Source organism: Oncorhynchus kisutch, linkage group LG30, assembly GCF_002021735.2.
Source record: "Oncorhynchus kisutch isolate 150728-3 linkage group LG30, Okis_V2, whole genome shotgun sequence".
Classification (NCBI taxonomy): domain Eukaryota; kingdom Metazoa; phylum Chordata; class Actinopteri; order Salmoniformes; family Salmonidae; genus Oncorhynchus; species Oncorhynchus kisutch.
The window spans coordinates 47802858-47947036 of NC_034203.2; the positions used below are offsets into that span (position 1 = coordinate 47802858).

General features: G+C 45.9%; 4 protein-coding genes across 21 annotated transcripts in view; 3 read left to right on the plus strand and 1 right to left on the minus strand.

Moving 5' to 3' along the window:
• Nucleotides 1-3677: 3677 nt before the first annotated feature.
• On the plus strand, nucleotides 3678-82813 carry LOC109882229 (casein kinase I). 7 transcript variants are annotated; one of them, XM_031810965.1, is made up of 14 exons: nucleotides 3679-3954; nucleotides 24123-24993; nucleotides 34234-34303; nucleotides 47404-47552; nucleotides 55422-55656; nucleotides 58339-58424; nucleotides 60775-60859; nucleotides 61652-61800; nucleotides 68575-68658; nucleotides 69097-69324; nucleotides 77491-77592; nucleotides 81184-81290; nucleotides 81551-81574; nucleotides 81607-82579. In XM_031810965.1, exons 2-14 carry the CDS (start codon nucleotides 24763-24765, stop codon nucleotides 81632-81634), a joined length of 1578 nt encoding a protein of 525 aa, XP_031666825.1. In that variant the 5' UTR covers nucleotides 3679-3954; nucleotides 24123-24762; the 3' UTR covers nucleotides 81635-82579. The 7 variants fall into 7 exon arrangements, with proteins under 7 accessions (XP_031666826.1, XP_031666825.1, XP_031666824.1 ...); XM_031810966.1 differs by having other exon boundaries at nucleotides 3678-3954; nucleotides 61655-61800; nucleotides 81551-82579; XM_031810964.1 differs by having other exon boundaries at nucleotides 3680-3954; nucleotides 81551-82579.
• Nucleotides 82814-82928: 115 nt separating this feature from the next.
• On the plus strand, nucleotides 82929-85819 carry LOC116358672 (uncharacterized). Of its 11 annotated transcripts, XM_031810962.1 has the most exons (8): nucleotides 82929-83683; nucleotides 83832-83873; nucleotides 83988-84061; nucleotides 84094-84783; nucleotides 85006-85029; nucleotides 85062-85145; nucleotides 85178-85261; nucleotides 85294-85819. In XM_031810962.1, the coding sequence occupies exons 3-8, from the start codon at nucleotides 84029-84031 to the stop codon at nucleotides 85372-85374; spliced, it is 996 nt and encodes a 331-aa protein (XP_031666822.1). In that variant the 5' UTR covers nucleotides 82929-83683; nucleotides 83832-83873; nucleotides 83988-84028; the 3' UTR covers nucleotides 85375-85819. The 11 variants fall into 11 exon arrangements, 10 of the variants coding, with proteins under 10 accessions (XP_031666822.1, XP_031666823.1, XP_031666821.1 ...); XM_031810963.1 differs by lacking the exons at nucleotides 83832-83873; nucleotides 83988-84061 and adding an exon at nucleotides 83874-83915 and having other exon boundaries at nucleotides 82929-83757; XM_031810961.1 differs by lacking the exon at nucleotides 83988-84061 and having other exon boundaries at nucleotides 82929-83915.
• A 1949-nt stretch (nucleotides 85820-87768) lies between these two features.
• On the plus strand, nucleotides 87769-117863 carry mfsd12a (major facilitator superfamily domain containing 12a). Of its 2 annotated transcripts, XM_031810972.1 has the most exons (12): nucleotides 87827-88075; nucleotides 88148-88681; nucleotides 91282-91492; nucleotides 94332-94464; nucleotides 95332-95559; nucleotides 95997-96089; nucleotides 105008-105100; nucleotides 105263-105433; nucleotides 106282-106376; nucleotides 108258-108388; nucleotides 108562-108630; nucleotides 115872-117863. In XM_031810972.1, the coding sequence occupies exons 2-12, from the start codon at nucleotides 88411-88413 to the stop codon at nucleotides 115958-115960; spliced, it is 1584 nt and encodes a 527-aa protein (XP_031666832.1). In that variant the 5' UTR covers nucleotides 87827-88075; nucleotides 88148-88410; the 3' UTR covers nucleotides 115961-117863. The 2 variants fall into 2 exon arrangements, with proteins under 2 accessions (XP_031666833.1, XP_031666832.1); XM_031810973.1 differs by lacking the exon at nucleotides 108562-108630 and having other exon boundaries at nucleotides 87769-88681.
• Nucleotides 117864-132738: 14875 nt separating this feature from the next.
• Nucleotides 132739-144179, minus strand: part of LOC109882232 (paired mesoderm homeobox protein 1) — a 16334-nt gene continuing 4893 nt past the window's right edge. The window contains exons 2-4 of the mRNA XM_020474329.2: nucleotides 138779-138951; nucleotides 136956-137125; nucleotides 132739-134284 (exon numbers count right to left, since the gene is read on the minus strand). Coding sequence (XP_020329918.1) covers nucleotides 134152-134284; nucleotides 136956-137125; nucleotides 138779-138951 — 476 coding nt within the window. The 3' untranslated portion in view covers nucleotides 132739-134151. The remainder of the gene's footprint in view (nucleotides 134285-136955; nucleotides 137126-138778; nucleotides 138952-144179) is intronic.

Sequence of the window (144179 nt, forward strand, 5' to 3'; positions counted from 1 at the left end):
TTTTTCCTTCGCTGGGCGGTGCCTTTCCTTCGCTGGGCGGACTGTTTGGGAACCGTTTGGCACTTCTCTAGGCACCACTACACCGCTGCATAGGGCTGATGGAGAGACAGCAGTCACACACAGCATGACGTTAAAGGATAAGCAGTCCATAAACTCAGACATAATAAGCCAGTAGGCCCCAATCATAAGAATACAAAAACAAAGCATTAACCATTTCCCAATCTGAATTTACAACTATTACTTCCCATTGCAAAAAATATTTCACATTTAGCACACAATGTAACTGGTGATCTAAAGTTTGTGCAGAACGCACCACCCTCTGGAGAGCCTTGCGGTTGAGGATGGTGCAGTTGCCGTAGCAGGCGGTGATACAGCACGACAGGATGCTCTCAATTGTGCATCTGTAAAAGTTTGTCAGGGTTTTAGGTGACAAGGCACATTTTTTCAGCCTGCTGAGGTTGAAGAGGTACTGTTGCATCTTCTTCACCACACTGTCTGTGTGGATGGACCATTTCATTTTGTCTGTGATGTGTACATCGAGGAATTTAAAACTTTCCACCTTCTCCACTACTGTCCCTTCGATGTGGATAGGGGTGTGCTCCCTCTGCTGTTTCCTGAAATCTACGATCATCTCCTTTGTTTTGTTGATGTTGTTTTGTAGGTTGTCTCATTGTTGTTGGTAATCAAGCCCACAACTGTTGTGTCATCTGCAAACTTGATGATTGAGTTGGAGGCGTGCTTGGCCACGCAGTCATGGGTGAACAAGGAGTACAGGAGGGGGCTGAGCACGCACCCTTGTGGGGCCCCAGTGTTGAGGGTCAGCGAAGTGGAGATGTTGTTTCCTACCTTCATCACCTGAGGGCGGCCCGTCAGGAAGTCCATGACCCAATTGCACATGGTGGGGTTGAGACCCAGGGCCTCGAGCTTAATGATCAGCTTGGAGGGTACTATGGTGTTCAATGCTGAGCTGTAGTCAATGAACAGCATTCTTACATAGGTATTCCTGTTGTCCAGATGGGATAGGGCAGTGTGCAGTGTGATGGCGATTGCATCGTCTGTGGACCTGTTGGGGCGGTATGCAAACTGAAGTGGGTCTAGGGTGGAGGTGATATGATCCTTTACTAGTCTCTCAAAGCACTTCATGATGACTGAAGTGAGTGCGACAGGGCGGTAGTCATTTAGTTCAGTTACCTTTGCCTTATTGGATGCAGGAACAATGGTGGCCATCTTGAAGCATGTGGGCACAGCAGACTGGGATAGGGAGAGATTTAATATGTGTAACACACCAGACAGCTGGTCTGCGCTTGCTTTGAGGACACGGCTAGGATTGCCGTCTGGACCAGCAACCTTGCGAGGGTTAACATGTTAAAATGTCTTACTCACGTCGGCCACGGAGAAGGAGAATCCTTGGTAGCGGGCCGTGTCAGTGGTACTGTGTTATCCTCAAAACGGGCGAAGAAGGTGTTTAGCTTGTCTGAAAGCGTGACGTCGGTGACAGCGACCTGGCTGGTTTTCTTTTTGTAGTCTGTGGTTTCCTGTAGACCCTGTCACATACATCTCGTGTCTGTGCCATTAAATTGCGACTTCATTTTGTCCCTGTACCGACATTTCGCTTGTTTGATTGCCTTGCGGATGGAATAACTACACTGTTTTTATTCTGCCATATTCCCAGTCATCTTTCCATGATACAATAATACTAACATAAAGAATGTGGGGAACTATGGAAAACAAATGTAATACTGGTTTTCATTTTGTGATGTTATTTGAAACTGTAACTTGGAAAGGATACCCCTTTTATCTGTCAAGATGTTATCCAAAATGTTGTACTTATAAAATTATGTAAGTGTTTTTGTTAAGATGTGAATGTGATTTTAGGAGGTGTAGGAGAAGTTCTAATCATATCCTTTGCACATTAAGTAGCCACTCCCCGAGTGAGGTCAGAAGAGCGTGTCAGACGGACAGAGCCGCCCCCTTTGGCCAGAGTGCATAAAAAGCCTTGGTAACGAATTTAACTTGAGACCAGAAAAGTATAGAGTGGTAGCTTCCTGTTGGAAATGGTTGAAACTTTGAACCTCAACACGAGGTGAAGAAATGAACTCACCTTCCTTGAGACCAGAGAGACGAAGAGCTGCAGCTCATGTCTATCCTGGTCCGAATCCTGAATACCAACACAAAGAGGCGATAAACTCCCCCTCTCAGTCAATCACTGGTACAGCTGATTAGCTGTCTTATGTCAGATAGAGAAAAGCTCATCTAAGTGAGACAATCCTACTATACTCATCAATGGGAATCGTCCGCATGGCTGGTTATCTTCCAGAGTGAACAACAGTAGAAGACGGGAAAGGGATAAAAGGGGAACATTATATAACTATTCTCTTATAAACCATATACTTATATGGTTTATGGGAGAATAGTTATATAATGTGTATAATGTGTCCCTTTTTCTCACCCCCTCCATCTCTTTTGTTACATGCTGTCATATCTTGTCAGTCCACTAGGGACTTTTGTCTCATGTAAGTGTGTGAATATTCGCTATTATTATTTAGTTAGCTAGTAGATAAATGATTTAAACCAATTTGTGTAGTACTGAATAATGAGCCAGGCTGGGGTTTTTTCAGATCCAAGAAGGTTATGACTGGTCAGAATGACGATATGATAAGAGGGAATGATTAATAAGATGACTGTTTATCGATTAAATAGATATAGACCTTATAGCGTTTAATTCTGGAGATAGTAACTTGTTAACAACTTCTTCCGTGGTACCCCAAATCCTAATGCGTTAAATCCTACATGATTAATTTAATCTGGAAACAATTAAACCTAGTTAGTGGATTAAATCAATAACAGCCATCAGATTAATGAAAGTAAAGTCACAACAGTATCCACATCACCAACAAACTATCATGGACCAAATACACCAAGACAGTTGTGAAGACGGCACGACAAAGCCTATTCAGGAGACTGAAAAGATTGGACCTGGGTCCTCATCCTCAAAAGGTTCTACAGCTGCACCATCGAGAGCGACTGGTTGCATCACTGCCTGGTACGGCAAGTGCTCGGTCTCCGCAAGGCACTACAGAGGGTAGTGCGTACAGCCCAGTACATCACTGAGGCCAAGCTTCCTGCCATCCAGGACCTCTATACCAGGAAGTGTCAGAGGAAGGCCCTAAAAATTGTCAATGATTCCAGCCACCCTAGTCATAGACTGTTCTCTCTGCTACCGCACGACAAGCGGTACCGGAGTGCCAAGTCTAGGTCCAAACCCCCAAGCCATAAGACTCCAGAACAGCTAATCAAATGGATACCTAGACTATTTGCATTGCCCCCCCCCCCCCCCCCTGTTTATTATCTATGCATAGTGACTAACTCTACCTACATTTTGGGTGAATGTTTTTGTGTAAGGGTTGAAAGTGTGGCGAGTCCGTATGTATTACCTCAATTACCTCGACTAACCTGTGCCCAAACCACATTGACTCTGTACCGGTATATAGCCTCACTACTGTTATTTTACTGCAGCTCTTTAATGATTTGTTTTTTACTTATCTATTTTTTTACTTAACGCATGTTTTTCTCAACGGCATTTTTTATTAAGGATTTGTAAGTCAGCATTTCACTGTAAGGTCTACCTACACCTGTTGTATTCGGCGCATCAGACAAATCCAATTTGATTTGAAGACCAGTCAGTCGTTTTGATGCTCTCGAACACGGCCTGTGACTAGCTATTCTCCAAACCAAGTTACGCTAGTTTAACAACTTATCTGTAGCAGGGAACAGCGCAGCGGCAGAAAGAAAAATGTTACGCTCGTTCGTTACCTGACTGGCGAGGTTGAGTTTACAGAGACAACAGCCACAGGAGAGAGAGAGAGAGAGAGAGAGAGGAGGAACATGGAATGAAGAAAATTACATTAAACACAATGAGGTTGGAATTACCGTGTCTTAAACCAACCGGAGAAGGTACACGCTTTCCCTCCCTTCGTTCATTGTGTGTTTGTTTTTGACCAATAGATTAGTGAAACATGAATTGAAAGAAATGTGCATCAATCTCGACAGTAACAGTTACGGATTAAGGAGTTGCCCTGTTTTTTTGTTGTCGTATTATATTTATTATTCGGGAAATGTCAACAAACGGATTGTTTTTTGTTCATTTGTAAACGTATAGCTATAACGTTATCAACTCTACTTTTGTATTTACAACTTTTAATGTTTTTTTAAACCAACGACAATATATCGTAGTGAAGTTCCATCGCTAGGCCATAGCAACAAATCAACTGCCAGTTAGCAACAAATCAACTAACGTTTAGCAAAGCTAGCTAGGTACAGTAACTTCCTGTGATACCGTAGGTAGTTAGGCAAATTAGCTGGTTAGCAAAGCTAGCTAAATGTACATATTACAATAGGTGCATTTTGATTGATTATCTAACTCACCAGATATCACCTGGCATTAACCACGTTAGGTAATTGGTTGAGGTAAAAGCCTACAGCTAGCCGACACCGGTGAATCTGCCTGCTCTAGCTAACGTTAGCTAGGCGACTAGCTGCGACACCATTTAGCGTGCTATCCAAAACCGCAACTAAATATGTTAGCTAAATATGCCATCTCGCTAACTTGTGTTCGCTTTATAATGCAAATGTTATATTTTATAATCGATTGTCAACTACGACGACAACGCCAGGAAGATAACTAGCTAATGTTAGCTAGCATATCGATGTGTAGCAAGCTAGGACAACAGGTAAATGTTTCAGGCCTAGCTAACTAATCCCCCGTGATTAATGTGTTCAAGCTGTGTAAAAACATCAACGTCACGTACAATGTAAAAAATGAATAACGTCAACTAGTTTGGTTCGTCGACCAACCTAAACAGATACACACATCACACAAAACCCTGTTCACACTAGCTAGGCTAACAGTCAGCTACCTATCCAGGCAGCCTATAACTAGTTAGCGAGCTTGGGCCTAACTCGATTAGCTAACCAAATATTTTTACAGTAGGTCAGGCGTAAGTTTTCCAGATACCTGGCTAGATCGACTCTACTGAAAATCAAGCCAACCTATCTATCTTTGCATTGATCTTGTCAATGGCTGTATTGCAAGCATAACTTTGCCATATGACTAACTTAACGAGCTAGTAGTACTAGTACGTTGACTTTACATGGCTAGGCACTTGTTTAGTTCCTGTCTGTGTTCGGAGTATATTCTTGCTAGGTACTTGTTTAGTTGCTGTCTGTGTTTGGAGTATATTCTTGCTAGGTACTTGTTTAGTTGCTGTCTGTGTTCGGAGTATATTCTTGCTAGGTACTTGTTTAGTTGCTGTCTGTGTTCGGAGTATATTCTTGCTAGGTACTTGTTTAGTTGCTGTCTGTGTTTGGAGTATATTCTTGCTAGGTACTTGTTTAGTTGCTGTCTGTGTTCGGAGTATATTCTTGCTAGGTACTTGTTTAGTTGCTGTCTGTGTTTGGAGTATATTCTTGCTAGGTACTTGTTTAGTTGCTGTCTGTGTTCGGAGTATATTCTTGCTAGGTACTTGTTTAGTTGCAGTCTGTGTTCGGAGTATATTCTTGCTAGGTACTTGTTTAGTTGCTGTCTGTGTTCGGAGTATATTCTTGCTCGCTACGTACTGATGTTCTCCCAGGATCTTTGCCCCTTGCCACTCCATAAACCAAACAAACCCAAAACGAAAGCCTTTTTTTTTGTTTTGTTGCTGTTATCCAACTGGCAGTATCACTTACGATGAATTACTAAGGAGTCTTATTCCTAAAACCACCCAGCCATCACATTTTGAACGAGACAATGGATTCCCCTGGCTGTGTTTACAAACATATCCTCTTGTTTATTATGAAGTGAGACAACTGTGTCAATTGTAGAAATTCATCACAACACAAGCTACCACTAAACAGTCTTTGAAATGTGTCATCGGCACAGCAGCGAAACTGTAAAAGCTGGAGATTAAGTAACCACAGAGTAAGGCCTACCCGGCTGGATGTGGATGTCGATATTTGTGGCTTTGCTGCACACCACAGAAATCAGCTGCACATGTAGGGGGGTCTGAATTTAAGGTCATATTGTGTGGTGTTGTGATGATAGTCTCAGTCATAACTGATCAGATGCATATGTCAGGAGCAAGAGGTTACGTGGTATTCCTCCCAAATGGCACCCTTTTGACCACAGCCCAAGGGCACTATATAGGGAAAAGGGAGCCATTTGGGACGCTTCAATGGATAGAGACCTTGTTGTTCCGCCTGTCTCTCTGGGGCTGTGAAACTGGTTAGTTGAGAATAACAGATAATCCCATAAAAACATGGCAGTTCCTGTTCATGACTGACAGTCTCTCTGCTGTGCTAGTTATCAAGACAGACTAGTCTGGTTCACAGTCTCTGCTGTGCTAGTTATCAAGACAGACTAGTCTTGTTGACAGTCTCTCTGCTGTGCTAGTTATCAAGACAGACTAGTCTGGTTCACAGTCTCTGCTGTGCTAGTTATCAAGACAGACTAGTCTTGTTGACAGTCTCTCTGCTGTGCTAGTTATCAAGGCAGACTAGCCTGGTTGACAGTCTCTCTGCTGTGCTAGTTATCAAGACAGACTAGCCCGGTTGACAGTCTCTCTGCTGTGCTAGTTATCAAGACAGACTAGCCGGGTTGACCGTCTCTCTGCTGTGCTAGTTATCAAGACAGACTAGCCCGGTTGACCGTCTCTCTGCTGTGCTAGTTATCAAGACAGACTAGTCTGGTTGACAGTCTCTCTGCTGTGCTAGTTCTCAAGACAGACTAGCCTGGTTGACAGTCTCTCTGCTGTGCTAGTTATTTAGACAGACTAGCCTGGTTGACAGTCTCTCTGCTGTGCTAGTTATGAAGACAGACCAGTCTGGTTCACAGTCTCTCTGCTGTGCTAGTTATTTAGACGGACTGGCCTGTTTGACAGTCTCTCTTCTGTGCTAGTTATGAAGACAGACTGATAGTTTAGCCTGGTCCCAGATCTTCGTATTATTATTTTTAATCCACGATAGGAGTTGGCTGCTATACAATACAAACAGATCTGAGAACAGGCTAGGTTACTAGTGATAGATTGGGTGATAGGTATGGGGCTAATGGATGCCATGTGGCCTTGCTGGTCTCTTTCTGTAACCTGACCCCCAATGGAAGCCGGAGAGGTATAGGCTGGTCTCTCTGTAACCTGACCCCCAATAGAAGCTGGAGAGGTATAGGCTGGTCTCTGTGTAACCTGACCCCCACCTGAAGCCTGAGAAGTATATGCTGGTCTCTGTGTAACCTGACCTCCAATGGAAGCCGGAGAGGTATAGGCTGGTCTCTGTGTAACCTGACCCCCAATGGAAGCCAGAGAGGTATAGGCTGGTCTCTGTGTAACCTGACCCCCAATGGAAGCCAGAGAGGTATAGGCTGGTCTCTTTGTAACCTGACCTCCAATGGAAGCCAGAGAGGTATAGGCTGGTCTCTGTGTAACCTGACCCCCAATGGAAGCCAGAGAGGTATAGGCTGGTCTCTCTGTAACCTGACCTCCAATGGAAGCCAGAGAGGTATAGGCTGGTCTCTCTGTAACCTGACCTCCAATGGAAGCCGTAGAGGTATAGGCTGGTCTCTCTGTAACCTGACCTCCAATGGAAGCCAGAGAGGTATAGGCTGGTCTCTCTGTAACCTGACCTCCAATGGAAGCCGGAGAGGTATAGGCTGGTCTCTCTGTAACCTGACCTCCAATGGAAGCCGTAGAGGTATAGGCTGGTCTCTGTGTAACCTGACCTCCAATGGAAGCCAGAGAGGTATAGGCTGGTCTCTCTGTAACCTGACCCCCAATGGAAGCCAGAGAGGTATAGGCTGGTCTCTCTGTAACCTGACCCCCAATGGAAGCCAGAGAGGTATAGGCTGGTCTCTCTGTAACCTGACCTCCAATGGAAGCCGGAGAGGCATAGGCTGGTCTCTCTGTAACCTGACCTCCAATGGAAGCCAGAGAGGAAAAAGCTGGTCTCTGTGTAACTTGACCCCACCTGAAGCCTGAGAGGTATAGGCCTATACATCACCAGCAACAAACAATACCCCCTGTGTGTGTGTGTGTGTGTGTGTGTGTGTGTGTGTGTGTGTGTGTGTGTACAAAACATTAGTAACACTTTCCTAATATTAAGTTTAGTAATATTTAGTAATATTCACTTTCCTAATATTTATTGCATCCCCTTTTGCCCTCAGAACAGCCTCAATTAATCTGTGCAAGGACTCTGCAAGGTGTCCACAGGGATGCTGGCCCATGTTGACTTCAATGCTTCCCACAGTTGTGTCAAGTTGGCTGGATGACCTTTGGGTTGCGCTGCTTTATCTTGGCCAGGTCGCAGTTGTAAATGAGAACTTGTTCTCAACTGGCCGACCTGGTTAAATAAAGTTGGGGAAAAAATAACTAAATATCATTCGCCTGGTTCGTCTGTCATGGAAAGAGCAGGTGTTCCTAATGTTTTGTACACTACAACCCACACAGTAAAATACAGTAGGGGGATGTTCCACAGCTTACACATTTTCTTTCTTGCTTAAGATTCCTACTAGGTCTAGCTATAGCATGATGTTGATGGATTCCTACTAGGTCTAGCTATAGCATGATGTTGATGGATTCCTGCTAGGTCTAGCTATAGCATGTTGTTGATGGATTCCTGCTAGGTCTAGCTATAGCATGATGTTGATGGATTCCTGCTAGGTCTAGCTATAGCATGTTGTTGATGGATTCCTGCTAGGTCTAGCTATAGCATGATGTTGATGGATTCCTGCTAGGTCTAGCTATAGCATGATGTTGATGGATTCCCACTAGGTCTAGCTATAGCATGATGTTGATGGATTCCTACTAGGGCTAGCTATAGCATGATGTTGATGGATTCCTGCTAGGTCTAGCTATAGCATGATGTTGATGGATTCCCACTAGGTCTAGCTATAGCATGATGTTGATGGATTCCTACTAGGGCTAGCTATAGCATGATGTTGATGGATTCCTGCTAGGTCTAGCTATAGCATGATGTTGATGGATTCCTGCTAGGTCTAGCTATAGCATGATGTTGATGGATTCCTACTAGGTCTAGCTATAGCATGATGTTGATGGATTCCTGCTAGGTCTAGCTATAGCATGATGTTGATGGATTCCTACTAGGTCTAGCTATAGCATGATGTTGATGGATTCCTGCTAGGTCTAGCTATAGCATGATGTTGATGGATTCCTACTAGGTCTAGCTATAGCATGATGTTGATGGATTCCTGCTAGGTCTAGCTATAGCATGTTGTTGATGGATTCCTGCTAGGTCTAGCTATAGCATGATGTTGATGGATTCCTGCTAGGTCTAGCTATAGCATGATGTTGATGGATTCCTACTAGGTCTAGCTATAGCATGATGTTGATGGATTCCTGCTAGGTCTAGCTATAGCATGATGTTGATGGATTCCTACTAGGTCTAGCTATAGCATGATGTTGATGGATTCCTGCTAGGTCTAGCTATAGCATGATGTTGATGGATTCCTACTAGGTCTAGCTATAGCATGATGTTGATGGATTCCTGCTAGGTCTAGCTATAGCATGATGTTGATGGATTCCTGCTAGGTCTAGCTATAGCATGATGTTGATGGATTCCTGCTAGGTCTAGCTATAGCATGATGTTGATGGATTCCTACTAGGTCTAGCTATAGCATGATGTTGATGGATTTCTGCTAGGGCTAGCTATAGCATGATGTTGATGGATTCCTACTAGGTCTAGCTATAGCATGATGTTGATGGATTCCTACTAGGGCTAGCTATAGCATGATGTTGATGGATTCCTACTAGGGCTAGCTATAGCATGATGTTGATGGATTCCTGCTAGGTCTAGCTATAGCATGATGTTGATGGATTCCTGCTAGGTCTAGCTATAGCATGATGTTGATGGATTCCTGCTAGGTCTAGCTATAGCATGATGTTGATGGATTCCTACTAGGTCTAGCTATAGCATGATGTTGATGGATTCCTGCTAGGGCTAGCTATAGCATGATGTTGATGGATTCCTACTAGGGCTAGCTATAGCATGATGTTGATGGATTCCTACTAGGGCTAGCTATAGCATGATGTTGATGGATTCCTACTAGGGCTAGCTATAGCATGATGTTGATGGATTCCTACTAGGGCTAGCTATAGCATGATGTTGATGGATTCCTACTAGGGCTAGCTATAGCATGATGTTGATGGATTCCTACTAGGGCTAGCTATAGCATGATGTTGATGGATTCCTACTAGGTCTAGCTATAGCATGATGTTGATGGATTCCTGCTAGGTCTAGCTATAGCATGATGTTGATGGATTCCTGCTAGGTCTAGCTATAGCATGATGTTGATGGATTCCCACTAGGTCTAGCTATAGCATGATGTTGATGGATTCCTACTAGGTCTAGCTATAGCATGTTGTTGATGGATTCCTGCTAGGTCTAGCTATAGCATGATGTTGATGGATTCCTGCTAGGTCTAGCTATAGCATGATGTTGATGGATTCCTGCTAGGTCTAGCTATAGCATGATGTTGATGGATTCCTGCTAGGTCTAGCTATAGCATGATGTTGATGGATTCCTGCTAGGTCTAGCTATAGCATGATGTTGATGGGATTTTTAAAATGGTATACCACTTTTCCAGGCATTTTAAAGATCTGTTAATCTGTAAGATTTGTGTGGGACTATCTGGACCAAATGAACCTATTGCCTACCAAAAGGCTCTTTATAAGACGGAAAGATGGAGTCTAATCTTAGATGAAATGTCTGTGACACTTCAACCAGAGACAAAACCCCTCTAGATTGCTGACCTGCATAGATGTCTAATAATACCAGGCCTGTTGAGATCAGCATACTCCTGTCTGCTGCGTGTTCAACCCAAATATCTCTACTGTGTGTTTGTACACGCACTGCAAGTCATCCTTGGGCCATATTACCACGGTAGGTTACCATGTATCATATAGTTTGAAACCACTTTCTCTTTGGCTTATCTTACTTTATTTTGTCAGTGTAAAGACAGCCTCAGTCATGTTATGTCCACACTGTGTCCCAACTGGCAACCTAGTATCTATTACAGCCATTCTGTCCACACTGTGTCCCAACTGGCAACCTAGTATCTATTACAGCCATTCTGTCCACACTGTGTCCCAACTGGCAACCTAGTATCTATTACAGCCATTCTGTCCACACTGTGTCCCAACTGGCAACCTAGTATCTATTACAGCCATTCTGTCCACACTGTGTCCCAACTGGCAAGCTAGTATCTATTACAGCCATTCTGTCAACACTGTGTCCCAACTGGCAACCTAGTATCTATTACAGCCATTCTGTCCACACTGTGTCCCAACTGGCAAGCTAGTATCTATTACAGCCATTCTGTCAACACTGTGTCCCAACTGGCAACCTAGTATCTATTACAGCCATTCTGTCCACACTGTGTCCCAACTGGCAAGCTAGTATCTATTACAGCCATTCTGTCCACACTGTGTCCCAACTGGCAACCTAGTATCTATTACAGCCATTCTGTCCACACTGTCCCAACTGCCAACCTAGTATCTATTACAGCCATTCTGTCCACACTGTGTCCCAACTGCCAACCTAGTATCTATTACAGCCATTCTGTCCACACTGTGTCCCAACTGCCAACCTAGTATCTATTACAGCCATTCTGTCCACACTGTGTCCCAACTGGCAAGCTAGTATCTATTACAGCCATTCTGTCAACACTGTGTCCCAACTGGCAACCTAGTATCTATTACAGCCATTCTGTCCACACTGTGTCCCAACTGGCAAGCTAGTATCTATTACAGCCATTCTGTCAACACTGTGTCCCAACTGGCAACCTAGTATCTATTACAGCCATTCTGTCCACACTGTGTCCCAACTGGCAAGCTAGTATCTATTACAGCCATTCTGTCCACACTGTGTCCCAACTGGCAACCTAGTATCTATTACAGCCATTCTGTCCACACTGTCCCAACTGCCAACCTAGTATCTATTACAGCCATTCTGTCCACACTGTGTCCCAACTGCCAACCTAGTATCTATTACAGCCATTCTGTCCACACTGTGTCCCAACTGCCAACCTAGTATCTATTACAGCCATTCTGTCCACACTGTGTCCCAACTGGCAACCTAGTATCTATTACAGCCATTCTGTCCACACTGTGTCCCAACTGGCAAACTGATCACCAAGGTGGCATAGCAGTTCAGACGTCTTTTGTCCTCGTCTTGTCGTGTCCTGTATATATATATATTTACAACTTTTTCACATACATTTTATTTTTATTTTCCATCAACTCATCTTCAAAACACTCTCCTGCAACCCGCCTCACCAATGTATATTTATAAAAAAGTATTATTTACCTCAGATCTGTAATCCTCCAAGAAGCTAGCCAGAAACTCCAAGAAGCTAGCCTGAAACTAGCCAGAAGCTAATCCAGAAGCTAGTTCAGAAGCTAGTTAGCTCCTTTACTGGCAAATCGTTAGTATCCAGCTAACCACGGTTTGTGGTCATCAGCTATCCTTTAGCTCGAAAATCTATCGCCAGTTCTGTACGGCGCAGCGCGGCTCGGAACGGAACATACCGGACCAATTTTTCTCTCCATGTCCCTGGATTTCGACTGCTCTCTGGACATTCATACCCGGATCTCACAGCTAGCTAGCTGCTATCCGTGTGACTATCGGTCTTCGTCGATTCCGGAGCAAACATCAATTATTCCGGAGCTAGCAAGCTCCGTCAATCACTCCTGAGTTCCATCAATCACACCTGGGCTGCAGTCACCTATCCGGACCCGTTTTACTGCTTTCGCGGAGCCCCACCGGGCCTTCACAACTGGACTGCCGACGTTATCTACCCGAAGGAGTTATTTGGCTGGCTCCTCCGTCGCGACGTTACCTGAACGCCCATCTGCGGCCTGCTAACCGTTAGCTGTCTTACCGGCTGCTATCTGAATAGACAATCGGACAAAATTTTTTTTATATATATATATTTTTTCTTTTATTTTTTTTAATATTATTATTATTATGTTTTCTTCTTGGGCCTCTATAACTATATCTATTGTTTTTATTTTTGTTGTTGTTGTGTGATTTGGATTGATCCCCTCTACCACACGGAACCCCACTAATCTACTGACGGAACGTAAGGGGTGGCTAACAGACCTCCATCCTATGCTAGCTTGCTACCGATGCCCTGGCTAGCTGTCTAAATCACCAACCAACCTCTCCACTCACCGGACCCTTTTGATCACTCGACTAAGCATGCCTCTCCTTAATGTCAATATGTCTTGTCCATTTCTGTTCTGGTTAGTGTTTATTGGCTTATTTCACTGTAGAGCCTCTAGTCCTGCTCACTATACCTTATCCAACCTATTAGTTCCACCACCCACACATGCAATGACATCTCCTGGTTTCAACGATGTTTCTAGAGACAATATCTCTCTCTTCATCACTCAATACCTAGGTTTACCTCCACTGTATTCACATCCTACCATACATTTGTCTGTACATTATACCTTGATGCTATTTTATCGCCCCCAGAAACCTCCTTTTACTCTATGTTCCAGACGTTCTAGACGACCAATTCTCATAGCTTTTAGCCGTACCCTTATTCTACTCCTCCTATGTTCCTCTGGCGATGTAGAGGTGAATCCAGGCCCTGCAGTGCCTAGCTCCACTCCTATTCCCCAGGCGCTCTCTTTTGACGACTTCTGTAACCGTAATAGCCTTGGTTTCATGCATGTTAACATTAGAAGCCTCCTCCCTAAGTTTGTTCTATTCACTGCTTTAGCACACTCTGCCAACCCGGATGTTCTAGCTGTGTCTGAATCCTGGCTTAGGAAGACCACCAAAAACTCAGACATTTTAATTCCAAACTACAACATTTTCAGACAAGATAGAACTGCCAAAGGGGGCGGTGTTGCAATCTACTGCAAAGATAGCCTGCAGAGTTCTGTCCTACTATCCAGGTCTGTACCCAAACAATTTGAACTTCTACTTTTAAAAATCCACCTCTCTAAAAACAAGTCTCTCACCGTTGCCGCCTGCTATAGACCACCCTCTGCCCCCAGCTGTGCTCTGGACACCATATGTGAACTGATTGCCCCCCATCTATCTTCAGAGTTCGTGCTGCTAGGCGACCTAAACTGGAACATGCTTAACACCCCAGCCATCCTACAATCTAAACTTGATGCCCTCAATCTCACACAAATTATCAATGAACCTACCAGGTACCTCCCCAAAACCTTAAACACGGGCACCCTCATAGATATCATCCTAACCAACTTCCCCTCTAAATACACCTCTGCTGTCTTCAACCAAGATCTCAGCGATCACTGCCTCATTGCCTGCATCCGTAATGGGTCAGCGGTCAAACGACCGCCACTCATCACTGTAAAACGCTCCCTGAAACACTTCTGCGAGCAGGCCTTTCTAATCGACCTGGCCGGGGTATCCTGGAAGGATATTGATCTCATCCCGTCAGTAGAGGATGCCTGGATATTTTTTAAAAATGCCTTCCTAACCATCCTAAATAAACATGCCCCATTCAAGAAATTTAGAACCAGGAACAGATATAGCCCTTGGTTCTCCCCAGACCTGACTGCCCTTAACCAACACAAAAACATCCTATGGCGTTCTGCATTAGCATCGAACAGCCCCCGTGATATGCAGCTGTTCAGGGAAGCTAGAAATCATTATACACAGGCAGTTAGAAAAGCCAAGGCTAGCTTTTTCAAGCAGAAATTTGCTTCCTGCAACACTAACTCAAAAAAGTTCTGGGACACTGTAAAGTCCATGGAGAATAAGAACACCTCCTCCCAGCTGCCCACTGCACTGAAGATAGGAAACACTGTCACCACTGATAAATCCACCATAATTGAGAATTTCAATAAGCATTTTTCTACGGCTGGCCATGCTTTCCACCTGGCTACTCCTACCCCGGACAACAGCACTGCACCCCCAACAGCAACTCGCCCAAGCCTTCCCCATTTCTCCTTCTCCCAAATCCATTCAGCTGATGTTCTGAAAGAGCTGCAAAATCTGGACCCCTACAAATCAGCCGGGCTAGACAATCTGGACCCTTTCTTTCTAAAATTATCTGCCGAAATTGTTGCCACCCCTATTACTAGCCTGTTCAACCTCTCTTTCGTGTCGTCTGAGATTCCCAAAGATTGGAAAGCAGCTGCGGTCATCCCCCTCTTCAAAGGGGGGGACACTCTTGACCCAAACTGCTACAGACCTATATCTATCCTACCGTGCCTTTCTAAGGTCTTCGAAAGCCAAGTCAACAAACAGATTACCGACCATTTCGAATCTCACCATACCTTCTCTGCTATGCAATCTGGTTTCAGAGCTGGTCATGGGTGCACCTCAGCCACGCTCAAGGTCCTAAACGATATCTTAACCGCCATCGATAAGAAACATTACTGTGCAGCCGTATTCATTGATCTGGCCAAGGCTTTCGACTCTGTCAATCACCATATCCTCATCGGCAGACTCGACAGCCTTGGTTTCTCAAATGATTGCCTCGCCTGGTTCACCAACTACTTCTCTGATAGAGTTCAGTGTGTCAAATCGGAGGGTCTGCTGTCCGGACCTCTGGCAGTCTCTATGGGGGTGCCACAGGGTTCAATTCTTGGACCGACTCTCTTCTCTGTATACATCAATGAGGTCGCTCTTGCTGCTGGTGAGTCCCTGATCCACCTCTACGCAGACGACACCATTCTGTATACTTCCGGCCCTTCTCTGGACACTGTGTTAACAACCCTCCAGGCAAGCTTCAATGCCATACAACTCTCCTTCCGTGGCCTCCAATTGCTCTTGAATGCAAGTAAAACTAAATGCATGCTCTTCAACCGATCGCTGCCTGCACCTACCCGCCTGTCCAACATCACTACTCTGGACGGCTCTGACTTAGAATACGTGGACAACTACAAATACTTAGGTGTCTGGTTAGATTGTAAACTCTCCTTCCAGACCCATATCAAACATCTCCAATCCAAAGTTAAATCTAGAATTGGCTTCCTATTTCGCAACAAAGCATCCTTCACTCATGCTGCCAAACATACCCTTGTAAAACTGACCATCCTACCAATCCTCGACTTTGGCGATGTCATTTACAAAATAGCCTCCAATACCCTACTCAACAAATTGGATGCAGTCTATCACAGTGCAATCCGTTTTATCACCAAAGCCCCATATACTACCCACCATTGCGACCTGTACGCTCTCGTTGGCTGGCCCTCGCTTCATACTCGTCGCCAAACCCACTGGCTCCATGTCATCTACAAGACCCTGCTAGGTAAAGTCCCCCCTTATCTCAGCTCGCTGGTCACCATAGCATCTCCCACCTGTAGCACACGCTCCAGCAGGTATATCTCTCTAGTCACCCCCAAAACCAATTCTTTCTTTGGCCGCCTCTCCTTCCAGTTCTCTGCTGCCAATGACTGGAACGAACTACAAAAATCTCTGAAACTGGAAACACTTATCTCCCTCACTAGCTTTAAGCACCAACTGTCAGAGCAGCTCACAGATTACTGCACCTGTACATAGCCCACCTATAATTTAGCCCAAACAACTACCTCTTTCCCAACTGTATTTAATTTTAATTTATTTATTTATTTTGCTCCTTTGCACCCCATTATTTTTTTATTTCTACTTTGCACATTCTTCCATTGCAAAACTACCATTCCAGTATTTTACTTGCTATATTGTATTTACTTTGCCATCTTGGCCTTTTTTGCCTTTACCTCCCTTCTCACCTCATTTGCTCACATTGTATATAGACTTGTTTATACTGCATTATTGACTGTATGTTTGTTTTTACTCCATGTGTAACTCTGTGTCGTTTTATCTGTCGAACTGCTTTGCTTTATCTTGGCCAGGTCGCAATTGTAAATGAGAACTTGTTCTCAACTTGCCTACCTGGTTAAATAAAGGTAAAATAAAAAATAAATAAAAAAAACTAGGAACTGTGTCCAAACTGGCAACCTATTTCCCGTAGTGCACTACTTTTGACCAGGGCCAACGTGAAGTGTGTCAGCTCCATTCATTAGGCTGCACTTCTATCTGCAACAAGCCCAGGTAAACATCACCTCTCTGAGCAGTGGACAGCCCAGTTAAATATCACCTCTCTGAGCAGTGGACAGCCCAGTTAAATATCACCTCTCTGAGCAGTGGACAGCCCAGTTAAATATCATCTCTCTGAGCAGTGGACAGCCCAGTTAAAAAATAATATTTTTTGACTCATCAATCTACATACAATACCCGATAGTGACAAAGCAAAAATAGGTTTTTAGAAATGTTTGTACGTTTATAAAAAATACAAAACTGAAATATCACATTTACATAAGTATTCAGACCCTTTAATCAGTACTTTGTTGACGCACCTTTGTCAGTAATTACAGCCTCAAGTCTTCTTGGGTATGACTCTACAATCTTGACACACCTGTAATTGGGGAGTTTCTCCCATTCTTCTCTGCAGATCCTCTCAAGCTCTGTCAGGTTGGATGGGGAACGTCGCTATTTTCAGGGCTCTCCAGTTCCGGACTCTGGTTGTGCCACTTAAGTCCCGAAGCCACTCTTGTGTTGTCTTGGCTGTGTGCTTAGTCTCGTTGTCCTGTTGGAAGGTGAACCTTCGCCCCAGTCTGAGGTCCGGCGTGTTCTGGAGCAGGTTTTCAAAAGGATCTCTGTACTTTGCTCCGTTCATCTTTACCTTGGTCTTGACTAGTCTCCCAGTTCCTGCCGCTGAACAACATCCCCACAGCATGATGCTGCCACCACCGTCTTCACCTTAGGGATGTTGCCAGGTTTCCTTCAGATGTGCAGCTTGGCATTCAGGCCAAAGAGTTCAATCTTGGTTTCATCAAACCAGAGAACCTTGTTCCTCATGGTCCGAGAGTCCTTTAGGTGCCTTTTGGCAAACTCCAAGCGGGCTGTCATGTGCCTTTTACTGAGGATTGGCTCCCGTCTGGCCACTTTACCATGAAGTCCTGATTAGTGGAGTGCTGCAGAGATAGTTGTCCTTCTGGAAGGTTCTCCCATCTCCATAGAGGAACTCTGGAGCTCTGTCAGAGTCCCCAACTGGTTCTTGGTCATCTTCCTAACCAAGGACCGTCTCCCCCGATTGCTCAGTTTGGCCCGGCGGCTAGCTCTAGGAAGAATTTATTTATGAATTTATTTATGAATGATGGAGGCCAATGTGTTCTTGAGGACCTTCAATGCTGCAGACATGTTTATTCTACCCTTCCTTAGATCTGTGTCTCGACACAATCCTGTCTCTGAGCTCTACGGACAATTTCATGGCCTGGTTTTTGCTCTGACATGCACTGTCAACTGTGGGGCCGTATATAGACAGTTGTGTGCCTTTCCAAATCATGTCCAATCAATTGAATTTACCACAGGTGGACTCCAAGTTGTAGTAACATCTCAGGGATGATCAATGGAAATGGGATGCACCTGAGCTGAATTTTGTGCTGTATACGACCAAACAATTGACTAGTCAAGTAAATGGGGTCAGCTCTGTGTTCGTATATAAATCAAATTGATTCATAACAATCTTCTTACATTAGCTGATGTCACAAAGTGCTGTACAAAAACCCAGCATAATCCCCAAACGGCAAGCAATGCAGGTGTAGAAGCACGGTGGCTAGGAAAAACTCCATAGAAAGGCCAGAACCTAGGAAGAAACCTAGAGAGGATCCAGGCTATGAGGGGTGGCTTGTCCTCTTCTGGTTGTGCCGGGTGGAGATTATAACAGAACATGACCAAGATGTTCAAATGTTCATAGATGACCAGCAGGGTCAAATAATATTAATCACAGTAGTTGTCGAGGGTGCAACACGTCAGCACCTCGGTAGTAAATGGCAGTTGGCTTTTCATAGCCGATCATTGCGAGTCTCTCTACCTCTCCTGCTGTCTCTGGAGAGTTGAAAACAGCAGGTCTGGGACAGGTAGCACGTCCGGTGAACAGCTCAGGGTTCCATAGCCTGATGATTTTATTTCGCTACATCAAGTAGTGTCTTATAAGTGGGCTTGGGCGTTATTAAGATTGTCATACCCTCATACCGACCTTGTGCCATACCCGGATATTCGATAATACCAGCACTGACCACAAGGGGCGCTGTTTTCAAACCTCACTGATACTCTATAATCCGAAGGTTAGCAATGCTAACAACAAAATCCATTCGAATATGCTTACTAAATGCTAACAAGTTCATTGCGAACATTTTGTACAGTTTCTGACCTAAACTATACAAGTAACTCAAAAAAGTCTACACAGTTTGCTGTACTCACAAACAAATCTCAGCCAGGAGGGGATTTCTCTGCTGTTACCAAGCAAATGCTTGATTTTGGTAGACCCTAACCACATAGTTAGATAGCTAACCAGCTACTAAATTAGCAAACCAAAAGCACAACTGCAGAGCATTTAGCATATTTTAGACAGTTAACTTAATAGTTATAAGATATCTAGCAGGCAAAGATTTAGTTGTGAATTCCATACTGTAACTAGGTCACCTGGCGCGTGTTGAACAACTGAGTGAATCACACGGCTCCGGTCTCTGGTCGTTGTGTGTTTTTATAAACAAACACCACGTGACTGGGAACTACTGTAAGCTACATAATAATGTTCTTTATCCCCTAACCAGGGACATCACTAGACATTCAGAACATCCGGGTCTCAGCCCTGAAGACTCCGGAGGGGGTGGGATTTGATTCCTGCGTGGCCCCGCACTCTTGGCCTCGCATGCTAGCAGTGAACATTTTGCAAAAACATAACGCGATGTTGCATGTCTCACTGCTTTGTTCCATGCGCTGTGCTCTCCTGACGCCTAATAATGAACACTTCTTAATATTGACCACGTGTTGTTCCAAATACATCGTTACAGTTTGTGGTTAGCTAGCTGGCGAATTGTAGCTTTATTTGCATTGACATGAAATCAAAATGCCTCAAAACACCACATGGTATCAATAACATGCAGAAATAAGCCACTGTGACAAATAAAGTTTGATTTGAAAACCAATGGAACAGGCTACTGGTTTCAAATGGTAAATCATAATATATTGGTCACCTAAACGTACTTAACAGATGTTATTGTGGGTGTAGGGAAATGCTTGTGTTCCTATCTCCAACAGTGCAGTAATATCTAACAATACACAAGGGGCTCCATAGTGGCGCAGCGGTCTAAGGCACTGCATCTCAGTGCTAGAGGCGTCACTACAGACCCTGGTTCGATTCCAGGCTGTATCACAACCGGCTGTGATTGGGAGTCCCATAGAGCGGCGCCCAATTGGTCCAGCGTCGTCTGGGTTTGGCCGGGGTAGGCCGCCATTGTAAATACGAATTTGTTCTTAACTGACTTGTTTTGTTAAATAAAGGTTGAATAAATAACAATACACACATCTCAAATTAAAAGAATAAAATTAAGAAATGTATGAATATTAGGACGAGCAATGTCGGGATGTCATTGACTACAATACAGTTGAATACAGTATAGACATATGAAATGAATAAAATAGTATGTAAACATTAAAGTGATTCTATGGATATGGGGCAGCAGACTCTAAGGTGCAGGGTTGAGTAACCAGGTGAGTGATTCCATGTCTATGGATATGGGGCAGCAGCCTCTAAGGTGCAGGGTTGAGTAACCAGGTGAGTGATTCCATGTCTATGGATATGGGGCAGCAGCCTCTAAGGTGCAGGGTTGAGTAACCAGGTGAGTGATTCCATGTCTATGGATATGGGGCAGCAGCCTCTAAGGTGCAGGGTTGAGTAACCAGGTGAGTGATTCCATGTCTGGATATGGGGCAGCAGCCTCTAAGGTGCAGGGTTGAGTAACCAGGTGAGTGATTCCATGTCTATGGATATGGGGCAGCAGCCTCTAAGGTGCAGGGTTGAGTAACCAGGTGAGTGATTCCATGTCTATGGATATGGGGCAGCAGCCTCTAAGGTGCAGGGTTGAGTAACCAGGTGAGTGATTCCATGTCTATGGATATGGGGCAGCAGCCTCTAAGGTGCAGGGTTGAGTAACCAGGTGAGTGATTCCATGTCTATGGATATGGGGCAGCAGCCTCTAAGGTGCAGGGTTGAGTAACCAGGTGAGTGATTCCATGTCTATGGATATGGGGCAGCAGCCTCTAAGGTGCAGGGTTGAGTAACCAGGTGAGTGATTCCATGTCTATGGATATGGGGCAGCAGCCTCTAAGGTGCAGGGTTGAGTAACCAGGTGGTTGTTTAACAGCCTGATGGCCTTGAGATAGAAGCTGTTTTGCAGTCTCTCGGTCCCAGCTCTGATCATGTCCGTGATGATCTTTATATATGCAGCCTCTAAGGTGCAGGGTTGAGTAACCAGGTGGTTGTTTAACAGCCTGATGGCCTTGAGATAGAAGCTGTTTTGCAGTCTCTCGGTCCCAGCTCTGATCATGTCCTTGATGATCTTTATATATGCAGCCTCTAAGGTGCAGGGTTGAGTAACCAGGTGGTTGTTTAACAGCCTGATGGCCTTGAGATAGAAGCTGTTTTGCAGTCTCTCGGTCCCAGCTCTGATCATGTCCGTGATGATCTTTATATATGGAGGTCTATTTATTAAATAATGGCTTCCACTGATATGGTCAGATTTTTGCCTAGCCTATGAAGCAAGGTTAAACATGCCTCATAATATGTAGTGAAATGTCCTTGATGTCTTTTATTCCCCCAGTAAGACAAGTGTCCTTGATGTCTTTATTGTACAGACACTCTTTTGGCGACTCCTCAGAGTTGTCGTTCTGTCTGTCCACAACAGCTGACATGAGTGGGAGGTCCGTTCCTCTAAGCAGAGAGCTGGGCTGGAGAGGAAGGGGTGATAGGACAGACAGAGGCAGAGAGCGCTAGAGAGAGAGCTTGGCCGGGAAAAGAGAGAGCGCGAGAGAGGGGGGTGATAGGACAGAGTGGCAACGAGCACTAGAGCGAGAGCTTGGCTGGGGAAGCGAGAGAGCGAGGGGGGTGATAGGACAGAGCGGAAAAGAACACGAGAGAAAGCTTGGCTGGGGAGAGAGAGAGGGAGAGAGAGAGGGGGTGATAGGACAGAGCGGCAAAGAGCACAAGAGAGAAAGCTTGGCTGGGGAAAGAGAGAGAGGGGGGTGATAGGACAGAGCGGAAAAGAGCACAAGAGAGAAAGCTTGGCTGGGGGGTGTATTTTTAGAGCTGGTACTCAAACACTAGATAACACTTCCTGCCTGCAGTTGTAGGATGAGACGGGCTCTGGTTTCTGGACCTGACCAGTAGCTGTACTGTAGGATGAGACGGGCTCTGGTTTCTGGACCTGACCAGTAGCTGTACTGTAGGATGAGACGGGCTCTGGTTTCTGGACCTGACCAGTAGCTGTACTGTAGGATGAGACGGGCTCTGGTTTCTGGACCTGACCAGTAGCTGTACTGTAGGATGAGACGGGCTCTGGTTTCTGGACCTGACCAGTAGCTGTACTGTAGGATGAGACGGGCTCTGGTTTCTGGACCTGACCAGTAGCTGTACTGTGGGATGAGACGGGCTCTGGTTTCTGGACCTGACCAGTAGCTGTACTGTAGGATGAGAGGGGCTCTGGTTTATGGACCTGACCAGTAGCTGTACTGTAGGATGAGACGGGCTCTGGTTTCTGGACCTGACCAGTAGCTGTACTGTAGGATGAGAGGGGCTCTGGTTTCTGGACCTGACCAGTAGCTGTACTGTAGGATGAGACGGGCTCTGGTTTCTGGACCTGACCAGTAGCTGTACTGTAGGATGAGAGGGGCTCTGGTTTCTGGACCTGACCAGTAGCTGTACTGTGGGATGAGACGGACTCTGGTTTCTGGACCTGACCAGTAGCTGTACTGTAGGATGAGACGGGCTCTGGTTTCTGGACCTGACCAGTAGCTGTACTGTAGGATGAGAGGGGCTCTGGTTTCTGGACCTGACCAGTAGCTGTACTGTGGGATGAGAGGGGCTCTGGTTTCTGGACCTGACCAGTAGCTGTACTGTAGGATGAGAGGGGCTCTGGTTTCTAACTCCGTCAGTCAGACGCTGAGCAGGCAGCTGCAGTAAATGACAAATGGCTTTCAACACGACTTCCATTCTACTTTCTGTCCTGGATAATCCCCCTCCACCTTTTAGTTCTGTTTGACGATCAGAGGAAAAATGGATGTCTACCTACAAAGATACCGCCCAGAGCACTATGCAACATTTCTAAATGCACATACAGCTGTATATTGTAACACATAGTAGCTGACTAATGTCAGAGACAATTCTGCACATTCTAATACTTTGTTTTAGTTTGTCATGTCCTTGACCTTATCTAATTTAAAATGGTAAACACTAAAATGATGGTCTAATTTTGTTATTACAAACATGCAATGAAAAGTTATTATGATTGGTTTCCAGATATGTCCTGCTGTGCTATCTAGGTGGCGTTTTTTTCACAACACAGTTAAGCCAAAACCACGGCCTGTTATTCAGAGGGGCCATTTCACCCTTAGTCAATAGGGGGCAGTTTGGGATGTAGGCAATTGCAGGAAGCTTGGCCCCAGTGAAGTACGGGGCCGTACGCACTACCCTCTGTAGCGCCTTGCGGTCAGATGCCGAGCAGTTCCCATACCAGGCGGTGTTGCAACCGGTCAGGATGCTCTCGATGGTGCAGCTGTCAAACTTTTTGAGGATCTGGGGAACCATGCCAAAGCTTTTTAGTTTCCTGGGGTGGGGGAAGGTTTTGTCGTCCCCTCTTCACGACTGTCTTGGTGTGTTTGGACCATGATAGATCGTTGGTGATGTGGACACCAAGGAGCTTGAAACTCTCAACCCGCTCCACTACAGGCCTGTTGATGTGGATGGGGGCCTGTTCGGCCCACCCTTTCCTGTAGTCCACGATCAGGTCCTTCTGTCTTGCTCACATTGAGGGAGAGGTTGTTGTCCTGGCACCACACTGCCAGTTCTCTGACCTCCCTATAGGCTGTCTCATCGTTGTCGGTGATCAGGCCTACCACTGTTGGCATCCTCACCGATTGATTTAAACACATTGTTGAATTACAGCATGCTATAGCTACCTAGCTGTTTGTGCAATTTGAATTGCTATGTTGTAGATTAATGGAGTATTCCCTGATAATAACAGTTGACGTTCTGTCTCTTCCCCCAGGTGTAGAGCTGTTGTGTTAGCCCGTCTGTCCAACCAACCGCTCCACCAGGTGTATCAGACCGCTGGGAATGACTGCACCTTCACAACCTCACCAGGAGTGGGCCCTGGAGTACGACGCCCACATCAATCACACAGCCAGGAGCTAGGAGCACATTTCTTACTTTAGCTAGGAGCACCTTCCTTCCTTTAGCTAGGAGCACCTTCCTTCCTTTAGCTAGGAGCACCTTCCTTCCTTTAGCTAGGAGCACCTTCCTTCCTTTAGCTAGGAGCACCCTCCTTCCTTTAGCTTGGATAGCCTCTCATAGTTAGCTAGTGTGAGTCCAGTCCTAGGTTTAGATGCAGCTTTGATGCTGGTGGTGATTTAGAGAGAGCGAGACCCACAGAAGAGGATGGCTCATCAGTTCACCTGATCTCTACCCTCACTGTTGCTAACTTGATTAGTAGTTATCAGCCGTAGGCCTCATAAAGAGTATATTCACACTCACACATTCAGTACTAGTCCTACACTGTGTGGTGACTTGGCTCCCTCCACCTCTCCATTCCCCTCCACGCCCCCCTGCCGGTCTGGTGGATGTTTTGGCGGCTCTGAGGACTGCATGGCAGTGGCGTAATCGTGGAGAGGCCAGGGTACCACAAACTTATGGACTTTGACAAGAGAGGAGGAGGAAAGGGGGAGGCAGAGGAAGGGAAGAGGATGTCAAAGACTGGAGGGAGCCGGTCGGGGCATGGCAGTCGCAGCTCGGGGAGCAACTCCGGGGTGCTCATGGTGGGCCCTAACTTTCGGGTCGGGAAGAAGATCGGCTGTGGGAACTTTGGAGAGCTTCGCCTGGGGAAGAACCTGTACACTAATGAATATGTGGCTATCAAACTGGTGAGTGGACCTAATGCTATAACATATATGAAGGTTGAACCTTGAGACTGTTCTCTCTGCTACCGCACGGCAAGTGGTCCCGGAGCGCCACGTCTAGGACCAAGCCATATGACTCCTAAACATATAAACAAATGGCTACCCAGACTATTTGCATTGCCCCCCACCCCTTATTTTATGCCCCAGCTACTCTTTTATTATCTATGCATAGCCACTTTAATAACTCTACCTACATGTGCATAATTACCTAGACACCGGTACCCCCCGCACATTGACACATTGACTGTGTATAGCCCCGCTATTGTTATTTACTGCTGCTCTTTAATTATTTGTTATTCTTATCGCTTACTTTTTTTAAAGGATTTTCTTCAAACTGAATTGTTGGTTAAGGGCTTGTAAGTAAGTAAGTAAGCATTTCACAGTAAGGTCTACACCTGTTGTATTTGGTGCATGTGACAAATAAAATTGGATTTGAAGTAGCTAGCAAGCTAGCCAACCTTAGCCTGTTAGCTTGGGTGCTTGACTGCCATTGTGAGGCCAGAATGCTCGGATCAACCCTACTCCTCGGCCAGAGTCCAGTGTGCGCTCTGAACTCTGAGAGGGAAACGAGTTGGATTTAGACTATACCTTAGTTATATTATATAAACATGAGGTTGAACCATACAGTGCATTTGGAAAGTATTCCGACCCTTGACTTTTTTAAACATTTTGTTATGTTACAGGCTTATTCAAAATTGAATTAAATAATTTTTTCCCCTCAATCTACAGTGGGTTGTGAAAGTATTCACCCCCTTGTCGTTTTTCCTATTTTGTTGCCTTACAACCTGGAATTAAATTTGGGGGGGGGGGGGGGGGGTGTATCATTTGATTCACACAATATGCTTACCACTTTGAAGTTTTATTGGGAAACAAACAAGAAATAAACCAAAAAAATAGAAAACTTGAGTGCGTATAACATTCATCCCCCCCCAAAGTCAATACTTTGTAGAGCCACCTTTTGCAGCAATTACAGCTGTAAGTCTCTTGGGGAATGTCTCTATAAGCTTGGCACATCCAGCCATTGGGATTTTTGCCCATTCTTCAAGGCAAAACTGCTCCAGCTCCTTCAAGTTGGATGGGTTCTGCTGGTGTACAGCAATCTTTAAGTCATACCACATATTCTCAATTGGATTGAGGTCTGGGCTTTGATAATGCCTTTCCAAGACATTTAAATGTTTCCCCTTAAACCACTCGAGTGTTGCTTTAGTAGTAGGCTTAGGGTCATTGTCCTGCTGGAAGGTGAACCTCCGTCCCAGTCTCAAATCTCTGGAACACAAACAGGTTTCCCTCAAGAATTTACCTGTATTTAGCACCATCCATCATTCCTTTCTGACCAGTTTCCCAGTCCCTGCCGATGGAAAAACATCCCCACAGCATGATGGTGGGATGGTGTTCTCGGGGTGATGAGAGGTGTTTGGTTTGTGACAGACATTGCGTTTTCCTTGATGGCCAAAAAGCTAAATTTTAGTCTCATCTTACCAGAGTACCTTCCATGTTTGGGGAGTGTCTCACGTGCTTCCGTAAAGCCCGGCTCTGTGTAGTGTACGGCTTAAAGTGGTTCTATGGACAGATATTCCAATCTCCGCTGTGGAGCTTTTGCAGCTCCTTCAGGGTTATCTTTGCTCTCTTTGTTGCGTCTCTGATTAATGCCCTCCTTGCCTGATCTGTGAGTTTTGGTGGGTGGCCTCTTGGCAGGTTTGTTGTGGTGCCATATTCTTGCCATTTTTTAATAATATATTTAATGGTGCTCCGTGGGATGTTCAAAGTTTCAGTTATTTTTTTATAAACCGACCCTGATCTGGACTTCTCCACAACTTTGTCCCTGACCTGTTTGGAGAGCTCCTTGGTCTTCATGGCACTTCTTGCTTGGTGGTGCCTCTTGCTTAGTGGTGTTGCAGACTCTGGGGCCTTTCAGAACAGGTGTATATTGTGGCAAACCTCTTCAAGGTTAGAAGCGTGTGTCACAAACTAAGTGGTAAACTGTCACCAAATCACCCAAGAATGAGAGTTCTTTCGAACAGGACAGTACCTGTGTGTTTGTTTCTCCGTCCTGGTCCACCCAGGCCGTAGGCGAGGTCAAGGATAGCAGGGTTCGGTACACGAATCGGGTTCTCGGTAGGTCCAGGTCCAAACGCCAACAGGTAAGTCCAAAACAATCCAGCTCATACACGGTAAATCCAGCCAATCTCTATAGTCTCTTTCTCTATTGTTCATAGATCCTTCCAGCACTTTCTCTCCTTCTTCCTGGTTTTTCTTGACCCTTTATCTGTGAGTCGGCTCCACCTTCTGAGGGTTCCCCTTGCTTCTGGGACTTGTAGTTTTGGCGGTCGGCCATTTTGTGATCTGTAGTTCTGACAGGGGTGGCCATTTTAGTGATCGGGCAGAGCCCGTTTATTATTTCTGCTCTCACATATCTGCCACTTATCACTCGACCCCCTTATTTGCCACAATATATACTGAGATCATGTGACAACTTTTCTGGGGTTTTTAATTTTTTTTTTGAAACAAGTAATTTTTTTCATTTCACTTCACCAATTTGGGCTGTTTTGTGTATGTCCATTACATGAAATCCAAATTCCAAGGTTGTAATGCAACAAAGTAGGAAAAACGCCAAGGGGGATGAATACTTTTGCAAGGCACTGTACTCACAATACCCCATAATGACAAAGCAAAAACAGGTTTTTAGAAATGCTTGCAAATTTGTAAAAAAAATTTTTACATAAGTATTCAGACCTAAGGGGAGCTTTGAGTTGGTCAGTAGCCTACAGAGTGGTGGAAGTAGAGTACCATCCTCTAGTCAGTACCAGTAGAGTACCATCCTCTAGTCAGTACCAGTAGAGTACCATCCTCTAGCCAGTACCATCCTCTAGCCAGTACCATCCTCTAGTCAGTACCAGTAGAGTACCATCCTCTAGTCAGTACCATCCTCTAGTCAGTACCAGTAGAGTACCATCCTCTAGTCAGTACCAGTAGAGTACCATCCTCTAGTCAGTACCATCCTCTAGATAGTACCAGTAGAGTACCATCCTCTAGTCAGTACCGTGTAGACCTCACTGTGAAATGCTTACTTACAATTCCTTAACCAACAATGCAGTAAAAAAATGTTTATTCTGTGCTTTCAGACGAGAGTGATCTGAATTTACGATCGCACCCTTTAATTAAACTACCGACTCTGTTGTCACACAGGGCTGACAATTATGGGCCGGCAGGCTACGAGGAGGCTAGATCTTTGTACGTGGACCTAAGGGATATGCTATCCAGATGAGTGTAGAGTCAGTGTGCCTGTCAAGTGGAGATAGCTGCCAAAAGGTTGAACGTACGTATCGTTAGGATCGTAAGAAATGCTATGCATAAAACATGAAACGTAAACGTTAAAATAGATCATTAAACGTACAAACTCTGTTACGACTATGAATTAACATTTACACGTTCAATTCTTACTTTGCGTCTCCCTTTACTCGGTTCCAGATCATTTTTATGCGTACAAACTTTTGTCAGTAATGTGGTATCTGCAAAGGACATAAACCGAACGTAGCTAGTTGAAATTAGCTAGTCAATCAAGCAACTAAAGGACATAAACTGAACGTAGCTAGTTGAAATTAGCTAGTCAATCAAGCAACTAAAGGACATAAACTGAACGTAGCTAGTTGAAATTAGCTAGTCAATCAAGCAACTAAAGGACATAAACCGAACGTAGCTAGTTGAAATTAGCTAGTCAATCAAGCAACTAAAGGACATAAACCGAATGTAGCTAGTTGAAATTAGCTAGTCAATCAAGCAACTAAAGGACATAAACCGAACGTAGCTAGTTGAAATTAGCTAGTCAATCAAGCAACTAAAGGACATAAACCGAACGTAGCTAGTTGAAATTAGCTAGTCAATCAAGTAACTCCAGTCCAGATGTTGGAGTTGCTTTGCAGGTTCTGGTTTAATTTTCAAAAAAGAAGTCGAGAGCTTGTTTTAGACCTGCATTCAATAACAACGTTATACCAGTAGATGGCGTAGTAAAGGCTTGGGCCTTCAGCAAATGACTCATGTGAGAATGATAAAGACTCGTGAGAATGATAAAGACCCAGAAGAGCCTTGTCAAGAATAACCGCCTGAGCTGCAAAAGAGAAGTAAATCTGATTTAAGCTAGGCCTATTCTAGTATCTAAATATGCCATCCTGTTGTGTGTCATTTAATTGCATCGTGGGGCTAATGTGGTGATCATGTCATCAAATGAATCACACTTTTTCCAGTATTTGGGAGCACGGACTGTAGGCCTTATATTAGTCATTATGACTGCTGTATTTGTGAATTCTACTCTGTGTGTAGGCTTGTTGCAGCCATTTGCGCTGCTCAACCCTGTCACATATTAGGATACAGTTGAAGTCTGAAGTTTACATACACCTTAGCCAAATACACTTAAACTCAGTTTTTCACAATTCCTGACATTTAGTCCTAGTAATAATTCCCTGTCTTAGGTCAGTTAGGATCACCACTTTATTTTAAGAATGTGAAATGTCAGAATAATAGTAGAGAGAATGATTTATTTCAGCTTTTATTTCTTTCATCACATTCCCAGTGGGTCAGAAGTTTACATACACTCAATTAGTATTTGGTAGTATTGCCTTTAAACTGTTTAACTTGGGTCAAATGTTTCGGGTAGCCTTCCACAAGCTTCCCACAATAAGTTGGGTGAATTTTGGCCCATTCCTCCTGACAGACTTTAACTTCCTGACTGATGTCTTGAGATGTTGCTTCAATATATCCACATAATTTTCTTCCCTCATGATGCCATCTATTTTGTGAAGTGCACCAGTCCCTCCTGCATCAAAGCACCCCCACAACATGATGCTGCCACCCCCGTTCTTCACAGTTGGGATGGTGTTCTTCGGCTTGCAAGCCTTCCCCTTCATCCTCCAAACATAAGGATGGTCATTATGGCCAAACAGTTCTATTTTTGTTTCATCAGACCAGAGGACATTTCTCCAAAAAGTACGATCTTTGTCCCCATGTGCAGTTGCAAACCGTCGTCTGGCTTTTTTATGGCGGTTTTGGAGCAGTGGCTTCATCCTTGCTGAGTGGCCTTTCAGGTTATGTCGATATAGGACTCGTTTTACTGTGGATATAGATACTTTTGTACCTGTTTCCTCCAGCATCTTCACAAGGTCCTTTGCTGTTGTTCTGGGATTGACTTGCACTTTTACTGGTTATGATTCATTATTCCTGGTAGATATTAGAGGTCGACCGATTATGATTTTTCAACGCCGATACCGATTATTGGCCAACCATTTTTTTTATTTGTAATAATGACAATTACAACAATACTGAATGAACACTTATTTTAACTTAATATAATACATCAATAATATCAATTTAGCCTCAAATAAATAATGAAACATGTTCAATTTGGTTTAAATAATGCAAAAACAAAGTGTTGGAGAAGAAAGTAATATGTGCCATGTAATATATGCTATGTAAGAAAGCTAACGTTTCAGTTCCTTGCTCAGAACATGAGAACATATGAAAGTTGGTGGTTCCTTTTAACATGAGTCTTCAATATTCCCAGGTAAGAAGTTTTAGGTTGTAGTTATTATAGGAATTACAGGACTATTTCCCTCTGGATGTTCTTATAGGTACTTTAGTATTGCCAGTGTAACAGTATAGCTTCCGTACCTCTCCTCGCCCCTAACTGTGCTTGAACCAGGAACACATCAACAACAGCCATCCTCGAAGCACCGTTACCCATCGCTCCACAAAAGCCTCGGCCCTTGCAGAGCAAGGGGAACAACTACTCCAAGTCTCAGAGCAAGTGACGTCACCGATTGAAACGCTATTAGCGTGCACCTCGCTAACTAGCTAGCCATTTCACATCGGTTACACCAGCCTAATCTCGGGAGTTGATAGGCTTGAAGTCATAAACAGCTCAATGCTTGAAGCACAGCGAAGAGCTGCTGTCAAACGCATGAAAGTGCTGTTTGAATGAATGCTTACGAGCCTGCTGCTGCCTACCATCCCTCAGTCAGACTGCTCTATCAAATATCAAATCATAGACTTAATTATAATATAACACACAGAAATACGAGCCTTAGGTCATTATGGTCAAATCCGGAAACTATCCTTTTAGAAAACAAAATGTTTATTCTTTCAGTGAAATACGGAACCGTTCCGTATTTTATCTAACGGGTGGCATCCCTAAGTCTAAATATTGCTGTTACATTATAAAACCTACAATGTTATGTCATAATTATGTACAATTCTGGCAAATTAATTACTGTCTTTGTTTGGAAGAAACGGTCTTCACACAGTTCGGAACGAGCCAGGCGGCCCAAACTGCTGCATATATCCTGACTGCTTGCACGGAACGCAAGAGAAGGGACGAAATGTCCCTTAGTTAAAAGAAATTCATGTTAGCAGGCAATATTAACAAAATATGCCGGTTTAAAAATATATACTTGTGTATTGATTTTAAGAAAGGCATTGATGTTTATGGTTTGGTGCAACGACAGTGCTAAATCATCACCCATTTGGCGAAGTAGGCTGTGATTCGCTGAAAAATTAACAGGCACCGCATCGATTATATGCAACACAGGACACGCTAGATAAACTAGTAATATCAACCATGTGTAGTTAACTAGTGATTATGTGAAGATTTTTTGTTTTTTATAAGTTTAATGCCAGCTAGCAACTTACCTTCTTGCTGCCCTCGCGTAACAGGTAGTCAGCCTGCCACGCAGGCTCCTCGTGGAGTGCAATGTAAGGCAGGTGGTTAGAGCGTTGGACTAGTAACCAGAAGGTTGCAAAAACGAATCATCGAGCTGACAAGGTAAAAATCTGTCGTTCTGCCCCTGAACGAGGCAGTAAACCCACTGTTCCTAGGCCGTCATTAAAAATAAGAATGTGTTCTTAACTGACTTGCCTAGTTAAATAAAGATTAAAGGTGTAAAAAAAATGGCCAAATCGGTGTCCAAAAATACAGATTCCCAATTGTTATGAAAACTTGAAACCGGCCCTAATTTATCGGCCATTCCGATTAATCGGTCGACCTCTAGTAGATACTACTGGTTATGATTCCTTATTCCTGGTGGATACTACAGATACTACTGGTTATGATTCCTGTTAAATAAAGCTGTTGTAGTACTGCAGCATGTATGTAGATCTAAAGCTGTTGTAGTTCTAAAGCTGTTGTAGTACTGCAGCATGTATGTAGTCCTAAAGCTGTTGTAGTCCTGCAGCATGTATGTAGTTCTAAAGCTGTTGTAGTCCTGCAGCATGTATGTAGATCTAAAGCTCTTGTAGTCCTGCAGCATGTATGTAGTCCTAAAGCTGTTGTAGTCCTGCAGCATGTATGTAGTTCTAAAGCTGTTGTAGTCCTGCAGCATGTATGTAGATCTAAAGCTCTTGTAGTCCTGCAGCATGTATGTAGTTCTAAAGCTGTTGTAGTCCTGCAGCATGTATGTAGTCCTAAAGCTGTTGTAGTTCTAAAGCTGTTGTAGTCCTGCAGCATGTATGTAGTCCTAAAGCTGTTGTAGTCCTGCAGCATGTATGTAGATCTAAAGCTGTTGTAGTCCTAAAGCTGTTGTAGTCCTGCAGCATGTATGTAGATCTAAAGCTGTTGTAGTCCTAAAGCTGTTGTAGTCCTGCAGCATGTATGTAGATCTAAAGCTGTTGTAGTCCTAAAGCTGTTGTAGTACTGCAGCATGTATGTAGATCTAAAGCTGTTGTAGTCCTGCAGCATGTATGTAGTCCTAAAGCTGTTGTAGTCCTAAAGCTGTTGTAGTCCTGCAGCATGTATGTAGATCTAAAGCTGTTGTAGTCCTGCAGCATGTATGTAGTCCTAAAGCTGTTGTAGTCCTGCAGCATGTATGTAGTCCTAAAGCTGTTGTGGTTCTAAAGCTGTTGTAGTACTGCAGCATGTATGTAGTCCTAAAGCTGTTGTAGTCCTGCAGCATGTATGTAGTCCTAAAGCTGTTGTGGTTCTAAAGCTGTTGTAGTCCTGCAGCATGTATGTAGTCCTAAAGCTGTTGTAGTCCTAAAGCTGTTGTAGTCCTGCAGCATGTATGTAGATCTAAAGCTGTTGTAGTCCTGCAGCATGTATGTAGTTCTAAAGCTGTTGTAGTCCTGCAGCATGTATGTAGTTCTAAAGCTGTTGTAGTCCTGCAGCATGTATGTAGTCCTAAAGCTGTTGTAGTCCTGCAGCATGTATGTAGTCCTAAAGCTGTTGTAGTCCTGCAGCATGTATGTAGTTCTAAAGCTGTTGTAGTACTGCAGCATGTATGTAGATCTAAAGCTGTTGTAGTCCTGCAGCATGTATGTAGATCTAAAGCTGTTGTAGTCCTGCAGCATGTATGTAGTCCTAAAGCTGTTGTAGTACTGCAGCATGTATGTAGTTCTAAAGCTGTTGTAGTCCTGCAGCATGTATGTAGATCTAAAGCTGTTGTAGTCCTGCAGCATGTATGTAGATCTAAAGCTGTTGTAGTCCTGCAGCATGTATGTAGATCTAAAGCTGTTGTAAGCCTCCCTGTCCATTCTGGGCTAGCTGTTCAGAACATCCTGTGGGTTTAAATGCAATCTGTTTCTGTTTGGCTTGTTGGTTTGGTTTTACACAAACTTGCTCAGAAAGCCCCCTCGTCTGTGGTTTGCTTGCGCACGGAGTGTCATGAATGACTCAACCCCCTGTGGTCCTGAACCCCACCACCCCCTGTGGTCCTGAACCCCACCACCCCCTGTGGTCCTGAACCCCACCACCCGTGCTTAGTCGGGGACACATGTTCACCCACCAACTGAGTTATTGGGATTGATTGATTCACACAGTTTTTTCCCTGTGATGAAGTTATCAGCTATCCCCATTGTTTGACCTCGAACCATCATCATGTTTGACGTCGAACCCTCATCATGTTTGACCTCGAACCCTCATCATGTTTGACCTCGAACCCTCATCATGTTTGACCTCGAACCCTCATCATGTTTGACCTCGAACCCTCATCATGTTTGACCTCGAACCCTCATCATGTTTGACCTCGAACCCTCATCATGTTTGACCTCGAACCCTCATCATGTTTGACCTCGAACCCTCATCATGTTTGACCTCGAACCCTCATCATGTTTGACCTCGAACCCTCATCATGTTTGACCTCATACCCTCATCATGTTGTTTGACCTCTAACCCTCCTCATGTTGTTTGACCTCTAACCCTCATGGTGTTTATCTCATTTCCAGGAGGCCATCAAGTCCCGGGCCCCACAGCTCCACCTGGAGTACAGGTTCTATAAACAGCTGGGGAGTTCAGGTGAGAAACATCACAGAATTATATTGATTCTCTGTGGTCATGAACACCAATGTAATGGAAGTTTATTATCAGGAAAACTGTTAAATGTAGTATCGAATCCACCAATATAATGGATGTTTATTATTAGGGAAACAATTAAATATATCTTCAACTAACCTGTACCCCCGCACATTGACTCGGTACCGGTGTCCCCTGTATATTGTCTCCACATTGACAGTGTGTGTGTGGCAGGCTTACAGTGATGTCAAAAAACAACATTTGAGAGTGTGCTGACCCTGGTGCTAGAGGGGGTACAGCTGGAGGTTGAATGTTTGAAGGGGTTCGGGACTATAACCAGTCTGGGAACCACTGATCTAGGACCAAAAGGCTTCTTAACAGCTTCTATCCTCAAGCCATGAGACTCTTGAACACTTAATCAAATGGCTACCTGGACTATTTGCATTGTACCCACCATATCCTCCATTTTGACGCTGCTGCTACTCTGTTTATTATCCATACATACATCCAGTCACCTCTACCTACATGTACATATTACCTCAACTACCTCCACTAACCGGTGCCCCAGCACATTGACTCTGTACCGGTGCCCCCTTGTTTATAGTGTCGCTATTGTTATTTTACTGCTGCTCTTTAATTACTTGTTATATTTCAATATTATTTTTTATTGTTTTTCTAAAAACTGCATTGTTGATTAAGGGCTTGTAAATAACATTTGATTTGATTTAGATTTGATATTGATATAACAGGCTGAGCTAGTCACCAGGTGCTCTCCACTATAACAGGCTGAGCTAGTCACCAGGTGCTCTCCACTATAACAGGCTGAGCTAGTCACCAGGTGCTCTCCACTATAACAGGCTGAGCTAGTCACCAGGTGCTCTCCACTATAACAGGCTGAGCTAGTCACCAGGTGCTCTCCACTATAACAGGCTGAGCTAGTCACCAGGTGCTCTCCACTATAACAGGCTGAGCTAGTCACCAGGTGCTCTCCACTATAACAGGCTGAGCTAGTCACCAGGTGCTCTCCACTATAACAGGCTGAGCTAGTCACCAGGTGCTCTCCACTATAACAGGCTGAGCTAGTCACCAGGTGCTCTCCACTATAACAGGCTGAGCTAGTCACCAGGTGCTCTCCACTATAACAGGCTGAGCTAGTCACCAGGTGCTCTCCACTATAACAGGCTGAGCTAGTCACCAGGTGCTCTCCACTATAACAGGCTGAGCTAGTCACCAGGTGCTCACCACTATAACAGGCTGAGCTAGTCACCAGTCACCAGGTGCTCTCCACTATAACAGGCTGAGCTAGTCACCAGTCACCAGGTGCTCTCCACTATAACAGGCTGAGCTAGTCACCAGGTGTTCTCCACTATAACAGGCTGAGCTAGTCACCAGTCACCAGGTGTTCTCCACTATAACAGGCTGAGCTAGTCACCAGGTGCTCTCCACTATAACAGGCTGAGCTAGTCACCAGGTGCTCTCCACTATAACAGGCTGAGCTAGTCACCAGGTGCTCTCCACTATAACAGGCTGAGCTAGTCACCAGGTGCTCTCCACTATAACAGGCTGAGCTAGTCACCAGGTGCTCTCCACTATAACAGGCTGAGCTAGTCACCAGGTGCTCTCCACTATAACAGGCTGAGCTAGTCACCAGGTGCTCTCCACTATAACAGGCTGAGCTAGTCACCAGGTGCTCTCCACTATAACAGGCTGAGCTAGTCACCAGGTGCTCTCCACTATAACAGGCTGAGCTAGTCACCAGGTGCTCTCCACTATAACAGGCTGAGCTAGTCACCAGGTGCTCTCCACTATAACAGGCTGAGCTAGTCACCAGGTGCTCTCCACTATAACAGGCTGAGCTAGTCACCAGGTGCTCACCACTATAACAGGCTGAGCTAGTCACCAGTCACCAGGTGCTCTCCACTATAACAGGCTGAGCTAGTCACCAGGTGCTCTCCACTATAACAGGCTGAGCTAGTCACCAGGTGCTCACCACTATAACAGGCTGAGCTAGTCACCAGGTGCTCACCACTATAACAGGCTGAGCTAGTCACCAGTCACCAGGTGCTCTCCACTATAACAGGCTGAGCTAGTCACCAGGTGCTCTCCACTATAACAGGCTGAGCTAGTCACCAGGTGCTCTCCACTATAACAGGCTGAGCTAGTCACCAGGTGCTCTCCACTATAACAGGCTGAGCTAGTCACCAGGTGCTCTCCACTATAACAGGCTGAGCTAGTCACCAGGTGCTCTCCACTATAACAGGCTGAGCTAGTCACCAGGTGCTCTCCACTATAACAGGCTGAGCTAGTCACCAGGTGCTCTCCACTATAACAGGCTGAGCTAGTCACCAGGTGCTCTCCACTATAACAGGCTGAGCTAGTCACCAGGTGCTCACCACTATAACAGGCTGAGCTAGTCACCAGTCACCAGGTGCTCTCCACTATAACAGGCTGAGCTAGTCACCAGTCACCAGGTGCTCTCCACTATAACAGGCTGAGCTAGTCACCAGGTGTTCTCCACTATAACAGGCTGAGCTAGTCACCAGTCACCAGGTGTTCTCCACTATAACAGGCTGAGCTAGTCACCAGGTGCTCTCCACTATAACAGGCTGAGCTAGTCACCAGGTGCTCTCCACTATAACAGGCTGAGCTAGTCACCAGGTGCTCTCCACTATAACAGGCTGAGCTAGTCACCAGGTGCTCTCCACTATAACAGGCTGAGCTAGTCACCAGGTGCTCACCACTATAACAGGCTGAGCTAGTCACCAGTCACCAGGTGCTCTCCACTATAACAGGCTGAGCTAGTCACCAGTCACCAGGTGCTCTCCACTATAACAGGCTGAGCTAGTCACCAGGTGTTCTCCACTATAACAGGCTGAGCTAGTCACCAGTCACCAGGTGTTCTCCACTATAACAGGCTGAGCTAGTCACCAGGTGCTCTCCACTATAACAGGCTGAGCTAGTCACCAGGTGCTCTCCACTATAACAGGCTGAGCTAGTCACCAGGTGCTCTCCACTATAACAGGCTGAGCTAGTCACCAGGTGCTCTCCACTATAACAGGCTGAGCTAGTCACCAGGTGCTCTCCACTATAACAGGCTGAGCTAGTCACCAGGTGCTCTCCACTATAACAGGCTGAGCTAGTCACCAGGTGCTCTCCACTATAACAGGCTGAGCTAGTCACCAGGTGCTCTCCACTATAACAGGCTGAGCTAGTCACCAGGTGCTCTCCACTATAACAGGCTGAGCTAGTCACCAGGTGCTCTCCACTATAACAGGCTGAGCTAGTCACCAGGTGCTCTCCACTATAACAGGCTGAGCTAGTCACCAGGTGCTCTCCACTATAACAGGCTGAGCTAGTCACCAGGTGCTCTCCACTATAACAGGCTGAGCTAGTCACCAGGTGCTCTCCACTATAACAGGCTGAGCTAGTCACCAGGTGCTCTCCACTATAACAGGCTGAGCTAGTCACCAGGTGCTCACCACTATAACAGGCTGAGCTAGTCACCAGTCACCAGGTGCTCTCCACTATAACAGGCTGAGCTAGTCACCAGGTGCTCTCCACTATAACAGGCTGAGCTAGTCACCAGGTGCTCACCACTATAACAGGCTGAGCTAGTCACCAGGTGCTCACCACTATAACAGGCTGAGCTAGTCACCAGTCACCAGGTGCTCTCCACTATAACAGGCTGAGCTAGTCACCAGGTGCTCACCACTATAGCAGGCTGAGCTAGTCACCAGGTGCTCTCCACTATAACAGGCTGAGCTAGTCACCAGGTGCTCTCCACTATAACAGGCTGAGCTAGTCACCAGGTGCTCTCCACTATAACAGGCTGAGCTAGTCACCAGGTGCTCTCCACTATAACAGGCTGAGCTAGTCACCAGGTGCTCACCACTATAACAGGCTGAGCTAGTCACCAGTCACCAGGTGCTCTCCACTATAACAGGCTGAGCTAGTCACCAGGTGCTCTCCACTATAACAGGCTGAGCTAGTCACCAGGTGCTCTCCACTATAACAGGCTGAGCTAGTCACCAGGTGCTCTCCACTATAACAGGCTGAGCTAGTCACCAGGTGCTCTCCACTATAACAGGCTGAGCTAGTCACCAGGTGCTCACCACTATAACAGGCTGAGCTAGTCACCAGTCACCAGGTGCTCTCCACTATAACAGGCTGAGCTAGTCACCAGGTGCTCTCCACTATAACAGGCTGAGCTAGTCACCAGGTGCTCTCCACTATAACAGGCTGAGCTAGTCACCAGGTGCTCTCCACTATAACAGGCTGAGCTAGTCACCAGGTGCTCACCACTATAACAGGCTGAGCTAGTCACCAGGTGCTCTCCACTATAACAGGCTGAGCTAGTCACCAGGTGCTCTCCACTATAACAGGCTGAGCTAGTCACCAGGTGCTCACCACTATAACAGGCTGAGCTAGTCACCAGGTGCTCACCACTATAACAGGCTGAGCTAGTCACCAGGTGCTCTCCACTATAACAGGCTGAGCTAGTCACCAGTCACCAGGTGCTCTCCACTATAACAGGCTGAGCTAGTCACCAGGTGCTCACCACTATAACAGGCTGAGCTAGTCACCAGGTGCTCTCCACTATAACAGGCTGAGCTAGTCACCAGTCACCAGGTGCTCTCCACTATAACAGGCTGAGCTAGTCACCAGGTGCTCTCCACTATAACAGGCTGAGCTAGTCACCAGGTGCTCTCCACTATAGCAGGCTGAGCTAGTCACCAGGTGCTCTCCACTATAGCAGGCTGAGCTAGTCACCAGTCACCAGGTGTTCTCCACTATAACAGGCTGAGCTAGTCACCAGTCACCAGGTGCTCTCCACTATAGCAGGCTGAGCTAGTCACCAGGTGTTCTCCACTATAACAGGCTGAGCTAGTCACCAGGTGCTCTCCACTATAACAGGCTGAGCTAGTCACCAGGTGCTCTCCACTATAACAGGCTGAGCTAGTCACCAGGTGCTCTCCACTATAACAGGCTGAGCTAGTCACCAGGTGCTCTCCACTATAGCAGGCTGAGCTAGTCACCAGTCACCAGGTGCTCTCCACTATAACAGGCTGAGCTAGTCACCAGTCACCAGGTGCTCTCCACTATAGCAGGCTGAGCTAGTCACCAGTCACCAGGTGCTCTCCACTACAGCAGGCTGAGCTAGTCACCAGTCACCAGGTGCTCTCCACTATAACAGGCTGAGCTAGTCACCAGGTGCTCTCCACTATAACAGGCTGAGCTAGTCACTAGTCACCAGGTGCTCTCCACTATAACAGGCTGAGCTAGTCACCAGGTGCTCTCCACTACAGCAGGCTGAGCTAGTCACCAGTCACCAGGTGTTCTCCACTATAGCAGGCTGAGCTAGTCACCAGTCACCAAGTGTTCTCCACTATAACAGGCCGAGCTAGTCACCAGGTGTTCTCCACTATAACAGGCTGAGCTAGTCACCAGGTGCTCTCCACTATAACAGGCTGAGCTAGTCACCAGGTGCTCTCCACTATAACAGGCTGAGCTAGTCACCAGTCACCAGGTGCTCTCCACTATAACAGGCTGAGCTAGTCACCAGGTGCTCTCCACTACAACAGGCTGAGCTAGTCACCAGGTGCTCTCCACTATAACAGGCTGAGCTAGTCACCAGGTGCTCTCCACTATAACAGGCTGAGCTAGTCACCAGTCACCAGGTGCTCTCCACTATAACAGGCTGAGCTAGTCACCAGTCACCAGGTGCTCTCCACTATAACAGGCTGAGCTAGTCACCAGGTGCTCTCCACTATAACAGGCTGAGCTAGTCACCAGTCACCAGGTGCTCTCCACTATAGCAAGCTGAGCTAGTCACCAGGTGCTCTCCACTATAGCAGGCTGAGCTAGTCACCAGGTGCTCTCCACTATAGCAGGCTGAGCTAGTCACCAGGTGCTCTCCACTATAGCAGGCTGAGCTAGTCACCAGGTGCTCTCCACTATAGCAGGCTGAGCTAGTCACCAGGTGCTCTCCACTATAGCAGGCTGAGCTAGTCACCAGTCACCAAGTGCTCTCCACTATAACAGGCTGAGCTAGTCACCAAGTGCTCTCCACTATAGCAGGCTGAGCTAGTCACCAGTCACCAAGTGCTCTCCACTATAACAGGCTGAGCTAGTCACCAGGTGCTCTCCACTATAGCAGGCTGAGCTAGTCACCAGGTGCTCTCCACTATAGCAGGCTGAGCCAGTCACCAGGTGCTCTCCACTATAGCAGGCTGAGCTAGTCACCAGGTGTTCTCCACTATAGCAGGCTGAGCTAGTCACCAGTCACCAGGTGCTCTCCACTATAACAGGCTGAGCTAGTCACCAGGTGTTCTCCACTATAACAGGCTGAGCTAGTCACCAGGTGCTCTCCACTATAACAGGCTGAGCTAGTCACCAGGTGCTCTCCACTATAACAGGCTGAGCTAGTCACCAGGTGCTCTCCACTATAACAGGCTGAGCTAGTCACCAGGTGCTCTCCACTATAGCAGGCTGAGCTAGTCACCAGTCACCAAGTGCTCTCCACTATAACAGGCTGAGCTAGTCACCAGGTGCTCTCCACTATAGCAGGCTGAGCTAGTCACCAGGTGCTCTCCACTATAGCAGGCTGAGCCAGTCACCAGGTGCTCTCCACTATAGCAGGCTGAGCTAGTCACCAGGTGTTCTCCACTATAGCAGGCTGAGCTAGTCACCAGTCACCAGGTGCTCTCCACTATAACAGGCTGAGCTAGTCACCAGGTGCTCTCCACTATAACAGGCTGAGCTAGTCACCAGGTGCTCTCCACTATAACAGGCTGAGCTAGTCACCAGGTGCTCTCCACTATAACAGGCTGAGCTAGTCACCAGGTGCTCTCCACTATAACAGGCTGAGCTAGTCACCAGGTGTTCTCCACTATAACAGGCTGAGCTAGTCACCAGTCACCAGGTGCTCTCCACTATAACAGGCTGAGCTAGTTACCAGGTGCTCTCCACTATAGCAGGCTGAGCTAGTCACCAGTCACCAGGTGCTCTCCACTATAACAGGCTGAGCTAGTCACCAGGTGTTCTCCACTATAACAGGCTGAGCTAGTCACCAGTCACCAGGTGCTCTCCACTATAACAGGCTGAGCTAGTCACCAGGTGTTCTCCACTATAACAGGCTGAGCTAGTCACCAGGTGCTCTCCACTATAACAGGCTGAGCTAGTCACCAGGTGCTCTTCACTATAACAGGCTGAGCTAGTCACCAGGTGCTCTCCACTATAACAGGCTGAGCTAGTCACCAGGTGCTCTCCACTATAACAGGCTGAGCTAGTCACCAGGTGCTCTCCACTATAACAGGCTGAGCTAGTCACCAGGTGCTCTCCACTATAACAGGCTGAGCTAGTCACCAGGTGCTCTCCACTATAACAGGCTGAGCTAGTCACCAGGTGCTCACCACTATAACAGGCTGAGCTAGTCACCAGGTGCTCTCCACTATAACAGGCTGAGCTAGTCACCAGGTGCTCTCCACTATAACAGGCTGAGCTAGTCACCAGGTGCTCACCACTATAACAGGCTGAGCTAGTCACCAGGTGCTCACCACTATAACAGGCTGAGCTAGTCACCAGGTGCTCTCCACTATAACAGGCTGAGCTAGTCACCAGTCACCAGGTGCTCTCCACTATAACAGGCTGAGCTAGTCACCAGGTGCTCACCACTATAACAGGCTGAGCTAGTCACCAGGTGCTCTCCACTATAACAGGCTGAGCTAGTCACCAGTCACCAGGTGCTCTCCACTATAACAGGCTGAGCTAGTCACCAGGTGCTCTCCACTATAACAGGCTGAGCTAGTCACCAGGTGCTCTCCACTATAGCAGGCTGAGCTAGTCACCAGGTGCTCTCCACTATAGCAGGCTGAGCTAGTCACCAGTCACCAGGTGTTCTCCACTATAACAGGCTGAGCTAGTCACCAGTCACCAGGTGCTCTCCACTATAGCAGGCTGAGCTAGTCACCAGGTGTTCTCCACTATAACAGGCTGAGCTAGTCACCAGGTGCTCTCCACTATAACAGGCTGAGCTAGTCACCAGGTGCTCTCCACTATAACAGGCTGAGCTAGTCACCAGGTGCTCTCCACTATAACAGGCTGAGCTAGTCACCAGGTGCTCTCCACTATAGCAGGCTGAGCTAGTCACCAGTCACCAGGTGCTCTCCACTATAACAGGCTGAGCTAGTCACCAGTCACCAGGTGCTCTCCACTACAGCAGGCTGAGCTAGTCACCAGTCACCAGGTGCTCTCCACTATAACAGGCTGAGCTAGTCACCAGGTGCTCTCCACTATAACAGGCTGATCTAGTCACTAGTCACCAGGTGCTCTCCACTATAACAGGCTGAGCTAGTCACCAGGTGCTCTCCACTACAGCAGGCTGAGCTAGTCACCAGTCACCAGGTGTTCTCCACTATAGCAGGCTGAGCTAGTCACCAGTCACCAAGTGTTCTCCACTATAACAGGCCGAGCTAGTCACCAGGTGTTCTCCACTATAACAGGCTGAGCTAGTCACCAGGTGCTCTCCACTATAACAGGCTGAGCTAGTCACCAGGTGCTCTCCACTATAACAGGCTGAGCTAGTCACCAGTCACCAGGTGCTCTCCACTATAACAGGCTGAGCTAGTCACCAGGTGCTCTCCACTACAACAGGCTGAGCTAGTCACCAGGTGCTCTCCACTATAACAGGCTGAGCTAGTCACCAGGTGCTCTCCACTATAACAGGCTGAGCTAGTCACCAGTCACCAGGTGCTCTCCACTATAACAGGCTGAGCTAGTCACCAGTCACCAGGTGCTCTCCACTATAACAGGCTGAGCTAGTCACCAGGTGCTCTCCACTATAACAGGCTGAGCTAGTCACCAGTCACCAGGTGCTCTCCACTATAGCAAGCTGAGCTAGTCACCAGGTGCTCTCCACTATAGCAGGCTGAGCTAGTCACCAGGTGCTCTCCACTATAGCAGGCTGAGCTAGTCACCAGGTGCTCTCCACTATAGCAGGCTGAGCTAGTCACCAGGTGCTCTCCACTATAGCAGGCTGAGCTAGTCACCAGGTGCTCTCCACTATAGCAGGCTGAGCTAGTCACCAGTCACCAAGTGCTCTCCACTATAACAGGCTGAGCTAGTCACCAAGTGCTCTCCACTATAGCAGGCTGAGCTAGTCACCAGTCACCAAGTGCTCTCCACTATAACAGGCTGAGCTAGTCACCAGGTGCTCTCCACTATAGCAGGCTGAGCTAGTCACCAGGTGCTCTCCACTATAGCAGGCTGAGCCAGTCACCAGGTGCTCTCCACTATAGCAGGCTGAGCTAGTCACCAGGTGTTCTCCACTATAGCAGGCTGAGCTAGTCACCAGTCACCAGGTGCTCTCCACTATAACAGGCTGAGCTAGTCACCAGGTGTTCTCCACTATAACAGGCTGAGCTAGTCACCAGGTGCTCTCCACTATAACAGGCTGAGCTAGTCACCAGGTGTTCTCCACTATAACAGGCTGAGCTAGTCACCAGGTGCTCTCCACTATAACAGGCTGAGCTAGTCACCAGGTGCTCTCCACTATAACAGGCTGAGCTAGTCACCAGGTGCTCTCCACTATAACAGGCTGAGCTAGTCACCAGGTGTTCTCCACTATAACAGGCTGAGCTAGTCACCAGTCACCAGGTGCTCTCCACTATAACAGGCTGAGCTAGTTACCAGGTGCTCTCCACTATAGCAGGCTGAGCTAGTCACCAGTCACCAGGTGCTCTCCACTATAACAGGCTGAGCTAGTCACCAGGTGTTCTCCACTATAACAGGCTGAGCTAGTCACCAGTCACCAGGTGCTCTCCACTATAACAGGCTGAGCTAGTCACCAGGTGTTCTCCACTATAACAGGCTGAGCTAGTCACCAGGTGCTCTCCACTATAACAGGCTGAGCTAGTCACCAGGTGCTCTTCACTATAACAGGCTGAGCTAGTCACCAGGTGCTCTCCACTATAACAGGCTGAGCTAGTCACCAGGTGCTCTCCACTATAACAGGCTGAGCTAGTCACCAGGTGCTCTCCACTATAACAGGCTGAGCTAGTCACCAGGTGTTCTCCACTATAACAGGCTGAGCTAGTCACCAGTCACCAGGTGCTCTCCACTATAACAGGCTGAGCTAGTCACGAGGTGTTCTCCACTATAACAGGCTGAGCTAGTCACCAGGTGCTCTCCACTATAGCAGGCTGAGCTAGTCACCAGGTGCTCTCCACTATAGCAGGCTGAGCTAGTCACCAGTCACCAGGTGCTCTCCACTATAACAGGCTGAGCTAGTCACCAGGTGTTCTCCACTATAACAGGCTGAGCTAGTCACCAGTCACCAGGTGCTCTCTACTATAACAGGCTGAGCTAGTCACCAGGTGTTCTCCACTATAACAGGCTGAGCTAGTCACCAGGTGCTCTCCACTATAACAGGCTGAGCTAGTCACCAGGTGCTCTCCACTATAGCAGGCTGAGCTAGTCACCAGTCACCAGGTGCTCTCCACTATAACAGGCTGAGCTAGTCACCAGGTGTTCTCCACTATAACAGGCTGAGCTAGTCACCAGTCACCAGGTGCTCTCCACTATAACAGGCTGAGCTAGTCACCAGGTGTTCTCCACTATAACAGGCTGAGCTAGTCACCAGGTGCTCTCCACTATAACAGGCTGAGCTAGTCACCAGGTGCTCTCCACTATAACAGGCTGAGCTAGTCACCAGGTGCTCTCCACTATAACAGGCTGAGCTAGTCACCAGGTGCTCTCCACTATAACAGGCTGAGCTAGTCACCAGGTGCTCTCCACTATAACAGGCTGAGCTAGTCACCAGGTGCTCTCCACTATAACAGGCTGAGCTAGTCACCAGGTGCTCTCCACTATAACAGGCTGAGCTAGTCACCAGGTGCTCTCCACTATAACAGGCTGAGCTAGTCACCAGGTGCTCTCCACTATAGCAGGCTGAGCTAGTCACCAGGTGCTCTCCACTATAGCAGGCTGAGCTAGTCACCAGTCACCAGGTGCTCTCCACTATAACAGGCTGAGCTAGTCACCAGGTGTTCTACACTATAACAGGCTGAGCTAGTCACCAGGTGCTCTCCACTATAGCAGGCTGAGCTAGTCACCAGGTGCTCTCCACTATAACAGGCTGAGCTAGTCACCAGGTGCTCTCCACTATAACAGGCTGAGCTAGTCACCAGTCACCAGGTGCTCTCCACTATAACAGGCTGAGCTAGTCACCAGTCACCAGGTGCTCTCCACTATAGCAGGCTGAGCTAGTCACCAGTCACCAGGTGCTCTCCACTATAGCAGGCTGAGCTAGTCACCAGTCACCAGGTGCTCTCCACTATAGCAGGCTGAGCCAGTCACCAGGTGCTCTCCACTATAGCAGGCTGAGCTAGTCACCAGGCACCAGGTGCTCTCCACTATAGCAGGCTGAGCTAGTCACCAGTCACCAGGTGCTCTCCACTACAGCAGGCTGAGCTAGTCACCAGTCACCAGGTGCTCTCCAATATAACAGGCTGAGCTAGTCACCAGGTGCTCTCCACTATAGCAGGCTGAGCTAGTCACCAGTCACCAGGTGCTCTCCACTATAACAGGCTGAGCTAGTCACCAGGTGCTCTCCACTATAACAGTTTTTCCGATATTAAACTTACATTACATTGGTGGATTCAAATCAAATCAAATTTAATTTGTCACATGCGCCGAATTCAACAGGTGTAGACCTAACTGTGAAATGCTGAATACAACAGGTGTAGTGTAGACCTTACCGTGAAATGCTGACTTTACATACCTGTGGATGTATTTCAACTCCGTGCCTCTTTGCTTGACATCATGAGAAAATCAAAAGAAATCAGCCTATCAGCCGTCATACCGCTCAGGTAGGAGACACGTTCTGTCTCCTAGAGATTAATGTACTTTGGTATGAAAAGTGCCAATCAATCCCAGAACAACAGCAAAGGACCTTGTGAAGATGGTACAAAAGTATCTATATCCACAGTAAAATGAGTCCTATATTGACATGACCTGAAAGGCCGCTCAGCAAGGAAGAAGCCACTGCTCCAAAACCACCGTAAAAAAAGCCAGACTACGGTTTGCAACTGCACTGGGGACAAAGATCGTACTTTTTGGAGAAATGTCCTCTGGTCTGATGAAACAAAAATATAACTGTTTGACCATAATGACCATTGTTATGTTTGGAGGAAAAGGGTGGAGGCTTGCAAGCTGAAGAACACCATCCCAACTGTGAAGCACGGGGGTGGCAGCATTATGTTGTGGGTGTGCTTTGCTGCAGGAGAGACTGGTGCACTTCATAAAATAGATGGCATCATGAGGGAAGAAAATTATGTGGATATATTGAAGCAACATCTCAAGACATCAGTCAGGAAGTTAAAGCTTGGTCGCAAATGGGTCTTCCAAATGGACAATGACCCCAAGCATACTTCCAAAGTTGTGGCAAAATGGCTTAAGGACAACAAAGTCAAGGTATTGGAGTGGCCATCACAAAGCCCTGACCTCAATCCTATAGAATATTTGTGGGCAGAACTGAAAAGCGTGTGCGAGCAAGGAGGCCTACAAACCTGACTCAGTTACACCAGCTCTGTCAGGAGGAATGGGCCAAAATTCACCCAACTTATTGTGGAAGGCTACCCGAAACCTTTGACCCAAGTTAAACAGTTTAAAGTCAATGCTACCAAATACTAATTGAGTGTATGTCAACTTCTGACCCACTGGGAATGTGATGAAAGAAATAAAAGCTGAAATAAATAATTCTCTCTACTGTTATTCTGACATTTCACGTTCTTAAAATAAAGTCGTGATTCTAACTGACCTAAGACACGAGGCTACTCAGGCGAGAGGAGGGGGGGGGGGGTCATCCAAATGTATAGCCCCGTTGGCACCAAGAAGACTGGTGTTGGCTTTAAAGAGCAATAGCAGTCTATTGACCTAATGAAATGAGACCAGCACTCACTTGATTCTAAGTTGCAATTGAAGCTTTGTTCTACTGTTAAAAAAAATATATATATATAATTATACAATGTCTTATTGTAATCACACACTGTTGTTTTTCTTGCATCTTCAGTGTGTTTGTGAAACCATTCACTTTGTCTCTGCAGAGGGCGTCCCCCAGGTATTCTACTTCGGGCCCTGTGGGAAGTATAATGCCATGGTTCTGGAGCTGCTGGGACCTAGCCTGGAAGACCTGTTTGATCTGTGTGACAGAACCTTCTCCCTCAAGACCGTCCTCATGATCGCTATTCAGCTGGTACAAATGCACACTCTTTATTTCACTTTGTAGCGGTATTTATTAGAGAGGGGTAAAGATAAAGATTGTGTTCGGGCGCCGGGCAGGTATTAACCATGCCAAAAGGAAAAGAGTAGAATAGAGAGAGTACCACTACCAGACCCACACACATCAGCAGAAGAGACTGCCTAGAGGGTAGCCTGTTTACCAGATAGCCAGTGGAGAGAGAAGAGAATACACACCATATAAAACCCACATTACAGCACAGGGGTAACCCCACCCAGAATACCTCATCAGCACAGGGGTAACCCCACCCAGAATACCTCATCAGCACAGGGGTAACCCCACCCAGAATACCTCAGCAGCACAGGGGTAACCCCACCCAGAATACCTCATCAGCACAGGGGTAACCCCACCCAGAATACCTCAGCAGCACAGGGCTAACCCCACCCAGAATACCTCAGCAGCACAGGGCTAACCCCACCCAGAATACCTCAGCAGCACAGGGCTAACCCCACCCAGAATACCTCAGCAGCACAGGGCTAACCCCACCCAGAATACCTCAGCAGCACAGGGGTAACCCCACCCAGAATACCTCATCAGCACAGGGGTAACCCCACCCAGAATACCTCAGCATCACAGGGATAATCCCACCCAGAATACCTCAGCAGCACAGGGGTAACCCCACCCAGAATACCTCAGCAGCACAGGGGTAACCCCACCCAGAATACCTCATCAGCACAGGGCTAACCCCACCCAGAATACCTCATCAGCACAGGGCTAACCCCACCCAGAATACCTCAGCAGCACAGGGGTAACCCCACCCAGAATATCGCATCAGCACAGGGGTAACCCCACCCAGAATACCTCATCAGCACAGGGTTAACCCCACCCAGAATACCTCATCAGCACAGGGTTAACCCCACCCAGAATACCTCATCAGCACAGGGCTAACCCCACCCAGAATACCTTAGCAGCACAGGGTTAACCCCACCCAGAATACCTCATCAGCACAGGGTTAACCCCACCCAGAATACCTCATCAGCACAGGGGTAACCCCACCCAGAATACCTTAGCAGCACAGGGTTAACCCCACCCAGAATACCCACGCAGCACAGGGGTAACCCCACCCAGAATACCTCATCAGCACAGGGGTAACCCCACACAGAATACCTCATCAGCACAGGGCTAACCCCACCCAGAATACCTCATCAGCACAGGGCTAACCCCACCCAGAATACCTCATCAGCACAGGGCTAACCCCACCCAGAATACCTCATCAGCACAGGGCTAACCCCACCCAGAATACCTCAGCAGCACAGGGCTAACCCCACCCAGAATACCTCAGCAGCACAGGGGTAACCCCACCCAGAATACCTCATCAGCACAGGGGTAACCCCACACAGAATACCTCATCAGCACAGGGCTAACCCCACCCAGAATACCTCATAAGCACAGGGCTAACCCCACCCAGAATACCTCATCAGCACAGGGCTAACCCCACCCAGAATACTGCATGCATATTCTGCCCTGCATGCATTGTTTGTAGTTTTCCTTTGGACATGTAGGAGAATCTTACAGAATTCAGCATGCAGGGTTTCAATGGGGTGTTTGTCCCATTTGGTGAAATCTTGTTTTGGAAGTGCAATTGGTTCAATGACACATTCAATTAGATATAGCCAAATTTGAATAGGTATTTCAATTTGAATTAGTTTTTTAATGGTGTAGAATGCCCTGTGTGCTTTCTCCCTCATTCACTGCCTCATGAAGGTGTCCAGTTGAGCGTATTTTTTAAGTAATTGTAGTGTGTGCAGTACTCTATATATTTTAACCTCAGTAATTGTAGTGTGTGCAGTACTCTATATATTTTAACCTCAGTAATTGTAGTGTGTGCAGTACTCTATATATTTAAACCTCAGTAATTGTAGTGTGTGCAGTACTCTATATATTTTAACCTCAGTAATTGTAGTGTGTGCAGTACTCTATATATTTAAACCTCAGTAATTGTAGTGTGTGCAGTACTCTATATATTTAAACCTCAGTAATTGTAGTGTGTGCAGTACTCTATATATTTAAACCTCAGTAATTGTAGTGTGTGCAGTACTCTATATATTTTAACCTCAGTAATAGTAGTGTGTGCAGTACTCTATATATTTAAACCTCAGTAATTGTAGTGTGTGCAGTACTCTATATATTTAAACCTCAGTAATTGTAGTGTGTGCAGTACTCTATATATTTAAACCTCAGTAATTGTAGTGTGTGCAGTACTCTATATATTTAAACCTCAGTAATTGTAGTGTGTGCAGTACTCTATATATTTAAACCTCAGTAATTGTAGTGTGTGCAGTACTCTATATATTTAAACCTCAGTAATTGTAGTGTGTGCAGTACTCTATATATTTAAACCTCAGTAATTGTAGTGTGTGCAGTACTCTATATATTTAAACCTCAGTAATTGTAGTGTGTGCAGTACTCTATATATTTAAACCTCAGTAATTGTAGTGTGTGCAGTACTCTATATATTTAAACCTCAGTAATTGTAGTGTGTGCAGTACTCTATATATTTAAACCTCAGTAATTGTAGTGTGTGCAGTACTCTATATATTTAAACCTCAGTAATTGTAGTGTGTGCAGTACTCTATATATTTAAACCTCAGTAATTGTAGTGTGTGCAGTACTCTATATATTTAAACCTCAGTAATTGTAGTGTGTGCAGTACTCTATATATTTAAACCTCAGTAATTGTAGTGTGTGCAGTACTCTATATATTTAAACCTCAGTAATTGTAGTGTGTGCAGTACTCTATATATTTTAACCTCAGTAATTGTAGTGTGTGCAGTACTCTATATATTTAAACCTCAGTAATTGTAGTGTGTGCAGTACTCTATATATTTTAACCTCAGTAATTGTAGTGTGTGCAGTACTCTATATATTTAAACCTCAGTAATTGTAGTGTGTGCAGTACTCTATATATTTAAACCTCAGTAATTGTAGTGTGTGCAGTACTCTATATATTTAAACCTCAGTAATGTAGTGTGTGCAGTACTCTATATATTTTAACCTCAGTAATAGTAGTGTGTGCAGTACTCTATATATTTAAACCTCAGTAATTGTAGTGTGTGCAGTACTCTATATATTTAAACCTCAGTAATTGTAGTGTGTGCAGTACTCTATATATTTAAACCTCAGTAATTGTAGTGTGTGCAGTACTCTATATATTTAAACCTCAGTAATTGTAGTGTGTGCAGTACTCTATATATTTAAACCTCAGTAATTGTAGTGTGTGCAGTACTCTATATATTTAAACCTCAGTAATTGTAGTGTGTGCAGTACTCTATATATTTAAACCTCAGTAATTGTAGTGTGTGCAGTACTCTATATATTTAAACCTCAGTAATTGTAGTGTGTGCAGTACTCTATATATTTAAACCTCAGTAATTGTAGTGTGTGCAGTACTCTATATATTTAAACCTCAGTAATTGTAGTGTGTGCAGTACTCTATATATTTAAACCTCAGTAATTGTAGTGTGTGCAGTACTCTATATATTTAAACCTCAGTAATTGTAGTGTGTGCAGTACTCTATATATTTAAACCTCAGTAATTGTAGTGTGTGCAGTACTCTATATATTTAAACCTCAGTAATTGTAGTGTGTGCAGTACTCTATATATTTAAACCTCAGTAATTGTAGTGTGTGCAGTACTCTATATATTTAAACCTCAGTAATTGTAGTGTGTGCAGTACTCTATATATTTAAACCTCAGTAATTGTAGTGTGTGCAGTACTCTATATATTTAAACCTCAGTAATTGTAGTGTGTGCAGTACTCTATATATTTAAACCTCAGTAATTGTAGTGTGTGCAGTACTCTATATATTTAAACCTCAGTAATTGTAGTGTGTGCAGTACTCTATATATTTAAACCTCAGTAATTGTAGTGTGTGCAGTACTCTATATATTTAAACCTCAGTAATTGTAGTGTGTGCAGTACTCTATATATTTAAACCTCAGTAATTGTAGTGTGTGCAGTACTCTATATATTTAAACCTCAGTAATTGTAGTGTGTGCAGTACTCTATATATTTAAACCTCAGTAATTGTAGTGTGTGCAGTACTCTATATATTTAAACCTCAGTAATTGTAGTGTGTGCAGTACTCTATATATTTAAACCTCAGTAATTGTAGTGTGTGCAGTACTCTATATATTTAAACCTCAGTAATTGTAGTGTGTGCAGTACTCTATATATTTAAACCTCAGTAATTGTAGTGTGTGCAGTACTCTATATATTTAAACCTCAGTAATTGTAGTGTGTGCAGTACTCTATATATTTAAACCTCAGTAATTGTAGTGTGTGCAGTACTCTATATATTTAAACCTCAGTAATTGTAGTGTGTGCAGTACTCTATATATTTAAACCTCAGTAATTGTAGTGTGTGCAGTACTCTATATATTTAAACCTCAGTAATTGTAGTGTGTGCAGTACTCTATATATTTAAACCTCAGTAATTGTAGTGTGTGCAGTACTCTATATATTTAAACCTCAGTAATTGTAGTGTGTGCAGTACTCTATATATTTAAACCTCAGTAATTGTAGTGTGTGCAGTACTCTATATATTTAAACCTCAGTAATTGTAGTGTGTGCAGTACTCTATATATTTAAACCTCAGTAATTGTAGTGTGTGCAGTACTCTATATATTTAAACCTCAGTAATTGTAGTGTGTGCAGTACTCTATATATTTAAACCTCAGTAATTGTAGTGTGTGCAGTACTCTATATATTTAAACCTCAGTAATTGTAGTGTGTGCAGTACTCTATATATTTAAACCTCAGTAATTGTAGTGTGTGCAGTACTCTATATATTTAAACCTCAGTAATTGTAGTGTGTGCAGTACTCTATATATTTAAACCTCAGTAATTGTAGTGTGTGCAGTACTCTATATATTTAAACCTCAGTAATTGTAGTGTGTGCAGTACTCTATATATTTAAACCTCAGTAATTGTAGTGTGTGCAGTACTCTATATATTTAAACCTCAGTAATTGTAGTGTGTGCAGTACTCTATATATTTAAACCTCAGTAATTGTAGTGTGTGCAGTACTCTATATATTTAAACCTCAGTAATTGTAGTGTGTGCAGTACTCTATATATTTAAACCTCAGTAATTGTAGTGTGTGCAGTACTCTATATATTTAAACCTCAGTAATTGTAGTGTGTGCAGTACTCTATATATTTAAACCTCAGTAATTGTAGTGTGTGCAGTACTCTATATATTTAAACCTCAGTAATTGTAGTGTGTGCAGTACTCTATATATTTAAACCTCAGTAATTGTAGTGTGTGCAGTACTCTATATATTTTGTACCAATTGAGAACTTTGGTCTAATTCCCTGAGATCTGGATCTTCTCTGGAAAATCATTATTTAAGTCTTTTTGGGTTTTACTGCCAGGGCCCAGGTCTGGCAGTACTGCTCTAGCAGGTCCAGGCTCTGCTGTAGGCCATGTGCTGTGGGGGTTTACTGCCAGGGCCCAGGTCTGGCAGTACTGCTCTAGCAGGTCCAGGCACTGCTGTAGGCCAGGTGCTGTGGGTGTTTACTGCCAGGGCCCAGGTCTGGCAGTACTGCTCTAGCAGGTCCAGGCACTGCTGTAGGCCAGGTGCTGTGGGTGTTTACTGCCAGGGCCCACGTCTGGCAGTAATGCTCTAGCAGGTCCAGGCTCTGCTGTAGGCCATGTGCTGTGGGCGACAGCAGGCATAGGTCATCTGCGAAGAGCAGGCATTTAACCTCTGAATTGTGGAGACTAACACCAGGGGACGTGAATTTTTCTAGAATAGTGGCCAATTCGTTGATGTAAATATTGAAGAGCGCAGGGCTCAGATTGCAAACCTGGCGAAGGCCAGGTTTCTTATAGAGCTCCTGGTCAGTAATTGTTTAGTTTCGTATAGAGCTCCTGGGCAGTAATAGTTTAGTTTCGTATAGAGCTCCTGGTCAGTAATAGTTTAGTTTCTTATAGAGCTCCTGGTCAGTAATAGTTTAGTTTCTTATAGAGCTCCTGGTCAGTAATAGTTTAGTTTCTTATCGATCTCCTGGTCAGTAATAGTTTAGTTTCTTATAGAGCTCCTGGTCAGTAATAGTTTAGTTTCTTATAGAGCTCCTGGTCAGTAATAGTTTAGTTTCTTATCAATCTCCTGGTCAGTAATAGTTTAGTTTCTTATAGAGCTCCTGGTCAGTAATAGTTTAGTTTCTTATCAATCTCCTGGTCAGTAATAGTTTAGTTTCTTATAGAGCTCCTGGTCAGTAATAGTTTAGTTTCTTATAGAGCTCCTGGTCAGTAATAGTTTAGTTTCTTATAGAGCTCCTGGTCAGTAATAGTTTAGTTTCTTATAGAGCTCCTGGTCAGTAATAGTTTAGTTTCTTATAGAGCTCCTGGTCAGTAATAGTTTAGTTTCTTATCGATCTCCTGGTCAGTAATAGTTTAGTTTCTTATAGAGCTCCTGGTCAGTAATAGTTTAGTTTCTTATAGAGCTCCTGGTCAGTAATAGTTTAGTTTCTTATAGAGCTCCTGGTCAGTAATAGTTTAGTTTCTTATCAATCTCCTGGTCAGTAATAGTTTAGTTTCTTATAGAGCTCCTGGTCAGTAACTGTGGAGTCCAATGGATTTTGATTGTCCTTTATAGCTTTTTCTAATCTATTCCACTTCTCATGAGTTTGGCGTTGTTCTGCATTTGTGTCAATTTGAACGGTGTTGTAGAGCGTTTTAAAATGGGTTGTCCATATGTCACCATTTTGTATCGCTAATTCCTATTGTTTAGATTTGTTTCGTTTTTTCCAATTTTGCCAGAAGTTGTGTGTCTTTATGGACTCCTCAATTAGTGTCAGCTGCTTGCTGTTGTACTGTGCTTTTTTGGTTCAGAGTGTTACATTTATAGAGTTTTAAAGTCTCACAGTAATGAAGGTGTAATTCACCATTATTTGAGTCTCTGCGCTTTTGGTTGGACAGTGTTCTAAGTTTATTCCTTATAATTTTACAATCTGCATCAAACCAGTTGTCATTTGTGGTCTTTTTTGTTTTGTTTTTTATCAATTTCAGTTGTGCTTCTTTTGCTGTTTGCCTGAATATATATATAGTTTATGTTTTGTACTGATAGATTGATGTCTTGTACTGTGGGACTGTTGAAGGAATTCTAAATTCCTCTGTTTTAATTCCCAATCAAAATTAAACACTCTGTCAATGCATTAAGGGTTTGTAAGACCCTTTATTTTATAAGAATGGACAGAGCCCCCGTCTGAAAAGCCAGGTAACAGCCTTTAATTCAAGAGAGTACTGCCTTTCATACACATTTTACCACAGGTTATAAACTGAAAATGACGTCAGCGTTTTCTAAATGTTCTATCTCTTCATGACACTGGTAGAGAGGCCCTATAGTTCTCAAGCCTTCCCTCCTCACCTGAAGCCAAGGTCAGTCAGTGTAGATAGCATTCTAGACAGTCTGGAGATAGTCTGTCCCTGCCATCTGGAGATAGTTTATTCATTTGTACCAAGGCATTGTTCTAAACTCCTGACTATATTATATACAATTGGGAATGGGAGCAAGAGAGACTATTCATACATGTCCAGTACATGATAGCATTTGGACTAGTCAGTCCTGATTGAAATGTACACATAATTAGTCATCATTGATAAACATTCCCTTAACAGGGACAGTGAGTGACAATGTCAGCCTTACACCACGTCTCCTGCAGAATGATGATGTCAACATCTTTCAAATGTTTGTTGAACTCCAGTGCCAAACTTGTCAGTCCAAAGGTTGATGAGTTTAGGCCCTGAATGTTCCACATGCCAACTGATAATGATTTCATGTTGCAAAGAGGACCTCTTTCTCTCCCCCCTCTCCCAGATCACGCGGATGGAGTTTGTCCACACCAGGAGTCTGATCTACCGGGACGTGAAGCCAGAGAACTTCCTGGTTGGCCGGCCCGGCAGCAAGCGGCAGCACACAATCCACATCATAGACTTTGGCCTGGCCAAAGAGTACATCGACCCTGAGACCAAGAAACACATCCCTTACAGGGAGCACAAGAGCCTGACGGGCACCGCACGTTACATGAGCATCAATACTCACCTGGGCAAAGGTAAACAGCCTGATGGCACCGCACGTTACATGAGCATCAATACTCACCTGGGCAAAGGTAAACAGCCTGATGGCACCGCACGTTACATGAGCATCAATACTCACCTGGGAAAAGGTAAACAGCCTGACAGGCACCACACCCTACATGAGCATCAATACTCACCTGGGCAAAGCTAAACAGCCTGATGGCACCACACCCTACATGAGCATCAATACTCACCTGGACAAAGGTAAACAGCCTGACGGCACCACACCCTACATGAGCATCAATACTCACCTGGGCAAAGGTAAACAGCCTGACGGGCACCACACCCTACATGAGCATCAATACTCACCTGGGCAAAGGTAAACAGCCTGACGGCACCACACCCTACATGAGCATCAATACTCACCTGGGCAAAGGTAAACAGCCTGACGGGCACCACACCCTACATGAGCATCAATAATCACCTGGGCAAAGGTAAACAGCCTGACGGCACCACACCCTACATGAGCATCAATACTCACCTGGGCAAAGGTACGTAGCCTGATTTGATGTACTCTGTATGATCCAGGTGATGCCATTGATAAAATATAGTTGACCAGAAAGACCCAAAAAGACACATGACAAAGATGGAGGAAGAAGAGTGTTTCCGATGACATCATTAGTGTGCATCATGTGATAAAAAAAAAAAACAATTACCAGGAGGCATTGCCTTCTGATTGGTAGACGATGTCATTGGAAACACTTATCATCTTCCTGAAATATATTTCACTACAAAAAAAATAGAAATGCTCCATTTTCACATGTTGATGTTGGGGCGGTGCTGGAGAGGATATGAAGGTATCCCTTTAAGCCTGAATTCATTCGTCCTGTTTAAATCAGTGGATGTCCTCGTTGAAATCTCCAATCCAATCCCGTATTAGTCTGTCATGTTACTTTTGGAGGTGACAGGAAGTCGATCCAAAGTGCTGCTAGTCCAGGGGGAACCCTGAGATAACAGGGCGTTTTGCTACACCAGTCTTTTGACTCAGGGTGGATAGTTATGGAGCTGTTTTCTGGATTAGTCCATCTGCTTCAACAGGTGGGATTGGTCAGCATCTGCTATCAGAGCAGCTAACCGATCGCTGCAGCTGTACATAGTCCATCTGCTTCAACAGGTGGGATTGGTCAGCATCCGCTATCAGAGCAGCTAACCGATCGCTGCAGCTGTACATAGTCCATCTGCTTCAACAGTTGGGATTGGTCAGCATCCGCTATCAGAGCAGCTAACCGATCGCTGCAGCTGTACATAGTCCATCTAATCTTACCTACCTCATCCCCATATTGTTCTTATTTACTTTGCTGCTCTTTTGCACACCAGTATCTCTACTTGCACATCATCATCTGCTCATCTATCACTCCAGTGTTAATCTGCTAAATTGTAATTACTCTGCTAATATGGTCTATTGCCTTACCACCTCATGCCTTTACACACACTGTAAATATACTTTATTTTTCTTCTCTTTGTACGTTTGTTTATTCCATGTGTAACTCTGTTGTTGTGTCGCACTGCTTTGCTTTATCTTGGCCAGTTGTAAATGAGAGCTTGTTCTCAACTGGCCTACCTGGTTAAATAAAGGTGTTCTCAACTGGCCTACCTGGTTAAATAAAGTTGAAATATATAGAAAAATAAAACAATTCTGTGATTTTCTCTTAGTTAGAACTGATTTGTTCCTGTGTTTGAAATGGGCTTGTGTGTGTGTCTCTGAAACTGTGTTTGAAATGGGCTTGTGTGTGTGTCTCTGAAACTGTGTTTGAAATGGGCTTGTGTGTGTGTCTCTGAAACTGTGTTTGAAATGGGCTTGTGTGTGTGTCTCTGAAACTGTGTTTGAAATGGGCTTGTGTGTGTGTCTCTGAAACTGTGTTTGAAATGGGCTTGTGTGTGTGTCTCTGAAACTGTGTTTGAAATGGGCTTGTGTGTGTGTCTCTGAAACTGTGTTTGAAATGGGCTTGTGTGTGTGTCTCTGAAACTGTGTTTGAAATGGGCTTGTGTGTGTGTCTCTGAAACTGTGTTTGAAATGGGCTTGTGTGTGTGTCTCTGAAACTGTGTTTGAAATGGGCTTGTGTGTGTGTCTCTGAAACTGTGTTTGAAATGGGCTTGTGTGTGTGTCTCTGAAACTGTGTTTGAAATGGGCTTGTGTGTGTGTCTCTGAAACTGTGTTTGAAATGGGCTTGTGTGTGTGTCTCTGAAACTGTGTTTGAAATGGGCTTGTGTGTGTGTCTCTGAAACTATGTTTGAAATGGGCTTGTGTGTGTGTCTCTGAAACTGTGTTTGAAATGGGCTTGTGTGTGTGTCTCTGAAACTGTGTTTGAAATGGGCTTGTGTGTGTGTCTCTGAAACTGTGTTTGAAATGGGCTTGTGTGTGTGTCTCTGAAACTGTGTTTGAAATGGGCTTGTGTGTGTGTCTCTGAAACTGTGTTTGAAATGGGCTTGTGTGTGTGTCTCCGAAACTGTGTTTGAAATGGGCTTGTGTGTGTGTCTCTGAAACTGTGTTTGAAATGGGCTTGTGTGTGTGTCTCTGAAACTGTGTTTGAAATGGGCTTGTGTGTGTGTCTCTGAAACTGTGTTTGAAATGGGCTTGTGTGTGTGTCTCTGAAACTGTGTTTGAAATGGGCTTGTGTGTGTGTCTCTGAAACTGTGTTTGTTTCCTGTCTCTGCAGAACAAAGCAGGAGAGATGACCTGGAAGCTCTAGGTCACATGTTCATGTACTTCCTGCGAGGCAGTCTGCCCTGGCAAGGCCTGAAGGTAGGAACAAACACACCTTAAGGTTAGGAACTAATGTAATTTCACACACACTACACTAAATAATTCCCATATGTTATTAGTTGATTACAGGTCCAGCTAGTTACTGTTGATGAAAGGTCCAGCTAGTTACTGTTGATTATAGGTCCAGCTAGTTACTGTTGATTACAGGTCCAGCTAGTTACTGTTGATTATAGGTCCAGCTAGTTACTGTTGATTATAGGTCCAGCTAGTTACTGTTGATTATAGGTCTAGCTAGTTACTGTTGATTATAGGTCTAGCTAGTTACTGTTGATTACAGGTCCAGCTAGTTACTGTTGATTATAGGTCCAGCTAGTTACTGTTGATTACAGGTCCAGCTAGTTACTGTTGATTTACAGGTCCAGCTAGTTACTGTTGATTACAGGTCCAGCTAGTTACTGTTGATTACAGGTCCAGCTAGTTACTGTTGATTTAAAGGTCCAGCTAGTTACTGTTGATTACAGGTCCAGCTAGTTACTGTTGATTATAGGTCCAGCTAGTTACTGTTGATTATAGGTCCAGCTAGTTACTGTTGATTATAGGTCTAGCTAGTTACTGTTGATTATAGGTCTAGCTAGTTACTGTTGATTACAGGTCCAGCTAGTTACTGTTGATTAAAAGGTCCAGCTAGTTACTGTTGATTACAGGTCCAGCTAGTTACTGTTGATTAAGGGTCCAGCTAGTTACTGTTGATTTAAAGGTCTAGCTAGTTACTGTTGATTACAGGTCCAGCTAGTTACTGTTGATTATAGGTCCAGCTAGTTACTGTTGATTACAGGTCCAGCTAGTTACTGTTGATTTACAGGTCCAGCTAGTTACTGTTGATTACAGGTCCAGCTAGTTACTGTTGATTACAGGTCCAGCTAGTTACTGTTGATTTAAAGGTCTAGCTAGTTACTGTTGATTTAAAGGTCTAGCTAGTTACTGTTGATTACAGGTCCAGCTAGTTACTGTTGATTACAGGTCCAGCTAGTTACTGTTGATTATAGGTCCAGCTAGTTACTGTTGATTACAGGTCCAGCTAGTTACTGTTGATTATAGGTCCAGCTAGTTACTGTTGATTATAGGTCCAGCTAGTTACTGTTGATTACAGGTCCAGCTAGTTACTGTTGATTACAGGTCCAGCTAGTTACTGTTGATTATAGGTCCAGCTAGTTACTGTTGATTACAGGTCCAGCTAGTTACTGTTGATTATAGGTCCAGCTAGTTACTGTTGATTACAGGTCCAGCTAGTTACTGTTGATTATAGGTCCAGCTAGTTACTGTTGATTACAGGTCCAGCTAGTTACTGTTGATTATAGGTCCAGCTAGTTACTGTTGATTATAGGTCTAGCTAGTTACTGTTGATTACAGGTCCAGCTAGTTACTGTTGATTACAGTTCCAGCTAGTTACTGTTGATTTAAAGGTCCAGCTAGTTACTGTTGATTACAGGTCCAGCTAGTTACTGTTGATTACAGGTCCAGCTAGTTACTGTTGATTACAGGTCCAGCTAGTTACTGTTGATTACAGGTCCAGCTAGTTACTGTTGATTATAGGTCCAGCTAGTTACTGTTGATTATAGGTCCAGCTAGTTACTGTTGATTATAGGTCCAGCTAGTTACTGTTGATTATAGGTCTAGCTAGTTACTGTTGATTACAGGTCCAGCTAGTTACTGTTGATTACAGGTCCAGCTAGTTACTGTTGATTACAGGTCCAGCTAGATACTGTTGATTACAGGTCCAGCTAGTTACTGTTGATTACAGGTCCAGCTAGTTACTGTTGATTATAGGTCCAGCTAGTTACTGTTGATTATAGGTCCAGCTAGTTACTGTTGATTAAAGGTCCAGCTAGTTACTGTTGATTACAGGTCCAGCTAGTTACTGTTGATTACAGGTCCAGCTAGTTACTGTTGATTACAGGTCCAGCTAGTTACTGTTGATTACAGGTCCAGCTAGTTACTGTTGATTACAGGTCCAGCTAGTTACTGTTGATTACAGGTCCAGCTAGTTACTGTTGATTACAGGTCCAGCTAGTTACTGTTGATTACAGGTCCAGCTAGTCTGTCCTTATCAGTTCAGACAGACCCACAGCCGTCAGTCACATGTCTCTATGCACATCACTAACTGAACACGCTGACCGTCGTACTTCACATGACATTGTTCAGAGAGAGAGAAAGTTGTCTGTTGTGTGAAACCTATATCAAAGTTAGCCATCACAATTCCCTGATTGGTCGGTTTACCCTTTAACACTTCTGGTATTTCATTCCAGAATTAAAAATTCCGGACAGGCAATGAAGTCTGTCTCTCTTTCTGTGTGTCTCTCTCTCTCTCCCTCTCTCCCTGTCCCCCCAGGCAGACACTCTGAAGGAGCGCTATCAGAAGATAGGTGACACCAAGAGAGCCACGCCCATCGAGGTGCTATGTGAGAGTTTCCCAGGTCTGTATATCTGTCTTCCTGAAATACAACAGTTACTGAACAGTATTATTAGGTACACCCATCTAGTACGGGATCGGAACCCCCTTTGCCTCTAGACGTTGTTCAGTTGGTATCAAGGGACCTAACGTGTGCCAGGAAAACATTCCCCACACCGTTACACCACCGCCACCAGCCTGTACCATTGACACCAGGCAGAACGGGGACATGGAGTCATCCTCCTGATGCCAAATCCTGACTCTGCCATCAGCATGACCCAACAGGAACCAGGATTCGTTAGACCAGGCCATGTTTTTCCACTCCTGAATTGTCCAGGGTTGGTGATGGCGTTGCCCACTGGAGCCGAGTCTTCTCATTATGATAGGAGTGGAACCCGGTGTGGTCGTCTGCTGTCTTATCATATCCATGACAAGGATCAGAGAGTTCTGTTGGAGAAGCTGTTCTGCACACCACTGTTGTACTGCGCCATTCTCCTTCAACCTCTCGTCAACGAAGATGTTTTCGCCCACAAGACTGCCGCTGACTGGAGGTTTGTTTGTTTGTTGCACTATTCCCTATAAACCCTAGACGATGTCGCGCGTGAGAAGCCCAGGAGGTCAGCGGCCCTTTTTTTTTTTTTTTTTTTACCTGCTCCCAACATGTGGAAATGATTTGGAATGAGTGAACACTACCTCTACAGACTAACCTGAACCAGAAGGCCTTTCATCACCATGACAACGAGGTGTTTTCTTTCCTATCTGAATGAATAGAACAGGTTTGATCCTACCTGAATGTAACGTGTGTGTCTCCCTGTAGAAGAGATGGCCACCTACCTGCGTTATGTGCGGCGCCTGGATTTCTTTGAGAAGCCGGACTACGACTACTTACGCAAACTCTTCACCGACCTCTTCGATAGGAACGGCTACGTCTTTGATTACGAGTACGACTGGGTCGGCAAGCCACTGGTCAGTCCCTAGTATTACCCCTCAGTCCTAACCCTAGTATTACCCCTCAGTCCTAACCCTAGTATTACCCCTCAGTCCTAACCCTAGTATTACCCCTCAGTCCTAACCCTAGTATTACCCCTCAGTCCTAACCCTAGTATTACCCCTCAGTCCTAACGCTAACCCCTCAGTCCTAACGCTAACCCCTCAGTCCTAGCCCTAGTATTACCCCTCAGTCCTAGCCCTAGTATTACCCCTCAGTCCTAACCCTAACCCCTCAGTCCTAACGCTAACCCCTCAGTCCTAACCCTAGTATTACCCCTCAGTCCTAACCCTAGTATTACCCCTCAGTCCTAACCCTAGTATTACCCCTCAGTCCTAACCCTAGTATTACCCCTCAGTCCTAACCCTAGTATTACCCCTCAGTCCTAACCCTAGTATTACCCCTCAGTCCTAACCCTAGTATTACCCCTCAGTCCTAACCCTAGTATTACCCCTCAGTCCTAACCCTAGTATTGCCCCTCAGTCCTAACCCTAGTATTACCCCTCAGTCCTAACCCTAGTATTACCCCTCAGTCCTAACCCTAGAATTACCCCTCAGTCCTAACCCTAGTATTACCCCTCAGTCCTAACCCTAGTATTACCCCCTCAGTCCTAACCCTAGTATTACCCCTCAGTCCTAACCCTAGTATTACCCCTCAGTCCTAACCCTAGTATTACCCCTCAGTCCTAACCCTAGTATTACCCCTCAGTCCTAACCCTAGTATTACCCCTCAGTCCTAACCCTAGTATTACCCCTCAGTCCTATCCCTAGTATTACCCCTCAGTCCTAACCCTGGTATTACCCCTCAGTCCTAACCCTGGTATTACCCCTCAGTCCTAACCCTAGTATTACCCCTCAGTCCTACCCCTCAGTCCTAACCCTTGTATTACCCCTCAGTCCTAACCCTAACCCCTCAGTCCTAACCCTAGTATTACCCTCAGTCCTAACGCTAACCCCTCAGTCCTAACCCTAGTATTACCCCTCAGTCCTAACCCTAGTATTACCCCTCAGTCCTAACCCTAGTATTACCCCTCAGTCCTAACCCTAGTATTACCCCTCAGTCCTAACCCTAGTATTACCCCTCAGTCCTAACCCTAGTATTACCCCTCAGTCCTAACCCTAGTATTACCCCTCAGTCCTAACCCTAGTATTACCCCTCAGTCCTAACGCTAACCCCTCAGTCCTAACGCTAACCCCTCAGTCCTAACCCTAGTATTACCCCTCAGTCCTAACCCTAGTATTACCCCTCAGTCCTAACGCTAACCCCTCAGTCCTAACCCTAGTATTACCCCTCAGTCCTAACCCTAGTATTACCCCTCAGTCCTAACGCTAACCCCTCAGTCCTAGCCCTAGTATTACCCCTCAGTCCTAACCCTAACCCCTCAGTCCTAACCCTAGTATTACCCCTCAGTCCTAACCCTAGTATTACCCCTGAGTCCTAACCCTAGTATTACCCCTCAGTCCTAACCCTAGTATTACCCCTCAGTCCTAACCCTAGTATTACCCCTCAGTCCTAGCCCTAGTATTACCCCTCAGTCCTAACCCTGGTATTACCCCTCAGTCCTAACCCTGGTATTACCCCTCAGTCCTAACCCTAACCCCTCAGTCCTAACCCTGGTATTACCCCTCAGTCCTAACCCTGGTATTACCCCTCAGTCCTAACCCTAGTATTACCCCTCAGTCCTAACCCTAGTATTACCCCTCAGTCCTAACCCTAGTATTACCCCTCAGTCCTAACCCTAGTATTACCTACCCCTCAGTCCTAACCCTAGTATTACCCCTCAGTCCTAACCCTAGTATTACCCCTCAGTCCTAACCCTAGTATTACCCCTCAGTCCTAACCCTAACCCCTCAGTCCTAACCCTAACCCCTCAGTCCTAACCCTAGTATTACCCCTCAGTCTTAACCCTAACCCTAGTATTACCCCTCAGTCCTAACCCTAGTATTACCCCTCAGTCCTAACCCTAGTATTACCCTCAGTCCTAACCCTGGTATTACCCCTCAGTCCTAACTCTGGTATTACCCCTCAGTCCTAACCCTAGTATTACCCCTCAGTCCTAACCCTAACCCCTCAGTCCTAACCCTTGTATTACCCCTCAGTCCTAACCCTAACCCCTCAGTCCTAACCCTAACCCCTCAGTCCTGACCCTAGTATTACCCCTCAGTCCTAACGCTAACCCCTCAGTCCTAACCCTAGTATTACCCCTCAGTCCTAACGCTAACCCCTCAGTCCTAACCCTAGTATTACCCCTCAGTCCTAACCCTAGTATTACCCCTCAGTCCTAACCCTAACCCCTCAGTCCTAACCCTAGTATTACCCCTCAGTCCTAACCCTAGTATTACCCCTGAGTCCTAACCCTAGTATTACCCCTCAGTCCTAACCCTAGTATTACCCCTCAGTCCTAACCCTAGTATTACCCCTCAGTCCTAACCCGAGTAGTACCCTCAGTCCTAGCCCTAGTATTACCCCTCAGTCCTAACCCTGGTATACCCCTCAGTCCTAACCCTGGTATTACCCCTCAGTCCTAACCCTGGTATTACCCCTCAGTCCTAACCCTGGTATTACCCCTCAGTCCTAACCCTGGTATTACCCCTCAGTCCTAACCCTAGTATTACCCCTCAGTCCTAACCCTAGTATTACCCCTCAGTCCTAACCCTAGTATTACCCCTCAGTCCTAACCCTAGTATTACCCCTCAGTCCTAACCCTAGTATTACCCCTCAGTCCTAACCCTAGTATTACCCCTCAGTCCTAACCCTAGTATTACCCCTCAGTCCTAACCCTAGTATTACCCCTCAGTCTTAACCCTAACCCCTCAGTCCTAACCCTAGTATTACCCCTCAGTCCTAACCCTAGTATTACCCCTCAGTCCTAACCCTGGTATTACCCCTCAGTCCTAACCCTGGTATTACCCCTCAGTCCTAACCCTGGTATTAACCCTCAGTCCTAACCCTAGTATTACCCCTCAGTCCTAACCCTAACCCCTCAGTCCTAACCCTTGTATTACCCTCAGTCCTAACCCTAACCCCTCAGTCCTAACCCTAGTATTACCCCTCAGTCCTAACCCTAGTATTACCCCTCAGTCCTAACGCTAACCCCTCAGTCCTAACCCTAACCCCTCAGTCCTAACCCTAACCCCTCAGTCCTAACCCTAACCCCTCAGTCCTAACCCTAGTATTACCCCTCAGTCCTAACGCTAACCCCTCAGTCCTAGCCCTAGTATTACCCCTCAGTCCTAACCCTAGTATTACCCCTCAGTCCTAACCCTAGTATTACCCCTCAGTCCTAACCCTAGTATTACCCCTCAGTCCTAACCCTAGTATTACCCCTCAGTCCTAACCCTAGTATTACCCCTCAGTCCTAACCCTAGTATTACCCCTCAGTCCTAACCCTAGTATTACCCCTCAGTCCTAACCCTGGTATTACCCCTCAGTCCTAACTCTGGTATTACCCCTCAGTCCTAACCTAACCCCTCAGTCCTAACCCTTGTATTACCCCTCAGTCCTAACCCTAACCCCTCAGTCCTAACCCTAACCCCTCAGTCCTAACCCTAGTATTACCCCTCAGTCCTAACGCTAACCCCTCAGTCCTAATGCTAACCCCTCAGTCCTAACCCTAGTAGTACCCCTCAGTCCTAACGCTAACCCCTCAGTCCTAACCCTAGTATTACCCCTCAGTCCTAACCCTAGTATTACCCCTCAGTCCTAACGCTAACCCCTCAGTCCTACCCTAACCCCTCAGTCCTAACCCTAGTATTACCCCTCAGTCCTAACCCTAGTATTACCCCTGAGTCCTAACCCTAGTATTACCCCTCAGTCCTAACCCTAGTATTACCCCTCAGTCCTAACCCTAGTATTACCCCTCAGTCCTAACCCTAGTATTACCCCTCAGTCCTAGCCCTAGTATTACCCCTCAGTCCTAACCCTGGTATTACCCCTCAGTCCTAACCCTGGTATTACCCCTCAGTCCTAACCCTAACCCCTCAGTCCTAACCCTGGTATTACCCCTCAGTCCTAACCCTAGTATTACCCTCAGTCCTAACCCTAGTATTACCCCTCAGTCCTAACCCTAGTATTACCCCTCAGTCCTAACCCTGGTATACCCCTCAGTCCTACCCATGTATTACCCTCAGTCCTAACCCTAGTATACCCCTCAGTCCGTAACGCTAACCCCTCAGTCCTAGCCCTAGTATTACCCCTCAGTCCTAACGCTAAACCCTCATCCTAACCCTAGTATTACCCCTCAGTCCTAACCCTAGTATTACCCCTCAGTCCTAACCCTAGTATTACCCCTCAGTCCTAGCCCTAGTATTACCCCTCAGCCAACCATAGTATTACCCTCCAGTCCTAACCCAGTATTAACCCCTCAGTCCTAACCCTTAGTACCCCTCAGTCCTAACCCTAGTATTACCCCTCAGTCCTATAACCCTAGTATTACCCCTCAGTCCTAACCCTAGTATTACCCCTCAGTCCTAACCCTAACCCCTCAGTCCTAACCCTAGTATTACCCCTCAGTCCTAACCATAACCCCTCAGTCCTAACCCTAGTATTACCCACTCAGTCCTAACCCTAGTATTACCACTCAGTCCTAACCCTAGTTTTACCCCTCAGTTCCTAACCCTAGTTTTACCCCTCAGTCCTAACCCTAGTATTACCCCTCAGTCCTAACCCTAGTATTACCCTCAGTCCTAACCCTAGTATTACCCCTCAGTCCTAACCCTAGTATTACCCCTCAGTCCTAACCCTAGTATTACCCCTCAGTCCTAACCCTAACCCCTCAGTCCTAAACCCTATCCCCTCAGTTCCTAACCCTAACCCCTCAGTCCTAACCCTAACCCCTCAGTCCTAACCCTAGTATTACCCCTCAGTCCTAACGCTAACCCCTCAGTCCTAACCCTAGTATTACCCCTCAGTCCTAACCCCTAGTATTACTCCTCAGTCCTAGCCCTATATTACCCCTCAGTCCTAACCCTGGTATTACCCCTCAGTCTAACCCTAACCCCTCAGTCCTAACCCTAGTATTACCCCTCAGTCCTAACCCGAACCCCTCAGTCCTAACCCTAGTATTACCCCTGTCCTAACCCTAGTATTACCCCTCAGTCCTAACCCTAGTATTACCCCTCAGTCCTAACCTGGTATTACCCCTCAGTCCTAACCCTAACCCCTCAGTCCTAACCCTTGTATTACCCCTCAGTCCTACCCTAACCCCTCAGTCCTAACCCTAGTATTACCCTCAGTCCTAACCCTAACCCTAACCCCTCAGTCCTAACCCTTGTATTACCCCTCAGTCCTAACCCTAGTATTACCCCTCAGTCCTAACCCTAGTATTACCCCTCAGTCCTAACCCTAGTATTACCCCTCAGTCCTAACCCTAGTATTACCCCTCAGTCCTAACCCTAGTATTACCCCTCAGTCCTAACCCTAGTATTACCCCTCAGTCCTAAACCCTAGTATTACCCCTCAGTCCTAACCCTAGTATTACCCCTTCAGTCCTAACCCTAGTATTACCCCTCAGTTCCTAACGCCTAAAGTATACCCCTCAGTCCTTAACCCTAGTATTACCCCTCAGTCCTACCCTAACCCCTCAGTTCTAACCCTAGTATTACCCCTCAGTCCTAACCCTAACCCCTCAGTCCTAACCCTAGTATTACCCCTCAGTCCTAACCCTAGTATTACCCCTCAGTCCTACCCTAGTATTACCCCTAAGTTCTAACCCTAGTATTACCCCTCACTTCTAACCCTAGTATTACCCCTCACTTCTAACCCTAGTATTACCCTCACTTCTAACCCTAGTATTACCCCTCACTTCTAACCCTAGCCCCTCAGTTCTAACCCTAGCCCCTCAGTTCTAACCCTAGCCCCTCAGTTCTAACCCTAACCACTCAGTCCTAACCCTAGTATTACCCCTCAGTTCTAACCCTAGCCCCTCAGTCCTAACCCTTTATTTTATTTTATTTTTTTTTATTTCACCTTTATTTAACCAGGTAGGCTAGTTGAGAACAAGTTCTCATTTGCAACTGCGACCTGGCCAAGATAAAGCATAGCAGTGTGAGCATACAACAAAGAGTTACACATGGAGTAAACAATTAACAAGTCAATAACACAGTAGAAAACGAAGGGGGGGTCTATATACAATGTGTGCAAAAGGCATGAGGAGGTAGGCAAATAATTACAATTTTGCAGATTAACACTGGAGTGATAAAAGATCAGATGGTCATGTACAGGTAGAGATATTGGTGTGCAGAAGAGCAGAAAAGTAAATAAACCCTAGCCTCTCAGTTCTAACCCTAGCCTCTCAGTTCTAACCCTAGCCCCTCAGTTCTAACCCTAGCCCCTCAGTTCTAACCCTAGCCTCTCAGTTCTAACCCTAGCCTCTCAGTTCTAACCCTAGCCTCTCAGTTCTAACCCTAGCCCCTCAGTATTACTGTAGTATTACCCCTCAGTTCTAACCCTAGCCTCTCAGTTCTAACCCTAGCCCCTCAGTATTACTGTAGTATTACCCCTCAGTCCTAACCCTAGCCCCTCAGTCCTAACCCTAGCCCCTCAGTCCTAACCCTAGCCTCTCAGTTCTAACCCTAGCCTCTCAGTTCTAACCCTAGCCCCTCAGTCCTAACCCTAGCCCCTCAGTTCTAACCCTAGCCTCTCAGTTCTAACCCTAGTATTACCCCTCAGTCCTAACGCTAACCTGTGACTCCTCCTCAGCCCACTCCTATTGGCCCTTTAGTTAATGATGACCTTTAACCTCTGTCCTCAGCCCACTCCTATTGGTCCAGTCCCCAGTGAGCCCCTCCTACAGTCCAGCAGCAGAGACAAAGCAGCGCAGCAGACCAAAAACCAGGTAGGACACACACTGAACACACACACAAACATACACTGAACACACACACAAACATACACTGAACACACAAATTTCACAAATGTCATTCAGCATTAGCAGAATTTACGATGTTCCAATTTGGCAGCTTCTTACTAACTAACTGTAGCCTCGTCCCAGATATGTAGCCTGGGTCCCAGATCTGTAGCCTGGGTCCCAGATCTGTAGCCTGGGTCCCAGATCTGTAGCCTGGGTCCCAGATCTGTAGCCTGGGTCCCAGATCTGTTGGTGCTTTTGCCTACTCCTACTCTGTCAAGCCAAACAGTTTGTCACAACAGTTCCATAAGGAGTTGGCAAGAGAGCAATAACAGACAGGTATCCAGGCTCTATTAAAGAAACTAGAAACAGACTGGTATCCAGGCTAAACTAACTGTATAACTGGCCTTACTCATCAAACCACAGATTGCCACTGACAATGCCACCAGACCCACCAACCGAAGCCAGTCTCATAACAGCAGCACCAGACCCACCAACCGAAGCCAGTCTCATAGCAGCAGCTTGTTCAGTCTCAGCTCACACCAGTGGCTTCTACAGCCGCTTGTGTTTCTTCATGTCACACGAGTAGTCTTCTGTCGTGCACTCCTCCTCACGTGCACTCTTTTCTTCCCCCGTCACCGCACCGTCCCTCAGGTCTGTCTGTCCTCCGGTAAGCAGTGTCTAAGTAGCTGCCTAACTGCTGACCGGGAGAGAGATTGTTTAAACGCTGTTTTTCTGTTTCTTTCCTCCTCCACCATCTCCTCCTTCACCATCTCCTCCTCCACCATCTCCTCCTCCACCATCTCCTCCCTCTACTTCCTCCTCCACCATCTCCTCCTCCACCATCTCCTCCTCCACCATCTCCTCCTCCACCATTTCCTCCTCCCCATCCCCTCCCCTACTTCCTCCTCCACCATCTCCTCCCTCTACTTCCTTCCCTCCCTTCCTCCTCCATCTCTCCTCCACCATCCTCCCTCTACTTCCTCCTCCCCATCTCCTCCTCCCATCTCCTCCTTTACTTCCTCCACCATCTCCTCCTCCACCATCTCCTCCTCCACCATCTCCTCCCTCTACTTCCTCTCACCATCTCCTCCTCCCCATCTCTCCTCCACCATCTCCTCCCTCTACTTCCTCCTCCACCATCTCCTCCTCCACCATCTCCTCCCTCTACTTCCTCCTCCCACCATATCCTCCTCCCCCATCTCCTCCCTCTACTTCCTCCCTCACCATCTCCTCCTCATCTACTCCTCCCCACCATCTCCTCCTCCACCATCTCCTCCCTCTACTTCCTCCCTCACCATCTCCTCCTCCACCATCTCCTCCCTCTACTTCCTCCCTCACCATCTCCTCCTTCACCATTTCTTCCCTCTACTTCCTCCCTCACCATCTCCTCCTTCACCATCTCCTCCCTCTACTTCCTCCCTCACCATCTCCTCCTCCACCATCTCCTCCCTCTACTTCCTCCCTCTACTTCCTCCTCCACCATCTCCTCCTTCAACCATTTTCCTTCTCCTCTACTTCCTCCCTCACCATCTCCTCCCTCACCATCTCCTCCTCCACCATCTCCTCCTCCACCATCTCCTCCTCCACCATCTCCTCCTCCACCATCTCCTCCTCCACCATCTCCTCCCTCTACTTCCTCCCTCACCATCTCCTCCTCCCACCATCTCCTCCTCCACCATCTCCTCCCTCTACTTCCTCCCTCACCATCTCCTCCTCCACCATCTCCCTCCTCCACCATCTCCTCCTCCCACCATCTCCTCCCTCACCATCACCTCCTCCACCATCTCCTCCCTCTACTTCCTCCCTCACCATCTCCTCTCCACCATCTCCTCCCTACTACTTCCTCCCTCACCATCTCCTCCTTCACCATCTCACCCTTACCATCTCCTCCCTCTACTTCCTCCTCCACATCTCCTCCTCCACCATCTCCTCCTTCACCATCTCCTTCCCTCTACTTCCTCCCTCACCATCTCCTCCTCCACCATCTCCTCCTCCACCATCTCCTCCTTCACCATCTCCTCCTTCACCATCTCCTCCCTCTACTTCCTCCTCACCATCTCCTCCTCTCCCACCATCTCCTCCTCACCATCTCCTCCTCCACCATTCCTCCTTCACCATCTCCTCCCTCACCATCTCCTCCTCCACCATCTCCTCCTTCACCATCTCCTCCCTCTACTTTCCTCCTCCACCATCTCCTCCTCCACCATCTCCTCCTTCACCATCTCCTCCCTCTACCATCTCCTCCTTCACCATCTCCTCCCTCTACTTCCCTCCCTCACCATCGGGCCTCTCCTACTTCCTCACTCACCCATCTCCTCCACCATCTCCTCCCTCTACTTCCTCCCTCACCATCTCCTCCTTCACCATCTCCTCCCTCTACTTTCCTCCTTCACCATCTCCTCCCTCTACTTCTCCCTCACCATCTCCTCCTCCCTACTTCCTCCCTCACCATCTCCTCCTCCACCATCTCCTCCTTCACCATCTCCTCCCTCTACTTCCTCCCTCACCATCTCCTCCCTCTACTTCCTCGCCTCCACCATCTCCTCCTCCACCATCTCCTCCCTCTACTTCCTCCCTCACCATCTCCTCCTCCACCATCTCCTCCCTCTACTTCCTCCCTCACCATCTCCTCCTTCACCATTTCTTCCCTCTATTCCTCCCTCACCATCTCCTCCTTCACCATCTCCTCCCTCTACTTCCTCCTCCACCATCTCACTCCTCCACCATCTCCTCCCTCTACTTCCTCCCTCACCATCTTCCTCCTCCACCATCTCCTCCCTCTACTTCCTCCCTCACCATCTCCTCCTCCACCATCTCCTCCCTCTACTCCTCCCTCACCATCTCCTCCTCCACCATCTCCTCCCTCTACTTCCTCCCCTCACCATCTCCTCCTCCACCATCTCCTCCCTCTACTTCCTCCCTCACCATCTCCTCCTCCACCATCTCCTCCCTCTACTTCCTCCCCTCACCATCTCCTCCCTCTACTTCCTCCCTCTACTTCCTCCTCCCACCATCTCCTCCTTCACCATTTCTTCCCTCTACTTCCTCCCTCACCATCTCCGCCCTCACCATCTCCTCCTCCACCATCTCCTCCTCCACCATCTCCTCCTCCACCATCTCCTCCCTCTACTTCCTCCCTCACATCTCCTCCTTCACCATCTCACCCTTACCATCTCCTCCCTCTACTTCCTCCCTCACATCTCCTCCTCCACCATCTCCTCCTTCACCATCTCCTCCCTCTACTTCCTCCCTCACCATCTCCTCCTTCACCATCTCCTCCTCTACTTCCTCCCCTCACCATCTCCTCCTCCACATCTCCTCCTTCACCATCTCCTCCTTCACCATCTCCTCCTTCACCATCTCCTCCCTCTACTTCCGCCTCACCATCTCCTCCTTCACCATCTCCTCCTCCTCTACTTCCTCCCTCACCATCTCTCCTTCCCATCTCCTCCTCTACTTCCTCCTCCACCATCTCCTCCTTCACCATATCCTCCCTCTACTTCCTCCTCACCATCTCCTCCCTCTACTTCCTCCCTCACCATCTCCTCCTCCTACTTCCTCCCTCACCATCTCTCCTCCACCATCTCCTCCTTCACCATCTCCTCCCTCTACTTCCTCCTCCACCATCTCCTCCTTCACCATCTCCTCCCTCTACTTCCTCCCTCACCATCTCCTCCTCTACTTCCTCCCCACCATTCCTCCCTCACATCTCTCCTCCACCATCTCCTCCCCTACTTCCTCCTCACCATCTCCTCCTTCACCATCTCCTCCCTCACCATCTCCTCCCTCTACTTCCTCCTCCACCATCTCCTCCACCATCTCCCCCTCTACTTCTCCTCCACATCTCCTCCTCAACATCTCCTCCCCTACTTCCTCCCTCACCATCTCCTCCCTCTACTTCCTCCTCCACCATCTCCTCCTCCACCATCTCCTCCCTCTACTCCTCCCTCACCATCTCCTCCTCCACCATCTCCTCCCTCTACTTCCTCCCTCACCCATCCTCCTTCACCATTTCTCCCTCTACTTCCACCCTCACCATCTCCTCCTTCACCATCTCCTCCTCTACTTCCTCCCTCACCATCTCCTCCTCCACCATCTCCTCCCTCTACTTCCTCCCTCTACTTCCTCCTCCACCATCTCCTCCTTCACCATTTCTTCCTCTACTTCCTCCCTCACCATCTCCTCCTCACCATCCTCCTCACACCATCTCCTCCTCCACCATCTCCTCCTCCACATCTCCTCCTCCACCATCTCCTCCCTCTACTTCCTCCCTCACCATCTCCTCCTCCACCATCTCCTCCTCCACCATCTCCTCCCTCTACTCCTCCCTCACCATCTCCTCCTCCACCATCTCTCCTCCACCATCTCCTCCCTCACCATCACTCCTCCCCTCTCCTCCCTCTACTTCCTCCCTCACCATCTCCTCCTCCACATCTCCTCCCTCGACTTCCTCCCTCACATCTCCTCCTTCACCATTCACCCTTTACCAACTCCTCCCTCTACTTCCTCCTCCACATCTCCTCCTCACCATCTCTACTTCACCATCTCTCCTCTACTTCTCCCCACCATCTCCTCCTCCACCCATCCTCCTTCACCATCTCCTCCTTCACCATCTCCTCCTTCACCATCTCCTCCCTCTACTTCCTCCCTCACCATCTCCTCCTCCACCATCTCCTCATCACCATCTCCTCCTCCACCATCTCCTCCTCCCATCTTCTTCCTCCTTCACCATCTCCTCCCTCACCATCTCCTCCTCCACCATCTCCTCCTTCACCATCTCCTCCCTCTACTTTCCTCCTCCACCATCTCCCTCCTCCACCATCTCCTCCTTCACCATCTCCTCCCTCTACCATCTCCTCCTTCACCATCTCCTCCCTCTACTTCCTCCCTCACCATCTCCTCCTCCTACTTTCCTCCCTCACCATCTCCTCCACCATCTCCTCCCTCTACTTCCTCCCTCACCATCTCCTCCCTCTACTTCCTCCTTCACCATCTCCTCCCTCTACTTTCCTCCCTCACCATCTCCTCCTCCTACTTCCTCCCTCACCATCTCCTCCTCCACCATCTCCTCCTTCACCATCTCCTCCCTCTACTTCCTCCCTCACCATCTCCTCCCTCTACTTCCTCCTCCACCATCTCCTCCTCCACCATCTCCTCCCTCTACTTCCTCCCTCACCATCTCCTCCTCCACCATCTCCTCCCTCTACTTCCTCCCTCACCATCTCCTCCTTCACCATTTCTTCCCTCTACTTCCTCCCTCACCATCTCCTCCTTCACCATCTCCTCCCTCTACTTCCTCCTCCACCATCTCCTCCTCCACCATCTCCTCCCTCTACTTCCTCCCTCACCATCTCCTCCCTCCACCATCTCCTCCCTCTACTTCCTCCCTCACCATCTCCTCCTCCACCATCTCCTCCCTCTACTTCCTCCCTCACCATCTCCTCCTCCACCATCTCCTCCCTCTACTTCCTCCCTCACCATCTCCTCCTCCACCATCTCCTCCCTCTACTTCCTCCCTCACCATCTCCTCCCTCTACTTCCTCCCTCTACTTCCTCCTCCACCATCTACTCCTTCACCATTTCTTCCCTCTACTTCCTCCCTCACCATCTCCTCCCTCACCATCTCCTCCTCCACCATCTCCTCCTCCACCATCTCCTCCTCCACCATCTCCTCCCTCTACTTCCTCCCTCACCATCTCCTCCTCCACCATCTCCTCCCTCTACTTCCTCCCTCAACCATCTCCTCCTTCACCATCTCACCCTTTACCATCTCCTCCCTCTACTTCCTCCCTCACCATCTCCTCCTCCACCATCTCCTCCTCCACCATCTCCTCCTTCACCATCTCCTCCCTCTACTTCCTCCCTCACCATCTCCTCCTTCACCATCTCCTCCCTCTACTTCCTCCCTCACCATCTCCTCCTCCACCATCTCCTCCTTCACCATCTCCTCCTTCACCATCTCCTCCTTCACCATCTTCTCCCTCTACTTCCTCCCTCACCATCTCCTCCTTCACCATCTCCTCCCTCTACTTCCTCCCTCACCATCTCCTCCTTCACCATCTCCTCCCTCTACTTCCTCCTCCACCATCTCCTCCTTCACCATCTCCTCCCTCTACTTCCTCCCTCACCATCTCCTCCCTCTACTTCCTCCCTCACCATCTCCTCCTCCTACTTCCTCCCTCACCATCTCCTCCTCCACCATCTCCTCCTTCACCATCTCCTCCCTCTACTTCCTCCTCCACCATCTCCTCCTTCACCATCTCCTCCCTCTACTTCCTCCCTCACCATCTCCTCCCTCTACTTCCTCCCTCACCATCTCCTCCCTCACCATCTCCTCCTTCACCATCTCCTCCCTCTACTTCCTCCCTCACCATCTCCTCCTTCACCATCTCCTCCCTCACCAATCTCCTCCCTCTACTTCCTCCCTCACCATCTCCTCCTTCACCATCTCCTCCCTCTACTTCCTCCTCCACCATCTCCTCCTTCACCATCTCCTCCCTCTACTTCCTCCCTCACCATCTCCTCCTCCACCATCTCCTCCCTCTACTTCCTCCCTCTACTTCCTCCCTCACCATCTCCTCCTCCACCATCTCCTCCTTCACCATCTCCTCCCTCTACTTCCTCCCTCACCATCTCCTCCTCCTCCATCTCCTCCTCCACCATCTCCTCCTTCACCATCTCCTCCCTCTACTTCCTCCCTCACCATCTCCTCCTCCTCCATCTCCTCCTCCACCATCTCCTCCTTCACCATCTCCTCCCTCTACTTCCTCCCTCACCATCTCCTCCTTCACCATCTCCTCCCTCTACTTCCTCCCTCACCATCTCCTCCCTCTACTTCCGCCCTCACCATCTCACCCTTCACCATCTCCTCCTTCACCATCTCCTCCCTCTACTTCCTCCCTCACCATCTCCTCCTTCACCATCTCCTCCTTCACCATCTCCTCCCTCTACTTCCTCCCTCACCATCTCCTCCTCCTCCATCTCCTCCTCCACCATCTCCTCCTTCACCATCTCCTCCCTCTACTTCCTCCCTCACCATCTCCTCCTTCACCATCTCCTCCCTCTACTTCCTCCCTCACCATCTCATCCTTCACCATCTCCTCCCTCTACTTCCTCCCTCACCATCTCCTCCTTCACCATCTCCTCCCTCTACTTCCTCCCTCACCATCTCCTCCTTCACCATCTCCTCCCTCTACCTCCTCCCTCACCATCTCCTCCTTCACCATCTCCTCCTTCACCATCTCCTCCTTCACCATCTCCTCCCTCTACTTCCTCCCTCACCATCTCCTCCTTCACCATCTCCTCCCTCTACTTCCTCCCTCACCATCTCCTCCTTCACCATCTCCTCCCTCTACTTCCTCCCTCACCTCACCATCTCCTCCTTCACCACTTCCTCCCTCTACTTCCTCCCTCACCATCTCCTCCCTCTACTTCCTCCCTCACCGTCTCCTCCTTCACCATCTCCTCCTTCACCATCTCCTCCCTCTACTTCCTCCCTCACCATCTCCTCCTTCACCATCTCCTCCCTCACCTCACCATCTCCTCCTTCACCATCTCCTCCTTCACCATCTCCTCCCTCTACCTCCTCCCTCACCATCTCCTCCTTCACCATCTCCTCCCTCTACTTCCTCCCTCACCATCTCCTCCTTCACCATCTCCTCCCTCTACTTCCTCCCTCTCCATCTCCTCCTTCACCATCTCTTCCTTCACCATCTCTCCTCCCTCTACTTCCTCCCTCACCATCTCCTCCTTCACCATCTCCTCCTTCACCATCTCCTCCCTCTACTTCCTCCCTCACCATCTCCTCCTTTACCATCTCCTCCCTCTACTTCCTCCTCCACCATCTCCTCCTTCACCATCTCCTCCCTCACCATCTCCTCCCTCACCATCTCCCCCCTCACCATCTCCTCCCTCACCATCTCCTCCCTCACCATCTCCTCCCTCACCATCTCCTCCCTCACCACCTCTTCCCTCACCACCTCTTCCCTCACCACCTCCTCCCTCTACTTCCTCCTCCACCATCTCCTCCTTTACCATCTCCTCCCTCTACTTCCTCCCTCACCATCTCCTCCCTCTACTTCCTCCCTCACCATCTCCTCCCTCACCATATCCTCCCTCTACTTCCTCCCTCACCATCTCCTCCCTCACCATCTCCTCCCTCTACTTACTCCCTCACCATCTCCTCCTTCACCATCTCCTCCCTCTACTTCCTCCCTCACCATCTCCCCTTCACCATCTCCTCCCTCTACTTCCTCCCTCACCATCTCCTCCCTCACCATCTCCTCCCTCACCATCTCCTCCCTCACCATCTCCTCCCTCACCATCTCCTCCCTCTACTTCCTCCTCCTCCACCATCTCCTCCTTTACCATCTCCCTCTACTTCCTCCTCCTCCACCATCTCCTCCTTTACCATCTCCTCCCTCTACTTCCTCCCTCACCATCTCCTCCCTCTACTTCCTCCCTCACCATCTCATCCCTCTACTTTCTCCCTCACCATCTCCTCCTTCACCATCTCCTCCCTCTACTTTCTCCCTCACCATCTCCTCCCTCTACTTCCTCCTTCACCATCTCATCCCCCTACTTTCTCCCTCACCATCTCCTCCTTCACCATCTCATCCCCCTACTTCCTCCCTCACCATCTCCTCCCTCTACTTCCTCCTTCACCATCTCCTCCCTCTACTTCCTTCTTCACCATCTCTTCCTTCACCATCTCCTCCCTCTACTTCCTCCCTCACCATCTCCCCCTTCACCATCTCCTCCCTCTACTTTCTCCTTCACCATCTCCTCCATCTACTTCCTCCTTTGCTGTCGTGCCAGTCGCCAGAACCCAAAGGAAGTGATTCCCAGCCCACTCCAGTGACCAATAGGGAGCTGCTGGGGTCCCATCTAACAGCTGATAGGCTGGGGGGCTCTGTCCAGGTACTGGGATGTGGGCGTCGCCCCGCAATGTTCAACACTCTGTCTCTTGTCTCTTGTTTTCTTTCTCTTTCTCCTTGTTTTTCCTCCTAGCTCTCTTTCTGCAGCACTAGTCTCTGCTCACTTTTTTCTTTCTCCAACTCATTCTCCTTACCCACTTTTCCCCTCACATTGTGCACACTTCATACTAGGCTTATATCCTACCGGGTCCGAGGGACTAACTGTATCCAACCGGGTCCGAGGGACTAACTGTATCCTACCGGGTCCGAGGGACTAACTGTATCCTACCGGGTCCGGGGGACTACCTGTATCCTACCGGGTCCGAGGGACTAACTGTATCCTACCGGGTTCGAGGGACTAACTGTATCCTACCGGGGCCGGGGGACTAACTGTATCCTACCGGGGCCGGGGGACTAACTGTATGCTACCGGGGCCGGGGGACTGACTGTACCCTACCGGGGCCGAGGGACTGACTGACTGTATCCTACCGGGGCCGAGGGACTGACTGACTGTATCCTACCGGGGCCGAGGGACTGACTGACTGTATCCTACCGGGGCCGAGGGACTGACTGACTGTATCCTACCGGGGCAGAGGGACTGACTGACTGTATCCTACCGGGTCCGAGGGACTGACTGACTGTATCCTACCGGGGCCGAGGGACTGACTGACTGTATCCTACCGGGGCCGAGGGACTGACTGACTGTATCCTACCGGGGCCGAGGGACTGACTGACTGTATCCTACCGGGGCCGAGGGACTGACTGTATCCTACCGGGCCGAGGGACTAACTGTATCCTACCGGGTCGAGGGACTAATAATGCTACCGGGGCCGAGGGACTAATAATGCTACCGGGGCGAGGGACTAATAATGCTACCGGGCCGAGGGACTAACTAACTGTATCCTACCGGGGCCGAGGGACTAATAATGCTACTGGGCCGAGGGACTAACTAACGGTATCCTACCGGGGCCGAGGGACTAATAATGCTACTGGGGCGAGGGACTAATAATGCTACTGGGCCGAGGGACTAACTAACTGTATCCTACCGGGGCCGAGGGACTAATAATGCTACTGGGGCGAGGGACTAATAATGCTACTGGGGCAAGGGACTAATAATGCTACCGGGGCCGAGGGACTAATAATGCTACCGGGGCCGAGGGACTAATAATTCTACCGGGGCAAGGGACTAATAATGCTACCGGGGCCGAGGGACTAATAATGCTACCGGGGCCGAGGGACTAATAATGCTACCAGGGCCGAGGGACTAATAATGCTACCGGGGTCGAGGGACTAATAATGCTACCGGGGTCGAGGAACTAATAATGCTACCGGGGTCGAGGGACTAATAATGCTACCGGGGCCGAGGGACTAATAATGCTACCGGGCCGAGGGACTAATAATGCTACCGGGGCCGAGGGACTAATAATGCTACCGGGGCCGAGGGACTAATAATGCTACCGGGGCCGAGGGACTAATAATGCTACTGGCTCGAGGGACTAATAATGCTACTGGCTCGAGGGACTAATAATGCTACTGGGGCGAGGGTCTAACTCTATCCTACTGGGGTCGAGGGACTAATAATGCTACCGGGGTCGAGGGACTAATAATGCTACCGGGGTCGAGGGACTAATAATGCTACCGGGGCCGAGGGACTAAAAATGCTACCGGGGCCGAGGGACTAATAATGCTACCGGGGCCGAGGGACTAATAATGCTACCGGGGCCGAGGGACTAATAATGCTACTGGGCCGAGGGACTAACTAACTGTATCCTTCCGGGGCCGAGGGACTAATAATGCTACTGGGGCGAGGGACTAATAATGCTACCGGGGGCAAGGGACTAATAATGCTACCGGGGCCGAGGGACTAATAATGCTACCGGGGCCGAGGGACTAATAATGCTACTGGGCCGAGGGACTAATAATGCTACTGGGCCGAGGGACTAACTAACTGTATCCTACCGGGGCCGAGGGACTAATAATGCTACTGGGGCGAGGGACTAATAATGCTACTGGGGTCGAGGGACTAATAATGCTACCGGGGTCGAGGGACTAATAATGTTATAGGGCCGAGGGACTAATAATGCTACTGGGCCGAGGGACTAACTAACTGTATTCTACCGGGGCCGAGGGACTAATAATGCTACTGGTCTGAGGGACTAATAATGCTATAGGGCCGAGGGACTAATAATGCTACTGGGCCGAGGGACTAACTAACTGTATTCTACCGGGGCCGAGGGACTAATAATGCTACTGGTGCGAGGGACTAATAATGCTACTGGGGCGAGGGACTAATAATGCTACTGGGGCGAGGGATTAATAATGCTACTGGGGCCGAGGGACTAATAATGCTACCGGGGTCGAGGGACTAATAATGCTACTGGCCCGAGGGACTAATAATGCTACTGGGGCGAGGGTCTAACTCTATCCTACCGGGGTCGAGGGACTAATGATGCTACCGGGGCCGAGGGACTAATGATGCTAGGGGCCGAGGGACTAATAATGCTACCGGGGCCGAGGGACTAATAATGCTACTGGGGCCGAGGGACTAATAATGCTACTGGGCCGAGGGACGAAATAACTGTATTCTACCGGGGTCGAGGGACTAATAATGCTACTGGGCCGAGGGACTAATAATGCTACTGGGGCGAGGGTCTAATTCTATCCTACTGGGGCCGAGGGACTAATAATGCTACTGGGGGCGAGGGACTAACTGTATCCTACCGGGGTCGAGGGACTAATAATGCTACTGGGGCGAGGGACTAACTGTGGGAGAGACAGTGACTAAAGGAAAACTTGTGCTATTAGAATGTTTCATCATCTAGAACTGAGGTCACCTTGTGGTTGGTCGCAAGTCTTATATAGATGGATTTAATCAATGTAATACCATCTAGTGTGGGTAGTGTTCAGTGTCATTTGTTTGCATCCCAAATGCCCTATGTGTAGTGCACTACTTTTGACCAGAGCCACATGGGCCCTGGTCAACAGTAGTTTGCTATATAGGGCATATGGGACCATCTCAGAAGGGGCTGGCTGGAGCATTAAGTCACTGTAAGAGGGATCAAGTAGCCAGCTGAACATGCAGTCTGATCACATAATTTCTATAACAGAACAGTGGAAACGTCTAATGTTTCTGGAATCACACAACCATCTTGAGGAAACCAGTCTTCATCTCATAACATTAGGCAACATTACAAATGATTATGACCGAGCTTGTGAGCTGAGAGTTCTGAATGTGTGGAGTAGGAGATATGATTGTCTGTCATGTAGAATATGGAATCATGTCTGCTCTATTCATTACATTTCTATCATGTAGAATAGGGAATCATGTCGGCTCTATTCATTACATTTCTATCATGTAGAATAGGGAATTGTGTTGGCTCTATTCATTACATTTCTATCATGTAGAATAGGGAATCATGTCGGCTCTATTCATTACATTTCTATCATGTAGAATAGGGAATTGTGTTGGCTCTATTCATTACATTTCTATCTACAACATTCAGATGTCTCATAATAAGTGACCTTAGATATTTTGGACCATAATAAGCCGCCATTATCTGGTGGTCTATGATACTCCCATGATGCTCCCCTTCAGGTGTTGAGTTCAACCAATGGGGAGCTGAATACAGACGACCCGACGGCGGGCCACTCCAATGCACCTATCACTGCCCCGGCCGAGGTGGAGGTGGCCGACGACACCAAGTGAGATGGATGCCCCTTTCTCTCTACCCCTTCACTCTACCCCCCCTTCCCCTTCCCCTTCCCTCTACCCTTTCCCCCTGCCCTCTACCTCCTCCCTTCTCTCTACCCCCCTGCCCTCCTACCCTTGCTTACTCCTAGTATACCATGTCCTCTCAGTCAGGGCACTAGGGGTGAGGGGTCGATTTAGAATTGGGGGTGAGTCTTTGTATTTAGTTTTTTCAATGTTATAATCTCATCCTATTGTTGTTCCTTTGTTTCAGGTGCTGCTGTTTCTTTACGAGGAGGAAGAGGAAAGGCCTTCAGAGACACTAGTGAGGAAGAGGAAAGGCCTTCAGAGACACTAGTGAAGAAGAGGAAAGGCCTTCAGAGACACTAGTGAAGAAGAGGAAAGGCCTTCAGAGACACTAGTGAAGAAGAGGAAAGGCCTTCAGAGACACTAGTGAAGAAGAGGAAAGGCCTTCAGAGACACTAGTGAAGAAGAGGAAAGGCCTTCAGAGACACTAGTGAAGAAGAGGAAAGGCCTTCAGAGACACTAGTGAAGAAGAGGAAAGGCCTTCAGAGACACTAGTGAAGAAGAGGAAAGGCCTTCAGAGACACTAGTGAAGAAGAGGAAAGGCCTTCAGAGACACGAGTGAAGAAGAGGAAAGGCCTTCAGAGACACGAGTGAAGAAGAGGAAAGGCCTTCAGAGACACTAGTGAAGAAGAGGAAAGGCCTTCAGAGACACTAGTGAAGAAGAGGAAAGGCCTCCAGTGAAGAAGAGGAAAGGCCTCCAGTGAAGAAGAGGAAAGGCCTCCAGTGAAGAAGAGGAAAGGCCTCCAGTGAAGAAGAGGAAAGGCCTCCAGTGAAGAGGAAAGGCCTCTAGTGAAGAAGAGGACAGGCCTTCAGAGACACTAGTGAAGAAGAGGAGGAGAAGAAGTTGTTGGAAACCACACTGACAGACTGACAGAGGGAAGGAAGCAGTACTGAAACTGAGCTGAGCCCAGTACTCTACACCCTCCTCTCTGTCTGTCTCACTCTGTATGTGTTCAGTTAGAGCGCCCCCTGTCGACCCTCCTGCAGTACTACAACAGACTTGCCGCTACAGACGGACAGGACACAATGGGACAGAACCATGACTGTCTGTGCTTGGACCCGTTTTATATTCTAAACCTGAAGAAGATTGTAAGGAATAAATGTGTATATTTATATGAGGATGGATGGATGGATGGATGGATGGATGGATGGATGGATGGATGGATGGATGGATGGATGGATGGATGGATGGATGGATGGATGGATGGATGGATGGATGGATGGATGGATGGATGGATGGATGGATGGATGGATGGATGGATGGATGGATGGATGGACGGATGGATGGATGGACGGATGGATGGATGGATGGATGGACGGATGGATGGATGGATGGACGGATGGACAAGGCCTGAAGATGAGCTCATGATGGGTGGATGAATGGATAAAGAGAGCCAGGAACGACCTGAGAAATCATAAATAAGAGACTATTAAAAGGACAGAGATCAAACTGTTGTCTGTGTTCCATTTTAACGTGCTGAACATTGACAGAGGAGGACAGACTAAACTGTAACACAACAATGTGCTCCATTTACAAAGATGTTTTTATTCGTGGGATCAACATTAAGAGCCTAGAAGGAACTCCAGAATAACAGTGTGTCATACAGACAGGAACTCCAGAATAACAATGTGTCATACAGACAGGAACTCCAGAATAACAGTGTGTCATACAGACAGGAACTCCAGAATAACAGTGTGTCATACAGACAGGAACTCCAGAATAACAGTGTGTCATACAGACAGGAACTCCAGAATAACAGTGTGTCATACAGACAGGAACTCCAGAATAACAGTGTGTCATACAGACAGGAACTCCAGAATAACAGTGTGTCATACAGACAGGAACTCCAGAATAACAGTGTGTCATACAGACAGGAACTCCAGAATAACAGTGTGTCATACAGACAGGAACTCCAGAATAACAGTGTGTCATACAGACAGGAACTCCAGAATAACAGTGTGTCATACAGACAGGAACTCCAGAATAACAGTGTGTCATACAGACAGGAACTCCAGAATAACAGTGTGTCATACAGACAGGAACTCCAGAATAACAGTGTGTCATACAGACAGGAACTCCAGAATAACAATGTGTCATACAGACAGGAACTCCAGAATAACAGTGTGTCATACAGACAGGAACTCCAGAATAACAGTGTGTCATACAGACAGGAACTCCAGAATAACAGTGTGTCATACAGACAGGAACTCCAGAATAACAGTGTGTCATACAGACAGGAACTCCAGAATAACAGTGTGTCATACAGACAGGAAAGAAATACTGAGGATGGATGTGGTGGCTGACAGTGGCTGGTCTCAGGTACTGAGGATAGATGTGGTGGCTGACAGTGGCTGGTCTCAGGTACTGAGGACGGATGTGGTGGCTGGTCTCAGGTACTGAGGATGGATGTGGTGTCTGACAGTGGCTGGTCTCAGGTACTGAGGATGGATGTGGTGGCTGGTCTCAGGTACTGAGGATAGATGTGGTGGCTGACAGTGGCTGGTCTCAGGTACTGAGGATGGATGTGGTGTCTGACAGTGGCTGGTCTCAGGTACTGAGGATGGATGTGGTGGCTGGTCTCAGGTACTGAGGATGGATGTGGTGTCTGAGTGGCTGGTCTCAGGTACTGAGGACGGATGTGGTGGCTGGTCTCAGGTACTGAGGATGGATGTGTTGTCTGACAGTGGCTGGTCTCAGGTACTGAGGATGGATGTGGTGGCTGGTCTCAGGTACTGAGGATGGATGTGGTGTCTGACAGTGGCTGGTCTCAGGTACTGAGGATGGATGTGGTGTCTGACAGTGGCTGGTCTCAGGTACTGAGGATGGATGTGGTGTCTGACAGTGGCTGGTCTCAGGTACTGAGGATGGATGTGGTGTCTGACAGTGGCTGGTCTCAGGTACTGAGGATGGATGTGGTGTCTGACAGTGGCTGGTCTCAGGTACTGAGGATGGATGTGGTGTCTGACAGTGGCTGGTCTCAGGTACTGAGGACGGATGTGGTGTCTGACAGTGGCTGGTCTCAGGTACTGAGGATGGATGTGGTGTCTGACAGTGGCTGGTCTCAGGTACTGAGGATGGATGTGGTGTCTGACAGTGGCTGGTCTCAGGTACTGAGGATGGATGTGGTGTCTGACAGTGGCTGGTCTCAGGTACTGAGGATGGATGTGGTGTCTGACAGTGGCTGGTCTCAGGTACTGAGGATGGATGTGGTGTCTGACAGTGGCTGGTCTCAGGTACTGAGGATGGATGTGGTGTCTGACAGTGGCTGGTCTCAGGTACTGAGGACGGATGTGGTGTCTGACAGTGGCTGGTCTCAGGTACTGAGGATGGATGTGGTGTCTGACAGTGGCTGGTCTCAGGTACTGAGGATGGATGTGGTGTCTGACAGTGGCTGGTCTCAGGTACTGAGGATGGATGTGGTGGCTGGTCTCAGGTACTGAGGATAGATGTGGTGGCTGACAGTGGCTGGTCTCAGGTACTGAGGATAGATGTGGTGGCTGACAGTGGCTGGTCTCAGGTACTGAGGACGGATGTGGTGGCTGGTCTCAGCTACTGAGGATGGATGTGGTGGCTGACAGTGGCTGGTCTCAGGTACTGAGGACGGATGTGGTGGCTGGTCTCAGGTACTGAGGACGGATGTGGTGTCTGACAGTGGCTGGTCTCAGGTACTGAGGATGGATGTGGTGGCTGGTCTCAGGTACTGAGGATAGATGTGGTGGCTGACAGTGGCTGGTCTCAGGTACTGAGGATGGATGTGGTGTCTGACAGTGGCTGGTCTCAGGTACTGAGGATGGATGTGGTGGCTGGTCTCAGGTACTGAGGATGGATGTGGTGGCTGACAGTGGCTGGTCTCAGGTACTGAGGATAGATGTGGTGGCTGACAGTGGCTGGTCTCAGGTACTGAGGACGGATGTGGTGGCTGGTCTCAGGTACTGAGGATGGATGTGGTGTCTGACAGTGGCTGGTCTCAGGTACTGAGGATGGATGTGGTGGCTGGTCTCAGGTACTGAGGATAGATGTGGTGGCTGACAGTGGCTGGTCTCAGGTACTGAGGATGGATGTGGTGTCTGACAGTGGCTGGTCTCAGGTACTGAGGATGGATGTGGTGGCTGGTCTCAGGTACTGAGGATGGATGTGGTGTCTGACAGTGGCTGGTCTCAGGTACTGAGGATGGATGTGGTGGCTGGTCTCAGGTACTGAGGATAGATGTGGTGGCTGACAGTGGCTGGTCTCAGGTACTGAGGACGGATGTGGTGGCTGGTCTCAGGTACTGAGGATAGATGTGGTGGCTGACAGTGGCTGGTCTCAGGTACTGAGGATGGATGTGGTGGCTGGTCTCAGCTACTGAGGATGGATGTGGTGGCTGACAGTGGCTGGTCTCAGGTACTGAGGATGGATGTGGTGGCTGACAGTGGCTGGTCTCAGGTACTGAGGACGGATGTGGTGGCTGGTCTCAGCTACTGAGGATGGATGTGGTGGCTGACAGTGGCTGGTCTCAGGTACTGAGGATGGATTGAGAGAAACTAATTTCTTTAAAATTGCACTTTGGCGAAATAAAGAAAACATGGAATTCTGGGATCATTTACGTTTGAGCAGAGTACTATGGTCCCTGGTCAAAGGTAGTGTACTATAAAGGGAATATGGTGCCATTTGGGACATAAACCTATGTGTTTATTGGTTTTATGTTGCTTGTTCAAATCAGTTACCTGCAAGTTTTAGTTTGTGCCAGTTTAAAAGGATTGGACACATAAAATGACCTAAAATGACATACCCAAATCTAACTGCCTGTAGCTCAGGACCTGAAGCAAGGATATGCATATTCTTGATACCATTTGAAAGGAAACACTTTGAACTTTGTAGAAATGTTAGATAATACAAACCAAAAAACATGCTTTTTTCCCTCATCTTGGAAATGCACGAGAAAGGCCATCATGCTTATTTCAGTCTAGGTGCAATTTAGATTTTGGCCACTAGATGGCAGCAGTGTGTGCAACGTTTCGGCAATACTGGACAATATTAATTGCCCAATTGGTCAATTGATACATTTTAAAGTACATAACTATAGAGAACATACAAAATGCTATGGAAATACATTTACACACTACCAGGAATGTCATACATGATGGATCATTAGTGTATACGCTAACATTCCCACATCTAGATGGCTGCGCGGGGTGGGTGTGGAGCCAGAGACAGCAGGGGTTCAAACTGGAGAACCCAGTTACTATATTTTATCAAACAAAATATGCTACATTTTATCTCTGGCAGCACTCTCAGGATGACCAATCAGAGCCAGATTCCTGAATGTAAGTACATGATTTACCTTCAGAGGTGAATGTATCAAACCATCTGCCGTGACAAAGGGTTTGTTGTTGTGGACCCTCCTCAAACAATACCATGGTATTTCACTGTAATATATACTGTAAATTGGACAGTGCAGTTAGATGAACAATAATGTAAGCTTTCTGCCCATATAAGACATGTCTATGTCCTGTAAAGTTTGTTGTTACTTACAACTGTCATGCTAGTCACAGTGCACGTGAGCTCAACTGTCCCGGTGGAGGGACACTGATCCAATAGAGGTATTAAAGTAATACTCCCGAGTGGTGCAGTGGTCTAAGACACTGCATCTCAGTGCTAGAGGCGTCACTGCAGTCCCCGGTTCGAATCCAGGCCGCATCACATCCGGCCGTGATTGGAAGTCACATAGGGCGGCACACAATTGGCCCAGCATCTTCCGGTTTTGGCCCGGGTAGGCCGTCATTGTAAATAAGAATTTGTTCTTAACTGACTTGCCTCGTTAAATAAAGGTTAAATAATAAATACAAAACATGTTAAGGCTTTCATATCTTGTCAATTTTCTACATGTATAAACATTCTCAAAACCTGTTAATATCTCTGGTATTATCTAGACAGGCAGACTTAAATTGTAAAAACAACTATATGGTCGCTTTCCACACAGACCTACGATATTGACATTCTCCTAGTAAAAGTGATGAGTAGGTAAGCCAAGGTTATACAGGACAGTCATCTTGTGACAAAATAATCATTACCTTTATTTCAGACTAAAAACATGAGGAACGCTGACAAAGCTCTTCAGAGTAAAACATGTGATGTACTCTGACCCTGTGTGGGAAATAGTTGCTCACTGGACTGAGTCTAGACTTGAGTGATGAAATCACTTTCAGTATCCAGTTAGACACATACTTGTTTTTCTATTATCTAGCACAGAAAGCCTATACGTGTAGTAATAAACTTAAATCAATCACAAAATAATGTAATGAAAAGTTTGAACAATGTACTTTATCTGATTTTTAAATTGAGAAGAAACAATGTATTACAGATGCAAATTAACTTGTGTATCAGGAATGGAGTCATCCCTCTTCCGGAAAAACATCTGTCAGCATCACGTGTGAGGAGCGCAAACCTGCGTTCCTATTGGTCCAGAACGGGAAAGGGGCCCCGGTCTTTCCCTTCATTTAATCGGAACGCTGTCGGACATTGTTGTTGTTATGAAACAGAATCATAGTGTATGTTTTCTCCAAAGAATAACGAGCCGGCGAATATCGTTGGAATTCAATCCGTATTGTCTCTAAATCGACTACCGAGATATGTCTGTGAAACGGGTGATATATGTAATGAATGGGGAAGTGTCGAGGCGTTACTTTACTTTAACAAGTTAACCGTAATCTGGTTACGGGGTTGACTGAGGTAAGGACAGTGGTTGAGGTGTTTTGTTAGGTGCCTGAATATATAGAGATTTTTTTTCTCTCTTTATAACAGTCAGCTTGATCGTAAGGAAACTGGCACCGTGTGATCAGATGGACACGGACATGTTGGGGAATAACGATCTGTACTCACACAAGTAGGACCTAATATTTGTTTTCAATGTGGAATTCTATTTTTGCTTGTTGAGTATTCAGATAACCTATTTGATCGTATTTAGGCGAACATATTAGGTAATCAAAATATCTTCCAACAACAATTTGACTATAATTAGAATATATATATTTTTCAGAAAATAACCTAATATTCTCGAAACAATCATGTCAGACTATACACAGAGGTCTCTGCCTTTTTGTCAGCGGCTGAGTTACGCTGTGGGACACTTTCTGAACGATCTGTGTGCGTCTATGTGGTTCACCTACCTGTTGGTGTACTACCACTCCGTGCTGGGCTTTCAGAACACCTATGCAGGTGTGTTACTGCTGGTGGGGCAGATAGCGGACGGGGTCTGCACACCCCTTATCGGCTACGAGTCGGATCGGACGCCGGGGTGTGGGACATACGGCAAGAGGAAGACATGGCATTTAGTGGGTGAGTGAATAGCTGTTTCATATAGGTGCATTGGTTGATTGCTACACTGTAATTATGATACAATTATGAATTAGTCAAATGATGTACTTTTTGGATCTTACAATTGCCAATGTATGTATTCCGTATCATTCTAGGCCCACAATAAAAGCACAAGTAAGGCTATTATGTTACCTTGCCAATAACATGTGTTGAACTGAACACTTGTAGTCTTGTGACCAAACTTTAAGCTGAGTCATTCATAAGGAAGTGAGTTCACAACACAGGCCACATGCCTGCGTTCAGGTGCTGCCAGACCGTTCCTTGGTAGTTTGTGCAATTCAGGTTACCAGACAGCTATGTGCTATGAGGTTACCAGACAGCAGACAGCTATGTGCTATGAGGTTACCAGACAGCTATGAGGTTACCAGACAGCTATGTGCTATGAGGTTACCAGACAGCTATGTGCTATGAGGTTACCAGACAGCTATGAGGTTACCAGACAGCTATGTGCTATGAGGTTACCAGACAGCAGACAGCTATGTGCAATGAGGTTACCAGACAGCTATGTGCTATGAGGTTACCAGACAGCTATGTGCTATGAGGTTACCAGACAGCAGACAGCTATGTGCTATGAGGTTACCAGACAGCTATGTGCTATCAGGTTACCAGACAGCTATGTGCTATGAGGTTACCAGACAGCTATGTGCTATCAGGTTACCAGACAGCTATGTGCTATCAGGTTACCAGACAGCTATGTGCTATCAGGTTACCAGACAGCTATGTGCTATGAGGTTACCAGACAGCTATGTGCTATCAGGTTACCAGACAGCTATGTGCTATGAGGTTACCAGACAGCTATGTGCTATCAGGTTACCAGACAGCAATGTGCTATGAGGTTACCAGACAGCTATGTGCTATCAGGTTACCAGACAGCTATGTGCTATGAGGTTACCAGACAGCAATGTGCTATGAGGTTACCAGACAGCAGACAGCTATGTGCTATGAGGTTACCAGACAGCTATGTGCTATCAGGTTACCAGACAGCTATGTGCTATGAGGTTACCAGACCGCTATGTGCTATCAGGTTACCAGACAGCTATGTGCTATCAGGTTACCAGACCGCTATGTGCTATGAGGTTACCAGACCGCTATGTGCTATGAGGTTACCAGACCGCTATGTGCTATGAGGTTACCAGACCGCTATGTGCTATGAGGTTACCAGACCGCTATGTGCTATGAGGTTACCAGACCGCTATGTGCTATGAGGTTACCAGACCGCTATGTGCTATGAGGTTACCAGACCGCTATGTGCTATCAGGTTACCAGACCGCTATGTGCTATCAGGTTACCAGACCGCTATGTGCTATCAGGTTACCAGACAGCTATGTGCTATGAGGTTACCAGACAGCTATGTGCTATGAGGTTACCAGACCGCTATGTGCTATGAGGCTACCAGACCGCTATGTGCTATCAGGTGGTTGAAGAAGCTCAGAGCTAGACAGGTCACCCTACCTGGGATCAGTGGGCTGTGATGATCAGGCCTGCTCCTGCATGAGACCCACTGGGCGTGCAGGATTTTGTTCTAGGCCAGCACTAACACAGCTGCTAAAACAAATCATCATCAAGCCCTAGATTAGTTGAATCAGGTGTGTCAGTGCTGGGCTGGGATATAAGCCTCCACATCAATGTTTGCACAACGCCTTCGCTCTCCTTCCAGGGATGAGCAGTGTGCTTATCTCCTTCATGTTCTTTCCTTTTCCTCATTCCCCTTCCTGTGCCTGGGCTGTGACCTCATTCCCCTTCCTGCGCCTGGGCTGTGACCTCATTCCCCTTCCTGCGCCTGGGCTGTGACCTCATTCCCCTTCCTGCGCCTGGGCTGTGACCTCATTCCCCTTCCTGTGTCTGGGCTGTGACCTCATTCCCCTTCCTGTGCCTGGCCTGTGAACTCATTCCCCTTCCTGTGTCTGGGCTGTGACCTCATTCACCTTCCTGTGCCTGGGCTGTGATCTCATTCACCTTCCTGTGCCTGGGCTGTGATCTCATTCCCCTTCCTGTGTCTGGGCTGTGAACTCATTCCCCTTCCTGTGTCTGGGCTGTGAACTCATTCCCCTTCCTGTGTCTGGGCTGTGAACTCATTCCCCTTCCTGTGCCTGGGCTGTGATCTCATTCCCCTTCCTGTGTCTGGGCTGTGAACTCATTCCCCTTCCTGTGTCTGGGCTGTGAACTCATTCCCCTTCCTGTGTCTGGGCTGTGAACTCATTCCCCTTCCTGTGTCTGGGCTGTGAACTCATTCCCCTTCCTGTGTCTGGGCTGTGATCTCATTCCCCTTCCTGTGTCTGGGCTGTGAACTCATTCCCCTTCCTGTGTCTGGGCTGTGAACTCATTCCCCTTCCTGTGCCTGGCCTGTGAACTCATTCCCCTTCCTGTGCCTGGGCTGTGATCTCATTCCCCTTCCTGTGGGCTGTGTTATGTCTTCATAGAGCTAACCTCGCTCCCCTCTTTATTTATTGGATTCGGTTCAGAGTAAGATAAGCTTTATTGTCATGAATGACAAGGCTACTGTTGGTAAAGTGAAGTGAGATACACACACGTCAACAGTAACATCCCCTCCCCCTCTCCAGGTACGGTCAGTGTGCTGATGTCCTTTGCGTTCATCTTTAATCAGTGTCTGGGGTGTGACCAGTACACCTCTCAGTGGGTCAGCCTGACGTACTTCATCCCATTCATCATCATCTTCCAGTTCGGCTGGGCTGCCACGCAGATCTCACACCTGTCACTCATCCCTGAGTTGGTGTCCTGTGAACACGCCAAGGTGGAGCTCACTGCTTACAGGTAAATAACAACCAGGGTGGAGCTCACTGCTTACAGGTAAATAACAACCAGGGTGGAGCTCACTGCTTACAGGTAAATAACAACCAGGGTGGAGCTCACTGCTTACAGGTAAATAACAACCAGGATGGAGCTCACTGCTTACAGGTAAATAACCAGGGTGGAGCTCACTGCTTACAGGTAAATAACAACCAGGATGGAGCTCACTGCTTACAGGTAAATAACCAGGGTGGAGCTCACTGCTTACAGGTAAATAACAACCAGGGTGGAGCTCACTGCTTACAGGTAAATAACAACCAGGGTGGAGCTCACTGCTTACAGGTAAATAACAACCAGGGTGGAGCTCACTGCTTACAGGTAAATAACAACCAGGATGGAGCTCACTGCTTACAGGTAAATAACAACCAGGGTGGAGCTCACTGCTTACAGGTAAATAACAACCAGGATGGAGCTCACTGCTTACAGGTAAATAACAACCAGGGTGGAGCTCACTGCTTACAGGTAAATAACAACCAGGGTGGAGCTCACTGCTTACAGGTAAATAACAACCAGGGTGGAGCTCACTGCTTACAGGTAAATAACAACCAGGGTGGAGCTCACTGCTTACAGGTAAATAACAACCAGGGTGGAGCTCACTGCTTACAGGTAAATAACAACCAGGATGGAGCTAGGGGATACGCTGTGTGTAACATACATTTTTAAGGTTTACTTGGCTACTTCAGTCATCTCTCTCTCCATGCCGCTTTCCACACAGACCTAGCCCCTCACTAGCCCTGCCCCCTGTCACTCAAGGAGCACGTGTTGTTCCTGGACCATGAGACACATTCAGTCTGCATGGTCAATCAAATTTGATAAAATCACATTTAATTTGTCACATGTGCCAAATACAACAGGTGTAGACCTTACAGTGAAATGCTTACTTACAAGCCCTTAATCAACAATGCAGTTTTAAGAAAATAGAGTTAAAATATTACTAAATTAAATGTTTAAAAAAAGGGAATTAACACAATAACAATAACGAGGATATATACAGGGGGTCCCGGTACTGAGTCAGTGTTGAGGTTATATACAGGGGGTCCCAGTACTGAGTCAGTGTTGAGGTTATTTACAGGGGGTACAGGTACCGAGTCTGTGCAGGGGGTACAGGTTAGAGGTGATTTGTACATGTAGGTAGGGGTGAAGTGACTATGCATAGATAAACAGCGAGTAGCAGCAGTGTAAAAACAAAGGGGGGCTGCAAATAGTCCAGGTGGCCATTTGATTAATTGTTCAGCAGTCTGATGGCTTGTGGGTCGAAGCTGTTAAGGAGCCTTTATGTCCTAGACTTGGTGCTCCGGTACCACTTGCTGTACGGTATCAGAGAGAACAGTCTATGACTAGGGTGACTAGAGTCTTTCACAATTTTTGTGCCTTCCTCTGACACCACCTAGTATAGAGGTCCTGGATGGCAGGAAGCTTGGCCCCAGTGATGTACTGGGCTGTACGCACTACCCTCTGGTATAGAGGTCCTGGATGGCAGGAAGCTTGACCCCAGTGATGTACTGGGCTGTACGCACTACCCTCTGTAGGGACTTCCTCTGACACCACCTAGTATAGAGGTCCTGGATGGCAGGAAGCTTGGCCCCAGTGATGTACTGGGCTGTATGCACTACCCTCTGTAGGGACTTCCTCTGACACCACCTAGTATAGAGGTCCTGGATGGCAGGAAGCTTGACCCCAGTGATGTACTGGGCTGTACGCACTACCCTCTGGTATAGAGGTCCTGGATGGCAGGAAGCTGTTAGGCTTTGTTTCCTGTTCCTTGTGAATCATCATTGGTGAAATTAGCATTATGACATTATCTTTAATTAAATAATTCAAAAACCTTTATTAATGCAATTGCAGACAGAAATTGACAATCAGGAACAGAGCACGCATGTTTCCCAGTAAGTTCTGCAAAATAGAAGTTGCTTTTATTAAACCTGAAGTCCAGCGTTAGTGATGTCACTGCCTACGTCATTACCTTCTACCCATGAGACCAAAACCATGCCTACACAGCTAAATAATCAAGATTTTTAGTGTTATCTAAATACTTAGCAGTAAATAATGTCCAAGTTGATTTATAGTGAGATGTCTGACTGGTCCCTTATCTCTTACTGAGTTCTGTCTCTACAGTCACACATTTCTCAGACTGTTTCTTTTAGAAGAGGCAGAAAGACCAGAGAAGTACTGTGGAACAATATTAAACCTCATACTGTATATATATTGTTACTCTGTAGTCTAGGACCCTATAAATGTAAGGAGGGAGGGGTCTTATAACCCCTCCCCTTCTATTAATACAACATAAGCATAATCAATTATTCTAATACATCAAACATTTGGTGCAGCCCCTATCATGACCCCTAGGTGAACCTCTAACAACGCACAACCCTCTGTAGCGCCGTACGGTCGGCTGCTGAGCAGTTGCCGTACCAGGCGGTGATGCAACCGGTCAGGAAGCTCTCGATGGTGCAGCTGTAATAACTTCTTGAGGATCTTGGGTCCCATGACAAATCTTTTCAGTCTTCTGAGGGGGAAAAGGTGTTGTTCCCTCATCACGACTTACTTGGTGTATTTGGACCATGATAGTTTGTTGATGTGGACAGCAAGGAAACTCTCGACCCGCTCCACTACAGCCCCATCGATGTTAAATGGTGCTCTCATGCATGCTTCAGTGTTGCTTGCCTCGAAGCGAGGATAAAAGGCATTTAGCCGTTTCGGGAATAGCACATGAAGCACACACAAGACATGGCAAAATGTGTAGAATTGCAGGAAATGAGCTTTTTAAAATGGCTAAATATTCTCTCTTGTTCTGCTCTCCCAGGTACGCGTTTACAGTGATGGCCAATATAACAGTGTACGCTGTGGCCTATCTGCTGTTCCACTTCCAGACCGGATCAGACGATGACCCCTCTCTCACCGAGACCCTGGGGCCCATAGATATCCCTATATTCAGGGTGAGCAGAACCATACATTACCTCATAGATATCCCTATATTCAGGGTGAGCAGAACCATACATTACCTCATAGATATCCCTATATTCAGGGTGAGCAGAACCATACATTACCCCATAGATATCCCTATATTCAGAACCATACATTACCTCATAGATATCCCTATATTCAGAACCATACATTACCCCATAGATATCCCTATATTCAGAGCCATACATTACCTCATAGATATCCCTATATTCAGGGTGAACAGAGCCATACATTACCTCATAGATATCCCTATATTCAGGGTGAACAGAGCCATACATTACCTCATAGATATCCCTATATTCAGGGTGAACAGAGCCATACATTACCCCATAGATGAGTAGATCAGGGTTGGCCTCAGATTGTCTATTGTTTCCTGTATAGTTAATGCAAAATCATGATACAATTTTATCTTAAACTTTTTTTTTTAAAGAATGTGCGTATAACCACAACCATTCACAACTCATTATCTTGATGATGATATCTTCTTCCTCATGTTTGTAATAGGAAGTGCTTGTTGAAATGCACTGTAGGCTCATGCTAGACCTTCAGTATGTCATTTGAACAGTGTTATTATAAATAAATACATGTACACCAATAGTAGACAACTTCAGGGAGGAGATGAAGAGGAGATATTTACGTCTATCCTTCAGGGAGGAGATGAAGAGGAGATATTTACGTCTATCCTTCAGGGAGGAGATGAAGAGGAGATATTTACGTCTATCCTTCAGGGAGGAGATGAAGAGGAGATATTTACGTCTATCCTTCAGGGAGGAGATGAAGAGGAGATATTTACGTCTATCCATTTGTACTTTTCATTCTCTATTTATTTTTTCTTTCAGAACCTGAGCCTCATCGTGCTGGGTATCGGTGCTCTTTTCTCTGTCCTCTTTCACCTGGGCACACGGGAAGAGAAGGGGGGAGCAGGGGAAGAGAAGAGAGAAGAGGAGGATGATGAAGAAGAAGAGAAAGGAGAGCGCCGGCCCCTTATCCCTCGCCCTCAGGCTGCCGCCCCTGTCCAGTCGCTGCTGAGGTGGAAATGCTGGCTGAAACAGCCTTCCTTTTACCAGGTAACACTGAAACAGCCTTCCTTTTACCAGGTAACACTGAAACAGCCTTCCTTTTACCAGGTAACACTGAAACAGCCTTCCTTTTACCAGGTAACACTGAAACAGCCTTCCTTTTACCAGGTAACACTGAAACACTCCTGCCATTTTGGAATCGAGAGATTTTAAGTCCGATTCAACAGCATTTTGATCTGATACTCAGCATCCGTTCTGGATTCAATGCTCAGTGTATTTCCAATCAGGGTTGTTTGTTTCAATCTCCGGCAGTAGGATTGCTCCACTTAAAGCTTTTTGTGTATATACATATGACAAATAAACGGAATATATTTTTGTTTACATTTTGCAGACACAACACTGCTTTGTCTGTTTTCAGCCCATGTTAATAGTGGTGTTTTCAGCCCATGTTAATCGTTCCTGTATTTTCCTTCTGTCCTGTCCAGGTAGCGTTTCTCTACATGTCCACCAGACTGATAGTGAACGTGTCTCAGACGTACATCTCCATGTATCTTACCAACACTCTCATGTTGCCAAAGGTAACAACATCATGTATCTTACCAACACTCTCATGTTGCCAAAGGTAACAACATCATGTATCTTACCAACACTCTCATGTTGCCAAAGGTAACAACATCATGTATCTTACCAACACTCTCATGTTGCCAAAGGTAACAACATCATGTATCTTACCAACACTCTCATGTTGCCAAAGGTAACACCACTATAGCGATAACGATAACTATACCGATAACTTTAATTATACCTATAATTATACCGATACCTGTAACTATAGCGATAACTATTATTTTATTTGACCTTTTATTTATACAGGTTTTTTCTCATTGAGATAACATCTCTTTTCCAAGAGAGACCTGGTCCAATAGCAGCAGGGGGAACAACGTTTCAGACAAAACAACTTACATACACTAACACAACTATAAACACACATACAGTACAACAATTACATATTACATTAAAAACACAAACGTCTTGACTAAAAACAGCTGGCCTAAAAACATTTACACTCTTCTATGATATATACATCGATCAAGTGTTTAAACTCCACCAACGAAACTAGATCATCACATTTTAAAATGTTCAGGTGAGAATTCCAGGACCACGGAGCTAAGTAACTAAAACTATTTCTACCATGACCTGTTGTAATTTTTGCTACTGTTAGAAGCAAATGAGAATGGGACCGTAATAGATATTTATTTACTGACCTGACTAAAAAATAACTTGAGATAAAATGGCATTTTATCCAATATGGCCTTATAAATGAGTGCTTACCAGTGTTTAAGCCTACGCAAGGTCAATGACGACCAGCCAACAGCGCTGTAGAGATCACAATGATGTTTTAGACGTTTCTGATTTGAAATTAACCTGAGGGCTGCATGATACACTGAATCAAGTGCTCTCAGGGTAGTGGCTGAGGCCTGCATATATATAACATCACTACAATCTAAAACCGACAGTAATGTACATCGTACCAGCTCCTTCCTGGCCTCAAAAGAAAAACAAGCCTTATGCCGTTAATAAAACCCTATTTTCAGCTTGAGCTTCCTTATCAAGTTCTCTACATGCACAGTGAAGCTCAGTTTATCATCAACCCACACACCCAAATATTTGTACACTTTAACTTGCTCTATAGTATGTCCAGCCAATGTAGCAATGACATGATTAGTAACATGCCTGGCATTTGAAAATACCATGCATTTAGTTTTACCCGAATTTAGAATCAGCTTTAAATCATACAGATTATGTTGTATGATATTAAATGCTCTTTTGACATTTTCAAAAGCGAAGAATAAACTACTACCACTTGAATACAGAACAGTGTCATCTGCATAAAAATGAACATCCGCTGTTTCAATAAGATCCCCAATGTTGTTGATATACAATATGAACAATAGAACCTTGCGGAACACCTGAGCACACCTTTATGGACTCAGATTTACAACCATCTGCCATTACACATTGTGACAGGTAATTTATAAACCAATCTAGAGCATGACCAGTAATTCCACAACATTTTAACCTTTGCACTAACACAGCATGGTCCATGGTGTCAAAAGCCTTGGACAAATCAATAAAAAAAGACAACACAATGTAACTTCTTATCAAGAGCACAGTGGATGTCATTTAAAACCTTCAATGTTGCTGAAACAGTGCTGTGGCCAGACCTAAAACCTGATTGCATTCCATTTAACCTCTCTGGGATATGTGGGACGGTAGTGTCCCACCTCGCAACAATAGCCAGTGAAAGTGCAGGGCTCCAAATTCAAACAACAGAAACCCCATAATTAAAATTCCTCAAACATACAAGTATTTTACACAATTTTAAAGATAAACTTGTAAATCCAGCCAGTGTCCGATTTCAAAAAGGCTTTACGGAGATTGCACACCAAACGATTATGTTAGGTCAGCACCTAGTCACAGAAAACCATAAAGCCATTTTCCAGCCAAGGAGGGCCCTCACAAATGTCAGAAATTGCGATTCAATTAATCACCAACCTTTGATCTTCATCAGATGGCACTCACAGGACTCCATGTTACACAATAAATGTGTGTTTTGTTCGATAAAGTTAATCTTTCTGTCCAAAAACCTAATTTGAAATTGGTGTGTTATGTTCAGAAATGCATCTCAAACAAACATCCAGTGAAAGTGCAAAGAGCCACATCAAATTACAGAAATACTCATCATAAACATTGATAAAAGATACAAGTGTTAAGCATGGAAATATAGATAAACTACTCCTTAATGCAACCACTGTGTCAGATTTCAAAAAAGCTTTACAACGAAAGCACACCTTGCGATTATGTTAGTTCACCGCCTAGCCACAGAAAAACATACAGCCATTTTCCAAAGAAGGAGAGGTCAGAAATAGCATTATAAATATTCACTTACCTTTGATGATCTTCATCAGAATGCACTCCCAGGAATCCCAGTTCTACAATAAATGTTTGTTTTATTTGATAAAGTCCATCATTTATGTCCAAATACCTCCTTATTCGTGCGTTTAGTTCACAAACTCATTCTGCCAGACCTCTTACTCAATCAGTTCTCATTCTCTCCTCCTTCACACTAGAAGCCTCAAACAAGGTTCTAAAGACTGTTGACATTTAGTAGAAGCATCTTGGGAAGTGCAATATGACCCCATAGACACTGTATATTCGATAGGCAATGACTTGAAAAACTACAAACCTTAGATTTCCCACTTCCTGGTTGGATTTTTTCTCAGGTTTTTGCCTGCCATGTGAGTTCTGTTATACTCACAGACATCATTCAAACAGTTTTAGAAAACTGAGTGTTTTCTACCCACATCTACTAATTATATGCATATTCTAGCTTTTATGGCTGAATAGCAGGCAGTTTACGCTGAGCACCTTATTATCCAAGCTAGTCAATACTGTCCCCCCCCCAGTCCCAAAGAAGTGGGGAGCAATGATGTCTGCAGCTAGGTGTAGGAGGCGGGGGTCTAGTTCATCAGGGCCAGGGGATTTAAAAAAAAAAAATCTTTCAGGGCTTTACACACTTCTGAAACAGAGAAGGATGAAAAGGAGAACCTGGTGAAGGAGTGCACAGGGGTGTCAGGTAAATTCATAGGGGGCTCAATTATACCTTTTCAAATAAACTGCCTGCATCTAAAAAATGCTGGTTCAAGGATTTCAGAATAGAGGTTCTCTCAGTTATAATCTGTGTGTCGAACAACAATAGTTTGGGAAACTGTATCTTTTCTGCACTCCAAACCCTTCACTACCTGACACAATGTGGATGGATTATTTAGGTAGTGGTCTGCTTTCAATTTACGGATCATAGCCGAACCCATATTTCGAAGATGTTTAAAAGCCATCCAATCATCTGCCAAACCATTTTAACTATACCTATACCTATAATTAGAACATACTTTTAATTAGAACTGTACCTATAATTAGAACTGTACCTATAATTAGAACTGTACCTATAATTAGAACTGTACCTATAATTAGAACTGTACCTATAATTAGAAATATAAAGGTAAAATAAATACTTAACTATACTTATACCTATAACTATACCTATACCTATAACTATACCAATAACTATACCTATACCTATACCAATAACTATACCTATAACTATACCTATAACTATACCAATAACTATACCTATACCAATAACTATACCAATAACTATACCTATACCTATACCAATAACTATACCTATAACTATACCTATAACTATACCAATAACTATAACTATACCTATAACTATACCAATAACTATACCAATAACTATACCTATAACTATACCTATAACTATACCTATAACTATACCTATACCAATAACTATACCAATAACTATACCAATAACTATACCTATACCAATAACTATACCTATACCAATAACTATACCAATAACTATACCAATAACTATACCAATAACTATACCAATAACTATACCAATAACTATACCAATAACTATACCAATACCTATACCAATAACTATACCAATAACTATACCAATAACTATACCAATAACTATACCTGTTATTATGCCGATAACTATACCAGTTATTATGCCGATAACTATACCAGTTATTATGCCGATAACTATACCTGTTATTACGCCGATAACTATACCTGTTATTATGCCGATAACTATACCAGTTATTATGCCGATAACTATACCAGTTATTATGCCGATAACTATACCAGTTATTATGCCGATAACTATACCGATAACTATACCAGTTATTATGCCGATAACTATACCGATAACTATACCAGTTATTATGCCGATAACTATACCTATAACTATACCAGTTATTATGCCGATAACTATACCTATAACTATACAAATCAAATTTCAAATCAAATGTATTTACATAGCCCTTCGTACATCAGCTGATATCTCAAAGTGCTGTACAGAAACCCAGCCTAAAACCCCAAACAGCAAGCAATGCAGGTGTAGAAGCAGGTGTAGAAGACGCTATACCAGTTATTATGCCGATAACTATACCTGTACCTATAACTATATCAATAATTATACATGTACAATTATACACCTAAAACTATCATTATACTTATAACTATAGTTAACTATACATACCGATACATAAAGCTATAATTAACTATACCTATACCAATTATTATACCGATACCTATAGCTATAATTAACTATACCAATTATTATACTGATACATATAGCTATAATTAACTATACCAATTATTATACCGATACATATAGCTATAATTAACTATACCAATTATTATACCGATACATATAGCTATAATTAACTATACCAATTATTATACCGATACATATAGCTATAATTAACTATACCTATACCAATTATTATACCGATACATAAAGCTATAATTAACTATACCTATACCAATTATTATACCGATACATATAGCTATAATTAACTATACCTATACCAATTATTATACCGATACATATCGCTATAATTAACTATACCTATACCAATTATTATACTGATACATATAGCTATAATTAACTATACCTACACCAATTATTATACCTATAGCTATAATTAACTATACCTATACCAATTATTATACTGATACATATAGCTATAATTAACTATACCTACACCAATTATTATACCGATACCTATAGCTATAATTAACTATACCTATACCAATTATTATACTGATACATAAAGCTATAATTAACTATACCAATTATTATACCTATAGCTCTGCCTATAACTATACTTATAACTATACCAATAATTCTACTGATACTTATAGCTATGCCTTTAACTATACCGATAACTATAATTAAACCGATAGCTATACCGATAATTATACCTAATATCTGTAACTATACCGATAACTAACTATAATTAAACCGATAGCTATACCGATAATTATACCTAATCCCTGTAACTTTATCGATAACTATAATTATACCTGTAACTATACCGATAACTAATATTAAACCGATAGATATACCGATAATTATACCTGTAACTATACCGATAACTAACTATACCTATAATTACACCTATAACTAATGATGCACCGATATGACATTTTTGGCCAATACCGATATCCAATATTTTCCTTGCCCCAAAATAACGATAACGATAACCGATATTTACAATTTTAGCGGTCTTTTAAGCATTCTAGTGCAGTTAAATAGTTAGACCACTGCGTCCATGTGTGTGTGTTAAGACGCTACATCTCAGTGCAAGAGGCGTCACTACAGTCCCTAGTTCGAATCCAGGCTGTATCACATCCGGCCGTGATTGGGAGTCCCATAGGGCGGCGCACAATTGGCCCAGCGTCTTCTGGGGTAGGCCGTCATTGTAAATAAGAATTTGTTCCTAACTGCCTATTTGATTAATGTTGGTCGGACCATCTATGTGAAGCTAGCCACAATTGTGGACTTTGCGGTTAGCCTTCAAAATAAAAGTATGGCATAATTCTACTATTTGTATTCATTTGCATTACTGTCAATGACATACTTGAATTTGCAGTATGTCATGGACAGTAATGCACATCAATACAAATAGTAGAATTATGCCATACTTTTATTTTGAAGGCTAACCACAAATTCCACTTGTGCCTAATCCTTGTGGTTAGCTTAACCTGGTCGAGCCTCACTATCTAGATGAAGCTAGCTGGCTGCTTATAACGTTAGTTTTGGGCAACAGGGTTTTGTTGCTGACTAGCTATTTATTTTCATGAACTGAAGTTCAATTTCAATAGGCGAATAACAAGTGGCAACCTAGCTAATACTTAATCACAAGGATTCCTAAATCATTGCTGAGAATAATGAAAATGACTGCAGTTTCTACTGGTCATTGCTTTCAGGCTGGTTATATTGGTGCTAGCTAGGTACCAAGCTAAGCTAGCTATCCCAGAAGTTGCGGTCGAACAAATAATGCTTTATTACCAATGCGGTATTGTAAACACATCGTTCATGGCCGGTGTTTGCTTGTTTTCAGACTTTGCAGACAGTGCTACTGTATCTTTTTTGACACGCAAAGACCCAAACGGCGTTCCATAGTATGTATGTCGTAAAGTTAATAGCAGTGACACTATTACTGTGTAACTCCTGTAGGGCAACATCTGAAAAATAACCCACTTGGTTGTGTGTACCGGTGCTCGACCAGTCGGCGAAAGACAACATCACTCACGACAGAGAACGGTTGATTATCAAGGGCAATGAATTCCATTATCTTGGCGTTAATTGGATTTCGCCTTTTGACTTGTCTCGCTGAAATGTTCTTACTCTTTCAAATGACTGCTGGACTTGTTGACTCCTCCATCCATACAGCAGACATTGTGGGCGAGGTTAGGAAGGCTGTGTTCCACGTATAGAACAACATTTTACGTGGCGTCATTACGTCATGTGCCTACGTTTATATAGGTATGGACGTCAGCTTTGCCTTACCGATGTTGGCATTTTTAGCTAATATTTTCCCATATGTAAACCGATATATTGTGCATCCCTACTTATAACTATACCTGTACCTATACCTGTAACTATACCTGTAACTATACCTATACCTGTAACTATACCTATAATTATACAGGTACCTGTAACTATACCTATACAGGTACCTATACCTGTAACTATACCTGTACCTATACCTGTAACTATACCTGTACCTATAATTATAACTATACCTGTACCTACAGTGCCTTGCGAAAGTATTCGGCCCCCTTGAACTTTGCAACCTTTTGCCACATTTCAGGCTTCAAACATAAAGATATAAAACTGTATTTTTTTTGTGAAGAATGAACAACAAGTGGGACACAATCATGAAGTGGAACGACATTTATTGGATATTTCAAACTTTTTTAACAAATCAAAAACTGAAAAATTGGGCGTGCAAAATTATTCAGCCCCCTTAAGTTAAAACTTTGTAGTGCCACCTTTTGCTGCGATTACAGCTGTAAGTCGCTTGGGGTATGTCTCTATCAGTTTTGCACATCGAGAGACTGAATTTCTTTCCCATTCCTCCTTGCAAAACAGCTCGAGCTCAGTGAGGTTGGATGGAGAGCATTTGTGAACAGCAGTTTTCAGTTCTTTCCACAGATTCTCGATTGGATTCAGGTCTGGACTTTGACTTGGCCATTCTAACACCTGGATATGTTTATTTTTGAACCATTCCATTGTAGATTTTGCTTTATGTTTTGGATCATTGTCTTGTTGGAAGACAAATCTCCGTCCCAGTCTCAGGTCTTTTGCAGACTCCATCAGGTTTTCTTCCAGAATGGTCCTGTATTTGGCTCCATCCATCTTCCCATCAATTTTAACCATCTTCCCTGTCCCTGCTAAAGAAAAGCAGGCCCAAACCATGATGCTGCCACCACCATGTTTGACAGTGGGGATGGTGTGTTCAGGGTGATGAGCTGTGTTGCTTTTACGCCAAACATAACGTTTTGCATTGTTGCCAAAAAGTTCAATTTTGGTTTCATCTGACCAGAGCACCTTCTACATGTTTGGTGTGTCTCCCAGGTGGCTTGTGGCAAACTTTAAACGACACTTTTTATGGATATCTTTAAGAAATGGCTTTCTTCTTGCCACTCTTCCATAAAGGCCAGATTTGTGCAATATACGACTGATTGTTGTCCTATGGACAGAGTCTCCCACCTCAGCTGTAGATCTCTGCAGTTCATCCAGAGTGGTCATGGGCCTCTTGGCTGCATCTCTGATCAGTCTTCTCCTTGTATGAGCTGAAAGTTTAGAGGGACGGCCAGGTCTTGGTAGATTTGCAGTGGTCTGATACTCCTTCCATTTCAATATTATCGCTTGCACAGTACTCCTTGGGATGTTTGTAAAGCTTGGGAAATCTTTTTGTATCCAAATCCGGCTTTAAACTTCTTCACAACAGTATCTCGGACCTGCCTGGTGTGTTCCTTGTTCTTCATGATGCTCTCTGCGCTTTTAATGGACCTCTGAGACTATCACAGTGCAGGTGCATTTATACGGAGACTTGATTACACACAGGTGGATTGTATTTATCATCATTAGTCATTTAGGTCAACATTGGATCATTCAGAGATCCTCACTGAACTTCTGGAGAGAGTTTGCTGCACTGAAAGTAAAGGGGCTGAATAATTTTGCACGCCCAATTTTTCCGTTTTTGATTTGTTAAAAAAGTTTGAAATATCCAATAAATGTCGTTCCACTTCATGTTTGTGTCCCACTTGTTGTTGATTCTTCACAAAAAAATACAGTTTTATATCTTTATGTTTGAAGCCTGAAATGTGGCAAAAGGTCGCAAAGTTCAAGGGGGCCGAATACTTTCGCAAGGCACTGTATAATTGTACCTATAATTACAACTATACCTGTACCTATAATTACAACTGTACCTGTTATTGATGTAGAACCAGGACCTTGGCTGTACCTGTTATTGATGTAGAACCAGGACCATGGCTGTACCTGTTAGGAAACTGTGTTACTTAGACGTTCTGTCCCCTGTTCCAGAAATACATTGCCACTATTCCCCTGGTGATGTACGTCAGTGGCTTCGCTTCCTCTTTCATCATGAAGCCTATCAGCAAACTCATCGGCAAATGTGTGAGTGTCTGTCTGGTCTATTTCCGATCTGTTCAGTAGTTTGTCTCAAACTCAAACTGTAATACACATAACACAGTAGATTTTATGGATTTGGTTTTCAGTACATCTCTGACATTACATTATTGAACTAATATTCGTGTCTTGCTCGTCTCTGATTGGTAGATGACCTACTTTGTGGGCCTGCTGCTGATCATGGCCTTCTCTTATTGGGTGTTGATAGACGACCAGATGGGTGACCGGATCTACGGGGCGTCCGTCCTTCTAGGGGTGGGGTCAGCTACCATCCTGGTGATGTCACTCTCCATGACCGCTGACCTCATCGGGGACCAGACGGTTGGTGTTAATAAAGTTACGGTCTTCAACTAGACCCTTAGTTACGGTCTTCAACTAGACCCTTAGTTACGGTCTTCAACTAGACCCTTAGTTACGGTCTTCAACTAGACCCTTAGTTACGGTCTTCAACTAGACCCTTAGTTACGGTCTTCAACTAGACCCTTAGTTACGGTCTTCAACTCGACCCTTAGTTACTGTCTTCAACTCGACCCTTAGTGACGGTCTTCAACTCGACCCTTAGTGACGGTCTTCAACTCGACCCTTAGTGACGGTCTTCAACTCGACCCTTAGTGACGGTCTTCAACTCGACCCTTAGTGACGGTCTTCAACTCGACCCTTAGTGACGGTCTTCAACTCGACCCTTAGTGACGGTCTTCAACTCGACCCTTAGTGACGGTCTTCAACTCGACCCTTAGTGACGGTCTTCAACTCGACCCTTAGTGACGGTCTTCAACTCGACCCTTAGTGACGGTCTTCAACTCGACCCTTAGTGACGGTCTTCAACTCGACCCTTAGTGACGGTCTTCAACTCGACCCTTAGTGACGGTCTTCAACTAGACCCTTAGTGACGGTCTTCAACTAGACCCTTAGTGACGGTCTTCAACTAGACTCTAGACCCTTAGTGACGGTCTTCAACCAGACTCTAGACCCTTAGTGACGGTCTTCAACCAGACCCTTAGTTACAGTTTTCAACTAGAACCTTAGTGATAGTCTTCAACTAGACCCTAGACCCTAGACCCTTAGTGATGGTATTTTCTGTGGTCAGGAGAATCTTAGGGCCCGATGAGTTAATGTGAGACTGATGGAGTTTGTTTTCGTGTTTGTGAAACTTTCCCTGTATTTCACAGCAAAGTGGAGCGTTTGTTTACGGGGCGATGAGCTTCACTGACAAGGTGGCCAACGGAGTAGCTGTTATGATGATACAGACTCTACACCCCTGCCAGTGAGTGTCTGTGTGTGTGTGTGTGTGTGTGTGTGCCTGCCTTAGTGTTGCGTGCGATACCCACGCTTCTCTACTTTTTCAATACTACAACATGAAAAACGGTTCGGTACTCGAATTTGTGTTAAGTTCAGTACTTCTTTCAAATGTGTCACGGATCAAATCAAATGTGTCTTTCAGCACAGCCAGCCCCTTATTGTAGAGAACCGTGCCTGTTCCACTAACTCACTACTAGCCTGGAAGTCTGGGCTGCATCATGTTAGCGCCACTTACTCACTGCTAGCCTGGGAGTCTGGGCTGTATCATGTTAGCTCCACTAACTCACTGCTAGCCTGGGAGTCTGGGCTGCATCATGTTAGCTCCACTAACTCACTGCTAGCCTGGGAGTCTGGGCTGTATCATGTTAGCTCCACTAACTCACTGCTAGCCTGAGAGTCTGGGCTGCATCATGTTAGCTCCACTAACTCACTGCTAGCCTGGGAGTTTGGGCTGCATCATGTTAGCTCCACTAACTCACTGCTAGCCTGGGAGTCTGGGCTGCATCATGTTAGCTCCACTAACTCACTGCTAGCCTGGGAGTCTGGGCTGCATCATGTTAGCTCTACTAACTCACTGCTAGCCTGGGAGTCTGGGCTGCATCATGTTAGCTCCACTAACTCACTGCTAGCCTGGGAGTCTGGGCTGCATCATGTTAGCTCTACTAACTCACTGCTAGCCTGGGAGTCTGGGCTGCATCATGTTAGCTCCACTAACTCACTGCTAGCCTGGGAGTCTGGGCTGCATCATGTTAGCTCCACTAACTCACTGGGAGTCTGGGCTGCATCATGTTAGCTCCACTAACTCACTACTAGCCTGGGAGTCTGGGCTGCATCATGTTAGCTCCACTAACTCACTGCTAGCCTGGGAGTCTGGGCTGCATCATGTTAGCTCCACTAACTCACTGCTAGCCTGGGAGTCTGGGCTGCATCATGTTAGCTCCACTAACTCACTGCTAGCCTGGGAGTCTGGGCTGCATCATGTTAGCTCCACTAACTCACTGCTAGCCTGGGAGTCTGGGCTGCATCATGTTAGCTCCACTAACTCACTGCTAGCCTGGGAGTCTGGGCTGCATCATGTTAGCTCCACTAACTCACTGCTAGCCTGGGAGTCTGGACTGCATCATGTTAGCTCCACTAACTCACTGCTAGCCTGGGAGTCTGGGCTGCATCATGTTAGCTCCACTAACTCACTGCTAGCCTGGGAGTCTGGCCTGCATCATGTTAGCTCCACTAACTCACTGCTAGCCTGGGAGTCTGGGCTGCATCATGTTAGCTCCACTAACTCACTGCTAGCCTGGGAGTCTGGGCTGCATCATGTTAGCTCCACTAACTCACTGCTAGCCTGTACTAGCTCCACTAACATGATTATGTCTTATTGAGCTTATTTTGGCTGATTTCATAACTCAGGACATTCATACACTCTTATACCTAGACACCTGTGTTGTGAATAGACCCTAGACTACATATGTATTCACCTGTGTTGTGAATAGACCCTAGACTACATATGTATTCACCTGTGTTGTGAATAGACCCTAGACTACATATGTATTCACCTGTGTTGTGAATAGACCCTAGACTACATATGTATTCACCTGTGTTGTGAATAGACCCTAGACTACATATGTACTCACCTGTGTTGTGAATAGACCCTAGACTACATATGTACTCACCTGTGTTGTGAATAGACCCTAGACTACATATGTATTCACCTGTGTTGTGAATAGACCCTAGACTACATCTTGATCCACTAAGTTTATCAATAGAAATGAAGAAATCAATAGAAATTCTTAAGTAGTAAACTCCTTTCTTTTCTCTCTTTCTCTCTCTTTTTCTCTCTGTCCATCAGTTCTCAGGTCTGCTGTCCAGCGTGTGTGTGGTACTACCACTATGTCATGGTCATAGCAACAGGGGGCGTGGCCGTCATAGCAGCTCTCAGTCTCTGTACCATCCTTGTCTGGCCTATCAGGATCGTCCGCCGTGAGTTTCATCACATTACATTAGAACTATAAAGTAAACTCTTATATAGTTGTTTTTCAGGATGTCTTTTTAGCCTACCGAAGGGCTAGTGTCCGTCCAGTATGTCAGTAGATGTGTTTTCAACCTGACTTCAACCCTAATGCTTTCAGGTGTGGTGCTGTTTTTCCTTCCAGACTCTGGCAAGAAGAACCAACACAAGGAGAACATAGACAACCCTAACTACACTCAGGAAGCGGGGCAGGGTGATTGTGCTAGTGTTAGGGGTTAGGGGTTAGGGGTTAGGGCTGGGGTTAGGGGTTAGGGGTTAGGGGTTAGGGGTTAGGGCTGGGGTTAGGGGTTAGGGGTTAGGGGTTAGGGGTTAGGGCTGGTGCTTTATAACATCTACTAAACAAATCTAAATCAAATCAAGGAAACATCAAATTTCAAATCAAATCAAAGTTTATTTGTATTTGTTATGTAGTAGACCTCACAGTGAAATGCTGAATACAACAGGTGTAGACCTTACAGTGAAATGCTGAATACAACAGGTGTAGTAGACCTCACAGTGAAATGCTGAATACAACAGGTGTAGTAGACCTCACAGGGAAATGCTGAATACAACAGGTGTAGTAGACCTTACAGTGAAATGCTGAATACAACAGGTGTAGTAGACCTCACAGTGAAATGCTGAATACAACAGGTGTAGTAGACCTTACAGTGAAATGCTGAATACAACAGGTGTAGTAGACCTCACAGTGAAATGCTGAATACAACAGGTGTAGTAGACCTTACAGTGAAATGCTGAATATAACAGGTGTAGTAGACCTCACAGTGAAATGCTGAATACAACAGGTGTAGTAGACCTCACAGGGAAATGCTGAATACAACAGGTGTAGTAGACCTTACAGTGAAATGCTGAATACAACAGGTGTAGTAGACCTCACAGTGAAATGCTGAATACAACAGGTGTAGTAGACCTCACAGTGAAATGCTGAATACAACAGGTGTAGTAGACCTTACAGTGAAATGCTGAATACAACAGGTGTAGTAGACCTCACAGTGAAATGCTGAATACAACAGGTGTAGTAGACCATACAGTGAAATGCTGAATACAACAGGTGTAGTAAACCTCACAGTGAAATGCTGAATACAACAGGTGTAGTAGACCTCACAGTGAAATGCTGAATACAACAGGTGTAGTAGACCTCACAGTGAAATGCTGAATACAACAGGTGTAGTAGACCTCACAGTGAAATGCTGAATACAACAGGTGTAGTAGACCTTACAGTGAAATGCTGAATACAACAGGTGTAGTAGACCTTACAGTGAAATGCTGAATACAACAGGTGTAGTAGACCTCACAGTGAAATGCTGAATACAACAGGTGTAGTAGACCTGACAGTGAAATGCTGAATACAACAGGTGTAGTAGACCTCACAGTGAAATGCTGAATACAACAGGTGTAGTAGACCATACAGTGAAATGCTGAATACAACAGGTGTAGTAGACCTTACAGTGAAATGCTGAATACAACAGGTGTAGTAGACCTCACAGTGAAATGCTGAATACAACAGGTGTAGTAGACCTCACAGTGAAATGCTGAATACAACAGGTGTAGTAGACCATACAGTGTAATGCTGAATACAACAGGTGTAGTAGACCATACAGTGAAATGCTGAATACAACAGGTGTAGTAGACCTCACAGTGAAATGCTGAATACAACAGGTGTAATAGACCTCACAGTGAAATGCTGAATACAACAGGTGTAGTAGACCTCACAGTGAAATGCTGAATACAACAGGTGTAGTAGACCTCACAGTGCGCCGCCGAATACAACAGGTGTAGTAGACCTCACAGTGAAATGCTGAATACAACAGGTGTAGTAGTCCTCACAGTGAAATGCTGAATACAACAGGTGTAGTAGACCTCACAGTGAAATGCTGAATACAACAGGTGTAGTAGACCTCACAGTGAAATGCTGAATACAACAGGTGTAGTAGACCTCACAGTGAAATGCTGAATACAACAGGTGTAGTAGACCTCACAGTGAAATGCTGAATACAACAGGTGTAGTAGACCTCACAGTGAAATGCTGAATACAACAGGTGTAGTAGACCTCACAGTGAAATGCTGAATACAACAGGTGTAGTAGACCTCACAGTGAAATGCTGAATACAACAGGTGTAGTAGACCTCACAGTGAAATGCTGAATACAACAGGTGTAGTAGACCTCACAGTGAAATGCTGAATACAACAGGTGTAGTAGACCTCACAGTGAAATGCTGAATACAACAGGTGTAGTAGACCTTACAGTGAAATGCCGAATACAACAGGTGTAGACCTCACAGTGAAATGCTGAATACAACAGGTTTAGTAGACCTCACAGTGAAATGCTGAATACAACAGGTGTAGTAGACCTCACAGTGAAATGCCGAATACAACAGGTGTAGTAGACCTCACAGTGAAATGCCGAATACAACAGGTGTAGTAGACCTCACAGTGAAATGCTGAATACAACAGGTGTAGTAGACCTCACAGTGAAATGCTGAATACAACAGGTGTAGTAGACCTCACAGTGAAATGCTGAATACAACAGGTGTAGTAGACCTCACAGTGAAATGCTGAATACAACAGGTGTAGTAGACCTTACAGTGAAATGCTGAATACAACAGGTGTAGTAGACCTCACAGTGAAATGCCGAATACAACAGGTGTAGTAGACCTCACAGTGAAATGCTGAATACAACAGGTGTAGTAGACCTTACAGTGAAATGCTGAATACAACAGGTGTAGTAGACCTTACAGTGAAATGCTGAATACAACAGGTGTAGTAGACCACACAGTGAAATGCTGAATACAACAGGTGTAGTAGACCTTACAGTGAAATGCTGAATACAACAGGTGTAGTAGTCCTCACAGTGAAATGCTGAATACAACAGGTGTAGTAGACCTTACAGTGAAATGCTGAATACAACAGGTGTAGTAGACCTCACAGTGAAATGCTGAATACAACAGGTGTAGTAGACCTCACAGTGAAATGCTGAATACAACAGGTGTAGTAGACCTTACAGTGAAATGCTGAATACAACAGGTGTAGTAGACCTCACAGTGAAATGCTGAATACAACAGGTGTAGTAGACCTCACAGTGAAATGCTGAATACAACAGGTGTAGACCTCACAGTGAAATGCTGAATACAACAGGTGTAGTAGACCTCACAGTGAAATGCTGAATACAACAGGTGTAGACCTCACAGTGAAATGCTGAATACAACAGGTGTAGTAGACCTCACAGTGAAATGCTGAATACAACAGGTGTAGTAGACCTCACAGTGAAATGCTGAATACAACAGGTGTAGTAGACCTTACAGTGAAATGCTGAATACAACATGTGTAGTAGACCTCACAGTGAAATGCTGAATACAACAGGTGTAGTAGACCTTACAGTGAAATGCTGAATACAACAGGTGTAGTAGACCTCACAGTGAAATGCTGAATACAACAGGTGTAGTAGACCTCACAGTGAAATGCTGAATACAACAGGTGTAGACCTCACAGTGAAATGCTGAATACAACAGGTGTAGTAGACCTCACAGTGAAATGCTGAATACAACAGGTGTAGTAGACCTTACAGTGAAATGCTGAATACAACAGGTGTAGTAGACCTCACAGTGAAATGCTGAATACAACAGGTGTAGTAGACCTCACAGTGAAATGCTGAATACAACAGGTGTAGTAGACCTTACAGTGAAATGCTGAATACAACAGGTGTAGTAGACCTCACAGTGAAATGCTGAATACAACAGGTGTAGTAGACCTCACAGTGAAATGCTGAATACAACAGGTGTAGTAGACCTCACAGTGAAATGCTGAATACAACAGGTGTAGTAGACCTCACAGTGAAATGCTGAATACAACAGGTGTAGTAGACCTCACAGTGAAATGCTGAATACAACAGGTGTAGTAGTCCTCACAGTGAAATGCTGAATACAACAGGTGTAGTAGACCTTACAGTGAAATGCTGAATACAACAGGTGTAGTAGACCTCACAGTGAAATGCTGAATACAACAGGTGTAGACCTCACAGTGAAATGCTGAATACAACAGGTGTAGTAGACCTCACAGTGAAATGCTGAATACAACAGGTGTAGTAGACCTTACAGTGAAATGCTGAATACAACATGTGTAGTAGACCTCACAGTGAAATGCTGAATACAACAGGTGTAGTAGACCTTACAGTGAAATGCTGAATACAACAGGTGTAGTAGACCTCACAGTGAAATGCTGAATACAACAGGTGTAGTAGACCTCACAGTGAAATGCTGAATACAACAGGTGTAGACCTCACAGTGAAATGCTGAATACAACAGGTGTAGTAGACCTCACAGTGAAATGCTGAATACAACAGGTGTAGTAGACCTTACAGTGAAATGCTGAATACAACAGGTGTAGTAGACCTCACAGTGAAATGCTGAATACAACAGGTGTAGTAGACCTCACAGTGAAATGCTGAATACAACAGGTGTAGTAGACCTTACAGTGAAATGCTGAATACAACAGGTGTAGTAGACCTCACAGTGAAATGCTGAATACAACAGGTGTAGTAGACCTCACAGTGAAATGCTGAATACAACAGGTGTAGTAGACCTCACAGTGAAATGCTGAATACAACAGGTGTAGTAGACCTCACAGTGAAATGCTGAATACAACAGGTGTAGTAGACCTCACAGTGAAATGCTGAATACAACAGGTGTAGTAGTCCTCACAGTGAAATGCTGAATACAACAGGTGTAGTAGACCTTACAGTGAAATGCTGAATACAACAGGTGTAGTAGACCTCACAGTGAAATGCTGAATACAACAGGTGTAGTAGACCTCACAGTGAAATGCTTACTTACAGACTCTAACCAATGGTGGCAAAAAAAGTGTGTTGTGTTTGTAAAGAAATAAACAACAAGTAGAAAGACATTTTGAAAAAAGAGTAGCAAGGCTCTATACAGACACCGGTTAGTAGCGAGGCTCTATACAGACACCGGTTAGTAGCGAGGCTCTATACAGACACCGGTTAGTAGCGAGGCTCTATACAGACACCGGTAGCAGCGAGGCTCTATACAGACACCGGTAGTAGCGAGGCTCTATACAGACACCTGTTAGTAGCGAGGCTCTATACAGACACCTGTTAGTAGCGAGGCTCTATACAGACACCGGTTAGTAGCGAGGCTCTATACAGACACCGGTTAGTAGCGAGGCTCTATACAGACACCGGTTAGTAGCGAGGCTCTATACAGACACCGGTTAGTAGCGAGGCTCTATACAGACACCGGTTAGTAGCGAGGCTCTATACAGACACCGGTTAGTAGCGAGGCTCTATACAGACACCGGTTAGTAGCGAGGCTCTATACAGACACCGGTTAGTAGCGAGGCTCTATACAGACACCGGTTAGTAGCGAGGCTCTATACAGACACCGGTTAGTAGCGAGGCTCTATACAGACACCGGTTAGTAGCGAGGCTCTATACAGACACCGGTTAGTAGCGAGGCTCTATACAGACACCGGTTAGTAGCGAGGCTCTATACAGACACCGGTTAGTAGCGAGGCTCTATACAGACACCGGTTAGTAGCGAGGCTCTATACAGACACCGGTTAGTAGCGAGGCTCTATACAGACACCGGTTAGTAGCGAGGCTCTATACAGACACCGGTTAGTAGCGAGGCTCTATACAGACACCGGTTAGTAGCGAGGCTCTATACAGACACCGGTTAGTCAGGCTGATTGAGGTAGTATGTACATGTAGATATGGTTAAAGTGACTATGCATATATGATGAACAGAGAGTAGCAGAAGCGTAAAAAGAGGGGTTAGCGGTTGGTGGGACACAATGCAGATAGCCCAGTTAGCCAATGTGTGGGAGCACTGGTTGGTCGGGCCAATTGAGGTAGTATGTACATGAATAAATATAGTTAGTGACTGCATATAAGATTAAAAAAAGAGTAGCAGCAGCGTAAAAGAGGGGTTGGGGGGGATCACAATGCAAATCGTCCAGGTAACCATAGGTTACCTGTTCAGGAGTCTTATGGCTTGGGGGTAAAAACTGTTGAGAAGCCTTTTTGTCCTAGACTTGGCACTCCGGTACCGCTTGCCATGCAGTAGTAGAGAGAACAGTCTATGACTGGGGTGGCTGGGGTCTTTGACAATTTTTAGGGCAAATATGTATTGACCAACCTCAGGTGGAAGGTTGACCCCGACTGAGGTGGAAGGTTGACCCCGACTGAGGTGGAAGGTTGACCCCCGACTGAGGTGGAAGGTTGACCCCCGACTGAGGTGGAAGGTTGACCCCCGACTGAGGTGGAAGGTTGACCCCCGACTGAGGTGGAAGGTTGACCCCCGACTGAGGTGGAAGGTTGACCCCCGACTGAGGTGGAAGGTTGACCCCCCCACTGAGGTGGAAGGTTGACCCCCCCCACTGAGGTGGAAGGTTGACCCCCCCCACTGAGGTGGAAGGTTGACCCCCCCACTGAGGTGGAAGGTTGACCCCCCCCACTGAGGTGGAAGGTTGACCCCCCCCACTGAGGTGGAAGGTTGACCCCCCCCACTGAGGTGGAAGGTTGACCCCCCCCACTGAGGTGGAAGGTTGACCCCCCCCACTGAGGTGGAAGGTTGACCCCCCCCACTGAGGTGGAAGGTTGACCCCCCCCCACTGAGGTGGAAGGTTGACCCCCCCCCACTGAGGTGGAAGGTTGACCCCCCCCCCCCACTGAGGTGGAAGGTTGACCCCCCCCCCCCACTGAGGTGGAAGGTTGACCCCCCCCCCCCCCCACTGAGGTGGAAGGTTGACCCCCCCACTGAGGTGGAAGGTTGCCCCCCCACTGAGGTGGAAGGCCGGTAGGTCTGGCGGCGAGGGGCCGGTAGGTCTGGCACTTTTTAAATAAAAGTGATTAAAAAAAAAATCTCAATTTACAATTACATTCAGCATCAGTATGTTTGATTGGATCAAATGGTGGATGATATAGGTTCTCAGAACTGTAATGAATGACTATTATAATATTATTATGGAGACAAGATTCATTTCCAAATCGTTGTTATTTTTCTATCACTATACTGAATGAGTTATTTTTGACGTCTATCACTATACTGAATGAGTTATTTTTGACGTCTATCACTATACTGAATGAGTTATTTTTGACGTCTATCACTATACTGAATGAGTTATTTTTGACGTCTATCACTATACTGAATGAGTTATTTTTGACGTCTATCACTATACTGAATGAGAAGTTATTTTCTGTCAGTTCTTGATCCAACGTATCCATTTCCTTTCATTTGATGGTAAATGATGTTTGGTTGGACAGTTGATTGATTGACGACACTTTTCAACTAACTTTCCGATTCACTGATTGACTACTTAAGAGTGTCTGGCTGGTGTCAATGTTTGCTTTGTAGTTTCCTATTGAATATCAAGGTATTTGTTATGATTGACATGTCCCTCTGTGTCTCTGTCTCTCTGCAGGTCTGCCTTACATCTCAGGTCTGATGGGCAGCGAGGATCAGGACATCTCTGAGGACAACTCTTACCAGCCTAGACCAACGGTCAACTAAGGAACTACGGTGGGCAGAGGTTGACAGAGTTACCTTGGACCCTGCTCTACTGTAGTAGAGACCAGCCAGTCCCACTTATCCCTGGGTGAATAACCACTGCAGGACCCAGCCTGTCTCTTCAGGGATTATAGTTTAGCTCTGTGGCCTCTCCAGGACTCACTCAGGCATCTTAAAACTCTCAACTGGAACAACAAACATTTTAGACTGAAAAGTCATCTCACCGTAGTGTTCACAAACAACCAACTGGACTAGCAGTATTCCTCTGAAAGAATCAAGACTTTCCTTCTGGACCTGACCAGTAGCTGTTCTGTACTGTAGGGGAGTTGGGTTGAACAGCAGCCATCAGGACCCATTTCTACTATAGATCAATACGTTGCTTTGCTGTCGCAGAGTATCGGTCAATTCGGTGTACAGCATTACTGTCAAGATGAGGGAGGTTATACAGTAACAGTCCATTGTCTCTCTCTCAATCAGCACCTTCTCACAGTCATACTGCAGTTGATTCAGTGGGTTGATTCAGTTGGCTGATTCAGTGGGTTGATTCAGTGGGTTGATTCAGTTGGCTGATTCAGTTCAACAGTGCCTATAGGATTGAGTACATACCTACACTGACACACACGGGTCCAGAATACGTACATACCCCTCTTGAGAAAAGTCCGATAATACACTATTATACCATCTGTTGTGAATGTCCAAAAACAATACATTATGCTGATTACAGCCCGCTGGGCACACACTGGTTGAATCAGCGTTGTTTCCACGTCGTTTCAATGAAATGCCTTGGAACCAACGTGGAACAGACGTTGAATGGCCGTCTGCCCAGTGGGAGGTGACGGGTCATCAGAACAGCTTTTGGATGGCCGTCTGCCCAGTGGGAGGTGACGGGTCATCAGAACAGCTTTTGGATGGAGGTAAGTTGTCTTTGTAAATGTAACTATTGTGTGTTTTATTCCAGTGTTGGGAACATTTCATTCCAGTGTGGTAGTCATTGAGTGTTGTAGTAATAATATGACGTTGTGTCTTTAAACCACATCATGTTGTGTGTGTTTGATTAATGTAAGTTGCATTGCAAGTAAAATAAGGATTTGTGGGGGCATTTATTAAATTAAAACGAATCAGGATTGTGAAAAGGGACACCTTGCAATATGGATAAACTGAATGGAATAAATACTGAGCAACAATATAAACGCAACCATTTTACTGAGTTACTGGTCATATGACTTCGTTAGGGCTTAATCTATGGATCTCACATGACTGCGCAGGGGCACAGCCGTGGGTGGTCCTTGGCGAAGGAGAAATGCTCACTGACAGGGGCACAGCCGTGGGTGGTCCTTGGCGAAGGAGAAATGCTCACTAACAGGGGCACAGCCGTGGGTGGTCCTTGGCGAAGGAGAAATGCTCACTAACAGGGGCACAGCCGTGGGTGGTCCTTGGCGAAGGAGAAATGCTCACTAACAGGGATGTAAAACGCTCAAAATTAGATAGAAATAATATTTTGTACGTAATGGAACATTTCTGGGATCTTTTTTTTTTTCAGCTCATGAAACATGGGACCAACTCTTTACATGTTGTGGTTATATTTCTGTTCAGTATATATGAATAGTAGAATATAATTCCTGGGTGATATTCAGGTTACTGGACAGACAGATGATTCGTCTCGAACAATAGAACTAGAATCATTTGAGTAGAATCATTCTAATTCTACAGGGGAAACATTTTGCACAGGGTAACTAGGAAACTGCCTTATAGGAAAACATTTTATCTCTTGAAAAATTGTTTTGTATTCATTGCTTTTTATTTCCAATATATTGTGAAGTTACTTTTTTTTCCCCCCTACTGTTCATGTCTCTGTTTTTTGCTCATTCTTTGGGAAGTATATTAAACATATTTCATACTACTGTTATACACTGTGTGTTTGTTTGTCTACCTTGTCAGAGTTTCTAGAATAATTCTCCACATGAACACAAACAGCATTTTATTGGTTAGTGGGGAAGGAGGGCCCCTCTCACCCTGCCCCTCCCTCTCACCCTGCCCATCCCTCTCACCCTGCCCCTCCCTCTCACCCTGCATCTCCCTCTCACCCTGCCCATCCATCTCACCCTTCCCCTCCCTCCCTCTCACCCTGCCCCTCCCTCTCACCCTGCCCCTCCCTCTCACCCTGCCCATCCCTCTCACCCTGCCCATCCCTCTCACCCTGCCCATCCCTCTCACCCTTCCCCTCCCTCCCTCCCTCCCTCTCACCCTGCCCCTCCCTCTCACCCTGCATCTCCCTCTCACCCTGACCCTCCCTCTCACCCTACATCTCCCTCTCACCCTTCCCCTCCCTCCCTCTCACCCTGCCCCTCCATCTCACCCTGCATCTCCCTCTCACCCTTCCCCTCCCTCCCTCTCACCCTGCATCTCCCTCTCACCCTGACCCTCCCTCTCACCCTGCATCTCCCTCTCACCCTTCCCCTCCCTCCCTCTCACCCTGCCCCTCCATCTCACCCTGCATCTCCCTCTCACCCTTCCCCTCCCTCCCTCTCACCCTGCCCCTCCCTCTCACCCTGCATCTCCCTCTCACCCTTCCCCTCCCTCCCTCTCACCCTGCCCCTCCATCTCACCCTGCATCTCCCTCTCACCCTTCCCCTCCCTCCCTCTCACCCTGCCCCTCCCTCTCACCCTGCATCTCCCTCTCACCCTTCCCCTCCCTCCCTCTCACCCTGCCCCTCCCTCTCACCCTGCATCTCCCTCTCACCCTATGAATCTCCAGATTCAGTGATTTTTGCAGTTCGTTCCAGTCATTGGCTGCAGAGAACCGAAAGGAAAGCTGGCCAAAGGAAGAATTGGCTTTGGGGATGACCAGTGAAATATACCTGCTGAAGCGAGTGCTACAGGTGGGTGCTGCTATGGTGACCAGTGAACTGAGATAAGGCGGGGCTTTACCTAGCAGAGACTTGTAGATGACCTGGAGCCAGTGGGTCTGGCGACGAGTATGATGCGAGGGCCTGCCAACTAGAGCGTACAGGTCGCAGTGGTGTGTAGTATATGGGGCTTTGGTGACAAAACAGATGGCACTGTGAGAGACTGCATCCAGTTTGTTGAGTAGAGTGCTGGAGGCTATTTTGTAAATGACATCGCTGAAGTCGAGGATCGGTAGGATGGTCAGGTTTACGGGGGTATGTTTGGCAGCATGAGTGAAGGATGCTTTGTTGCGAACCTTGTTCACATTACCCATAAGCACTCCGCTACGTTTTGCGTAGCAACGGAGTGGAAACACAATGCCCGCCTGAGGTTGAAGGCTCTGTTGCGAGACAGACTTTGACATTTTACAGACTTTTCGTCGTCTTCAGTCCAGCTAGAGTTTGTCGAAGAACAGGAAGTTACCAAACCAGAGAAGAAGATGAAAATATGTGGTTTTAGGTGATGGCTTTATGGGATAACTAGCAACTTGTAAACAATGATCCATTCCTAGAAGTGAATTACTATTTTAATACGAATGTTAAATAATACACATTGGCTGTTAAGCCAAGTATATTCTGACTGTTGCCTCCCATTTAAGTTTGTGATGATAATGACGTTTGTTTTTTTATTATAATTACTAGGTGGAGTTTGCTAGCTACAGTATAGCCTAGCTTTTAGCTAGCGGCACTGTAAGCTAGCTTGACTTGCTGGAAAGTTCTAGAAACAAGTTGAGGAAAATGTAACTTAACAAAACGTGTTTTATTATCACCTGAAACAATATGTTCCTCCTGTCTTCAATGAAAAGGTCATATTTTGCAAAATCTCCCCAAATGAATGCAATCCCTGATGAGAACCTGTCCAGTAGTGGAACGAGACCACAGGAGGTTGGTGGCAATAAGCTGCAATAAGTGGGGCAGAGAGCTGCAATAAGTGGGGCAGAGAGCTGCAATAAGTGGGGCAGAGAGCTGCAATAAGTGGGGCAGAGAGCTGCAATAAGTGGGGCAGAGAGCTGCAATAAGTGGGGCAGAGAGCTGCAATAAGTGGGGCAGAGAGTTGCAATAAGTGGGGCAGAGAGCTGCAATAAGTGGGGCAGAGAGTTTCAATAAGTGGGGCAGAGAGCTGCAATAAGTGGGGCAGAGAGTTGCAATAAGTGGGGCAGAGAGTTGCAATAAGTGGGGCAGAGAGTTGCAATAAGTGGGGCAGAGAGTTGCAATAAGTGGGGCAGAGAGTTGCAATAAGTGGGGCAGAGAGTTGCAATAAGTGGGGCAGAGAGTTGCAATAAGTGGGGCAGAGTTGCAATAAGTGGGGCAGAGAGTTGCAATAAGTGGGGCAGAGAGTTGCAATAAGTGGGTAGCCTAGTGGTTAGAGTGGAGGGGCGGCAGGGTAGCCTAGTGGTTAGAGTGGAGGGGCGGCAGGGTAGCCTAGTGGTTAGAGTGGCGGGGCGGCAGGTAGCCTAGTGGTTAGAGTGGAGGGGCGGCAGGGTAGCCTAGTGGTTAGAGTGGAGGGGCGGCAGGGTAGCCTAGTGGTTAGAGTGGAGGGGCGGCAGGTAGCCTAGTGGTTAGAGTGGAGGGGCGGCAGGGTAGCCTAGTGGTTAGAGTGTAGAGGCGGCATGGTAGCCTAGTGGTTAGAGTGGAGGGGCGGCAGGGTAGCCTAGTGGTTAGAGTGGAGGGGCGGCAGGGTAGCCTATTGGTTAGAGTGGAGGGGCGGCAGGGTAGCCTATTGGTTAGAGTGGAGGGGCGGCAGGGTAGCCTAGTGGTTAGAGTGGAGGGGCGGCAGGTAGCCTAGTGGTTAGAGTGGAGGGGCGGCAGGCTAGCCTAGTGGTTAGAGTTAAGGGGCGGCAGGCTAGCCTAGTGGTTAGAGTGGAGGGGTGGCAGGGTAGCCTAGTGGTTAGAGTGGAAGGGCGGCAGGGTAGCCTAGTGGTTAGAGCGTTGGACTAGTAACCGAAAGGTTGCAAGTTCAAATCGCCGAGCTGACAAGGTACAAAATCTGTCGTTCTGCCCCTGAACAGGCAGTTAACCCACTGTTCCTAGGCCGTCATTGAAAATAAGAATTTGTTCTTCACTGACTTGCCTAGTAAAATAAAAAATAGAAAATGACTCAAGTGAAAGTCACCCAGTAAAATACTACTTGAGTAAAAGTATTTGGTTTTAAATACACTTGAGTATAAATCATTCAAATTCCTTATATTAAGCAAGCAAGACAGCACAATTTTCTTGTTTTAAAAAAATATACGGATAGCCAGGGGCACGCTCCAACACAGACATCATTTATAAATGAAGCATGTTTCGTGAGTCCTCCAGATCAGAGGCAGTAGGGATGACCAGGGATGTTTTCTGTTTAGTGAGTCCTCCAGATCAGAGGCAGTAGGGACGACCAGGCATGTTTTCTGTTTAGTGAGTCCACCAGATCAGAGGCAGTAGGGATGACCAGGGATGTTCTCTGTTTAGTGAGTCCTCCAGATCAGAGGCAGTAGGGATGACCAGGGATGTTCTCTGTTTAGTGAGTCCACCAGATCAGAGGCAGTAGGGATGACCAGGGATGTTCTCTGTTTAGTGAGTCCATCAGATCAGAGACAGTAGGGATGACCAGGGATGTTCTCTGTTTAGTGAGTCCTCCAGATCAGAGGCAGTAGGGATGACCAGGGATGTTCTCTGTTTAGTGAGTCCTCCAGATCAGAGGCAGTAGGGACGACCGGGGATGTTCTCTGTTTAGTGAGTCCACCAGATCAGAGGCAGTAGGGATGACCGGGGATGTTCTCTGTTTAGTGAGTCCACCAGATCAGAGGCAGTAGGGATGACCAGGGATGTTCTCTGTTTATTGAGTCCATCAGATCAGAGACAGTAGGGATGACCAGGGATGTTCTCTGTTTAGTGAGTCCTCCAGATCAGAGGCAGTAGGGATGACCAGGGATGTTCTCTGTTTAGAGAGTCTACCAGATCAGAGGCAGTAGGGATGACCAGGGATGTTCTCTGTTTAGAGAGTCTACCAGATCAGAGGCAGTAGGGATGACCAGGGATGTTCTCTGTTTAGTGAGTCCTCCAGATCAGAGGCAGTAGGGATGACCAGGGATGTTCTCTGTTTAGTGAGTCCTCCAGATCAGAGGCAGTAGGGATGACCAGGGATGTTCTCTGTTTAGTGAGTCCTCCAGATCAGAGGCAGTAGGGATGACCAGGGATGTTCTCTGTTTAGTGAGTCCTCCAGATCAGAGGCAGTAGGGATGACCAGGGATGTTCTCTGTTTAGTGAGTCCTCCAGATCAGAGGCAGTAGGGACGACCAGGGATGTTCTCTGTTTAGTGAGTCCTCCAGATCAGAGGCAGTAGGGATGACCAGGGATGTTCTCTGTTTAGTGAGTCCTCCAGATCAGAGTCAGTAGGGATGACCAGGGATGTTCTCTGTTTAGTGAGTCCTCCAGATCAGAGGCAGTAGGGATGACCAGGGATGTTCTCTGTTTAGAGAGTCTACCAGATCAGAGGCAGTAGGGATGACCAGGGATGTTCTCTGTTTAGAGAGTCTACCAGATCAGAGGCAGTAGGGATGACCAGGGATGTTCTCTGTTTAGTGAGTCCTCCAGATCAGAGGCAGTAGGGATGACCAGGGATGTTCTCTGTTTAGTGAGTCCTCCAGATCAGAGGCAGTAGGGATGACCAGGGATGTTCTCTGTTTAGTGAGTCCTCCAGATCAGAGGCAGTAGGGATGACCAGGGATGTTCTCTGTTTAGTGAGTCCTCCAGATCAGAGGCAGTAGGGATGACCAGGGATGTTCTCTGTTTAGTGAGTCCTCCAGATCAGAGGCAGTAGGGATGACCAGGGATGTTCTCTGTTTAGTGAGTCCTCCAGATCAGAGGCAGTAGGGATGACCAGGGATGTTCTCTGTTTAGTGAGTCCTCCAGATCAGAGGCAGTAGGGATGACCAGGGATGTTCTCTGTTTAGTGAGTCCTCCAGATCAGAGGCAGTAGATGACCAGGGATGTTCTCTGTTTAGTGAGTCCTCCAGATCAGAGGCAGTAGGGATGACCAGGGATGTTCTCTGTTTAGAGAGTCCTCCAGATCAGAGGCAGTAGGGATGACCAGGGATGTTCTCTGTTTAGTGAGTCCACCAGATCAGAGACAGTAGGGATGACCAGGGATGTTCTCTTGATAATTTGACAATTTTCCTGTCCTGCTAAAGCATTCAAAATGTAGCAAATACCTTTGAGTGTCAGGGACAATTTATGGAGTAAAAAGTACATTATTTTCTATAGTAATGTAGTGAAGTAATACAAGTTTTAAAAAATAGTTAAGTACATATACCATAAACTACTTAAGAAGTACTTTCAAGTATTTTTACTTATGTACGTTACATCACTAGGAGCCAATAGGAGAAGCTGGTGTGCCCTATACGAAACCCTGATTAGAAATCCTCAAACCGTCTTCTCCTCTGGATAATGTGGATAATTTTAGACTCCTGAAATAAAGTCTAAGACACGTGTCCCCTTGGACTCGCCCACTTTAGTATCCTGCCTAAATATCTGGGCATATGGATTGACGAAACGCTACAGAGCCTTCAGAAAGTATTCATACCCCTTGACTTATTCCCCATTTCTTTGTGTTACAGCCTGAATACAACATCTATTAAAACATTTTTTTAATCTACACACAATACCCCATAACGACAAAGTGAAAACATGTTTTTAGAAATGTTAGCAAATGTATTTATAATGAAATACAGAACTATTGAATGTACATAATACACACCCCTGAGTGAATATTTGTAGAAGCACTTTTGTCAGTGATTGCAGCTATTTGTCTTTCTGGGTATGTCTCTACACCATGGATTGTGCAACATTTGACCATTATTCTTTTCAAAATTCTTCAAGCTTTATCAAAATAGTTGTTAATCAATGCTAGACAACTATTTTCAGTAGGTTTAAGTCAAAACTGTAACTCGGCCGCACAGGAACACTCACTGTCTGTTTGGTAAACAACTCCAGCGTCGATTTGGCCTTGTGTTTTAGGTTATTGTCCTGCTGAAATGTGAATTAAGATCCCAGTGTCTGGTGGAAAACAGACTGAACCAGGTTTTCCTCTAGGATTTTGCATGTATTCATCAGCATTCTGTTTCTTTTTGATCCTGAAAAACTCCCCAGTCCTTAACGATGACAAGCATACCCATAACATGATGCAGCCACCACCATGCTTGAACATATGGAGAGTTGTACTCAGTGATGTGTTGTATTAGATTTGCACCAAAAAGTTAATTGCTTTGGCACATTTTTTAGCAGCATTACTTTAATGCTTTTATCCTGTACAGGGTTCCGTCTTTTCACTCTGTCAAATATATTAGTATTGTGGAGTAACTACAATGTTGTTGATCCATCCTCAGTTTTCTCCCATCACAGCCATTAAACTCTGGAACTGTTTTAAAAGTCACCATTGGTCTCATGGTGAAAATCCCTGAACAGTTTCCTTCCTCTCCAGCAACTGAGTTAGGAAGGACGCCTCTATCTTTGTAATGACTGGGTGTATTGATACACCATCCAAAGTGTAATTAATAACTTCACCATGATCAAAGGGATATTCAATGTCTGATATTTTTATTTTTACCCATCTATCCAGGCTGCATCACAACCGGCTGTGATTGGGAGTTCCATAGGGCGGCTCACAATTGGTCCAGCGTCATCTGGGTTTCGCTGGTGTAGGCCCTCATTGTAAAATAAGAATTTGTTCTTAACTGACTTGCCTAGTTTTATAAAGGTTAAAAAATATCAATGGGTGCTCCTCTTTGTGAGGCATTAGAAAACCTCCCTGGTCTTTGCAGTTGATTCTGTGTTTTAAATGTACTGTTCGACTCAGGAACTTTACAGTTAGTTGTATGTGTGGGGTACAGAGATGAGGTAGTCATTCAAAAATCACGTTAAACACTATTATTGCACAAATAATGAGTCCATGCAACTTATTATGTGACTTGTTAAGCACATTTTTACTCCTGAACTTATTTAGGCTCGACATAACAAAGGGCTGAATACCTGTTGACATTTCAACTTTTAATTTTGTATTAATTAAAATGTTAAAAAATGTACAACATAATTCCACTTTGACATTATGGTGTGTAGACCAGCGACTAAAACATCCAAATGTAATCCATTTTAAATTCAGGCTGTAAACAGGACAAAATGTGGAAGGAGTCAAGAGGTGTGAATACTTTCTGAAGGTGCTGTATCTTTCAAAATGCATGGTCGATGTTGATTAATTAGTGAAGAAATGAAGAATTAAAATAGGCTTCTTCAATAGGAACAGCTTCTGTCTTTTGTTTAAATAGCAGGAAACAAATCATTCAGCCAACATCCCTCTGGTTATTGATTATGGCGATATCATCTAGATGAATGCAGCTGCCACTGTATTGAAGCCATTGGGTGCAGTTCATCCTAGTGCATTGCACTTAATTACGGGCGACAGGTTCGGTACACTTAGCATTGTGAATCAGAATGTGTGCTGGTCCTCCTATGGAGAGGAGGGCCAGCTCCACTGAGTTGATCGGCTTTGAGTTTTTTTTTGTAGCTTGTGTGTAGAATGATCTACGATGCACTTTAAAATGTGAAGAATTGGTGCCTCTAGGGCATTACAGACGGTTGTTAGGGAACCCTCTAGGGCATTACAGACGGTTGTTAGGGAACCCTCTAGGGCATTACAGACGGTTGTTAGGGAACCCTCTAGGGCATTACAGACGATTGTTAGGGGACCCTCTAGGGCATTACAGACGGTTGTTAGGGAACCCTCTAGGGCATTACAGATGGTTGTTAGGGAACCCTCTAGGGCATTACAGACGGTTGTTAGGGAACCCTCTAGGGCATTACAGACGGTTGTTAGGGAACCCTCTAGGGCATTACAGACGGTTGTTAGGGAACCCTCTAGGGCATTTCAGACGATTGTTAGGGGACCCTCTAGGGCATTACAGACGGTTGTTAGGGAACCCTCTAGGGCATTACAGACGGTTGTTAGGGAACCCTCTAGGGCATTACAGACGATTGTTAGGGGACCCTCTAGGGCATTACAGATGGTTGTTAGGGAACCCTCTAGGGCATTACAGACGGTTGTTAGGGAACCCTCTAGGGCATTACAGACGGTTGTTAGGGAACCCTCTAGGGCATTTCAGACGATTGTTAGGGGACCCTCTAGGGCATTACAGACGGTTGTTAGGGAACCCTCTAGGGCATTACAGACGGTTGTTAGGGAACCCTCTAGGGCATTACAGACGATTGTTAGGGGACCCTCTAGGGCATTACAGATGGTTGTTAGGGAACCCTCTAGGGCATTACAGACGGTTGTTAGGGAACCCTCTAGGGCATTACAGACGGTTGTTAGGGAACCCTCTAGGGCATTACAGACGGTTGTTAGGGAACCCTCTAGGGCATTACAGACGGTTGTTAGGGAACCCTCTAGGGCATTACAGACGGTTGTTAGGGAACCCTCTAGGGCATTACAGATGGTTGTTAGGGAACCCTCTAGGGCATTACAGATGGTTGTTAGGGAACCCTCTAGGGCATTACAGACGGTTGTTAGGGAACCCTCTAGGGCATTTCAGACGATTGTTAGGGGACCCTCTAGGGCATTACAGACGGTTGTTAGGGAACCCTCTAGGGCATTACAGATGGTTGTTAGGGAACCCTCTAGGGCATTTCAGACGGTTGTTAGGGAACCCTCTAGGGCATTTCAGACGGTTGTTAGGGAACCCTCTAGGGCATTTCAGACGGTTGTTAGGGAACCCTCTAGGGCATTTCAGACGGTTGTTAGGGAACCCTCTAGGGCATTACAGACGGTTGTTAGGGAACCCTCTAGGGCATTTCAGACGGTTGTTAGGGAACCCTCTAGGGCATTTCAGACGGTTGTTAGGGAACTCTCTAGGGCATTTCAGACGGTTGTTAGGGAACACTCTAGGGCATTTCAGACGGTTGTTAGGGAACACTCTAGGGCATTTCAGACGGTTGTTAGGGAACCCTCTAGGGCAGGGCAAAGGCTGGCCCTGGGGGGCGGTATGCGGCCCGCGATCTGATTCAATACGGCCCGCGGAATCATCCTCAGATCACATAATGAATTGAGACTGAATTGAGACTACATTGAGACTACATTGAGACTACATTGAGACTACATTGAGACTACATTGACACTACATTGACACTACATTGAGACTACATTGAGACTACATTGAGGCCATAGCGGGACTTCCTGTACTTGTTCCCGTCCTCAGGGTTGTCTACGATAGCCCTGTATGTCCGTATCCTCGGGGTTGTCTACGATAGCCCTGTATGTCCGTATCCTCGGGGTTGTCTACGATAGCCCTGTATGTCCGTATCCTCGGGGTTGTCTACGATAGCCCTGTATGTCCGTATCCTCGGGGTTGTCTACGATAGCCCTGTATGTCCGTATCCTCGGGGTTGTCTACGATAGCCCTGTATGTCCGTATCCTCGGGGTTGTCTACGATAGCCCTGTATGTCCGTATCCTCGGGGTTGTCTACGATAGCCCTGTATGTCCGTATCCTCGGGGTTGTCTACGATAGCCCTGTATGTCCGTATCCTCGGGGTTGTCTACGATAGCCCTGTATGTCCGTATCCTCGGGGTTGTCTACGATAGCCCTGTATGTCCGTATCCTCGGGGTTGTCTACGATAGCCCTGTATGTCCGTATCCTCGGGGTTGTCTACGATAGCCCTGTATGTCCGTATCCTCGGGGTTGTCTACGATAGCCCTGTATGTCCGTATCCTCGGGGTTGTCTACGATAGCCCTGTATGTCCGTATCCTCGGGGTTGTCTACGATAGCCCTGTATGTCCGTATCCTCGGGGTTGTCTACGATAGCCCTGTATGTCCGTATTCTCGGGGTTGTCTACGATAGCCCTGTATGTCCGTATCCTCGGGGTTGTCTACGATAGCCCTGTATGTCCGTATCCTCGGGGTTGTCTACGATAGCCCTGTATGTCCGTATCCTCGGGGTTGTCTACGATAGCCCTGTATGTCCGTATCCTCGGGGTTGTCTACGATAGCCCTGTATGTCCGTATCCTCGGGGTTGTCTACGATAGCCCTGTATGTCCGTATCCTCGGGGTTGTCTACGATAGCCCTGTATGTCCGTATCCTCGGGGTTGTCTACGATAGCCCTGTATGTCCGTATCCTCGGGGTTGTCTACGATAGCCCTGTATGTCCGTATCCTCGGGGTTGTCTACGATAGCCCTATATGTCCGTATCCTCGGGGTTGTCTACGATAGCCCTGTATGTCCGTATCCTCGGGGTTGTCTACGATAGCCCTGTATGTCCGTATCCTCGGGGTTGTCTACGATAGCCCTGTATGTCCGTATCCTCGGGGTTGTCTACGATAGCCCTGTATGTCCGTATCCTCGGGGTTGTCTACGATAGCCCTGTATGTCCGTATCCTCGGGGTTGTCTACGATAGCCCTGTATGTCCGTATCCTCGGGGTTGTCTACGATAGCCCTGTATGTCCGTATCCTCGGGGTTGTCTACGATAGCCCTGTATGTCCGTATCCTCGGGGTTGTCTACGATAGCCCTGTATGTCCGTATCCTCGGGGTTGTCTACGATAGCCCTGTATGTCCGTATCCTCGGGGTTGTCTACGATAGCCCTGTATGTCCGTATTCTCGGGGTTGTCTACGATAGCCCTGTATGTCCGTATCCTCGGGGTTGTCTACGATAGCCCTGTATGTGGTAGCCCTGTGCGTGATAGCCCTGATGAGGGAGGGCCTAGTCTGCTTGCTTGAGGGTAGAATAACAGTGGTCTAGAACTTTATCGCCCCTAGTGGCTTTGAAGACGTGTTGATGGAAGTTGTGCATTACGTGTCTTAATGATGCGAATCGCCAGCAACCGGAAAAGCAGCCTTTTGGATTGAAGTTAGCTTGTTATTTTTCAAGTCCTGAGGTAGAATGTATACAATAGTCACGATAATAGCAAAAAACTCTCTCGGGAGGTGGAAGGGTCGGTATTTGACTATCAGGCATTCCAAGAAGGGTTACACAGTGTAACAATGTCTCAGCCTCCAGTATTTATGCTGTAATAGATTGTGTTGGGGGGCTGGGGTCAGGCTGTTATATCTGGAGTACTTCTCCTGTCTCATCCAGTGTCCTGTGTGAATTTAAGTATGCTCCCTCTAATTCGCTCTCTCTCTTTCTCTCTCCCTCTCTCTTTCACTCTCTCTTCTCTCGGAGAACTTGAGCTCTAGGACCATTCCTGAGGACTACCTGGTCTGATGACTCCTTGCTGTCCCTAGTCCACCTGGCCGTGCTGCTGCTTCAGTTTCAACTGTTCTGCCTGCGGCAATGGAACCCTGACCTGTTCACTAGACGTGCCACCTGTCCCAGACCTGCTGTTTTGGACCCTCTTTCTACCGCACCTGCTGTCTCTAACTCTGAATAATCGGCTATGAAAAGCCAACTGACATTTACTCCTGAGGTGCTGACCTGTTGCACCCTCTACAACCACTGTGATTATTATTATTTGACTCTTCTGGTCATCTATGAACGTTTGAACATCTTGGCCATGTTCTGTTATAATCTCCACCCGGCACAGCCAGAAGAGGACTGGCCACCCCACATAGCCTGGTTCCTCTCTAGGTTTCTTCCTAGGTTTTGGCCTTTCTAGGGAGTTTTTCCTAGCCACCGTGCTTCTACACCTGCATTGCTTGCTGTTTGTGGTTTTAGGCTGGGTTTCTGTACAGCACTTTGAGATATCAGCTGATGTAAAAAAGGGCTTTATAAATAAATAGATTTGATTGATTGATTGATCCAGTACGGCGCCATTTGAACAGATTAGAAATAATTAGTAGGACAAGCATTTGTCATCATTGTGATGTCTCCAGATTGAGTTTAGATGTAGTAAACTTTAGCTAACTAGCTAAGATTGAGGGTGGAGCACTCAATTGTTAGCTAGCTAAGGTTAGCATTGCTAGCTATTTCTGACCAACATTGCTAGCTGATGGTATCATTGCCATCTCTCTAAAGTAAACATGACGACTTCATAATGATAGCAAAGTTGTTTTCCATTAATTATTTGTCTACTTTAGAAATGTCATCGTATTTCCAGGCCACTATAGTGTACATTTGACAAAACAGTCATTAGCCAGAAAGACTTGGCATTAACCATCAGCCGGACATCCATCTGAAGAACTCTCCAGTTGTCATTACAATAACAGGCCACCAGGTGGCGATAGTTCTCTCTTGCTCTCTTTTCACTGTTCTCATGTGTAAACCCCTCTAATAAGCACAGTGACTGTAGGGAAAGTCAACCTCGAGTTGATTAAAACCACATTCACATTAAACCTAGAGAATAAATCACAGAACACATGTTCATATGACTCCTATTAGAATACCAATTATCTCTGATTGGACCAATGTTTAGAACCTCTAGTAATGGGGCTGGCTTATTGGCTTGGCTACAGTGTATTGTTAGAGATAGAAGTATGAATGATTCCCAAATGGGCACCCTATTCCCTAAATAGTGCACCACCAGCAGTGTTCTATGTAGAGAAAATGGTACCATTCGAAACACAACTTATAACTAGGCCTGCCTAACAGCTATTTGAAATACCCTGAGAGGTGTACGTATTAGAGGTAGTTTACAATGACTGAAGAGTGCTGTTTCAAAGAGCATTACATATCACTCTCAGAGGATACCTAAGGCAATGTTTTAAAACCGGCATTATAATAATTGTGAACCACATCATATGTGATTGTTTGGCTCTGCCTAAAGGCCCAGGATTTGTGACACAGGGAGTAGAACACTTACCTCTGTTCTGCAGGATCATCGAATCAGCTGCTCTCACTCTCTTTCTCTCTCTCTGCATTGGTCGGCTACTTTCGTGGCAGCGAATGGGATATTCTCCCTGATTATCATCGCTTCTTCCCAATAACGCAGCAGTTCTATCCACATTCCCTTCTCCACACAGCTCTTTAAAAATATCTCTAATTGACAACAGGAGCATTATTTGTTTCTTGTTAGCAGTGGCGTAGTGGTGGCTGTAGAAGTGGGTATACCCTAATAATTAGGGTAAGTAGGTATACCCACCCACTCTAATTATACCCACTTCAACAGGCACCACGACACCACTGCATAGGGCTGATGGAAAGACAGCAGTCACACACACAGCATGATGGTAAAGGATAAGCAGTCCATAAACTCAGACATAATAAGCCAACCATTAACTTCTTTACACACCCATCCCTTTAGTGGGATCATTTTCATCAACACCCGCTGAATTGCAGTGCGCCAAATTCAAATGAAATTACTAAAAATATTTAATTTTCATGAAATCACAAGTGTGATATAGCAAAACACAGCTTAGCTTGTTGTTAATCCACCTGGTGTGTCAGATTTCAATACAGCCTTTTGGCGAAAGCATACCAAGCGTTTATGTAAGAACATCTCTCAGTAGACAAAATATTACAAACAGCTAGCAGCCAAGTAGATTGGTCACGAAAGTCAGAAAAGCAATAGATTAAATCGCTTACCTTTGATGATCTTCGGATGTTTGCGCTCACGAGACTCCCAGTTACACAATAAATGTTCATTTTGTTCCATAAAGATGATTTTTATATCCAGAATATCTCCATTTGTTTGGCGCGTTATGTTCAGAAATCCACAGGCTCGAGCGGTCACAACATCGCACACGAAAATTCCAAATAGTATCCGTAATGTCCACAGAAACATGTGAAACGTTTTTTATAATCAATCCTCAGGTTGTGTTTAAATATATAATCGATAATATATCAACCGGGACTGTCGCGTTTTCAATAGGAGAGGGGGAGACAATGGCGGCCCCACTCTGTTGCGCAAGCAAAACTCTGCGAACACCCAGCTATCCACTGACGCGAAGTTATCTTTCTCGCTCATTTTTCTAAATATAAGCCTGAAACTATGTCTAAAGACTGTTGACACCTTGGGGAAGCCATAGGAAAAGGAATCTGGTTGATATCCTTTTAAATGGAGGCAAGGCATCCAATGGAACAGAGAGCTTTCAGGAAAAACAGCACTTCCTGGTTTGATTTTCCTGCAATATCAGTTCTGTTATACTCACAGACAATATTTGGACCGTTTTTGAAACTTTAGTGTTTTCTTTCCTAATCTGACAATTATATGCATAGTCTAGTTTTGGGCCTGAGAAATAGGCAGTTTCAAATGGGTACGTTTTTTGCCAAAAACGTTTTTTAGCCAACAATTTCTAAGATTTTACAGAATTACAGTTCATATAAGGAAATCAGTGAATTTAAATACATTCATTTGGCCCTAATCTATGGATTTCACATGACTGGGCAGGGGAGCAGCCATGGGTGGGCCTGGGAAGGCATAGAGGTTTTTTCCCACAAAAGGGCTTTATTACAGACAGAAATACAGTTTTATCAGCTGTCTGGGTGGCTGGTATCAGACGATCCCGCAGGTGAAGAAGCAGGAAGTGGAGGTCCTGGGTTGGCGTGGTTACACGTGGTCTGAGGTTGTGAGGCCGGTTGGATGTACTGCCAAATTCTCTAAAACGATGTTGGATGCGGCTTATGGTAGAGAAATTAACATTAAATTATCTGGCAACAGCTCTGGTGGACATTCCTGCAGTCAGTATGCCAATTGCACGCTTCCCCAAAACTTGAGAAATCTGTGGCATTGTGTTGTCTGGCAAAACTGCACATTTTAGAGTGGCCTTTTATTGTCCCAATCACAAGGTGCACCTGTGTAACGATCATGATGTTTAATCAGTTTCTTGATATGCCACCCCTGTCAGGTGGATGGATAATCTTGGCAAAGGAGAAATGCTCACTAACAGGGATGTAAACACATTTGTGCACAACAATTTTGAGAAATAAGCTTTTTGTACATGGAACATTTCTGTGATCTTTTATTTCAGCTCATCAAAAAATGGGACCAACACTTTACATGTTGTGTTCAGTATACTTCCATTCATTTTTTAAAGCGTTTCCAGGTTACCTTCAGATGAGTTCCGTGACACTTGTGGGGGCCGTAAAGAGTCGTGAGAGTCTCCATATTGCAACAACACATCATCAGTAGGGCAAAACTAACCTGTCTCACAACGGTCTAAACCCAGCTCACGTTCCCTATTAGTATATTATAACCCCAGGAGAGAAGGCTTGGCTCCTCATATAACCCCAGGAGAGAAGGCTTGGCTCCTAATATAACCCCAGGAGAGAAGGCTTGGCTCCTAATATAACCCCAGGAGAGAAGGCTTGGCTCCTAATATAACCCCAGGAGAGAAGGCTTGGCTCCTAATATAACCCCAGGAGAGAAGGCTTGGCTCCTAATATAACCCCAGGAGAGAAGGCTTGGCTCCTCATATAACCCCAGGAGAGAAGGCTTGGCTCCTCATATAACCCCAGGAGAGAAGGCTTGGCTCCTAATATAACTCTAGGAGAGAAGGCTTAGCTCCTCATATAACCCCAGGAGAGAAGGCTTGGCTCCTAATATAACCCCAGGAGAGAAGGCTTGGCTCCTAATATAACCCCAGGAGAGAAGGCTTGGCTCCTAATATAACCCCAGGAGAGAAGGCTTGGCTCCTAATATAACCCCAGGAGAGAAGGCTTGGCTCCTAATATAATCCCAGGAGAGAAGGCTTGGCTCCTAATATAACCCCAGGAGAGAAGGCTTGGCTCCTCATATAACCCCAGGAGAGAAGGCTTGGCTCCTAATATAACTCTAGGAGAGAAGGCTTGGCTCCTCAGGCCAGTGCTGGGAAAAGGGTTAGGGTTAGAAAAGTTTGTCTGACTGTATGTGTCTTTGTTTCGGGTTAGAATTAATCATAAGTCCAGAGTTCTCAAAATAATTCAACAAAAAATTTTTTCCAAAAGTTTTCAAAACCAGCCCAAAAATATAGATATCAATACAAGTCTCCCAAAAGTCCCCAAATGTTTGAAATTCTGAAATTCTAAGGCAAAGGTGGCACATATCCTGTTGGTGCCAGAGTGAGGAGAGGACGTTGATAGTAAAACTGTATAACAATGATGAATACAGTCAGTTACCCTCTGGTTCATTGGCCATCGTGGCTACTTAGCTGGACAGGATATGCTCTCAAATGTCTCTCGCGTGTAGGAGCAGTTTTCTGTAGACGATCACGCACATAAAAACACACTAAATACATTCATTGAAATTATGACGTTAAAAACAAAGACTGCAGTTTGAACTGCTTGTTGTGTCGTCCTTTGGTAAACGTGATTTCTCTGTAGAACTCTCTAGACTTTAGGAGAAGCATTAATCTTCCTCCTCTTCATCAGTTGACAGTAGGCACCTGGTTGAGGCTGTACTCCTTGGCTTTGAGCCGGAGGTTAGCGATGCTGTTAGCCATGTTCATCCCCTGGGCTGAGGTGGTGGGAGAACAGGTGGGGGGGTACGCTGCCATGGCACTAGAGAGTTAGGGAGAAAATAGAGTAATTATTAAACTATCTATTAACCCTAAACCCTAAACACTAACCCTAACCACTAACCCTAACCACTAACTCTAAACCCTAAAGTCTAACCACTAACCCTAAACCCTAAAGTCTAACCACTAACCCTAAACTCTAACTCTAACCCCTAACTCTAAGCCTAAACCCTACACCTAACCACTAACCCCTAACTCTAGCCCTAAACCCTAACCCATAACTCTAGCCCTAAACCCTAACCCATAACTCTAGCCCTAAACCCTAACCCTTAATCCTATACCCTACCCCCTAACCCATAGCCCCTAACCCCAACCCCTAACTCTAACCCTAACCCCTAACCCTAAACCCTAACCCCAACCCCTAACTCTAGCCCTAACCCCTAACCACTAACCCTTCAACCCTAACCCCAATCCTTAACCCTAACCCCTAACCCATAGCCCCTAAACCCTAACTCTAACCCCTAACCCTTAACCCCCAACCCTAACCCTAACCCTTCAACCCTAACTCTAACCATTCAACCTTAACCCCTATAACCATAACCCTAACCCTTCAACCCCAAACCTAAACCTAAAAACTAACCCTAACCCCCTAACCATAACCACAACCTTCAAAATGGCGGTTTAGCCTACTGTCAGTGATTCAATTTACAGAGTGATTCTTGATATGATTGTATTTTTTAAAAATTAAACATTGAATTTTCAATTAATAGAAAAATGTGTAATATATGACTTCCATTGCACACAACGACATCCTTGTCAAGAAAAAGAAAGAAAACGATTTTAACCAGTTTCATACAGTATTTACAGTGGAGCTAGCATGGGCATTCCCATGGGTAAATATAGTAGTATGTTTACAGCATAGGGACTGTGAACTCGGAATAGGGACTGTGAACTCGGCATAGGGACTGTGAACTCGGCATAGGGACTGTGAACTCGGCATAGGGACTGAACTCGGCATAGGGACTGTGAACTCGGCATAGGGACTGTGAACTCGGCATAGGGACTGTGAACTCGGCATAGGGACTGTGAACTCGGCATAGGGACTGTGAACTCGGCATAGGGACTGTGAACTCGGCATAGGGACTGTGAACTCGGCATAGGGACTGTGAACTCGGCATAGGGACTGTGAACTCGGCATAGGGACTGTGAACTCGGCATAGGGACTGTGAACTCGGCATAGGGACTGTGAACTCGGCATAGGGACTGTGAACTCGGAATAGGGACTGTGAACTCGGAATAGGGACTGTGAACTCGGAATAGGGACTGTGAACTCGGCATAGGGACTGTGAACTCGGCATAGGGACTGTGAACTCGGCATAGGGACTGTGAACTCGGAATAGGGACTGTGAACTCGGAATAGGGACTGTGAACTCGGAATAGGGACTGTGAACTCGGAATAGGGACTGTGAACTCGGCATAGGGACTGTGAACTCGGCATAGGGACTGAACTCGGCATAGGGACTGTGAACTCGGCATAGGGACTGTGAACTCGGCATAGGGACTGTGAACTCGGCATAGGGACTGTGAACTCGGCAAAGGGACTGTGAACTCGGCATAGGGACTGTGAACTCGGCATAGGGACTGTGAACTCAGTATACAGCGCCTTCGGAAGGTATTCACACCACTTGACTTTTTTCAAATTTTTTTACTCTACAGCCTTATTCTAAAATGGATTAAATAAAAAAAATGGAATCAACAATCTACATACAATATCTCATAATGACATTGAGGAAACAGTTTTTTAGAAATGTTTGCGAATGTATTAAATATCAAAAACAAAAAACACCTTTATTACATCAGTATTCAGACTCTTTGCTATGAGACTTGAAATCGATCTCAGGTGCTTCCTGTTTCCATTGATCATCATTGAGATGTGGCTACAACTTGATTGGAGTCCACCTGTGGTAAATTCAATTGATTGGACATGATTTGGAAAGGCACACACCTGTCTTTATAAGGTCCCACAGTTGACAGTGCTTGTCAGGGCAAAAACCAAGCCATGAGGTCGAAGGAATTGGCCGTAGAGCTCAGAGACAGGATTGTGTCGTGACACAGATCTGCGGGAAGGGTACCAAAAATGTCTGCAGCATTGAAGGTCCCCAAGAACACAGTGGCCTCCATCATTCTTAAATGGAGGAAGTTTAGAACCAACAAGACTCTTCCTAGAGCTGCCCACCCGGCCAAACTGAGCAATCGGGGGAGAAGGGCCTTGGTCAGGGAGGTGACCAAGAACCCAATGGTCACTCTGACAGCGCTCCAGAGTTCCTCTGTGGAGATGGGAGAACCTTCCAGAAGAACAACCATCTCTGCAGCCCTCCACCAATCAGGCCTTTATGGTAGAGTGGCCAGATGGAAGCCACTCCTTAGTAAAAGGCACACATCTCTCTGGAGAGACCTGAAAATAGCTGTGCAGAGACCCTCCCCATCCAACCTGGCAGAGCTTGAGAGGATCTGCAGAGAAGAATGGGAGAAACTCCCCAAATACAGATGTGCCAAACTTGTAGCGTCATACCAAAGAAGACTCTAGGCTGTAATCGCTGCCAAAGGTGCTTCAACAAAGTACTGAATAAAAAATAAAAAATCTGTATCTGACATACAGTACAGTATGGTTTAAAACCCAAATCAAAAGAGCTGAGACAGTTACCTGTCCTTACCTGTAGGGTGAAGAGGAGCCCCAGGACAGGTAGTCGTTGGGTCGAGGTGCGATTGGCTGCTCCACTGCCATGAGGTCACGAGAGTAGGACTTTATCATGGAGGAATTTTTACTGGCTAGCATAGCACGCTCGTTACGACGGAACTTAGCCCTCCTGTTCTGAAACCACACCTGGGAGAGAGGGGACAGGAGAACATCGTTAGAGAGAGAGGACAGGAGAACATTGTTAGAGAGAGAGAGAGGACAGGAGAACATCGTTAGAGAGAGAGGACAGGAGACATCGTTAGAGAGAGAGAGAGGACAGGTGAACATCGAGAGAGAGAGAGGGCAGGTGAACATCAAGAGAGAGAGGGCAGGTGAACATCATTAGTGTGAGAGAGAGAGAGAGAGAGAGAGAGAGAGAGAGAGAGGTGAACATCGAGAGAGAGGGCAGGTGAACATCGAGAGAGAGAGGGCAGGTGAACATCATTAGTGAGAGAGAGAGAGAGAGAGAGGACAGGTCAACATCGAGAGAGAAAGAGGGCAGGAGAACATCATTAGAGAGAGAGAGAGGACAGGAGAACATCGTTAGAGAGAGAGAGGACAGGAGAACATCGTTAGAGAGAGAGGACAGGAGAACATCGTTAGAGAGAGAGAGGTTAACCCTGACTCTCACCTGTACCTGTCCCTCAGTGAGGTTAACCCTGACTCTCACCTGTCCCTCAGTGAGGTTAACCCTGACTCTCACCTGTCCCTCAGTGAGGTTAACCCTGACTCTCACCTGTCCCTCAGTGAGGTTAACCCTGACTCTCACCTTTACCTCATACCTCAGTGAGGTTAACCCTGACTCTCACCTGTACCCCATACCTCAGTGAGGTTAACCCTGACTCTCACTTGTACCCGTGTCTCAGTGAGGTTAACCCTGACTCTCACCTGTACCCCATACCTCAGTGAGGTTAACCCTGACTCTCACCTGTACCCCATACCTCAGTGAGGTTAACCCTGACTCTCACCTGTACCCCATACCTCAGTGAGGTTAACCCTGACTCTCACTTGTACCCGTGTCTCAGTGAGGTTAACCCTGACTCTCACCTGTACCCCATACCTCAGTGAGGTTAACCCTGACTCTCACCTGTACCTGTGTCTCAATGAGGTTAACCCTGACTCTCACCTGTACCCCATACCTCAGTGAGGTTAACCCTGACTCTCACTTGTACCCCATACCTCAGTGAGGTTAACCCTGACTCTCACCTGTACCCATACCTCAGTGAGGTTAACCCTGGCTCTCACCTGTACTCCATACCTCAGTGAGGTTAACCCTGACTCTCACCTGTACCCCATACCTCAGTGAGGTTAACCCTGACTCTCACCTGTACCCCATACCTCAGTGAGGTTAACCCTGACTCTCACCTGTACCCGTGTCTCAATGAGGTTAACCCTGACTCTCACCTGTACCCCATACCTCAGTGAGGTTAACCCTGACTCTCACCTGTACCCCATATCTCAGTGAGGTTAACCCTGACTCTCACTTGTACCCGTGTCTCAGTGAGGTTAACCCTGACTCTCACCTGTACCCCATACCTCAGTGAGGTTAACCCTGACTCTCACCTGTACCTGTGTCTCAATGAGGTTAACCCTGACTCTCACCTGTACCCCATACCTCAGTGAGGTTAACCCTGACTCTCACCTGTACCTGTACCTCAGTGAGGTTAACCCTGACTCTCACCTGTAGCCCATGCCTCAGTGAGGTTAACCCTGACTTTCACCTGTACCCCATACCTCAGTGAGGTTAACCCTGACTCTCACCTGTACCCATACCTCAGTGAGGTTAACCCTGGCTCTCACCTGTACCCGTGTCTCAATGAGGTTAACCCTGCGTGCCAGGTCCTCCCGTACAAAGGCGTCAGGGTAGTGTGTCCTCTCAAACACTCTCTCTAGTGCCTGCAGCTGACTGCTGTTGAAGGTTGTTCTGTTACGACGATGCTTCCTCTTCTTCTCCTCAGAACTCACATGCTCATCTAGAGAGAAACACACGTCAATATGAACACTGACAAACACAGAAACAGGTATATGGAAATGTAGCCCTATTCACATTGAGAGCAGTACAGAACAGATTCAAATACATCATGATTACAGCCCAGCTACATATAACCACATGTTGACTGTGGATTGTGTTTTTGTTCTAGACTTTTGGATTGACTTTTGCTTCAATTGTGTTTTATTTAGTTTCGGTATTATTATAATTTCTGCTTTCAGATCCTGAACCTTTATGTGATACAGTCATAATCATCCACGAGAAATAATCATTGAAGATTATAACACATCTATTGTTATAATGGAACGTGTGAAACATGGTATTTGATCATTGAAAACCCTAAACCTTAACTAGCCAGTTATCGTCTCCTAGTGTATTTCTGATCAGTGGTCGGCACATTGAAAACCCTAAACCTTAACTAGCCAGTTATCGTCTCCTAGTGTATTTCTGATCAGTGGTCGGCACATTGAAAACCCTAAACCTTAACTAGCCAGTTATCGTCTCCTAGTGTATTTCTGATCAGTGGTCGGCACATTGAAAACCCTAAACCTTAACTAGCCAGTTATCGTCTCCTAGTGTATTTCTGATCAGTGGTCGGCACATTGAAAACTCTAAACCTTAACTAGCCAGTTATCGTCTCCTAGTGTATTTCTGATCAGTGGTCGGCACATTGAAAACTCTAAACCTTAACTAGCCAGTTATCGTCTCCTAGTGTATTTCTGATCAGTGGTCGGCACATTGAAAACTCTAAACCTTAACTAGCCAGTTATCGTCTCCTAGTGTATTTCTGATCAGTGGTCGGCACATTGAAAACTCTAAACCTTAACTAGCCAGTTATCGTCTCCTAGTGTATTTCTGATCAGTGGTCGGCACATTGAAAACCCTAAACCTTAACTAGCCAGTTATCGTCTCCTAGTGTATTTCTGATCAGTGGTCGGCACATTGAAAACCCTAAACCTTTTCTCCCACATTTTGTTACAGCTTTATTCTAAAATTATTTTTTTTAACTCAATCTACACACAATACACCATAATGACATCACAATACCCCATAATGACATCACAATACCCCATAATGACATCACAATACCCCATAATGACATCACAATACCCCATAATGACATCACAATACCCCATAATGACATCACAATACCCCATAATGACATCACAATACCCCATAATGACAAAGTGACGACAGGTTTTTTGAAATCTTAGCAAATGCATTCAAAATAAAACCAGAAATACCTTATTTACATAGAATTCAGACCCAATGCTCAGGTGCTTCCTGTTTCCATTGATCATCCTTGAGATGTTTCTACAACTTGATTGGAATCCACCTATGGTAAATTCAATTGATTGGACATGATTTGGAAAGGCACACACCTGTCTATATAAAGGTATTTGACAGTGCATGTCAGAGCAAAAACCAAGCCATGAGGTGGAAGGAATTGTCCGTAGAGCTCAGAGACAGGATTGTGTCGAGGCACAGATCTGGGGAATGGTACCAAAAAATGTCTGCAGCATTGAAGGTCCCCAAGAACACAGTGGCCTCCATCATTCTTAAATGGAAGAAGTTTGGAGCCACCAAGACTCTTCTTAGAGCTGGCCGCCCAGACAAGCTGAGCAATCGGGGGAGAAGGGCCTTGGTCAGGGAGGTGACCAAGATCCCGATGGTCACTCTGACAGAGACCCAGAGTTCCTCTGTATAGACGGGTGAACCTTCCAGAATGACAACAATCTCTGCAGCACTCCACCAATCAGGCCTTTATGGTAGAGTGGCCAGACAGAAGCCACTCCTCATTAAAAGGCACATGACAGCCCACTTGGAGTTTGCCAAAAGGCACCTAAAGACTCTCAGACCATGAGAAACAAGATTCTCTGGTCTGATAAAACCAAGATTGAACTCTTTGGCCTGAATGCCAAGCATCACATCTGGAGGAAACCTGGCACCATCTCTAAAGTGAAGCATGGTGGTGGCAGCATCATGCTGTGGGAATGTTTTTCAGGGACTGGGAGACTAGTCCGGATCGAGGGAAAGATGAACTGAGCCAGGTACAGAGAGATCCTTGATGAAAACCTGCTCCAGATCGCTCAGGACCTCAGATTGGGGCGAAGGTTGACCCTCCAACAGGACAATGACCCAAAGCACACAGCCAAGACAACCCAGGAGTGGCTTTGGGACAAGTCTCTGAATGTCCTTGAGTGGCCCAGCCAGAGCCTAGACTTGAACCCGATCGAACATCTCTGCAGATACCTGAAAATACCTGTGCAGCCACGCTCCCCATCCAACCTGGCAGAGCTTGAGAGGTTCTGCAGAGAAGAATGGGAGAAACTCCCCAAATACAGGTGTGCCAAGCTTGTAGCGTCATACCCAAGAAGACTCGAGGCTGTAATCACTGCCAAAGGTACTTCAACAAAGTACTGTGCAAAGGGTCTGAATTCTTATATAAATGTGATATTTCGTAAAAAAAATATATAACTTAGCAACAAAAACCTGTTTTTGCTTTATCATTATGGGGTATTTTACAATAAGGCTGTCATCTAACAAAATGTGTAAAAAAAAGTGTTATTTAAAATATAATTTGTGTTTACAAAAGGTTTCTGCGTAGATCTACTAAGTTTTACTCCCAATGGTCCCAGTCTGTGGGCCGTCTGCCTCTTGATGCTCTGTTACTAGAGAACCCTCCTGTCAGAGGAGACACTCATTCCTCCGACACACTTCTCATCAATCACTAATTAAACCATAAAGCCTCAGGGACACAGACCAGACCCCGCTACAGATCTGGCTACGGAGCCCCTACAGACCAGAATACACAGCCATTACAGACCCCGCTACAGACCATGCTACAGACCCGGCTACACATATAAGCTATCGAACAGAGACTTTGGGATTCTCTCTCTGAGAATTGACACTTAAGAGGAAACAGCAATAACAGAGCTCTCACTAGTTCGGCATACATCCAACCAGTCAGAGTATTGAAATAACATCATTGGTCAACGAATAAAACTGCTAAGTTTGACCCCTGGATCCATGACATGAATTTGTGTGCAATCTAATGGCACCATGTCCTGCTGGTGGAAATGCATTCCTATGAATGCAGCTGGAGACTGGAACGAGCTGCAACAAACACTCAAACCTTTTAAAAACTGTTTTAGCTCCATCTCTTCGTTCAAAGACTCAATCATTGACACTCTTACTGACAGTTGTGGCTGCTTTGTGTGATGTATTGTTGTCTCTACCTTCTTGGCCTTTGTGCTGTTGTCTGTGCCCAATAATGTTTGTACCATGTTTTGTGCTGCTACCATGTTGTTGCCATGTTGTGTTGCTACCATGTTGTTGCCATGTTGTGTTGCCACCTTGCCATGTTGTGTTGCTACCATGTTGTTGCCATGTTGTGTTGCCACCTTGCCATGTTGTGTTGCTACCATGTTGTTGTCATGTTGTGTTGCCACCTTGCCATGTTGTGTTGCCACCTTGCCATGTTGTGTTGCCACCTTGCCATGTTGTGTTGCCACCTTGCCATGTTGTGTTGCCACCTTGCCATGTTGTGTTGCCACCTTGCCATGTTGTGTTGCCACCTTGCCATGTTGTGTTGCCACCATTTTGTGTTGTCATGTGTTGCTGCCATGCTATGTTGTTGTCTTAGGTCTCTCTTTATGTAGTGTTGTCTTAGGTCTCTCTTTATATAGTGTTGTGTTGTCTTAGGTCTCTCTTTATATAGTGTTGTGTTGTCTTAGGTCTCTCTTTATATAGTGTTGTCTCTCTTTATATAGTGTTGTCTCTCTTTATATAGTGTTGTCTCTCTTTATACAGTGTTGTGTTGTCTTAGGTCTCTCTTTATATAGTGTTGTGTTGTCTTAGGTCTCTCTTTATATAGTGTTGTCTCTCTTTATATAGTGTTGTCTCTCTTTATGTTGTGTTGTCTCTCTTGTCGTAATGTGTGTTTTGTCCTATATTTTTATTGAATTTATTTAGTATTTTTTAAATCCCAGGCCTTTTGCCTTTTGGTAGGCCGTCATTGTAAATAAGAAATGTGTCCTTAACTGACTAGTTACAGGTTCAATAACCAGCCTTATTCATCCAGCCGGCCTCTGAAGAAACACATGATTCATTTAAGAGGCCTGTCAACATTCATTTCTGAACGATGGAAACAAACATAGAGCTGCGTGTTTACACTAGATTGCGTCCAGAATTGACTCCTGTAAGAGCTCATTTATAGCCTGCTTTAGAGGGACAAGAGCTAGCTTTTTTAGGTTTGCATTGATTATTGGTGTTTACTAAAAGAATATGCTACTTTTTGAAGCATTAATTTAGGAATATAAAAAAAATATATTTTAAAAAACCCTCACCTTCATAAATGGTTTTATTATACATTTTTAACCTCACACATTTTAAAATGGATTCCACTTGATTTTGTGGGTCTAAAATATAGGCCTAGAATATTCTCCTGTGTCTTTATGAGACAATGGGATTCTCACATTGATTACAGTAATCACTAAAGCCTAATTGTCGGCCTACACGTGTAGTGAGAAGTCTGTTGTTGTTTATGTAATACACAACACATTTGATGTGTGACACAGAGTTAGGCCAAGTCTGGTCCTGAAACGTAAGCCTAAAAGCATTCTTTCTAAAAAGCCGGCATAACAGAATAACTTTACACGGTTGTCTTTATTTAAAGAAAAATACTTATTTTCTGCTAATGATGTTTTTTTACAAGTAAAGACCAACAATTGAGGGCGACACGGCAACAGACCTACTGCATCGCAGGGTGATGACGTCATAATAACAGGTATTAGCTACTGTGGTCGTTCCACTGGTATACGTATGAGTACACCGAGGTCCGAACCTCCTAAAAGATGAAATAACAACTCAGTCAGGAGTCGCAATTTACTGTTGACAGTTGGAATAGTAAAATACGCAGGGTGCTATTCAGAAACTTGGTTGTGCATCAGCAGTTTCCCTATTGTTATATGTCATTTCCTGACAATCACTCAATTATCATATCTACATGTACATACTACCTCAATCAGCCTGACTAAACGGTGTCTGTATGTAGCCTCGCTACTGTAGCCTAGTGGTTAGAGCGTTGGACTAGTAACCGGAAAGGTTGCAAGTTCAAACCCCTGAGCTGACAAGGTACAAATCTGCCGTTCTGCCCCTGAACAGGCAGTTAACCCACTGTTCCCAGGCCGTCATTGAAAATAAGAATTT

Bases quoted from the DNA above. Each gene is read 5' to 3' on its own strand.
- mfsd12a (XM_031810972.1), top strand. From the start codon at position 88,411: ATGTCAGACTATACACAGAGGTCTCTGCCTTTTTGTCAGCGGCTGAGT. The intron at 91,493-94,331 runs GTAAATAACAAC...CTGCTCTCCCAG, and splicing joins GTGGAGCTCACTGCTTACAG to GTACGCGTTTACAGTGATGG. The intron at 108,389-108,561 runs GTGAGTTTCATC...TTTTCCTTCCAG, and splicing joins GCCTATCAGGATCGTCCGCC to ACTCTGGCAAGAAGAACCAA.
- LOC116358672 (XM_031810955.1), top strand. From the start codon at position 82,991: ATGTGTCATACAGACAGGAACTCCAGAATAACAGTGTGTCATACAGAC. The intron at 83,684-83,831 runs GTACTGAGGATA...GGCTGGTCTCAG, and splicing joins CTGACAGTGGCTGGTCTCAG to GTACTGAGGATAGATGTGGT. The intron at 84,784-85,005 runs GTGGCTGGTCTC...AGGACGGATGTG, and splicing joins AGGTACTGAGGATGGATGTG to GTGTCTGACAGTGGCTGGTC.
- LOC109882229 (XM_031810965.1), top strand. From the start codon at position 24,763: ATGGACTTTGACAAGAGAGGAGGAGGAAAGGGGGAGGCAGAGGAAGGG. The intron at 55,657-58,338 runs GTAAACAGCCTG...CTGTCTCTGCAG, and splicing joins CAATACTCACCTGGGCAAAG to AACAAAGCAGGAGAGATGAC. The intron at 77,593-81,183 runs GTACTGGGATGT...GCTCCCCTTCAG, and splicing joins GGCTGGGGGGCTCTGTCCAG to GTGTTGAGTTCAACCAATGG.